General features: G+C 43.3%; 1 protein-coding gene, 2 long non-coding RNA genes and 1 other non-coding gene across 4 annotated transcripts; 2 read left to right on the top strand and 2 right to left on the bottom strand.

Moving 5' to 3' along the window:
- The first annotated feature begins 16,329 nt into the window (after window positions 1-16,329).
- On the top strand, window positions 16,330-16,414 carry TRNAG-UCC (transfer RNA glycine (anticodon UCC)). Its single transcript has one exon. It is a non-coding gene; the product is annotated as a tRNA-Gly (tRNA).
- A 12,864-nt stretch (window positions 16,415-29,278) lies between these two features.
- LOC144244544 (uncharacterized) lies at window positions 29,279-31,207 on the bottom strand. Its single transcript, XR_013338974.1, has 3 exons — window positions 31,112-31,207; window positions 30,765-30,998; window positions 29,279-29,507 (listed from the first exon to the last, which is right to left on the bottom strand). It is a non-coding gene; the product is annotated as an uncharacterized LOC144244544 (long non-coding RNA).
- Window positions 31,208-31,303: 96 nt separating this feature from the next.
- Window positions 31,304-32,198, top strand: LOC144244541 (uncharacterized). Its single transcript, XR_013338973.1, has 2 exons — window positions 31,304-31,378; window positions 31,935-32,198. It is a non-coding gene; the product is annotated as an uncharacterized LOC144244541 (long non-coding RNA).
- Window positions 32,199-40,770: 8,572 nt separating this feature from the next.
- CNST (consortin, connexin sorting protein) lies at window positions 40,771-109,243 on the bottom strand. The gene is given in 13 exon segments (XM_077779885.1): window positions 40,771-43,493; window positions 47,064-47,196; window positions 60,889-61,448; window positions 61,451-61,555; window positions 71,244-71,340; window positions 71,522-71,543; window positions 74,340-74,454; window positions 74,907-74,993; window positions 77,044-77,074; window positions 85,505-85,710; window positions 87,413-87,463; window positions 106,808-107,236; window positions 109,185-109,243. Coding segments are annotated over 12 exon segments (1,992 nt in total). The 5' UTR covers window positions 107,187-107,236; window positions 109,185-109,243; the 3' UTR covers window positions 40,771-43,287.
- Window positions 109,244-118,268: the final 9,025 nt, after the last annotated feature.

The raw sequence follows: 118,268 nt of genomic DNA, 5'->3' as shown, positions 1-118,268 counted from the left end.
CCGCCACACCAGAGGAGGAGGAATTCCACGGAGGAGAAGCGTATTTATTTCTGTATTTCGTCGAGGGAGTGGAACAAAGCCGGGCCACCAGCCCCCCGCGTCGCCTCCTGCGGCCGTGCGGCCGGGCCCGGGGGGCCCCNTGGCGTTGTCTCCCGTCCCGGGGGCTGAGGGCGCCTGCGGCCGCCAGCCATTATTCTTGTTGCACCGGGGCGTTGCGCAAGGCAAGAGATGCTGGAAATTTCCGTTGCCTGGACGGACCGCACACTCCCGAGAGCTGTTTTCCAAGCACGTTGGCCAAGGGGTGTTCGCGAAGCCAAGGCAGGTGGAGGGTGAACGGGTTCTGGGGCCCCCTCACAGGTAGTGCCCTGTGCCCCATGCCCCTGACTTCACTNNNCACAGTTGTTACTGCCGCTGGAGGCTCCCTGGGGAAGTAACTCCCGGCGCTAACCTGCCTTTGAGCCTCACAATGCAAAAGAAAGAAGTTTCTGGAGCTGTTACTCGTATATGTCTAGAAACGCTTTAATATAAATAAATGAGGGAGAAGAGACAACTCTCCCAGTACAGATTTCCAAATAACTGTATCGTTACTACCCCCTCCGGCAGAGGAGCTCAGTGACTTGCGTTAACCTTAAAATAATCCCGCTAGCTGTTTCACCAGCAGAAAAGTGGGTTTATTCAGGGGTAGCAGAGGCTTGCAATACTGGATAAGCGAGCCGTGGCAAAACCACATTCAAGTCCCCAGAACAAAGGAAGGGAACCCTTATTTATAAAGAAAAGGAGATTGGGAAGGATTTTATGAAGAAAAAGTCCATTAGAATAAACCGGAGCTCGGAGCGTAGTAGCTTCTCATTGGCTGATCATTGGCTGGGCTTTGCCAGCGGGGGGAGGGGCTGCGGGAGGAACCCTTTCTTCCTCCCTCGGGAATCGCGTCCACCTGCAAGGTCCCTGCGTCCCTGGTGGGTTGGCGAGAGTGGAGGGAAGCGAGAGCTCCCCCTGCTGGCCTCCCCGCTCCATTCTAAATGAGCTTTCCTTTTATTAATTTTCAGACTTCCTTCCAAAGAACAGACTGTGGAATGAGAGAGGAGGGGGTAGCTCTGCAATGGAAAAACCTGGGCAACACTACCCAGGCCAAATGATAAGTCATGTTCATAGCACAGAGTTTTTTTTAAATTTTTTAATGTTTTATTTATTTCTGAGAGCAAGAGAGAGAGAGAGAAAGAGAGAGTGTGTGAGCAGGGGAAGGTCAGAGAGAGAGGGAGACGCAGAATCCGAAGCAGCATAGCACAGAGTTTTGATACGATGTGATAAGAATGATACTTCATCTCTGTGAGCTTCCTCCCCAAAGCCTATAATCTCAGCCTAAGCGTGAGGAATATTCTACAAATAGTCTCCAAAAGCTTCCAAAGGCCTTCAAAAATAAGGACCATCTGAGAAAACATCACAGACTAAAGGAGCCTAGATATGACAAAGTGTAATGTGGTATCCGGGATGGGACCCTGAGACAGAAAAAGGACATCAGAGAAAAGCTGGTGAAATCCGAATAAGGTGGGGCATTTCGTTAATAACAATGTATCAATATTTCTCAGTTGTGACAAATGTACCAAAGTAGTATAAGATATAAACAATGGGGAAAACCAGTGTAAAAGGGGTAAAGGGGAATCTTTTCACCTTTTCTGTGAATCTGAAACTATCAAAAAAGAAAAACAGCTTAAAAACCATTTGTATGCCTTTGTATTGGACATGTGGAAATATAGTGTTTCATTTAATGCTGTTCAAGCATTTCCAGTGAACCCACTATGCGCGAGCCTTCAAAAAGACACAGTGATTAATAAGAAAAGTCCTCCCTAATTGGGAGATAAATAGGTTATTTTTATTTTAAAAAAACTAATGTTTGGGGCGCCTGGGTGGCATAGTCGGTTAAGCGTCCGACTTTCGCTTAGGTCATGATCTCGCGGTTCGTGGGTTCGAGCCCCGCGTCGGGCTCTGTGCTGACTGCCAGCTCAGAGCCTGGAGCCTGTTTCAGAGTCTGTATCTCCCTCTCTCTCTGACCCTCCCCTGCTCACACTGTCTCTCTCTCTCCTAGAAAAAAAAAAAAAAAAAGAGTCTGACTCAAAACAAAACAAAACAAAACAAAACTAATGTTTATTTTTGAGAGAGAGAGAGAGAGAGAGCAAAGGAAGGGCAGAGAGAGGGAGACAGAGGATCCGAAGCTGGCTCCGAGCTGACATCAGAAAGCCAGATGCAGGGCTCGAACTCACGAACCACGAGATCATGACCTGAGCCAAAGTCTGACGCCCAACTGACAGCCACCCAGGCACATAGGAAGCTCAATAGTTAATTGCAGAACACGTGGTAAATGAGGAAAGAAACTATCTCTGAGGCAGAAGAAATAAGAAAAGACTCTTGTCCTTGATGAGTCAAAGCCTATTGGTGATGCCCAGCCCCATAGCAGGAGCCCCTGAAGAGGGAGGCTTCAAGAGGAACTTGGCCTTGACTCAAGTTAGTAGGGCTTAGATGTAGAAAGATCTAGAGACGGATATTCGTTTGTTCATCCAATAAGCATTTATTGGGTGTGTCATATTCACCCGGTGCAGAAACCGGGGCGAGATTTTGAAGTAAAGTGGTATTTTAATAAAACACCAAGAAGCACTTGATTAGATTTAACATGCGGTCTTGTTTTAACTCTCATTGTAATGGAGAGAGGTGGAGAGAGAGAATCCCAAGCAGGCTCTGCACTGTCCGTGTCAAGCCCGATGTGGGGCTCAAACCTGAGCCAAAATCAGGACACTCAAAACTGACTGAGCCACCCAGGCGCCCCTGCAGCTTTCTAATTTAATTGGGATGTACTCAGCTTATTCTCAAATGGGTCAGAACAAAAAGTAATGTGCGGTATGCATGTGTGGAGGGAGAGTAATACAATATTACAATGGTGTTGGATAATTTTATACAATTTTGTGCATTGCCTTTGTTCAGTACAAGAGTACTGGAATTCCAGTAAATGTCTCTCCTTGAGCGCATGTGCAAGAGAATAGCTTAATACATGCCTCGGAAGGAAAGTGGTTAGCCCTAGAATATACACTTATGAGATGTTATCAGTGTGCTTTCCAAAGCAAAATACTAATTTACACTCTCAGTAGGATACGAGGATTCAGTTGCTTCACATCTTTGTCAGCACTTGGTATTGTCCAACTCCTAATTTGGAAGTTGTTTTGTTAAGATTTTTACAAATCTTCTTACAATCAGATTGTACTCCTGATGGGTATACAATGGTAGGTGGTCACGTATTTATTGAGCACGTACTATATGCTAGGCTCTAGGAATAAAATTCTGAGGATACTGAAATAAACAAACGAAAGCCACTGCCCACATTAAAATTTACATTCTAATGCAGTAGAAAATCAACAACAACAACAAAATCTTATGGATATGCACAAGTTTGCAAAAACATTTATGCAAGAATGTTCGTTGAAATATTCTTTGTAATAAAAAACTAGAAACAACTAAAATGTCCACCACCAGAGGACTAGTTTAATGAAGTATGGTATCATACCCATTCAATACCAACTATGCAAGTTAAGATGAGGGAGGCATATATATTGTGGTATGGAAATTGTCCAAGGTTCATTGCAACTGAAAACAAGTTTAGGGGTGCCTGAGTGGCTCAGTCAGTTAAGCATCCGACTTTGGCATCAGCTCATTAGCATGAACGCAGGTACTTAAGGTCATTAGGCTTAACAGAAGATGCTCTTCTCATTTCTTTCACTCTGGAAATTATAAGAGTTTTAGGGCCTCTGGGCTGGGGACCAGGGATGAAGACTAATTATTATTTCTCATTATATCAAAAGATCACAGGGGCCCCTGGGTGTCTCTGAGTTAAGCGTCAGATTTATTTCAGCTCTCGTCATGATCTCACGGTTTATGGGTTACAGCCCCACATCGGACTCTGTGTGCTGACAGCGTGGAGCCCCTTTCCGATCTTCTGTCTCCCCTCTCTCTGCCCCCCCCCGACTCTCTCTCTCTCTCAAATAAATAAACATTTTAAAAAAGATCAAATGTCAAAGGCACTTTTCAAAGTGCCAAGGCCAGGACCTGGGGGCCTCTCTGGGCCTTATGTGTGAAGTTTAAGGAGCCATCAAAAAAAAAACCACTCAATAATCAAAATAAGTTTTTAAAAAACATATATTCATATCAAAGCAGGGGAACCTGGATGACTTAGTTGGTAGAGCATGAGACTCTTGATCTCCAGGTCAGGAGTTCAAGGTCCATGTTGAGCGTAGAGCTTACTCCAAAAAATAATGAAACAGGGACACCTGACTGCCTCAGTCAGTTAAGCGTCTGACACTTGTACTCTCTCTCTTTCTCCCAAAAATAACTAAACATTTTTTATATATATTTATATGTATCATATATATAACATATATATTTATACATATATAAATAAGAAGATTGTAGTTTGAGCAGATGGATGATGGACAGGAGGTCAGAGAGCTGACCAGGAGCTTGGAGGGCAAAGTAAGGAGCCAGACTTTCACTCTGAGTGACACGGGAGTCACTTTTGAGCAGGAGAGGCACACTANAGATCATGACCTAAGCGAAAGTCGGACGCTTAACCGACTAAGCCACCCAGGCGCCCCTCCCAACATCCATTTTAAACACCCGTTCTGACTTCTCTGATGGGAATGGACTACACAGAGATCAAGTGCATGCTCTGGGAGCAATGTTAGGAGGCTTTGCGAGATCGGCTAAGTGAAAGGCGGTGACAGACGGTATGATAGCCTCAGGGCACAAGCACAGGTCGAAGGAGAGGTCTAATGAGCTCATGAAAACTTCTGTCGGATTCCCTGACTTTCTGCAGTGATGTCGGAAGCCAAGTCTTCCTCCGAGAGGGAGGAAATAGAAGCAAGAATGGAGGAATCGTCTAGAAGGCGGGGGGGAGCTACTGATGGTCTGGGGGAGTGCGCACAAAGGAGAGCAGGACTGGTCCCCTTCTGGTGTTCGTCTCGGCCACATCCAGCTGCAGGGTTGGTGGTGAGCAGGCAGAGCACCGGACTCACACGGGATGACGGCTCCGAGCAACACGATGAAATGACATCAGGGTTCTGATTACAAGCATGAGCTTGTCTTCTGCTTCATAAAAATGGGGTGAGGTTTTTCTGTTTTGCCTGTTGCTCCAAACAGTAGGTAGAGAGAAATTTTATTTTTGTTTCCTTGGGAACCTGGCAAAACATCAGAATTTGATTTAATTCCAAGTAGCACTGAAGTGGGTGAATGTTGATATCATGTATCTGGATAAAGAAATGAACATGTGAATAAAATAATCAAGGAGATTGGGGCTCCAGCTCTTTAAAAAGAAAGAAAGATAAAAATGGCACCAGCCAGAGAATCAAATTTCTGTTTATGGGGCTTCTGTTATTCCCTGAAGTCTGTATCAGGGTTTCTCAGTCTGGGCACCATTGACATTTAGGGCCAGGGAATTCCATATTGTGGGGGTCTGTCCCGAGCTGTAGCCAGTTAATAGCCTCCCTGCCCCCTACCCACTAGATGTAAATAGCAGAGGCCCTCACATTTGCTCCAAACACAAATGTCCCCAGGGCTGGGGCAGGGGGACAAATCACCCCAGGTGAGAACAGTTTGGCCACTCAACCTTTGCCAAAGCTTAGCAAGACGAGGGGCAAAGGGGGATTGGCGAACCCATGTATTTATCCTCGTTGCCGGTACCCAGACTCGGGTTTGGGCCCAGTTGGGAGAAGGGAGTCAGATTCATTGGAAGCTTATCAGGCCGGTATAATCTCTGAGCCAGAATATATCCTTGGCCACGTGACACCTCAGGTAGACACTGAAATCTGTTTTCGGGGTGGAAAAAAATAGTATGGGAAATTTAGGTCTCCCGTTGGTTGGTGTAGTGGTTAATCGTATATATCAACTTGGCCGGGCCACGGTGTCCAGTTCTGGTCAAACATAAGTGAAGAAGTTGTTGTGCACGTAATGGTTAGATGATATTAACATTTAAATCAGTAGACTTTGAGTAAAGCTGATGACCTTCCAGAATGCAGGTGGTGTGGGAGCCCGACAGTGACCACAGGAAGGCGTGGTTAGGGACGCGGGGATGTGCCTGCACACGGGGCTCCCTGCCTGGGCAAAGCATGCCTGCAAACGGTGCTCTGCCAGGAGGCCTGCACACAATATCCAAGTTTAATGGTCTGCTCGCACACGAGGGAACATGCCCTCCTTAGAAGTAAGGAGAAGGCTGGAGTTGTGGGCAGGCCTCTTAGTAAACATGTTGTGGTCGCTTCCTCCCTTTGCTCCCCCCGTCCTTGAAATGTGTTTGGCTACTTGCCCTTATTTGGTAAAGGAATGCATCTTGCAGATTTCAGTTTGTATCCAGTTACTGGGGTATAAAATAAACCGCAAGAGGGGCGTGCGTAGAATTGTTCCTCCGGCCGGAGTTGTGTCTGTGTCTGTGTCTGTCTTTTGTGTGTGTCTTGTCCTTTGTGTCATTTCGTCCGCAACAGGTGGGCCTCGCCTAACCAGTTGAGGACATTAAGAAAAAAGACTGAGGTGCCCTAGGGAAGAAGGACTCTGGCCTCCATACTGCCTTTGCACCCAAAACTGTAACATCGACTCTTCCCTGCTGACCTACCCTGTAGATTTTAGACTTGTTCGTCCCCACAAATGAGTGAGCTGATTCTCTCTCAAAATAAATCCATAAATATTTTAAAAAGTTTTTTTGGTATTGAGTACCTAGTGTATGTCAAAGCACTGTTTAAGACATGTTAAAATTTGTTTAAATATTTGTATACATTTTATATGTTTATTTTTAATTCTTAACTTTGGGGGGTTGTGTTTGTACCCTCATTCAACAAAGATGTAGTAAGGACCTAGTATATGCCCAGAAGTGTTTTAGGGGCTGGGAACATTAACAGAGCACAATCTGCCCTAAGGACGTTTTCATTTCGGCAGGGAGGGGGGTCAGGGGAGCAGGTGATAGACTAAGAAAACACACAGTCCGCCAGATGGAGGTAAGTGCCGTGGGGGGAAACAGCGGGTAAGGGGGACAGAGTGCCCGCCTGGGGAAGCCTTGCCGTCTTACACAGGGTGTGGACACCAGGGAAGGGCTCACTGATAGAGTGATGCTTGGGCAGCGGCCTGAAGAGGGTAAGAACAGAGGACAGCGAGCCAGGGCAGGTCCCAGATGGTTGTGCGTGAGAGAGGGCACAGAGTGGGTGTGCTCAGACCCCGACGAGAGGGGAGAGGAGAGGTAAATGAATCCGAGAGCGGTGAGGGGAGGAGTGGGGGTTTAGGTGGGGAAGCCATTGGAGGGAAAGTCTGCATGTTAACAATGAAAGATCTTCTTTTTAAAACCAAAGTTAGGGCCATTATACACTTTTCCAAAATATTAACCTAGTGATATCCTTGTTCGAAAATTCATGGAATGGTCCAATGTCCTATAAGAAAGCCCCCTGTTTGGGGCACCTGGGTGGCTCAGTCGGTTGAGCGTCCAACTTCAGCTCAGTTAATGATCTCGTGGTCAGAGGGTTCGAGTCCCACATGAGGCTGACACCTCGGAGCCTGGAGCCTGCTTTGGATTCTGTCTCTCTCTCTCTTTGCCCCTCCCCCCCACACACACTCTGTCTCTCTCTGTCTCTCAAAAATGAATAAATGTTAAAAAATTTTTTTTAAAAATAAAGCTCCCTGTTTTACAATGTTATTTAATTTAAAAGTATTTCTTCCTCCCTCCCTCCCTGTTGAAGGCCCTGGGAATACAGAGATGAACATGACAGATATAATGCCCTGATCTAGCGTATTTCTAGTGCAGCAGAGGAAACAGTCATAACTAGCATTTTTAATTACCCAGAGAATTCTGCCTACAATCTCACCGAAGGTTTACAGTAGCTGTTTGAGGTCCCTTCTGATCTTTACCCACACGTGCAAAATTTGTGTGTGGTCAGAACCAGAAAGTGAACACAACTTTAGGCTCTACATTTTCCTTCTTAGCGTTTTTTGATGAGTTTTTTCCCAACATCCTATCAGATTGAAACTTATGAAAAATTTCTACACGGGAATGATGGATGTCATTCAAGCCCAGCGTCCCTGTATAAACATGCGTTGAGGTCATGTTCATTGTCACTCTTGTAAATAGCTCCATGGCACGCATCTGCGTAGATAAAACTTCTCATTGACCGACATGTCAGTGCCCGCCATGGGGCTGGGTCTCACCAACCACGAGATCATGATCTGAGCTGAAATCAGGAGTGAGACGCTTAACTGACTGAGCCACCCAGGCTTCTTTTGCATAATTTTTATGACAGTAAATTTCCAAGCCAAAGATTACTGAGTCAAAAGCTCCTGATACATATTTTCTATCTGTGCTGTGTTTAGCAAGGGTCCCTAGTGGGTATGGTTTGTGCTTACTTACATGTTTCTATAGGAACCTGAACTGCTTTTTTGTAGCCATTGCCAAGACATCTGCCCCAAAGCAAACTCTTGTTAAATGTACACAGTTTCAAGAATTGGGAGAGGAGCATCGTTTTAGGCATATGGATTGTAGCAAGGAGGAATTGGTTATTTAACCTTCCTAAGTGAAAAAAAGATTCTGACTCATGTTGTATGTGGCAGGGAAAGATTTCCACCAGACATTCAGACATTGTTTGAAATTGTCCAATTCATCTGTCTCACTATAGAAAGAGCTGTTTTATTTTATTTTAACATTTATTTTTTTGAGAGACAGAGAGAGACACGGTATGAGTGGGGGGTGGGGTGGGGGTAGGGCAGAGAGAGAGAGGGAGACACAGAATCTGAAGCAGGCTCCAGGCTGAGCTGTCAGCATAGAGCCTGACGTGGGGCTCAAACCCACAAACTGTCAGATTGTCATCTGAGCCGAAGTCAGATGCTTAACTGGCTGAGATACCCAAGAGCACCAGAAAGAGCTATTTTAAATAAATCTTTTAGCAAGAGTATAAAAAAAATCAAGATATTTTTATATGAAATTATTTACCCTTCAACCCTTATTTTTTAAATTGTTCAATATTTATACAGTGAACATCCGTATATCTTCTTCATTCATAAATTGTTAATATCTGCCACTTTTTCTGCCTATCCTCCTATATATATATACATATATTTGCTGAATCATTTGGAAGTAAGTTGCAGACATAATATCCTTTGCCCCGAAATTTTCCAGCATATATTTCCAGAGAACAAAGACATTCTTCTACATAACCATACACCATTATCACACCTGAGAAATTTTACATTATTATGATGATATTAGCTAACCTTTGAGACATATTTAAATTTCAAATTGTACCCAAAATATCTCATAGGTTTTTTTTTTTTTTTAAAATCTGGGACCCAATTGACAATCATGCATTGCATTTGGCTATTAAATCTCTTTAATCTCCTTGAATCTAGAAGAGTCACCTCACTTTTTTTTTTTTTTTAACATTTCATGACATTGACATTCTTGAAAAGTTCAAGCCAGATGTCATATAGAATGTCATACGTCTGGATTTTTCTGATGGTATCCTCAGGACTGGATTCGAGCTGAACATTTTGGGAGAGTATACCGCACGTTGATTCTGGTAGGATCCCCCAATGACCCTTGCCCTTCTTTAATTCCCTCCCGTTGAGCATGGGCAGTACCTGTAACTATAAGGGGCTGTCCCTCCCGTGATTATGTTATTTTATACAGCAACAGGGATTTTGCGGATGTAATTAAGGTCCCTGGACCTTAAAATCACTGGACTTTAAGATAGAGAGATATCCAGGGGGCACCTGGGTGGCTCAATCGGTTAAGCGACTGACTTCGGCTCAGGTCATGATCTCGTGGTTCATGGGTTCGAGCCCCACATCAGGTTCTGTGCTGGCAGCTCAGAGCCTGGAGCTGTTTCAGATTCTGTGTCTCCCTCTCTCTCTCTCTACCCCTCCCCTGCTCATGTTGTGTCTCTCTCTGTCTCAAAAATAAAGAAACTATTTTTAAAAATTAAAAAAAAAAAAGATAGATATCCAAGTGGGTCTGACCCCATCACAAGACCTTTAACTAGAGGAACCCAAGGGCGCCTGGGGGCGCTCAGTCAGTTGAGCCACCGACTCTTGATTTTGGCCCAGGTCATGATCTCGTGATCTGTAAGTTCGAGCCCAGTGTAGGGCTCCGTGCTGACAGCTCAGAGCCTGGAGCCTGCCTCGGATTCTGTGTCTCCCTCTCTCTCTGCCCCTCCCATGCTCACAGTCTGTCTCTCTCTCAAGAATAAACAAACAGTTAAAAAACTTATAACCTGGTTAAGGAAAACTTTTCCCGCTGTGATGAAGAGATAATCTTTCATGTAAAACTTGGAGACGGTGTGACCATCCTATTTCCCAGGGACTTTCTGGTTTCCCTCGGTAGTGGCACCCATCAACGATTCCAGCCTGAATCAGTTATAACATTGGTTTTTGCAAAAGAATGATTTTTAATGACTTTCTAACTCCATCATTCCCTTTACATTATTAGTTGGAATTCTCTCATAAAGTAGAGCCATACATTCACCCATTTAACTTTGTTTTAGTATTACTAAAAATGTATGGATTACATATTCACTGAATATGTCAGAAACCATTTAATTCTTGTTTTTACCACTAAATTGTCCCAAATTTGACTACTGCAAGCGTCTTGAAACCACTTCTATGTGTTCTTATTTTTAATGAGGCAAATTTTATATACAGTGAAAGGCATACATCTTATGCATACAATTTAAACTTAAAAAAAAAACAAACTTCTGTGACCAACACCCAAATATGATACAGAACATTTCTATCATCTCAGGAACTTTCCTATTGCCCTTCGTCAGTCAACCCTTTCCTCAATAAGCAACTCCTATTCTGATTTCCTACACAAAGATGCATTCTCCTTGTTCTTTTCATGTATTTCCATTAACGTCTAAGCATTTGCTTCCTTTCTGGCTCAAGGAAAGGTTTCAGGCTCACCTCACACTTTCTCTACCCCAGCCCCCAAATCAGCCATTTCTCCAAGGATCCCTATTCCTTTTAGGGAGATGTGGTATCTAGACTCCAAGATCTGAATGTCTCATTGCTCTTTGGGATGTCACCGGTGGTAAGGCTTTATAGTGCACAGAATCAGGAAACAACAGACTTAAAGAAGACTTAGAAGTACATCACAAAACCAATTGAAAACAAGTAGCTGACCTCGCATGGCATCACCCTGAATATGCACGGTCACATACCACTATTCATTATTCATTATTCATTAATGAATAATTATTCATTATTGATCTCAGTCTAGACTCACACAGTAATCATTTTATTCAATGGTTGATAAGCTTTTACTATCATTATTTATGCTGATATTCAAATTGTTCCATATTTAGCCAGTGGGAGCTTCACACTGGCTCCTGTGTCCGTAAAGACTTAAAAAACAAAACAAGCAAACAAACAAAACTGAAGCCCCAGAGTCTCACCACAATATTATCAATAATTCCTTAATATAATGTCATATCCGGTCCACGTTCAAATTTCATGATTGCCTCACATTATCTTTTTATACTTTAAATCAGCATCCAAAGAATACACATTATTTGTTGATAAACCTTGTAAGTCTCTTTCAGTCTATTCCTTCTACCCTTGTTTATTTATTATTTTTTTAATGTTTATTTTCTTGAGACAGGGAGAGAGCATGAGGAGGGGAGGGGCAGAGAGAGAGGGAGACACAGAATCGGAAGCTGGCTCCAGGCTCCGAGCTGTCACCACAGAGCCAGCCCCAGGGCTCTAAACTACAAACTGTGAGATCATGACCCAAGTCAAAATCAGACACCCAAATGACTGGGTCATCCAGGTGCCATTTATTATTTTATTATTCTATAGTTTTTTTTATTTGAGAGAGAGGCAAACAGAGAGGGCGAGAGAGAATCTTTTTTTTGTAAAATATTTTAATGTTTATTTATTTTTGAGAGAGAGAGTACAAGTGGGAGAGGGGCAGAGAGAGAGGAGGACACAGAATCTGAAGCAGGCTCCAGGCTCCGAGCTGTCAGCGCAGAGCCCGACATTGGTCTTGAACCCATGAATTGTGAGATCGAGACTTGAGCCAGCGTCAGACCCTTGACCCACTGAGCCACCCAGGTGCTCCTAAAATTGTTATTTTCTAGAGATGTGTAGTGAAGTTTTTACAGACAAAATTTAGTATAATGTATGGGATGGCTTCAAAATAATCCAGGACACATATTGACATCCAAAGTTAAAACGGTTTTGCACTGCTGCCTGTAACGGTTATTTCTTCTCATCTGGATAAATTTGTCGTGAAAATTACAATATTCTCAAGAGGAGTAAGGAAGGTTATTTAGCCATGTACTGAGTCCAGCTGATTGCACACCCACATGCAGGCGTCAGGCACGCTCTTCTGGGGGCGGGGGAGGGGTCTGTCTGCACAGGAGGGGTGCCCATCTCCCAGCAGGAGGGGCCCCAGAGCCCTCTGGGAGGCTGTTAGCTGCTTGATGAACTTCCCATCTCTGCTTTATAGAAATATCAGCAGTTACAGAGGAATCCAGGTTCGATCTCTTCCAGACACAGGCTTGCCTTTGCTCCGTGAGACATCCATTTAGACTTCCTCATTCGTGAATATTCCAGGGCACGGTGGAGTTTGCCGATTTTTGGCTTTAATTTGTCTTGTTGCTTGTATCTTTGGGCTTTCTCCCTTCTCCCCCTAAACACAGGCATTCAAACACGTGCACAAACATAAACTTCATTTCCAACATAGTTTTTATTAATTATTTTAATCAAACTTAAATTAATAATTAGATTAACTATTAATTAACTAATTTTTATTTATTACACTTTCTCTGAACCCCTAATAACGCTGTTTTGTACAAGATTTCCCCTAAATTCTAGCAGGGAAAAAAACCCCACGGTTATTGCAGACCGGAACATTTCCAATAATAAATATTCTATCATCACAAAGGTGATACCGCATATCGAACCAAGTGATCAGGACCCTGGCCCGTGGCTGGGGCTCCTAAATTACTGAAGATTAGTTACTTGCTACTTCTGTTACATGAACACAAAACGTCTCATAGAAAAAGACAGTACCTCGTGTGATTATGAAACAGCCTCGTGGAATGGGTCCTCTGACCTCTGCTGACCTTCGGCGCTCTGTTTTATCCCCGAGGCCTGGGTTGCCTTCTGGCTCTGACCTGCTGTGACAAGCCGGTCGCCAGAAACAGGACTGGCGGCGGCCGCTAGGTGGCGCTCTTCCGTTCCTCCGGCCGAAGGCTGCGGGTTTTGATCCGCTTGCGCGCTCCCATAAAAACACCCCTGGGCATCCTAGTAATAACCCTTTCCGTTTCGGCTATAAATAGTGGCTCTCACACCGCAGTGCCCTTGGCCTAAGCCAGGTTTTAATCCTGTGGGAGCCACTGAGCACACGATCCAGATCTTTGTTCCACTCTCTTCCCGAGACCATCCTCATGCTCGTAAAAATCCACATTTTTAGACCAGCAGAAATAGCAAATCTGAGTCCCGTGAGTCTTTGCCACGTTTCTAAGCACGCTGCCACATGAGGAACACCAAATGGTGGGGCTCCTGGGTGGCTCAGTTAAGCATCTGACTTTGGCTCAGGTCATGATCTCATGGTGTGTGGGTTCGAGCCCCACATGGGGCTCCGTGCTGACAGCTCAGAGCCTGGGGCCTGCTTCCGATTGTGTGTCTCCCTCTCTCTCTGACCCTCCCCCACTCACGCTCTGTCTCTCCCTCTCTCTCAAACATAAATAAACATTTAAAAAATTAAAAAATAAGTTTAAAAAAAGGAACACTAAATGGGATGGGGGACACCATACGGGCTGCCATTTTTGTTACATATTGGGCACATGTCATTTCATGCATGTGAGGCAGGAGGTGCCTGTCCTGCCCTCACCCCAGTGGGAAGGGGGTCTCCTCCCATGGGCAAACATCACAAAAACTGAGTAACATCTAGCCATCAATATTAATATGAAAGGGATTTGTCTTCTTGGTGCTCATCTCCAAAGAACCAGGAGTCAGGGCAAGCGGGGAAGTGGCCTCCATAATGGCCGGAATGCAGGCGGCCATGGGAGGTGGTGCAGGAAGGGTAGAGGGGGGAGAGTAGAAATGGAAGAGGGGGCTTCGAGGTACACCTCCAGTCTTGCCCCTGCTCCCCCCCCCTCACAGTTTGTGAGTTCAAGCTCCTAGTGGGGCTTTGAGCTGACAGTGCGGAGCCTGCTTGAGATTCCCTCTCTGCCCCTCCCACTCTCTCTCTCTCAAAATTAATTAATCAAGAGATTCAAGGCAGAGAAACTGGGGTTAGTGGGAAGATCTAGAAAAGCCACCATCGAACACGTCTACCCCTATCTTGAGACCTCAGTCGTCCTAATTAAACTGAAAACATCTATTTGTTTATATGAATGAAGTGAGTGAGGAGCAGTGTCATTATCAAGATAGAGTTCTTCACGCCTTCAGCCCCCTCACCAAAAAGACCAGCTGGGAACTAACCGTAGACAAGACATCGTGTTAGAAATCCCAGAATACAGGGGTGAGGCGAGGCAGCCCGGGACCACAGCGCGAGGAGGACCCCATTAGAAGAGGAAGAGGGGCGGTTCCATTTCCATCCCCTCATTCCCTCCCCGGACAGCAGAGGGCAGCACCGAGGCCTGCGGTTTCTGCAGAGGGAAAACGAGAGCCTGAGGTGAACACCCAGCGCCCCCAACGTTGCGGGGCGCTTCTGGGAGAGTCTCACCTCCTGGAGATCACAGGGAACCCCTGGGGCTGGACCGCGGGGCTCAGAGACCGAAGGACGGGGGGCGGGGCTTACAGCCACCCGCGCTTCCGTCTTGGAGAGCCAGCTCCTGCCTGCAGGGGCGCCCCCGCCGGACCCCGGCCCGCAGCTCGGCGCTTCTGCAGAGCTGAGCCGGTGGCGCCTCTGGCCAGGGACCTCGGCTGGCATTTCTGCTCGGTCTGGATCCCAGTCAGCTGGGCTGAACCGGGTATGGGGGCACCTCCGACCTCCTGCCCGGGCGGGGAAGCACACTCACCAGCCCCACACCCGCTCGGCATCGCCTCCCGTTTGCCGGTCCGGGAAGCATGGCCACGGATGCCGGGAAGCCGTGGAGGCCGTTCCGCGGCCCACGGGGGCAGGGGGCCAAGCCAGCAGCCCTGCCCGACTGTTGAGCGAGCACTGCAAGCCCCGATGGTGACCCTGACTGACTGCCGAGCGGAGTCTCCAGCCCCCCACCCCCCCAACTGTGAGGTCCGGTTGGAGGCTCTGGCCATCGGGGAGCGTGGCCAGGAACGTCGTTTAATAGCGGAGCCCGGCCAGTGGCCGACCTGATGGCAAAGGCCAGCTTGCGCCCCCAGCCCCCCAGCTTGAATGTAGAGCGCAGCCCGCAGTGTCGCCCAGACGGGTGCGCAGTCGGAGGCCCCGCCCAAGCAGGGCTGCGGTGGAGGGGGGCCCATGGCCCTGCCCCCCGGTGAGTCCAGTCGGTAGCCGGCCTTGCCAGGGAGCACAGCCTGGGACCCCGCCCAACCACAGGTGGTCACGGAGCCCAGGAGGTGGCTCCGCATGGCCCCAGGGCCCAGCCGGCAGCCGTGTCAAGTCAGGGACACAGAGCCCAGCCAGTGGCCTTGCCCAACGAGACACCCCACAGAAGTCCCACCTGCCTGTGAGTGCGACCAGCTGACCCCCACAGCCCTCCGAGCTGAGCTCCGGGGGAGGCCTTTCCCTGCTGAAACACACCCGCGAAAGCCTGGAGGAGGGGGTTATGTGCTCGAAACCACACATACCAGCACGGACGCGGGGATCGCGAGGGGGTGGCAACCGACCCCACGAAGGAAACTAACAACGGCCCGTGAACCGACCCTAAAGGCTGGAGATCTATGAACCATCTGACAAAGAATTAAGAATAGTCCTGGGGCGCCTGGGTGGCGCGGTCGGTTGCGTTTCCGGCTTGGGCTCAGGTCGTGATCTCGTGGTTCGTGCCCCGCAGCGCAGAGCCCACTCGGGATCCTGCGTCCCCCTCTCGCTGCCCCTCCCCCGCACGCTCCTTCTCGCAAAAGCGAAATAAACATTAAAGACAAGAATAATCCTCTTAAAGAAGGTCAGCAAGTGCAAGAACACACAGCTATGCAAACTTAGGAAAACAGGGCCCGCATAAAATGAGAAGTTCAGCAAATAAATAGAAACCATTAACACACACACACACACACACACACACACACACACACACAGAAATCCTAAAGTTGAAAACGACAATGACGGAGATGAGGAATTTGATAGCTCGGCTTTGGGGCCACGGGAGAAAGGGACATCCCCATGGAACTTCCGTGCCCTGGGGCGCCTGGGTGGCTTAGTCGGTTGAGCGTCCGACTTCCGCTTGGGTCATGATCTCGCGGTTCGTGGGTTCGAGCCCCACGTCGGGCTCTGTGCTGACTGCCAGCTCAGAGCCTGGAGCCTGTTTCAGTCTGTGACACCCTCTCTCTCTGACCCTCCCCTGCTCACGCTTTCTCTCTCTCTCTCCTAGAAATAAATAAAACATTAAAAAAAAAAAAGAACTTCCGTGCCCTTCGTGTTCTTGGGAAGACAGTGGCTTATTTCCACTTGGCTGCGTCCTCACCTCCGGCCGCAGAGCCCTGTTCTGCTGTTGCTGAGCCTCCGCAGTCCTCACCCTGGGCCTGCGTCCTCCCCTCTCCTTCCTGAAGGGAGTGGAGCAGGGAAGGCCGGGCAGCTTCATGTGGGTGTGACAGTATGTGACATGAATGTATGTGGTCATCGCTGCATATGTGCCCGGATCCACCTTCACTCTTCCTAGATGACAACTGTGGGGAGTTGTCCCCTCATCTCACACCATTCGCTGAGGAAAGTGGCTCCTCCATCAGCGAACCCAATTTCCTGGTTGTGTCAATTCCATCTGGGCTTTTCCAGGATTCTCCACATTCCCATGGGTCATTGAAAATCTTTCTTGTTCGACTGTCAGCATTAGTTTCCTCCTGTGAGGCTGGGTACCTCCATGAAGTCTGTGGGGACCTAGTCAAGACCCTAGGACCCCAGGAGAAGTTTGCAAAGCAGCAGGCGCTGCTCGCGGGGCCCCCATCCCCTGCCCCCTCCCTCCCCAGGGCTCCAGGCTGGCGCCTCTGGGCCCAACCTGATGAAGAGCACGTCCCCCCTCTGGCTGGGGGAGACCAGACCTTGAGGAGTGGCAAGGGGGGGACTTTTGGGGAGAGGTCAAGGCAAAGGGTGGGAGGGCAAGGACGGTGGCCTGGAATGAGCTTCCCTGGGCCTCAGCATCCTCACCCCCTCAGGAGGCCAGGTGGGCGCCTCAGCAAATTGAGGGCAGCAGCCCAGAGGCCTGATTCTTCTTCGGATGTGTCAGTCATGTTTGCTTTAATCGGGAATAACAAAATTCCCTGGAACAGGCTGTCAGGTGGGGAGGGGGTGCCCAAGACCGTGAGGTAGAGCGACCCGCGTTCAAATCCCAGTTCAGCCAGCTACTGTTGAGGTGACCGTGGACAAGTCGCTGAACATCTCTGACATCCGACTTCCTCTTCCAGAGATGGTGTTGCTTCCACCGGGAGGCGGTCTCCCCGCTTTAAGAGCCAGGAGGCCTGAGTTCAAGTTTGGCTCAGCCACTTACTAACAGTGTGTCCTGGGGAGGTCACTGAATCTCATCACCTTCACGATGGGGATTTAAGATTTCATATTTCAGATGAAAACTGAAATAAGGTGATGCTTGTAATCCAGGCCCTGGAACGGAGTGGGCGCTCACATAGCCAGACTTCTGCCAGAAATACAGTCCAGCCACGTACTGCTCACCAACGTTGTGTTTGTGGGTCTGGTCTCCACAACAACATCGTAAACTTCGCAAGGTTGTGGACAGTGTTGCCTAGCACCGCGCATACAGTAAGCACAGAACCAAGAAGTCTCTGCCAAGTAGCAATGCCAGCATTCTCAGACCTTGGCCTCTCCATTGATCTGCCCCTGTTTGAGGAACTGCTATGTTCCGGCTTATAAATTCTGGGACTTTTCCTTTTAAGGACTTAAACCTTCTCTGCAACAAAGTTCTATCAGCAAGATGCTCCCAGGACCACACAGGAATTCTGTGGCTACTGCTATGACTACTGCTACTACTACGTAACCTTTATTAAATGTCTGCTGGGGGGGCGCCTGGGGGACCCAGTCAGTTAAGCAGCAGACTTTGGCTCAGGTCATGATCTCATGTTCGTGGGTTTGAAACCAGCATTTGGCTCTGTGCTGACAGCTCAGACCTGGAGGCTGCTTTGGATTCTGTGTCTCCCTTTCTCTCTCTCTGCCCCACCCGTGCTCACACTCTGTGTCTCTCTCTCTCAAAAAGAAATAAACATTAAAAAAAATTTTTTTTAATGTCTACTGAGGACAAGACAATGTTCACTATATGAATTTGCTTAGTTAAGGCTTGTAACAACCTTATGGGGTGATTTGTTATTATTCGCATTCACAGATAAGGGACCTGAGGCAGAGGAAGGGTGAGGAACAGGCTGAGGTCTACGCAGCTAGCCAGACAGTGGGAGGGCTGAGGCTTACATCCGGGTCTTTCCGATGGCAGAACGCTTGCCCGTGGCTACTCTCCATGTTGTCTCCTGGGGGAGCCGACAAGCACCTCCCCAAGCGCCTGGCACGTAACAGCTACTCAGTAAAAGTTGGCTCTCTCCCTTCAGTCAGGAAGTGCATGTAGGGAGTCTAGGCTGAAACAGCTCCAGTGGTAAATAGTGTGGACTCCCTATTACCTATTAAAACTCCCGTCACAAGTTTTAATGTGGAGAGAGTCGGGGATTTTCCAGCTGGGGCTGGAAGTGGGGACAAGATGCGAGAAGGGACATTGCCACTTCTCATCCAAGCATGCAGTGCCTTCTGCAATGATGTCATCATTAGGTATGACTTTCCCTGGAGGCCTGCTTCCCAAGGGAGCACACAGGAAGTAGAGGGGAAGGCAGGAGGGCCACACGAGGATTTGGGAGCTGAACTTGGTGTTCCTGAGAGGCAGATGCCTCCATGTCCTCTGTCCCCAAACCCACAGCCTAGGACCCAGGTGCTGGTCTTTGGAATCTCTTGTTTGGGAAAAAAAATCATGTGAGCCTGCCATGGACCATGTTTATAAAACAAACGCACGGCGCTAGTTTGAGCATCTGTGCCCAAGAATCATTATCCCGCCTGTCTAACCAGAACAAGGTCGCCGAGTCATCTGGCCAGAGTCAGAAGATGTGCATCTGGGTGGGAGAGCATAAACTCAGGAAGGTGGGAGGGAGCCCTTCCTTGGTCTCTTGTTAATCTAGCACAGTACTGGTGGCAAGAGAAGATGTAAGAGAGACAGAAGTTAAGTGGACTGAGTGTCTTCTTTTAAAATTGATAATAATCTGGGGCACTTGGGTGGCTCAGTTGGTTAAGCATCTGACTATGGCTCAGGTCATGATCCCATTGTTCATGAGTTCAAGCCCCGCATCGGGCTCTGTGCTGACAGCTCAGATCCTAGAGCCTGCTTTGGATTCTGTGTCTTCCTCTCTCTGTTCCTCCCTCGCTCATGCTCTCTCTCTATCTCTCAAAAGTAAATAAACAGTTTTTAAAAATTAAAAAAAATTTAATGTTTATTTATTTTTGAAGGAGAGAGAGACAGAGTGTGAGCAGGGGAGGGACAGAGAGAGAGGGAGACACAGAATCCAAAGCAGGCTCCAGATTCTGAGCTGTCAGCACAGAGCCCGATGCAGGGCTCAAACTCACAAACTGTAAGATCATGACCTGAGCCGAAGTCGGACACTCAACCGACTGAGCCACTCAGGTGCCCTCAAGACATTTTTAAAATAAAAAAAATAATGATAAAATAAAATTGGTGATGATATGACCACAAAATAAAGGTAAAGCATCGATTCCTCTGGGTTTTGTGTTGGTGTTATCAGAGCTGCTGAGGGTAGTCATGGAAACCAGCAGAGGAACCCACAGCTTTGCAAAGAGAGTCTGAAGTTACTCTGATGTGAGCTTTTTTTTTTTTTTTTTTTAAAATAGAAACTATCTTGAACCTGGATAAACAGGCCTGGAAATTTCCCCACTGCCTACCTTGATTTGTTGTTTCTGTTTCTCTTTTCTGGTTGCACAGACTCTAAAAATGCAGCAAGAGGTTCTAGCGAGTCTGTAAAATGTTGCCTTAGTTTAATCGCCAGAGGCTTAAACCTAAGTCAACCCAGGCTCTGTAAGAAAAATGGCAGGGGGGTGGGAAGGGGAGAGGAGAGGTTCGTTAACTTGTATGGGGGGAGGGCTAAAACAGTCTTAAAAGTTATTCAGGGACCCAAAGATGGCATTAGAGGTATCTCTCTGTTTTGCCACCTGTTACCCTGGTATCCATCTGTGGACAGACCTCATTCTAGGCTCTTTCCAGGCAAAGATGTGCTCACTAGCGGTTCTGAAGTCATATCTCCACATTCTTTCTATTTCAGGTCAAGGGAGAGACATTGGCTTCAGGATGAAACGAACCTCCCAGCTGGGTCTGAATGGCTCAGGTGTGTGTAGTTCGACCACGTGAAGACCATGTTGAGCTACTTAAAATCACTGTGTGGGAAAGTTTGCTTCCTCCCCAGTCGTTAGTTTTTAAAAATGAAATTTAAAATTATTTCACTACACCATTTCACATCCACTGGCAAAAATAAAAGCCATAATAAAATGTAGAGCTGGTCAGGTATTGATACAGACACGTGCAAACGTCACCGTAGCAGCTTCAGTTCAATGAAGAGGTTCCGATTCCTGGAAGAGTATATCAAAGAGCCTTAAAAGAATTTCATCCCTTTATTCAGTAATCAAATACATCTTAATATAATATATTCCTAAGGAAATGATTCTATTTTTTTAATGTTTATTTATTTTTGAGAGAAAGAGAGAGCACGAGCAGGGGAGGGGTAGAGAGAGGGAGACAGAATCTGAAGCAGGCTCCAGGCTCCCAGCTGTCAGCACAGAGCCCGATGCGGGATTCGAACTCAGGAACGCGAGATCATGACCTGAGCCGAAGTCAGACATTCAACCGACTGAGCCACCCAGGTGCCCCCCTAGGGAAATGATTCAAAATAAAGATTGATCTGTACAATAATGTTTATTAGTGGTATTATTATAATAATCAACAGGTTTATAATATATTATATATTTAAAATCTCCCAGTTATAATAACTGCTATAATATTATAATAATTAATAATATATAATAAATATTATTAGTAATTACAATACATTAAAAAATAGAAAGTCAAAGTGTCCAGTGAATAGAAAATAGTTACATAAATGAAGGTATAATGGGGCGCCTGGGTGGCTTAGTCGGTTAAGCGTCCGACTTTCGCTCAGGTCATGATCTCACGGTTCGTGGGTTCGGGCTCTGTGCTGACTGCCAGCTCAGAGCCTGGAGCTTGTTTCAGAGTCTGTGACTCCTTCTCTCTCTGACCCTCCCCTGCTCACGGTGTCTCTCTCTCTCTTTCCTAGAAATAAATAAAAATATTTTTAAATAAAATGAAGGTATATTGACATGATGTCCCTCCCCTATTATCTCCCTAACTTAAAATAAATGTGAGAACTAATGGAAACATAGAAATATTCTGACTGGGCTGGCTCAGTCAGAAGAGCATGTGACTCTTGATCTCAGGGTTATGTGTTTGAGCCTCACGTTGGGTGTAGGGATTACTTAAAAATAAAATCTTAAGGGGCACCTGGGTGGCTTAGTCAGTTAAGCGCCCAACTTTGGCTCAGGCCACGATCTAGTGGTTCGTGAGTTCAAGCCCCTCGCTGGGCTCTGTGCTGACAGCTCAGAGCCTGGAGCCTGCTTTGGATTCTGTGTCTCCCTCTCTCTCTGCCCCTCCCCTACTCTGCTCTGCCTCTCTCTCTCTTACTCTCAAAAATAAACATTAAAAACATTTTAATAAACAGAAAAATAAAATCTTTTAAAAACTATGAGGATAAAATTAGGCAAAATGAAGAATATAGAGCAGAAAGAAGATTACACATCATGATTACAACTATTGTGGAAAATTTACACAGAAAGCTAAATGAATATACTAAAAAAACCACTGAATTGTGTACTTTAAACGATTAATGATAAGGGAATTTTCTCTTGATTAAAAAAGTGCTTGGATTAAAAGTTGGCCAGGTGCACCTGTGCAGGGCCGTCACCGCAGGTAGATGAGCCCGCTGACTCCACAGGCAGGCGGACAGGTGCGCTTACACAGACCTGCCCTGGACACCGGGACACGCCACGCTGCATTTACTGTCCCCAGAAGGGCAGTCCCTTCCACACGAGCCCCCATCTGCAGTGCACCTGCTTCCCCGCAGAAGGCAGGGGAGAGAGTGAACAGGAAGAGTTGTGAATTCCCAGGAGAAAAGTCGTTCCGCCCAGTCAGTATTTGGGGACAGCGTCCCCGCTCTTACTTTAGGGCCCCAGGCAGTGGTGAGAGGTCTGGGGTAGGGGGGAGGCCCCGGAGGTGGAGGGCTTTTCCGGGCTCACCATCTGCCCTAACCACGGGCTTGAAGGGGCTCCACTTCCCACCAGACACTCGGTTCCTCTCTGCCAGGCCCTGGGACCCCACTGGCAGGGCAGCCACCGTCCCAGCTCACAGCTGCTGTCCTGGGATAATTACGCCAGCTCCTAAGAGTCCTGGTTTGCGGGACCCGAGGTGGGAAACTTCTGATTTAGTAGAGGAGACATACAGGTCCCCGCGGGCACGTGTTAACTGAATTGTTCATCCATTCAACCGACAGGAATCGACATGGCGCAGGCTAGGTGCTGGGGGTCTACAGCCTAGGGCGATCCCCCCTCCACACGGTAGGTGCCATACACCAGTGGAGGTGGTGGTGGTAGGCTCGCTGGGTCTCATTCCAAAGTCGCCTCGCAGAGTTTTCTGAGGTCTTAGGCCTGGCCGTTTGCTCCTCCTGGAGAGGAAGAGCCTGGCCTGCAGGGCGGTGCTGCAAAGCACAACGCAGTCCCGGCCGAAGCCACACGCTGTCAACATCCTGAACGCTGGCTGGGGCAGCGGTCAAGGTCCCTGCTAAGCTAGACAGCACGGAGCCCCTCTCTTGAGATGCCCAGCTTCAAAGGAAGGCAGAGCTTGATGAGAGATGACAGTCATGAATGAAAAGATCTACTCGAAGCAGTTGAGATGGAAACGACAGTGAGTCTTTGTCCCAATTCAAATGCTGATTAAGTCCCCGGGCTGCCCAGTGAGTGCACACCCAGGGTGCTCCCTGGGGAAGTGGCCTTTCTCCAGAGGGGATGCTCAGATCTAGGATCTAGAAGGATTTGAGGGTCCTCTGAGCCATCTCTGGCAGCCTTCCCACATTCCTTGCTCGTCCTCCCTTGGTGGAGAGGGGCTAGATCACCCCAAAGCGCCCTGGGCATCTTCCCACCTTTCCTCTCCCTCCTCTGGCTCTCACCTCTCTCCTCTGCCAAAGTTGATGCCTCTTCCTGGACCCTTGTCCCTTTCTCTCCCTCCTTCCTCCCTCCCCTTCGCCCCAAACCCTCCTCCCCACATGCCTTCTCTTACCCCCACTCCTCTCTGGACGCTGGTGCTCACTCTCAGTACCTCCTCCTTCTTGCCAATCCCATACTTTATTTTTTACTGTTTAAAATGTGTTACTTGTGAGGGACTCAGTCGGTTAAGTGTCTGACTTCAGCTCAGGTCATGATCTCGCAGTTCATGAGTTTGAGCCCCGCATCAGGCTCTGTTGCTGACAGCTCGGAGCCTGGAGCCTGCTTCAGATTCTGTGTCTCCCTCTCTGTCTAACCGTTCCCTGCTCTCACTCTGTCTCTCTCTCTCTCTCTCTCAAAAATAAACAAATATTATAAACAAACAAATGAATGAATGAACAAATGAATAAATAAAACGTGTTACTTGCTTTTTGGACAAATTTGGAAAACACACAAACGTATCCAAAGGAAAAAAGTGACCTCTTTTTCCACTACTATAAGACCATGAGTTTTAAATTCATTAATGGTTCTTTTAATGCCTAAACTCGCATGTGTGTGTTTGTGTGTGTACACAATATATATCTTCATAAAACTGGTGACAAATTGCATTTACTGCTTTATAATATAATTTCCCATTTAGTAAATCATGTACATTTTGTCATAAGATGCTTCCAAAATGTCTATCTTAATAATTGCATAGTAGTATCTCAAAATTATCTTAACCAATCATTATTGATATTTAATGTTTTCTATATAAATCTTTCTTTATAACAATAAATTCCTAGGGGCTCCTGGGTGGCTCAATTGGTTAAGCATCCAACTTTGGTTCAGGTCATGACCTCACGGTTCATGAGTTCGAGCCCTGCATCAGGCTCTCTGCCTGGAGCCTAGTTCAAATTCTGTGTGTGTGTCTCCCTCTCTCTGCCTCTATCCTACTCGCACTCTGTCTCTTTCTCTCAAAAATAAACATTAAAAAAAACCTTTCACCTTGGGGCGCCTGGGTGGCTTAGTCAGTTGAGCGTCCGACTTTCGCTTAGGTCATGATCTCGCGGTTCGTGGGTTCGAGCCCCGCGTCGGGCTCTGTGCTGACTGCCAGCTCAGAGCCTGGAGCCTGTTTCAGTCTGTGACTCCCTCTCTCTCTGACCCTCCCCTGCTCACGCTGTCTCTCTCTCTCCTAGAAATAAATAAAACATTAAAAATTAAAAAAAAAAACTTTCACCTTAAAAAAAGAATTAATTCCTAGAAATATAATTACTGGGTCAGGGGGTAAACATTTTTAAGGATTTTGATATTTTATCAAATTATTAGCCAGAGGATTTGTACAAATTTATCTTTACCCAGTTGTGGACACGTTTGCCTTTTCTGAGCACACCCTCAGGACACGCCAGCCCAGACCAAATATTATTGTTTTATTTTGTTGTTTATTTATTTTTGAGAGAGACAGAGCGTGAGTGGGGGAGGGGCAGAGAGAGAGGGAGACGGAAGAGTTGAAGCAGGCTCCGCACTGACAGTGCAGGGCTTAAACTCACAAACAGTGAGATCATGATCTGAGCCAAGGTCAGATGCTTAACCGGTTGAGGCACCCTAACACCTCAGGATATTATTGTTTTGAGAAACAAGTTGCTAATCTAGCTCTATCCCCATATCGTCACCATCTATTGTTTTCTTTACCTCTTCTAATCTGACTTCTGATCTCACAGCTTTCTTAATTCAAAACTCTTTCTTCAGAGCTGCTGCTTCTTGTCCTCTGATTTGCTTGATTTTGTTGACCTTAGGATGCTCTCCGCTCCAGCCCTGGAGCCCGGAAGCCAGAATCCTGCTCTGGGCCCCCACAGCCTTCTAGCGGACTCCTCACTGTCAGCCTCGCCAAGTGAGCTTGAACTTCCGACTGCTGGGGCAGAGTCTAATACACCCTACATCTGGACCGGATACATGAATGAAAAATCTGTGTCCTCTGCTCTCTCTCTGGCTTTTCCTATGCCCTCTACATCCCTGCTCTGGCTACGTTACACACCTGGCCCCACCACCACCCACGGCGCGCCCCTCCTCTGCCTCGCCTGGGGCTCCCATCTCTGGGGCGGGGCTCCAAGCCCACTCAGACCTGAGACCTGGACCATTTCTGCTGAACATCTCCATCTGGGGGTCTGGCTACCCCAACAATTCTGTCAACAACTCTGACGTCAAGTTCAGGTTTCCCTCTCCCTCTGAGCCCCTCTTTCTTATTTCTTTACTGTTTGTAGTTAAAGTGGCCATGACATAATTCGACTCCTTTTCCTCTCTTGCTCTCTACCAGCAATCGTCAGCCAAGCCCCCAGGGGCGCATCTTCCTCGTAGGTTTCTTTATCCACAGCCCTCCTGCCAGCCTCACGGTCAATGCCTCAGGTCTTCATTGCTCTCCTCTGGGCAGTTTTATCTGCTTCCTTCCTTCTGGTTTCCTTCCCCGAATCTCTCCCTTCTCCAATTCAGCTTTCTCTTAGTGGTTACTAGGCTGTAGCTGAGCCATCCCCTTGAAGTATTTCTGATCATCTCACGGATCAGCCTAGGACCTCTCCGCACTCTCCCAGGGACTACTGAATCCCAGCCTCAGCCGCTCCAGACTACCTATAAGTCCAGTGGATTTTAGCACTGACGTTCCCTTCTGGCCTTAATACCCACTGCACCCCAGCAAAGATCCCACTTTCCATCCCTGGGAGGGCATCTGCCTGTTAATCGAATGCGCCTTCCTCTTCCTCACCTACATATCTTCGGTTCATTCTTTGCATTTGGATTGGCTATCCTTCAGGAACCAGATCAAATCTTACACCGTTCACAATAGTATTCCTTATTCTTAAACAAAACAAAACAAAACAGAACAAAACAGAACAAAACTAAGTGACCCTTTCTCTTTGTGGATCCTCACGTCCCTTACAGGTAACATTCTTTAACATCCTCATGTAGGTTAGTCTGGCCCTGGGGTTGGAAGGGGGTGTCCTGAGATGGATGAGGGGAAATCAGGATGAGTCAGTCACCATACCCTTATGGCCCTTACCACAAAATGCCTTAATAAGAGCTAACATTTTTCGCCAATGACACAAGATAGCACGTTGCATGCATTACCTCATTTAATTGTGAGTGTAGACAGCCAATTGGTAGCTCAAAGATTTCAATATAGGAGAGTCTTCAGGGCTGCCATCTAATTGGAAGAGGGAGATGGGCGTGCCAGTTAAGGCACTCATTTTTCTTAGGTCTCCTGCTTATTCACGGTGGCTTTGGAGGATGCTGGTAGCAGTCATGGAGGATCGGCAAAAGCTTCCCCTGAGGCACCGCTTGGGGATGCCAACAGATACAGTGTTATTACTGTCCCCATTGTACAAATGAGGAAACTGAGTCTTAGAGAGGGTGAGTGACTTGCCCAAGGTCATATAGCTGACACAGTCTGGAGATGGGGCTTGAGCCCAGTCCTTGTGATGACAAAGCCCGGGCTTTGTGGCGTCATCGCTCCTGAAAGCTTACGGGATGTGGGTTTTTACAAGGCTGTTTTTTCCAAATCCATTAGCACACCTTTCCACGTAGTTGGAAGCCAATCAATATTGTCTGAACAGATGAATAAATGACTATTGAGTGAATACAAGAGGTAAGGCCATCACAGTAGCTGTTTGTCCCTCCTGTACTCAGTATCCCCAGAAAAATCCAGCTATCCTATTATCTCTAGAAAGTCCCCTTGTGCCTTAGGTATGGAGTCCAGGTTTGTATGTGAATATACATTGGTGTAAATGTGTGTGTGTGTGCGTGCGCGCACACACGCGTGCACCCTGGCTTCTCTGGCCAGTATTCAAATTACCTGGATTAAGTAGGGCGGATATGATGATATTCATAGCTACTAGACTTAGGAAGAGAGCATTATTTTTAAAAGGCTACCAACGAACTACTTATTTAGCAGTTAAAATTCTGTAACTGTATAGATTACTCCTTTATACATAACCTTGGCCAACTCTGTCTTATCTAGTTAAATGTTGACTTTGGCCTTTTATAATAAGACTGGGCTGGATGTGTACTAACGGGTGCTCTATATCTAGGATACAGTAAGACCTTGGGATACTGTTACGGCTGAATTGCAGCCTCTCCAAATTCATATGTTGGAGTCCTAACCTTACTACCACCAAATATGACTGTATTTAGAAATAGGGCCTTTAAACAGGTAATGAAGGTAAAGTGAGGATGTGGCTGGGCCCTCACCCATTATGACTGGTGCCCGAGGAGATTAGGATACAGACACAGAGGACCGTCTGAAGACAGGGAGAACACAGCCAAGGAGAGAGGCCACCAGAGAAACCAAACCAACCTGGCACCTTGATCATGGACTTCTAGCTTCCAGAACTGTGAGAAAAAAATGCACTTTTGTTGTATTTTGTACCCCATCTTCTGTGTTTTGTCATGGTAGCTTCAGCGAACTACTCCACATAGCAAGGTCTTGGTGTAGGAAGGGACTCTGGAGAACAACCAGTCAATCCACCTTTAGTATTCTTCTTTTTTAATGTTTACTTATTTATTCTGAGAGAGAGAGAGCAAGTGGGGGAGGGGCAGAGAGAGAGAGGGAGAGAGAGAATCCCAAGCAGGCTCTGTGGACCCTGACACACGGCTGTCTCACAAACCAAGAGATCATGACCTGAGCCAAAATGAAGAGTCAGACGCTCAATGACTGAGGCACCCAGGTGCCCTGTGCCCTTAGTATTCTTGATTTCATTCCTTTACTTATCCCTTCTCTTTCCAGTAGCATTTTTCTCTGAACATCTCTTTGGAGATCTCATCTTCATGGGATGCCTCTTTCATTTCAGGTAGCATTGACTGGTAGAAAGCTCTGGAGATGGAACAAAATCTTTGTCCAGATTCTGAAGGCAGCTCTGTAAATGTGAATAGAACGAGTACAGAGCAGAGAACTGGCACAACATCTTTGCAGGCTAGTTCCCTGGGAAGTAGACTCTGAAGTACTAGTTCGTGTGCACGATGGTTATAAAGAAGTGTCCTTAAGACCAACTCTGGGAGAGAGGGGCCCAAAGCAGGAGTGAGCAGGAGAAGTGGGTCTCCAGCGCAGAATCCAGGATGGCCTTGACCAGCCTGCAGGGATCTCTGGAGCTAGATGCTTTGATTCGGGCTGAGATGGCCATTCATACCCTGGCTTTGATCCTTCCCTGAATGTGGGCCACGTTGAGTAGGGCAGGGGTCTCGGAGAGGCAGCTCCCGGAGGCTGAGACAATTCCAGAAGTCTCTAGCCAAGATGCAGAGGCCCACCTAGTCTTTGGAATCTTTTATTGGGGAAACACGTGAGCCTGCCACAGGGCTGATTTATGAAACAGACTCAGAGCTATCTTGAGGGACCATCCCTAGGGGTCATCACTGCCCAGCTGAAGCTGGAGCTGGGTCACCAAGTAGAGTCACTGTGGTCAGCACCCCAGCAAAGGCGGCAACAGATCTTTCCTCAAAGGGAATCGCTGCATTCACCCTGCGATCCTGGTTTTATCCAGTAAATGTTTACCCACGCGGCCTGCACCAGGCCATTAGCATATAGACTCACATGATCACTATTGGCTTTTGATGACCATCCATTAGACCCCTAATTCTTTTCCACATATGCAGATCTCTTTCTAGACAGAAGTCCCGGAAGCTCGAGCAGCTGTAGGAGAGTTTCTTAGAATGGAAATTAAATTTCTCTTTATGTTAATAACCTGTATGGGGTTCTCCCCTTGCCCTCATCAAGCCCCCTCAAAATGAAATTTCATTTGCACAAAAATATTAATTGGCGATGACTTGGGGGCCTTTGAGTGGGGGATGGCACAAGATTAGTTTTTTTTTGTTTTTAATTAGGTCTTTTTGTTTCAAGGGGAAATAAATTACATTCAGTGAATGGGATAAGAAACCACTTTCTTTACCCGCAATGTCAGGAGTCCCATGAATATCTGAGTTGCAGCAGAATGTTCTCAATTTATTCTTGTGATGCTTGAGCCCCTTCGCGGCTGGTGACGTGGTCAGCTGTCTGGAGGGCTCTCCGTTAATCTGGTTTTAGGGCAGCAAGGGGAATCTGAAAGACAAGAAGAGCTCCTGCAGACGGAGGACTGCAGCCGAACCACACAGTCCCGAACAGCACGCGCCCGAAGCTGCTGGAACGAGAAAACAAGGGGAACGTGAAAGTCGAACATGTGGCCCGGAGGGCAGCGTCCCGAGGAAGAGCCAAGCGGGACGACCTGGGGCTTTCCGACGCGGGTGCTCGAAGCCCCACCTGCAGGAAGCCACCTGCCTCCTCTGCCTGCACTTTGTTTCCGGGCACACCTGGAGTTCTTTAACAAGAGAACAGCTCTCTTAAATTTGAACCCTGAAGATTGCCCCGTCCTTCCTTCCCTTCGATCCTCTCTTCCTCCTACAAATAACAGGAACGACGCAATAAAGACCTGGAGACCCAGCTCTCCGCGCGGAAATTCACCGCGAAGCTACAGGATGAAGTGAATCCACGTGGGCTTTGATGACAACAGTGGTCTTTCTTAGCTCGCAGCTTGATTGGTGGAGAGGAGTGGGAAGCCTAGCTCTGATTGGCCGGAGGAGGGTAGTGGGAGGGTGTGGTGGTGCAAGCTCTGATTGGTGGAGATGAGAGGGGCGCCTGGCTCTGATTGGCAGGGAACTCTCCCGGTGCAACCTGGCTGGTCTGTGCCTCTGGCTGAGAATTCTCAGGGCCTGTGCCCAAGCTCCTGGTCCCCGGCTCTGCATCCCTCCAGCACGGGGTCCGCCTTGGAAGCTGTGTGGGTGCCAGTCCCCCACCCCCACCCCGGAGGGCACCTGCCGCGGTGTCAGCCCTCCCAGGGTTCCTTAATGTAAGGAAGACACCTTCACCTGTTCAAGGACTAGGGCCCAGCTCACCCCCAGTGATTAGCCACAGCCACCCGAGGCGACCCAGTGACCACAGGAAAGATAGCATGCATTAAAATGGCACGTCAAGGGGACACCTGGGTGGCTCAGTCGGTTAAGCATCTGACTCTCAGTTTCAGCTCAGGGCATGATCTGACGGTTGGCGAGTTCGAGCCCCGCATCAGGCTCTGCGCTGACAGTGGCGAGCCTGATTGGAATTTTCTCTCCCCCTCTCACTCTGTTCTCACTCTCACAATAAATAAATAAACTTAAAAAAAATAAAATAAAATGGCACATCAATGATGCTGGTGACAACTTATTTACAAATATGAAAAATAATGCACATCACTCCTCATCACCTTCTCCAGATTTTAGAAACCTTGCCAAGGAAGGCAAAAACCCACTTTCCGGTCCCTGACTTCCCATTGGTTTCACTGACTTTTGGGAAATGCAGCAGTTCCTGTCGAAGACAGGCTCTGTGCCCTTTGCCGCCCTGGCTCCCAGCCCCGCCTCCAGGGGGCCACGTGCTTCCAAGGTGTCTTCAGCTCAACTCAGTGTGCCCACAAAACATTCCTCCTCGTAATTGTGCAAGACAAGAGTTGGAGTCTCACAAAGGCATCGAGGAATTGAAAACTGGTTCTTCTCTCTTGTTAAGATCTTTGATCTGTGCTTTCTAGAAAAAGAAAAAGTTTCTTTTCATATTTACCGTAGTGTTTCATGGGAGAACTAAAAAAAAAAAAAAGAAAGAAAAAATCCTCCTGAAAATAATTAGGGAGAAAGCAATACCATTACAAATGGGACCTGGAATAGTTTGGGAGCGAAGGACGAGGAAGAGCTTGTACCCCATTAGCCACCCTAGAACTAAGGCGGTGGCTGACTGCATTCTCCTGATGTAGCTAAGAAACCACACAGCACATGAGGTCACAGAAGGGTTGCTGTGGAAGGTTCCGCAGGAGAATTATCTCTGAGCCTCTGGGGCAAGGGAGATGCAGGTGCTGGGCCAGGGGCTGCTGGCCGTGTGAACACTGTCCCTAGGAAGGCTTTTGCTGACAGGTATCCCTCGTCTCAGACCTTGCCCACTCTCAGGCCTGCACTTTGTGATGTTTGTACTTTTACCATTTCGGTGTTTTCCCTTAGTATCTACTGTTATTTAAATTATTGATCCTTTAAGTGTTTATACCTTGCTAGACTGAGTGATAACTAGCTAAATGGGGGGACACTTTACACACACACACACATACACACATGCACAGAGTCATCAATATGCATGAATTCTATAATTCTATGATCTTTTATGCTTTTCCCTCTATTTGTACTTGCCTTGTCCTCTGACAAATCCAAATCCTTTGCAGATGTGTCGGCGAATGTGGCATTTCTTGTGTCCTATATGAANACACACACACACACACACACACACCATGAGCGGGGGAGAGGCAGAGAGAGAGGGAGACACAGAATCTGAGGCAGGTTCCAGGCTCTAAGCTGTCAGCACAGAGCCCGACACGGGGCTTGAACTCATGAACTGCAAGATCATGACCTGAGCCGAAGTAGGACATTTGACTGACTGAGCCACCCAAGTGCCCCTAGCTTGGTTTCTCTTGATTTCCAGGCAGTAGACTTCTTCCCAGGTCACCTCGTACAAGGAGCCCTTGTCATAAAGGATATTGCCCCAGAGCACCTGTGGTCGTCTCTCCTCCAGAAGGGGGCGTTGGGCACGGTGAGAACTTCACAGTCTGGATCAACCGGTGTATTCTACTCTTACTTCCATGAACAGCTTCAAAGGACCCCCCATCCAACCCAATCCCAACCACTGCAACCCAACAGCTACAGTCTTTTCTCAACGATGGAAAATGAAATGTTTGGGTAGCCACAATCAGAGTGGTTTGACGTTGTTTTAGAAATTACATAGATGAGACAACTGAAGTCCCCATAGCAGGCTGACACATCCCGTTAGTGTCATCTCGTTCATCAATGAGACTCCAGCTTTGGGACCACCTCCCTCCTTCGGCTCCTGTGTAACACCAGCCCATCCTATCCTGACTCTCTTCTCCAGGGTTGACCAAACTACAATCCCCATCCCAACAATTTAGTTTTTCCAATCACGAAAAAATGAAATGGAGCAGGGGGGAAGCAGATTGCCTATATGTGCAGTCACTTTTGGACCAAGTTTCTATCACACCAGAAGCTTAGGCGAGGATCTGTTTCTTCTTTGTTTAGTTTGTATGGATCTTGTCCAACCCCAGTCTTGTACTTGGAAAAGAAGAACCAGGGGCTGTGATTATTCCCGTGAATGATGTGAGCCTTCTCTGCTCCCTGAGTACATATCTCCTTCCTGACCCTTGGTCCAAGGCAATTAAGAAAAGCACTAAAATCACAAAACCTCACTTTTGATCAATGCATTCCGCCAGAGAGAGGAAGATCTTGTTGTCCTTACAGAATATCTATAATTAGATTGGGTTTGGAACTTGGACTGCTGTATTGAGTAGGAAAAAAACAACAACATAGTTTTAACTCACCATCTCACTATTTCAGAAGGAACCAGAGGGATCTAAAAGCCCTGGATAGAAATTAGGAGTGAAATCAGGGCATTTTGAACTAGTGACCTTATTGCAATACTTTATAAGTGGCCACATGAGTAGTTGGGTCTTGTAGAAATGAGGGGTGGTCCTTGGAAGCTGTCATCTTTGCGTCGCCTGATGAACCAACATCAGTGGAAGGGAATAAGGTATTCAGAGAGGCAGTATGGATTCCCTGGCCCCTTGTAACACCTCGAGATGCCATGAAGCCACAAACTTCACAACAATGAATTAAAAAACCCCACAACTATATTGAGATATAATCTATACACATAACTGTATCTGTAGAAGTTGTATAAACAGGGGTGCCTGGGTGGCTCAGTCGGTTAAGCGTTCGACTTCAGCTCAGGTCATGATTTCATGGTTCGTGAGTTCGAGCCCCGCACTGGGCTCTGTGCTGACAGCTCAGAGCCTGGAGCCTGCTTCAGATTCTCTGTGTGTGTGTCTCTCTCTGCCCCTCCCCTGCTCATGCTCTGTCTATCTCAAAACTAAACTAAAAAAAAAAAAAATTAAAAAAAGAAGTTGTATAACCGAATGCATTTTGAAAGATATATATACCTGTGAGATTAATGACCACACTCAAGATACGTAACATTTCCATCCATCCAGAAAGTTGCCCTGTGACTCTGCGGTCCACAACTGCCAACCTTTGCCCCTCAAGGAACCACTGGTCTGTTTCTGTCTCCGTGAATTAGTTTGCATTTTCTAAAATTTTATATAAATGGAAACAGATGATAGGCACTCTTCCGTTGCTGGCCTCTTTCACTCAAATAATGACTTTGAGATGAATCCATATCACTTGTAAACTCACGTTTGTGTTTTTTTATTGCCAGATAGTATTCTATGTAGTGGTAGGAACTAAGCTGTTTTCATTTCTGGGGCATCATAGATAAAGCTGCCATGAACACTTATGTAAACGTTTTTGTGTGGACACATTTTCATCTCCTTAAGCAAGACCTTAGGTGTGGAATTGCTGAGTCATGCAGGAGATGTGTACTTAACTTTTTAAGAAACTGCCATGCTGTTTTTCAAAACAGTTGTACCATTTCATATTCCCACTAGCTGCGTATGAGAATTTGGTGCTTCCACATCCTCACCAGAATTTATGGTGTCAGCCTTCTCGTGCAATTTAAAATTTGCCTTTTTGACCATCTTTAAGTGTACAATTCAGTGGCATTGCATGCATTCACAGTGCTGGATAACCATCAGCACCACTATTTATTTTCAAAACTTTTTCAGCACCGCAAACAAATGCTAAGAAGTAAGCAATAACTGTTTCCCCATTCCCTCAGCTCTGGTAACCACGATTCTACTTTCTGTCTCTTTGAATTTGCCTACTATCCATATTCCATACAAATGGAATCACATAGGGGTGCCTGGGGGGCTCAGTCAGTTGAGCGTCTGACTTTTGCTCAGGTCATGATCTCACGGTTCATAGGTTCGAGCCCGTCAGGCTCTGTGCTGACAGCTAGCTCAGAGCCTGGAGCCTGCTTTGGATTCTGTGTGTCTCTCTCTCTCTGACCCTCCCCTGCTAACGCGGTCTCTCTCTCCCTCAGAAATAAATGAAACATTAAAAAAACAAACAAATGGAATCACATAATATTTGCTCGTGTCTGGCTTATTTCACATGGTGTGATCAAGCTTCGTTCATGCTGTAGTATGTAACATTTCATTTATCTTACTGTGGTTTCAATTTGTATTTCCCTAATGATCAATGATACTAAGCATCTTTTCATGTATTTATTGGCTGTTTGTATATCTTCTTTAGAAAAATATGTTTTCAAGTTCTTTGCCAAATTTTCATTGGATTGTTTTTGTTGAATTGTAGAAGTTCTACATATTCTGGATGCTGAACCCTTAGCAGATATTTGATTTGCAAGTATTTTCACCCATTCTATGGGTTGACTTCTCATTTTCTTGATAATTTCCTTTGATGCACAAAATTTTAAAGTTTTCATGAAGTCAAATTCATCTGTTTTTTGGGGCACCTGGGTGGCTCAGTTGGTTAAGTCTCCGACTTCGGCTCAGGTCATGATCTTGCGGTCTGTGGGTTTGAGCCCTGCGTTGGGCTCTGTGGTGACAGCTCAGAGCCTGGAGCCTGCTTTGGATTCTGTGTGTGTCTCTCTCTCTGCCTCTCCCTGGCTCATGCTGTGTGTGTGTCAAAAATAAATAAATCTTAAGAAAAAAACCAAAACAGCCACACAGCAGATCTTTTATGTGTGTCCTGTCTCAAAAGTAAACATTAAAAAAATTAAAAAACAACAACAAAAACTTACATGTCTTTTGTTGCTTATGCTTTTGGTGTCATATGGAAGAATCCATTCCCAAATCCATAGTCATGCAGATTTACCTTTGTTTTCTTCTAAAAGTTTTACAGATTTAGCTCATATTTAAATCACTGATCCATTTTGCATTAATTTTTGTAGATGGTAAGAAAGAGGCAGGGGTCTAATCTCACTCTTTTGCACATGGAAGTCCAGTGGTTCCAGAACCATCATTTGAAGAGTATTCTTTCTCCCTTGAATGGACTTAAAATCCTTGTCAAAAACCGATTGGCCAATTGATGTATGTATGGGCCTATTTCTTGCCATATGAATTTAATACTTAGATTTTCCATTCCTGCTAAAAAAAAAAAAGGCTATGGGAATTTTGATGGGGATTGCATTGAATCTGTAGATGGCTTTCAGTGTATTGACATCTTAATAAATATTGTCTTCCTATCCGTGAACGCAGGATAACGTTCCATTTATTTAGATATTCTTTAATTTCTTCAGTGATGTTTTATAATTTTCAGTGTCCAAGTTTTTTCTTCCTTAGTTGAATTTATTCCTCTGTATTTTATTCTTTTAGATTTTTTTATTCTTTTAGATTCTATTATAAATGAAATTGCCTTCTTAATTGCCTTTCTGGAATTTTAACAGCTGGTGTTTAGAAACAACCGACTTTTGTGTGTTGATCTTGTACCCAGCGACGTTGATGAATTCATTTATTAGCTTTGATAGCTTTTTTGTGGATTCTTTGGGATTATATGTATATAATGTGCGTGTGTGTGTGTGTGTGTGTGTTCTTCTGCAAAGAGTTTTACATGTTCTTTTTCAATCTGGACACCTTTTATTTTTTTGTCTAATTCTGGCCAGAACTTACAGTACCATGTTGAACAGCGGTGGTGAAAACAGAATCCTTGTCTTATTCCTGATCTTAAGGGGAAAGTTTTCACCAAGTTAGCTGGGGGTTTTGTTTTATAAATGCTCTTTATCATGTTGAGGAAGTTCCCTTCTTTACTAGGTTATTGAGAGCTTTTATCAGGAAAGAATGTTGGATTTTGTCAATGGCTATCTGCATCAGTTTACATAATCATGTTTCTTTCCTTTTTTGTTCTATTAATGGGATTACTGTATCCAGTAAAAGTGTCAGTCTTTTTAATTTCAATAATTCTAGCAGGTTTCTCATTGTTCTAATTTGCATTTTCTTGATGACTAATGATGTCCAGCATCTTTTCACGTGCTCATTAGCCACTGGCATATTTTCTCTTGTAAAGTGTGCAGAGTTTTTTAACTGGATTGTTCATCATAATATTGAGTTGGATGATCTTCACTTATTCTGAATTACAAGGACTTTACCAGATAAATGTATTGTGAGTACTTTTTTGTGCTCCTCACCTTGCTTTTCATTTTCCTAGCCATGTTATTCAGAGTACAGGCTATGTATTATTTTTAAATTTTGTTTGTTCATTTAAGATTTTATCTTTAAGTAATCTCTACACCTAATGTGGGGCTTGAACTCACAACCCCAAGATCAAGAGTCTATTCTACTGACTGAGCCAGCCAGGTACCCCCAAGAAGTACAAGTTTTTATTTTTATTATTTTTTAAATGTTTGTAAAGTTTATTTATTTTGAGAGAGAAACACATGGGCACAAGCAGGGGAGGGGCAGAAAGAGAGGGAGAAAATCCCAAGCAGGGATCCAACCAAGAGTTGGACGCTTAACTGACTGAGCCACCCAGGGGCCACCCCAGGTGTAGAAGTTTTTAAAGTTCAGTTAATATATTGTTTTTCTTTTATGGTTTGTGTATTTTGTGTTCTAAGAAATCTTTGCCTATCCAATGGTTGCAAATATTTTTTTATGTTAATTTAAAAAAATTTGAGAGAGAGAGGAGAGCGAGCATGCTAGCAGAGGGGGAGAAGCAGGAACAGAGGCAGAGAGAATCTTACGCAGGTTTCACACTCAGCATGGAGCCCGATTCAGGGCTTGATCCTATAACCTTGGGATCATGACCTGAGACAAAGTCAAGAATTGTACACTCAATCCACTGAGCCACCCAGGCACCACTCTTGTTTTCTTGTAGAAGTCTCATAGTGTTAAGGTTTGCATTGAGATCCATTTACTTCTAGTTAATTTTATTTATTTTTTTAAGTTTTTTTTTTTTTTTTTTTACTGTTTATTCATTTTTGAGAGAGAGAGAGTGAGAGCGCGAGCACGAGTGCATGAGCAGGGGAGGGGAGGAGAAAGAGGGAGACACAGAATCTGAAGTAGGCTCCAGGCTCTGAGCTGTCAGTACAGAGCCCGACGTGGGTCTCAAACCTACAGACTGTGAGATCATGACCTGAGCTGAAGTCAGATGCTTATCCAACTGAGTCACCTGGGCTTCCCTGTCCTAACAGTTTCACTGGGGATTTTACAAGTGACCTGTATCCCTGCATGAATTTTTAAAAAGCTTGTTAGCTTCTAAACACTGCTGGCACTTTGTATGAAGAGGCGTCAGGTCTGGAGATCGATCTGGGGGGGAACAAATGTCTTCATATCACCAAGTCTTCTAATTCACCAGCAGATTGAAGTATGAAGAGGCGTCAGGTCTGGAGATCGATCTGGGGGGGAACAAATGTCTTCATATCACCAAGTCTTCTAATTCACCAGCAGATTGAAGTATGAAGAGGCGTCAGGTCTGGAGATCGATCTGGGGGGGAACAAATGTCTTCATATCACCAAGTCTTCTAATTCACCAGCAGATTGCACCTCTTCATTTATTAGGTCTTCTCTTTCTTTCAGCAGTGGTTTATAGATTTCATTGCACAGGTTTTGCACATATTTTGTTAATTTTGAGTCTTTCATGTTTTTGGTGCTATTACGAGTGAAATGAATTTTATTTATTTATTCATGAATTTTATTCATTTAGTCATGAATTTTTGATTTCATGTTCCAATTGTTCATTGCTAGTACATAGAAATACTATTGATTTTTTGTATATTGACCTTGCATCCTGTGACCTTGCTAAACTCGCATATTCTAATAGCATTCTACAGATTCCTTAGGATTTTCTCTATAAGCAACCATGTCATTTGCAAAGAAGTTTTATTTCTTCCTTTCTTTTTATTAAACATTTTTAATGTTTAGTTTTGAGAGAGTGAAGGACAGTGCATGTGACCGGGGGAGGGGCAGAGAGAAAGGGAGACAGAATCCCAAGCAGGCTCCAGGTTCCAGGGCTCAAACCCATGAATTGCAAGGTCATGGCCTGAGCTGAGGTTGGACACTCAACCTACTGAGCCACCCAGGTGCCCCAAATTTAATTGTTTTCTAGGAGAGAGTATGAGCATGGAGAGAGGGGCTGAGGCAGAGAGAGAAACTTAAACAGGCTCCATGCCTAGTGCAGAGCCCAGCTCGGGGCTGGATCCCATGATCTTGAGATCAAGACCTAAGCTGAGATCAAGAGTCCGACGTTTAACTGAGCCACCCAGGCATCCCTTATTTCTTCCTTTCTAATTGGTATTGCATTTTATTTCTTGCCTTGCCATAGGTCACCAAGTACAACACTGAAGAGAAGTGGCCAGAGTGGACATTCTTGTCTTGTTGCTGAGCTGTGGGAGAAAAGCATTTGGTCTCCCTCCATTAGATGTTTGGTATTAGCTGTGGGTTTTTCAGAAATGCCCTTGATCAAGTTAAGAAAGTCCTAGTTTGCTGAGAGTTCTTATCATGAATGGTATATGAATTCTATGCATTTACTGCTATGGGAATATGGGTTTTCTCTGTCAAAATGGTGAATTATAAGGAGTGATTTTTGAATGTAAAGACAACATTGTATTCCTGGGATTAATCTCAGCTGGTTGTGATGCTCTGTTATCTTTTGTGCATTCTGTTTGGACCTAATAATATTTGGTAAGGATTTTGTGTCTAAGTTCATGAGGAGCTTGGTCTTTGGCTGACCCTTCTTATTGTCTGGTTTTGATCTCAGAGTAATATCGGTCCCATGAAACAAAGTGGCAGACATTTTCTTCTTTCCAAGGTACTTTGTGGGATGGGAGTTATTTCTTACTTAAACGATTGATAGAATTTACTGAGAAAGCATCTGGACCTGGAGTTGTTTGAAGTTTTCACTTGTGCTGCTGTTCGGGGCTCTGCAAACTTTGATTTTGAAGCAGCTCTTACTGAGGAAGCTTTCTGTTGTTGGAAAGCCCACCAGCTATTAATGCCACAATTTCTAACTAGAAATGAAAAGTCGTTAAGTACTGGAACGTGGGCTGTGGAAAGAGTCCTATGTACCACACCGCTGTGAAGGAGGCCTAGACAGAAGTTTACCTTTATTCCTTATGGTGCATGGTGTCTGGTGGGAGAGAATGAACCCAAGTTTCTACTCCCATGAGAAGCAAGATCCTTAATTTCTGCATTTCGATTCCTCCTTCACAAATGCATGAGCCTCGCCAGACACTGTTTTTTTTTAAAAAAATATTTACTGTGAGAAAAAGAGAGACAGAGAGTGCAGGAGGGGCAAAGAGAGAGAGGGAGAGAGAGAGAATCCCAAGCAGGCTCCGCACCGTCAGCGCAGAGCCTGATGCTGGGCTTGAACTCAAGAACCATGAGATCGTGACCTGAGCTGAAACCAAGAGTTGGACGCTTAACCGACCGAGACCCCCAGGTGCCCCATTTGAGCTGATAGGATTTCTTGCTTCTGGAGCTCCAGCCCCCAGCCCAGTTCTAGGCACACACTGCACGCATCCAAATGTCTGACAAGGTACAGTGTAAACACCAGTCACGGCTCCGATATCAGGGCAACAGGCAACAGGCTGAATTTGGGAGTAACTCCTGTTAGACCCACGGTGAACAGTCCTCTTTTCTCTAGCACCGCAAACCCAGAGAGACTTCAATCATACTAGAATCATTCAGGAAATTTTTCACTTGCTGTTGCTTTTACAGGGTTAGTGCGTGAGGCTCAACAAATGTTTATCTTTGAGGTTGTTAAAATAGCAGATGGTGCTAGACTTTGAGCCGGAAACCTTAGATCGCTCTCGTTCTCTCGGACGGTAGAGGCGTTGTGACAGAATGGAAAGCAGGCTGGATTTGGGAGATACAAGACTTGCACTGAGGGGTGTGTGTCTCCTGACATAACCATCAAATGAATACACGTGAAAGAGCTATATAAACCGCTCAAAGAAGTACACAAAGGTGTGTTAATAGAACACAGCTCAGAAATAAACCAGAGCTTATGTCATGTCTGTGGGAAGACAAAAGTCAGCCCCTTTGAGCTGGGGGTCCATGGTGCAAGGCCAGCCTCAGCAAAGCAGGTTAACGGTTCAAGGAGTTCTTTGTCCTTTGCTCACCTCCCCCTTTCCTAGCCTTCCCACAGCCTGCCGCCCCGGCATGACCCAAGCCACGCCTGTCCTTCCAAAATAAGATCTACCTTCACATTTCAAATCCTCTTACCATAACACACAATTGTGCAGCTCAGAGGATTTGGATTTTTAGTTCTGAAGGAATAAGTTCGTGGAGTAAATTTCAATTACTGCGGCAGGCAGACGGGAGGCGTTTTAGAACCCGAAGAGCTTTTCCGTAGGGACCTAGCAGACGGCCCCCAAAAGGCAGCCATCCACTCGGGGGACAGACCAATTTCTCAAAGCATTTTATTGTCACATTAAAGCTGTTTTTCTCAGCACTCCAGGGTTCAAATAAACTCTCTGAGACACTCCATTGGTGTAATTTTAAATTACAAGCTTGATCTGTTACCCTCAAATACAGTCTTTAAGGAAGATTAGTTACAAACGGTTGTCAGTACTTTCCAATGACAGAAAAAAAAATCACATTATAGTAAACTGGAATGAATTTTTTTACGTGTGAGATAACAAGGTTTTTCGTCACCAGGTGGAATTACTCCAATTCATGCAATAAATGACTGTTACATTTTTTTAAGTTGCCCTAATTTTTCTAGTTGAGACTTCATGCTTATTTTAAGTCAAGATATCAGTATGTTCCTGTGCTCCCCTACCCTCCCTGGGAAGCAGTGAGGACACATGTGATTTCTCTGGAACTGGGTACTGTCTGTGCCTTTCACCTCCGTGTGAGGCCTTCCATGTCGGATGCAGTGGCCCTGGTGGCCTTTAGGTGAATATGACACTATGGATTATTGAGGACTTTGATAGTGACCTAAACGAGGTGAACGGGAAGGAAATTCTGACTTATCTTGACATAAAACTGGCAGAAATCACCATCACTGAATTCCTGTATGCAGAAATCATGAGGGTTAAACAGAAGAGCTTTGTCAATGATGGGGACACCCCTCCCCCCACAGCAGACTTTGTGAATGTCTCTCATAGAACCACGTGAATAGTACCATCAACATGTTACAGGTTTTACATACAATCTGAATACAAATTCTTAAAATTTATAATAGAACATTAAAATAATCTTCTAATAAAATCAGCCTTAGGTATAACGAATCTAAATTTCAGTATCATGTACACTTCTAAATAAATATCTTTGATCTATAATCCTTGAAAATATTACAGTTCATGGAGATGTGCCAGAGACAAGTCGAACAGTATTATTAAGTGAAAATAAGACATCAATTTAAAAATTAACAGGCCTAAAAATACACCAAACTGAAAGTATAGAAAATCAAAACACTGAGTACATAGCAATTAAATATCTAGCATTGGGAAAACCGAATGCATGCTCAACATACTTCCAACTCATAGAAAAAGCCCTTTAAAATTTATATCATCTAAATAAATAAGCAGAAATACAAAGGGAGGTACTGTACCGGCCAGTAACAACTAGAAAGTAATTTCTCCCTTTTTCTTTCAAATGATCCAGACAATAAAAAAACAAAACAAGAAATAATGACCACTTGCTAAAAAACTGTAATTCATGTGTTTTGTTTCTGTTCAAATGCTGGGATATAAAAAGCCAAAGCAAGACTTTCTAAATGTTAGACCACTGTACCTTACAAAGGGAAATGCCCACCTAACAGATGGAAACAAAAATTAGACGCTTCCCTACTTAAGATAGGATTGATTGAATTTTTGCTTACTGGCCCCGTTAACAGGGTCTAAATCAAGTCCATGATATGAATGCACATTCAAACATCTGAATGCAGGGTTTGTTAATACTGAATTACGTATCATGATTTAATTTCATTTGCTGAAGGGTTAGTTGATTCTACCTATGACCAGAATTGAAGCATCCAGAGCAGGAATTAACATCTTTATCTTTGTACTCTGGTTCCTAGATCCTCAGAACATAATGGCAGGTGTCACCCACCAAGACGGGAGTCCAGCATGCGTCATACGTCAGGGACCAGTGAACCCATGATAGAGCTGGGCACCTGCCACTCAGCGGGAGCTCCTTAGTTTTGATTTTTTACCTTCAGGATTGTGATTAATTTCTGGCCACTTAATCAAGTTAACTGCCACAGATCTGTCACAGTTTCTAATTTCGAGGCCAAGATTTCTACAATTCATCTGTTCCACAGTGAAGCTTTGTATCCACGCCTGCACACCTACCATCAGGTTAAAGTAAAGATAATCTCTGTGATTCTGTGCTGGGTATTTGCTTGTGATATCTGTCTGAAACACACAGGCACGCACGCACACACATACACACACACACAATCATTTCACAGATGGACAACGGAATGTGGCATTAACGCATGAAGCCTAGATTACACAGTGCCCAAGGTTAACTAAAAAAAGACGATGAAGCCGTAAAGTAACTCCTCTTGATTATACACAAACTTATTGCGTGATGGCTGGAAGCAATGTTTTTGGACCAACGAACGGGAACCGAAAGTGTCCTTGGTGATAACCATGAGCTTGAACAAGGCAGCTAAAAATGGCGAGGCGCCAATACGGCTCCTTTAATTCTGCTCCAGGTAGTTCAGCAGGCCAGGAAGTGGCACAGAGGAGGGGACACGCTCTCCAAAGGCCATTCTTTCCATCCACAACACTTAGACCAACATCTGCTCGCAAGGCGGACGATGGTCCTCTGCGTGGCCACTTACAGCTGCCGTTGCCGATGTCCGGGGTACCTCTCCGGGGGAAGGGGGCGCCTGTTACAGAACTCCTGAAATAAAAGCTGCTTAGAAAGGTTCGCTCTTTGATCCTCACTGCCTCCGGAGTGCTGCTAGGAGAGGTAGATCCAGTGTTTAAGTTCTGCCATTCCCTGCACTAACTTGGTGTAATAGAAGTCCATGTTGTCCGCAAAGTCCGTACAGACGGGCGACTCCATGTCACCGAAAGTGCAGTACAAGGCAGTCCCTCCGACACTGAGGAAGACCGTTGCTATGCACAGCAAGACCAGCAAAATGCAGGAGCCGCCTCCGACTTCGTCTGCAAGTGTGAGGAGAGAGGAGGGTTACACAGACTCGGAACAGAAATCCTAGCATCTGCGGTCTTCACGAGATGCTTCTGGTTAGTACTGGCCCTCTATGGGTGGGGTCACTGACAGGAAGCCAGCGCCCCAACGACTCCACAGGCCCCGCAGCAGTCGCCGCAAGGCTACACGCATGTGGAGCCCATCAGTGCCGAGATGAAAGCTAGCTCATTATACAAGGAGTACGATCACTTCCATTACAAAAGAAGAGAAGGGCAGTACTTCTCCGATGTGATCACTGCATTGTTTTAGGGCACAACTTGCAACCTCATTGGCACACTGTCTCTGGAATTCACATCATGAGCCCAGCTTAAAGCATGGTCAATTTGATATTAAACAATAAAAACGTCTTCAGGGGGATCACTTTTGCATCTTAATTACTCAGTTTTACTCTTAGCATTTGGTGGAACAGCAATGAGCTAGCTAGTACAGTGATTTCTTTTTACTTTGCTTAATAACTGGCAGGTTGGTGGGGGGGGGCGGCGTGTGCGTCTGGGTGGCTCAGTCAGTTGAGTGTCTGACTTTGGCTCAGGTCAGATCTTATGGTTCGTGAGTTCAAGCCCCGCATTGGGCTCTGTGCTGACAGCTCTGTCTCTCTCTGCCTCTCAAAAAATGAATAAATGTTAGGAAAAAAATTTTTTTAAAGTAACTGGCAGGTCAGTTTTTAGTGAAAATGTCCACACCAGTCTCTCTATATTAAAGAAAATAACTATCCTTTGGTTGAAAGTCTTAATGATCATTTATGATTAAAGAAATTTTTTTTTCAATTTTGGAAAAAGACTAAAAAGTTATATGATTAGCATGATGAGGGTTTACCAGAACCTTCTTGGAAGGTAATTGGCAGCATCTATTAAAACTTTAAATCAGGGGCGCCTGGGTGGCTTAGTCGGTTAAGCGTCCGACTTTCGCTTAGGTCATGATCTCGCGGTTCGTGGGTTCGAGCCCCACGTCGGGCTCTGTGCTGACTGCCAGCTCGGAGCCTGGAGCGTGTTTCAGATTCTGTGTCTCCCTCTCTCTCTGACCCTCCCCTGTTCACGCTGTCTTTCTCTCTCTCTCCTAGAAATAAATAAAACATTAAAAAAATATTAAAAAAAAAACCAACTTTAAATCAATTTATCCTCCTGACAGGACATGTTTGCGCCACACACACTTGTGTTTTTACAGGAAAGTTCACTGTGGCAAAGTGTGTTATAACAAAAAGTTGAGAATAACTCAGTTATTCCAGTTAAATTATCAGGGAACATTCATATAATGAAATACTATGCAATTGTTTGCAAGGATGAAGTAAATATAGTATGTTCTCTCATAGGAAGATATCCAAGATTGATGGTTAAATTAAAAAGAAGTGGTGTAACAGTATATAATGAACCCATCGGTGTTAGAACAAAAATGTGTGTCAGTGTGTATATACATGTGTGCACACATATATACAGAATGTATCTTGCAAAGATTGTAAGAAACTTCAATCAATACTTGGGAGAAACCCTCAAGGGGAGGTTGGAAGACTGGATAGTTTTACTTCATTACTGTAGGAGTTTTCTCATGATTAGCATGTATTATTTTTATGATGATGAACCCCCCCCAAATTTATAAAACTTCATATAAACCAAATAGACTTTATTTGGAGGGCTTTACAGTAATATGTGAAGATATTCTTCCTCTAAAATTCAAACCCAAAAATATCTAATATTTGTCTCCTAATCAGGCTTATTCCCTTCCTGCCTCAGAGACAAACACTCAAATCTGATGTGTCTCCTTTGAGATCAAAGACACAGACTTCAGAATCTTTATATAAACAGGATTATTCTTTTTTTAAGTTTATTTTTGAGAGAGAGACAGAGAGAGTGAGCAGGGGAGGAGCAGAGAGAGAGAGGAAGAGAGAGAATCTCAAGCAGGCCCTGCACTATTAGCACGGAGCCTGATGTGGGGCTCAAACTCACAAACCGTGAGATGATGAGCGGAGCCAAACCAAGAGTCACTTAACTGACTGAGCCACCCAGGCGCCCCTGTGTGCACAGGATTATGTAATTATATTGTTCTGTGATTTACAAATTTATAGTTTAATCAGTTTTAATAGTTAATAGGCTTAATAATTTATGTACATATGCAAATATATTTTTTATACACATGAATAACTATAATATCATTAATGTATCTCTTGTTTTTTTTTGTTTTGTTTTTTGGTCAGTTCACTTTTTTCCACCATCTTTTCTGTGTTTTGGCTTCATGCCCTCCCGCCCCCTCATCTATGTTAACAATCTGATGCAGGTACTTTTCCATGTTTTTCTTCAGGATCATATATTTATATATAAACACTTAAACGCAGTATATTTTAAAACATCTGTTTTGTTTATTTTATCAACATGCGTTGAAACTGTTTAGAGCGGCACAGCCACCCCAGGGGCTGTGAGGCACCAACGGAGTGACCTGGTTAGAGATGAGACGGCCACTCAGTGCGGACGAATGTCATCTGCAAACCCAGGGCTCCTCCTGGTAAGCAACGATTCAGTGTCATTTGTGCAGAGAGCTGAGCACTCTATCCGGCGAAGACCGGGGTAGTTACAAGCAAAGTGCAGAGGTGAAACGAGGGATGGGAAGAGATTGTTTCAGAGGCTCCGTTATAACTGTAAATTAGAAGTTTTCTACCGTAAAACTCTAGAAACCTCCACTGCTATCCCTTGATGTCACTCAGAGAAGGTGTATGCACATGCTTACACTGTTACTCATAACAATGCAGGTGTTATATAAAGTTGAGAAGCACACGGACAGGTTCTTGGCTACCTTTCTTCTCGTATTTTCCTAGGACTTACGTAAACCTAGCAACTGCCTTAAATACAAGCCCAGGAGGGAAAAGTAAATAAACAACAGCAACAGTGTTAACGTGCTGCTCCAGAGGCACCTTCTTCCATAGAGTCAGGAAGAAATCTCCAGAGAATATACTTATAACCCATAAATATTTCTCAGACCTACAAAGAAAGAGTATTAACTGCCACTGAAAAAAAGACCATAGCAGGCTCACTTAAAAAAAAAAAAAGGTATTGGGGCCCCTGGGTTGCTCAGTTCGTTAAGTGTCTGACTCTTGGTTTTGGCTCAGGTCATGATCTTATACACAGTTCATGAGTTCGAGCCCTGTGTCGGGCTCTGAGCCTGCCTGCTTGGGATTCTTGGATTCCCTCTCTCTCTGCACCTCCCCAACTCATGTGTTCTCTCTCTTAAAAATAAATAAATGAGCATTAAAAAATAATTTAAAAAAAAGTATAAAACAGGAAACTGAAATGAGCTCCGACACACTGTCTGTGACACATGGAGATCATATGTTGAATTTTACAACTTGCTCATAAACTGCTCAGGAATGAGAGAAGAGCTGATGATCGTTTGATTCTGTGTGTTCCTTTACAGAATATAAAGCGGTCAAGTACACGTGTCTTTTTACATATCCTGTTACCAAACATGCTACCATGTCTGACCCAATCTTCCAGGCGACAGTGAGAGCCAGCTCCGTGCTAGAGGGAGCCCCGGGAGTTTACCTTGATCTAAGCCATCGTCTATTTCCTGGAACCTCACTCTTCGTTTTGATGGTTTCTGCTGCATCTGGGCGGGGTGGCCTACACTGTCATTCCTCTTCTTTAATATAGAGACCAGTCCTTCGGCAGGAACAACCTGTCAGGGAGAGTTTACACGTAGCGGTAAAAAGACTAATTCCATCCAACAGGTATGTGGATTTCTATTACAGGTTCACCCAACTCCTACAGCAAAAACACGTCACAACTGATCATCAGAATCCTATAACAGAATAATGATTTTACTTGGGGCAGATGACTGCCAGACACACATGTCTGAAAGTACAGCCCCTCTCCACAGCCCCCAGCCACCTCCAGGGCGGGCGACCTGACACTGGGCACAGGGGACTGGGCTGGCCGAGCTCCTAGCTCCATGTCCCAGGCAGGGCATCTGTGAGGTGATCACTCACGGCCCCTCTCTGCTTGCTCACGAGTGCTGGGTTTTGCTTTAGAACAGAGGCTGATGGTCCAGCACTTCGTGTTTCATTCACCAGCAATTTTTAAGAAATAAACGTGTGAGGGGCACCTGGGAGGCTCAGCTGGTTAAGCGTCCGACTTCAGTTCAGGTCACAATCTCGCGGTTTGTGGGTTTAGGCCCCACATCAGGCTCTGTGCTTACGGCTCAGAGCCTGGAGCCTGCTTCAGATTCTGTGTCTCCCCCTCTCTCTGCCCCTTCCCTGCTTGTGCTCTCTCTCAAAAATAACTAACATTAAAAAAGAAAGAAAGAAATGAATTTGTGAGACTCAAAATCTATTTGATGGCATGAACTCGGGAACCCGAGATTGAGAGTCGTGTGCTCGACTGACTGAGCCAGCCAAGCGCCCCCTGATGCCAACTTTTAACATCAAAATGAGTGTTAAGCTCAGTCCCTCTGCGAAACTATGTTATTTATGAAATTATGCTCTACTGCCCAAAATATTTTAAGGGCTTCTCTTCTGGAATATCTCAGAGCCAGCTCCCCAGGGATGTGTTACTTTGGAGAATACAGAGTTTGGCAAACTATGGGGGGTGGGCCAAAGGCTCCCTGCCCATTTTTTGTCAATAACACAGAATTGGAATATGGTCAAGTCGATTCACCCCCACACTGTGTAGGGCTGCTACGACAGCAGAGCTAAGCAGCTGCAACAGACCCTGCAGTCTAAAATGCTTAATATCTGGAATTTGCTAGTATCTTCTGTCCCCCTCACCACCCCCTTTCTAAGCTGCCTTCGGCTTTTCTCGGGAGACTCGTCTCCTGCCTCCGCCCCACCCCTTATTTGGGCACAAAGATAGAAACAAAAACTCTTGCCATTTAGGAGTTAAAGAGATTCCTCCGCAGGGAGAAGGGGATCAGTTGGTAGAGCCAGACTGGGAAGCAAAGGTGGCCCCCCTCCGAGCAGCAGGTTGGTTCAAAGTTGACGTGTGGGTTGGCCTGCTTGGACAAGCTGTAGGTGATGACATAGGCGGGCATTGTGGGCCTAACACTGCAGATGACAGTGGCTTGCTGCTATCAGGTCACCGGGAGCTGAGGACTGCCTATAATGTCATTTATCTGATCGATGGCATAAAATACTTAATACGATTTCCAGTTCCATCCAGCCATCTCTGCTAATGTGCTATGCATAAATATTACTGATTCTATTCGTTCTTTTTATAACTCAAGGCTTTTAGGGCCAAATAACTCAATATAATCTCTGAGCTTCCCTGAACATGGGTCTACAGAAAGCATTATCTCAAAAAAAAAATCAATGTTAGCAACTTAATCTTTTTATAGGAAATGGGTATTTCAGATGATGTCTTTCTTCTGAGAAAACTAAAGCACTTTAGTGACATTAAAATGGAAAGTACAAATATGCAAAGGAATAGTCTTTCAAATGTTTCTTTAGAAAGAAGCAATATTAAATATCCCTTTATGCAATGTTAAAAGAGCCCCTTTGTACAACAAAGAAAAATGATTTTACAAGTACCATGCTGAAACTGAGAAGTTTCTGAGGAGTAAGAAAAGGAAAATGGAAACTAGTTTTAACGGTCCTATTACTACTAACGATGTATCATTGATATTTTTACTTTTAGTAAATGTAAAAAAAAAAAAAAAGGGAATTTTCATAGACTCACTATTTTCTGCATAAAATTAAGTTGTACATTTACCAACAGTGAATTCACTCACCATAGATGTTTTCAAGTCGCTTTAACTACTAGGGAAAAAAACTGTATTAAGAATAATTGTGAGGGAGTGCCTGGGTGGCTCAGTTGGTTAAGCATCTGACTTTGGCTCAGGTCATGATCTTGCGGTTCGTGGGTTCGGGCCCTGCGTCAGGCTCTGTGCTGACAGCTCAGAGCCTGGAGCCTGCTTCGTATTCTGTGTCTCCCTCTCTCTCTGTCCTCCCCTGCTCACGCTGTCTTTCTCTCTCAGAAAAAAAAAAAAATTGTGAGGGGCGCCTGGGTGTCTCAGTCGGTTAAGCATCCAACTTCGGCTCAGGTCATGCATGATCTTACAGTTTGTGTGTTCAAGCCCCATGTTGGGCTCTGTGCTGACAGCTCGGAGCCTGGAGCCTGTTTCGATTCTGTGTCTCCTCTTCTCTCTGTCCCTTCCCTGCTCATGCTCTGTCTCTCTCTCTCTCAAAAATAAACATTAAAAAAGAAAAGAATAATTGTGGGGATGAGCCCCCGAGTGGCATTACTATAACTTTTATATCTTTGTGATATGCCTTTTGAATCTGTAAATTCAAGAAAGAGACTCAAATCATAAATCAAAAGACAGTGACTATGAATAAAAGTATGTGGAAAGGCGAGGTGAAACTGAAGGTGACGTCGTCTGGAAAGACACAGGTGTGCGTCTGAGACCCAGCAGCCAGTCATGGTGCACCTGCTGTTGGGCTGCTACCTTGGCCCCTGTATAGTCTAATCAGGGGTATCTGGCTTGGAAGTCACGCAGTTAAGGAACACAAGCTTTCCCAAATTGGTTCCCCCCTCCTTATTTACTATGGGTGGTGATGAACTTTGGCAAGTTTTTGGAAGAGGAAGAAATTACAGTTGTGTGAGATGGGCCAACATTTTGTTTGGCCCACCACCCAACCCTTAATTCTTGGCTAAAAGTCTAACCACACCTTATGCTTTCTTTTCCTTTTTCTCTCCCACCAAAACGGTTTCTTTCAGCAGAACTGCCCCCAAGTCTGAAGTGAGGGAGGGTGCCCCTTTCCATGATTTCCTTTCAGGGACCTTCTCTAGGGATCTTTCTTTTCCAATTGCCCTGCAGTCCTGTAGTCTACCGACACAAAACAAGGGACAGGAGGACCAAGTTCAAGTTTACGCACAGGAGATGCAGGCCAAGGGGGAACCTCTGAAAGCACGCGTGTGGTCCCTTCTGATCTGGCAAGAGTTTGGGGCAGGGGTCTTAGAATCTACCCCCAGCACAGAAATTCTACCTACCACACCAAGGAAGTCAAACACAACAAGTTTAAGAAACAACTTTGGTAGAATTTTTTTTTTTTTGAGTCTAATCATACAAAGTTGGGGCAACTGGGTGGCTCAGTTGATTAGGCGTCCCACTGCAGCTCAGGTCAGGTCATGATCTCATGGTCCTTGAGTTTGGGCCCTGTGTTGGGCTCTGTGCTGACACCTCAGAGCCTGGGGCCTGCTTCGGATTCTGTATCTCCCTCTCTTTCTGCCCCTCCTTTGCTCACACTCCGTCTGTCTGTCTGTCTGTCTGTCTCAAAAATAAAAATTAAAAAAAAAAAAAAAAAAAAGGTAATGGTAGAAAGTCAAGTAAGCCAAAATAAGGTCAGGGTCTTGGTTCAGGGTCTCACTCAAAAGACTGCAAAGTGTTTCTAAGCAGGTAGAGAGGTTGATTTAGGACACAAAGAAATGTATCTTCTCCAAACTACCCTAAAAACAGTTTGTATGCCTTTTTTCCCTCTTTTCCATGATGTCAGCATTAAAAGGTTAATTTCTTCATCTTGAAAAAAACAAAGCTTTAAAAACCAATTTAGCTTCCCACTCCAATTACCGAATTCCTTTCCTAGCCAGCCAAAACAGAACAGCCCTTCCACTGAGAACAAAAGGAATGTCTACGCTGTAATTAGTGTAATTGTCACTGGCGGTGCTCTATGAAGAAGTGCAGGATTAAGAACGAAAACAAAACAAAACATCCATCTGGCCTCGTCTTTATATTTGCAAATAAACAGTTCCTCTGCACTTCCCCTCAAATATCAATGATCATCCTGCATAGCATGTTGAGAATTAACTAGTCGAAAAAATAAAATTAATTTGCAACTCTCCTGGCACAGTAAATCCTAATGTGACAAGAAACACATTCAGAAAGGCCTTCCTGTTAGACTTGCCTCCTTATAAGATTAAAGGAGAAAGCAGATACCAAATAATATTCTTTTAATGATATAGGCTTGCTCAGTCCAGAACTTCAAGGCTGGTGAATTTGAAGCAGGAACACACAGTTTCCGACTCACTTGAGAATTAACATTCACAAATCATATTAGTATATCGTAAGTAGCTTAAGTGCCAGTGATTTCACTATAGAAGCGCATGTCAAATTCAATGCCACTTTTCACTAAAAATAAGCAACATTCCCTTCCTGTTCCTTTAGATCTGGGCTCCGTCATAAGGGCCCTTGTTTTGTGAATCGGTGCACTTTATGTGGTAAGAGGCATAATTCAGTGAGTCTGTACACAGTTAGTCTTCATAACTCTGCTAAGTAGGCGTTATTGGTCCCATTTTACAAAACAAGCCAAGCTCAGACAGTTAACACAACCTGCTTACCTTGTACCACCAGTTACTGGCAGAGTGTGAATGCACACTCATTAAACCTCTTGCCATTTCCTTTACGTGAAAAGATCTTATTTTCTAGGACTATTAAAATTTTGCTCCTATCGTCTGTTACATATTACACTTAGCATGAGATGAACACGACTTTCAAATAAACCTAATCAGGTTCTTTAATCTTTCCAGAGTACTCTATATCTCTAGCAACAAATCCTTATCTTGCACATCACCCCAATTAAGATACTTAAACTAATGGCTAAATCCATTGACCTAGAGACATGGGGGAGGAGATGGGTAGATGAAAGATCTTTCTCCGGTCATGCAATTAATCTGCAAGTAGATTAATGTCATGGCTTCTAATACAGCAAAGCAGTATAACAAGCCACAGCCGGAGCAAGAGGAGGTGGCCATATGGAGGAGAGCCATCTTCCGGGAAGAACACCACAGTGATCTCCGACCTCACGACACGCATCTTACAACGGTGCGATACAGAGAGAGCAAAAAGGAGTAACAAAATAATATCGAAGTAGGTCAATGCTGAACTTCTAAAAGATGAGTTTAGAAAGGAAAAGGGGTTTTTTAAAAAATAAAAAGACTTTTATAACGTCTCTGAGTTTCTAGATAAGGCACTACCTCCTGTTTTTGTGATTTTTGTTTGCTTAACAGGACACTTTAATAAGTACAGAACAGGAAAAGAAATGGTAAGAATGTCAAGAACCACTCCACTTTTTAACCCCCAGTCAACTGTTGAAATAAGCAGACTTCAAAACGCATGATTTTCTCCCCTCCCAACTGCTGCGCACAGCCCCACCCTGCGTCTACTCCATCAGCGAGTCCTGTCCCTTCTCCCTCTAAAGTGCACCTTCACTACACCCCCCTGCAACCCTAGCCGACCCTGCACTGCTTCTCACCTCAACTCAGCACTAACCTGACCTGGCTCCGCCCCCAGACATTCTGGTTTCCACGGAGCAGCCAGGAAGCAGATGAGGTCACATCTGCTGCTCAAAATCATGGCGTTTAACCTCCGTTTGAATTTAATTCCAGCTCCTTACCCTGGTATGGAGGTCCTGGGAGACCTGGCTTCAGCCTCCTCTTTCCCTGGAACTCCCTGCCTTTCTTCCCTGTTCACTGCACCCCAGCGGCGCTGGCTCTCCCAGCGCCTCCCCTCCACCCTGCCCACCAGCTCTGTCTCCCCGTCCCTCACCCTGCTGAGATGACAGCACATGGCCCTTACCGCCATCTGAACCTACGTTGTTTGTTTTTTTTTAATTAAAAAAGTTTATTTATTTTTGGGGAGACCAAGCACTAGTGCGGTAGGGGCAAAGAGAGAGAAACATGGAATCTGAAACAGCTCAAGGCTCTGAGATGTCAGCACGGAGCCCAATGTGGGGCTCAAACCCACAAATGGGTGAGATCATGGCCTGAGCCGAAGTCGGACGCTTAACCGACTGAGCTGCCCAGGTGTCCCCTATGTTGTTTACTTTTATGTGAATTTATGTATTATGTGCCATCCCCTCTAGAGAGTAAGCTTCACGGGAGCAGGGACCTGACCTGTGTTCACTGGTGTGTCCTCAGTTTCTAGAATATAGTAGACGCTCAGCAAATACATATGCCAGAGAAAATGAATACACAGATGAACAGTTTGCATATAGACAGTGCCGAGCTTATACTTATTTGGATAACAGATTTTTCTCTTAAAATAATCAAAATTAAAGATGTCTTGAAAGGTTATTTTTCTAAGTAAACTGGGTTTAAGAACAAAACAAAAGCCTCGTCTGGTGTAGCTGTCTGTTATTGACAAAACTGTGTTGGCTTTGCAGAAATACAAAAATGCCTGTAATAGGATCCCCACCCTCCAGGAGTTTGCGAGAAGTGTAGAAGACTGTGTGTGCCCTATAATAACAGAGACAGGGGATGGTCCTAGATAGGACTGCAGGAGGGATCACGCTCAAGCCCCCCTCCCTCACCTGAGGAATAAACGAGGAATAAGCACTGAGGAGCTCAGGGATCAAGGAATAAAGGCAGCAGCTAGCATTCACTGAGGACTGACCGCGAGCCAGGCATGGTGCTTGGCACTCTACCCACTAAAAGGGCACAACTCAGATCTTGAGGGATGGGAAGACATAAATATGTAGAAAGAATGGGGCGCCTGGGTGGCTCAGTCGGTTAAGCTTCTGACTTCGGCTCAGGTCATGATCTCATAGTTTGTGAGTTTGAGCCCCGTGTTGGGCTCTGTGCTGACAGCTCGGAGCCTGGAGCCTGCTTCGGGTTTGGTGTCTCCCTCTCTGGCCCTCTTGCTCACGCTCTGTCTCTCTCTCAAAAATAAACATTAAAAAAATTAAAAAATAAATATGTAGAAGGAGGTTCCTTACTCCAGAGCAGCCTAGCACTGAAGGTAAAGATCAGAGGTGAGCAGGCCTGAGCGCATCTGGGATGTGGAGGCCAGATGACCATGGTGCAGGGTGAGCACCAGCAGCAGCAGATGGCATGCCGGGAAGCCGGAGTGGGCCAGCTACCCAGTGTTCTGAATAGCGGGACACATAGGCAACTTTTATGCGGAGCCAACAGAGTCATGGGAAGAGACTGACAAGGCAAAAAAATCTTCATAACAGAGGTTCCAACCAACAGTCTGTATGTTAGACCCAGGCTGTGCTTGATTCCATCCGTGGAGTTTTACAAAGGTGGGCACCTCCAGACAAGGCCTGGGAACCCCCACCTCACTCTACACACTAAGTCATTCATTTACTTCTATTACCTGCTTGGCCCCTGGGGGAATCGGTTTGAGACCCCAAATTTAGACAGTGCTAATGTGAGACCATTCAGAGGGAGAGAAGAAGGTGATACGAGGGATGGGGAAACTTACTAAGGAGCTATCGCATAAGTCCAGGAAGAGGCAGTAACGACGTAAACTCAAAGAATGATTCCATGGAAAAGAGAGGAAGAGGCTCATCAAGCAAGAAGTGCACTGATGCACTAATTAGGAGGTTTCAAGGGCAGGATAAAAAGGCAAGGCAAAGAGGAGGCCATCTGGCGCAAAGAAAAGGTAGGTCATCCCTGGATAACCCTCGGGAGGCTCTGCAGACGCTGGCATCAATCCTGGACCAGCCACTGTCCACGAACCCTCTTCTGTGGCTGCAAGGCTGCATTTCCTCCACTGCAAGGAAACCCGCTCCCCTCTGGGCAGAGCAGCCGTGGCTGCCGTGTCTAAAACGCTCCTTTGTTCGGGAGCCACGGAACAGCTACCCACACAATTTCATAAAAGGCTGCAGCTTGGTCCTGGCCTCCCATCTGAACTCGGTAAGGAGTTAATGATGGTTCGTCTTAGCATAGCTGCCCCGATGTCGCCGATCTAGCTAAGACTCGGCGATGAGGGCTGCAAAGAGGTCACTCTGATTAGACAGCTTCTCTGAAGATAAACCCAATAGCAATTCTGAGTTGCAGTCATTCTCCCCATCAGAAAGTTCTCCCCTAATTAGTTTCCTGAGGCACAGGTAGACCTGAAGATATTGAAGCAAATGTTGCCAATATGGACAGAGCAGGGAACATGTTTTGCTCTCTTTCAGATTAAAAACTTTTTAGGGTTCTGAGCAGTGGGAATGTGGCTTCCTCCCCAGCTACCACATTCTGACATTATTTCTAAAAACAAGTATCAGGGGCGCCTGGGTGGATCAGTCAGTTAAGCGTCCAACTTCGGCTCAGGTAATGATCTCATGATCTGTGAATTCGAGCCCCATGTTAGGCTCCGTGCTGACAGCTCAGAGCCTGGAGCCTGCTTCGGATTCTGTGTCTCCCTCTCTCTCTGCTCCTCCCCCACTCACGTTCTGTCTCTCTCTCTCAAAAATAAACATTAAAAAAAATTAAAAACAAGTATCAGTTGCATCTGAAGCATTTAATATAGTTCTCTGGACATACGCCATCCCTACAAGTAGACTACACGTGTATATATATTAATGAGGAAAAGTGAATGGCTTACTCTGTTTGGTGTGTCATGCTGAGAAACTGTGCTCCCAAAGGGGATCTCTTGAAGGATACACTATGATTATTTTCAATGTGAAAAGACAGATTAATTCTCATAAAATTGACCCAATATTTGATCTGACTGTCTCTTATTCAGAAAACAAACACCTTCCTCACCCCCACTCCCTCAGGGAACAATCGACTACAGGCTGAGTAGACTTTTAGTAGCAATATCGGCTTGGATCATGATGTCACCTTGAATTTGAATAACATATTTCTTATGCTGGGAAGAGCTGGAGAGTTTCAAGAGAAGATAATACAACACTCCCAGGTTCTAGAGCCAGCAAGTCAGTGATTTATTGGCAATGACTTATAGGCTCCTTGGGTGAAGGGAGTTTGGGTTCTGACATTACAATAATCACGTCAGATATTATGGATATCGCAATAAAATTTCATCTTTTCCCCCCAAACTGAGATAGTCAAATTCAGCAAACAGACAACTCTTACAGTTGGACAACTGTTGGAATGCAGTCTTTGTACAGAGAGTCCCCATCTGAATTTTTAGCCACCACATCTGCAATGTCACGGACACAAAGAAGTCACAAAAAAATTACTGAGGAGGGAACAAAAGAGTGGATCTCTCTACCTTGTGGACCCTGCACATGTGACAAACTTTTTATGTTAAAAATCTATGAAATGAGCATAAATGTTTTTGAAACTTTTTATGTTTTATTATTTTTTAAAAAATGTTTATTTTTGAGAGAGGGACAGAGTATGAGTTGGCACAGAGAGAGACAGAGCACTAGCAGGGGAGGGGCTGAGAGAGAGGGAGACACAGAATCTGAAGCAGCTCCAGGCTCTTAGCTGTCAGCACAGAGCCCGGCGCAGGGCTTGAGCCCACAAATGGCGAGATCACGGCCTGAGCTGAAGTCAGATGCTCGACCGACTGAGCCACCCAGACACCCCTTGAAGCTTTTTAAAAACAGTGCTGGTTGGGGCGCCTGGGTGGCTCAGTTGGTTAGGCGTCTGACTTCGGCTCAGGTCATGATCTCATGGTTCGTGGATTTGAGCCCCGTGCTGGACTCTGTGCTGACAGCTTGGAGCCTGGAGCCTGCTTCCAATTCTGTATCTCCTTCTCTCTCTGACCCTCCCCTGCTCACTCTGTCTCTCTCTCTCTCTCTCTCAGAAATACATAAAATATTAAAGAAAAGGATTTTAAAAAAACAGTGCACGTTGTACTTTTGGTTGTACTTTTCACATAAGAAAGAATATCACTGTTTCGGATAAGCACTAAGCTATCATTTTACTGAGCAAAGTTAATCTAGATTTTAAAATGTTTCTCAAACCCAGAAAAGTTTCATTTATACACGTCTCTACCTTGCTGAACTGAATCAGTGTAGATCTGTTTAGTTCTCTAGAAGATTTTGTGTAAATTACCTCATTTGATGTGATGAACCTAACTGCTTAAAAGACACACAAACACTCCCACTGGGCTGGCAGCGGTTGTCAAAGCCAAGTTCAGTGGCAGCCCGAGCAGGGCAAGGCGGAAGTGGCAAGAGAATGAAAGAAGAGAGACCAGCACAAAGGGAAAACCTGGTGATGAAAAAGGGTACAGCTACATTCCACTGTAGCCAGGGAGATGCAGAGAGTGACGGCAGTGAGGAGATCTGTGAGGGGCAGTCGCTCACGGGAGACGGGTGGCTCGGAGGGGAGAACAGAGGACTCAGGAGGACGGCACAGCAACGCGGAGGGAAGCGGGCCAGCCACAGTGGCTCTGGAGGGCATGAAAGCTACTGTTCTTAAGTATCAATTAGTTATGGGGCACCTGGGGGGCTCAGTCGGTTAAGGGTCTGACTTCGGTTCAGGTCATGATCTTGCGGTCTGTGGGTTCGAGCCCCGCATCGGGCTCTGTGAGCCTGGAGCCTGTTTCAGATTCTGCATCTCCCTCTCTCTCTGCCCCTCACCTGCTCACGCTCTGTTTCTCTCGGTCTCAAAAATAAATGTTAAAAATAATTTTTAAAAAAAGTATCAATTAGTTATTAAGAGACCACGTTCTGGGGCATCTGGGGGGCTTAGTCGGTTAAGCGTCTGACTCTTGATCTAGGCTCAAGTCATGATCCGATGGTTCATGAGTTCGAGCCCCTCATGGGGCTCTGCGCTGGCAGCAAGGAACCTGTTTGGGATTCTCTCTCCCTTTCTGTCCCTTCCCCATTTGCTCTTTCTCTCTCAAAATAAATAAAGTTAAACAAAAATTCAAAAAAAAATCCTGTTCTGTATTCTCTACTCACAAAAGTACAGAAGCATGAAAAATATTTAAAAACCAATTCTGGTACAATTACCCAAGTAAGTCACTGAAGGATGAAACCAAAAGTTTACCAATTCTTCACCGTGTCCTCAGCACCTGACTCACAGTAGATATCCTTGATAGAATTCTACTGAGCAATAAATGGTGTTTGGATTAAAAAGAAGTTTGCACTGGGGCGCCTGGGTGGCTCAGTTGGTTAGGCTTCTGATTCTTGATTTTGGCTCAGATCATATCTCACAGTTCATGGGATCAAGCGCCTTGTGGGGTTCTGTGCTATTAGCTTGGGGTTCTGTCTTCCTCTCTCTCTGCCCCTCCCCTGCTCCTGTGTTCCTACTCTCTCTCTCTCTCCACCTCCCCTCAAAATAAATAAACTTAGAAAAAAGAAAAAAGTCTCTTTAATTAAAGAAGTTTGCACTTACAAGCAAATCTACTATTACCTGGACATTTTACTTGGCCCAAACCTTTAGTTGTAAGATCTTAAAGAAATTGTAAGCATTAGTGATTTTTTTAGTTCTGAAATTTTAAAAACTTGCTGACATGGTAACGGAGAATTTAATAAAGTCTATTCCTCAGAATGGAGAAGGAAATATTCAGAATTATCATAGGAATGCAAATTAATTCTAGAAGTTGTATGTAGCTTTTGAGGTTCTTCAAACAGCACAACATAACGATATAATTTTAGGAAAGGGAACCATTACGTGTGAAAAATAACTTCACAGGAAAGACAACTTTAAAATGTAAATAGTTTCCACCATCCACCAGGTATTACCTATGTAGGGAAACTGACGTTATGAGTTGGAGGAAGGAACACCCCACTTGGTTGTAATACAACATGAATTCAACAGTAACCCCCCACCGTAAGTGTTCTCTAAGGTGGGGAGACGTGGCAGGGCCACTCTGACCCTTCTTCACCATTTATACCTAAAGGTGTACAACTCGATCATCTGTCTTTTCCCCACAGGGTCACCTTGATTACTGGCATGAAAAGCAGCAGTCAGAGAAGGGTGACCTTTTGGTATTCTCGTTAGATTTGAATATAGGTGTGACGTCTGTTTTGATAGTTCCCTGTATCAGAGGCCTGATGAAATAAACAAGGGAAGGATCCAGTGGGTCCAGTGCTGTACTATTAGCTCTACTTAATGCTCTTTAAATGAAAACACTTTAAAAAATGTTTTTCAATTTTTAACTAATCTCTGCACTCAATGTGGGACTTGAACTCTCGACTCTTGAGATCAAGCTTCGCATGCTCCACCAGCTGAGCCAGCCGGGTACCCCTCTATTTAATTTTTTTTTTTTTTAACTTTAAGAAAAAATTGTAGCAGGATGTGTATAATCTAAAATTGCAATTTTAGCAATTCGGTGGCATTAGTTACACTCACAATGTGGTACAACGATTACCAGCATCTATTTCTAAAATTTTCTAAGATTTTCATCAACCCAAACAGAAACTCTGTGCTCATGAGGCACTATTAAATAATTTCAAGAGAAGATTAAGAAGAAAGAATCATATCGACTGTAGATGGTAATAAAAAGATAAATAAAAAAGATGAATAAATACTGGATCAAGTGCTTTACTATTCTATCTAATTGAAGAAAAAATTAAGAATAGGTGATGGGAAATTGACTAGAAGTGGCAATAAATGAAGCCCAGTAATCTAACCGCTAATTATCTTGGAAAGCTTTCGAAGGCTTCCATTTCTGCGTGTATTTTGTTGCCTACTTTGGCTCTGTTGCTTTTCCATTTTCTACTTAAAAGTTCTCCCACCCTCTCCTCAACGATGATGCAATTAGAAAACAATGGGTATAAATGGGACTCAAAAGGTTACTTGGAAAAAAAATATACGATGAAAAAGAAGAAAAGTAGTTAGTATCCTACTTTTCAGAGGAGGAAACAGAGACTTAGGTGAACGTTAAGAAACTCTGTAGGCTGGTAGCTGGTGGGGTCAATTCTGTATGTGACTAGAAGACTCAGCTTTTTCCCCTGTAAGAGGCCACCCTCCCAAAGGGTTACAGGTTGGGTACGGCTTTATTAATTTCCTGAACTTTAAAAACTGGTATTATCAAAGGAGAATGGTCATCTCGATCCTCTCCACCATTTTGTTTGTTTTGTTTTGACCAGCTTCATTACTGTTTGGAGAAACTTTGAAACCTTGGATTATTTACAATATTTGACTTTAGTCAAGTAAGTCAAGTCAAGTAAGTATTACGTTTGTTTAAACCTACAGTTTATAAATGAAAACAATCATAAAGGGAAGACTCATGGCATACAACTTAATGGCTTAAAAACATCCAGTATCTCTTTGTCTTCTTCTATTTTAAAATGTTTCCTTTGTTCTGCTGTGATGTTTTAAATAATTAAAAAATATATTAATAATAAGACATAGTGAATATGTATTTTATCTTCTAGGTGTCTGAGGAAAAAAGGGATTTTCTTACAAGAATGTAACTAATCTTGTCTTGATCATAATTCCCAGAACTGTCAAATAAAAATCCAGCGGTATAAAAAAATGGTGTTCATAATGCTTACTGTACCCAGAGGCATGCAATACAATACGTTCCTGAAGCATAAACATCATGGTCAAAGTCATTTCATTCAATCAAATGAATTAAACCATTGTTTAATTAAAACAATTAAAACACTAATTATTAAAAGTTTACGTTAAGTCGATTTCCCCTTCATGTCTGAAACCGGGGAAAATTTCCCCGAACCAGGCACCATTTAGCATAGATGCGCTTTTGAGATTTCATTGTGCTTCCATTAAATCCCAAACTTACCTCTGCAATCTGGATCCTTTTTGCGAGATCATCCAGAGAGAGACAGCTCTCGTCAGAAGGCAGATTCTCCTGCAGACTGTAGGAGGCTTCTTCAGGAGAAAGATCTGGAAGGAGGTCCGAGTCTTCCTCTTGGTCTTCACATGACAGGAAGTCTTCAGAATCTTTTAAGCATCCTTGGAGAAAGCTGTGCAAATAGTCTTCTGTTTCCGTACTGACCGGGTCGTCCTCGCCGCCCCCTCCCTCCGGGGCCATGCACGCCTCTAGCAGCCCGGCGGGTACTTCAGTGCGCTCCCGGGGGACCCTCTCGGAGCCCGGCGGCCCCCGGGGTGATTTTCCATCGCTGCCGGTGAGATCAGGTTGCTGCGGCTCACGTAATCCACTGCTTTCAAGTCGGTCCGTGGGCCACGCCTCGGAAGCATCCTTAAGTGGCAAACGGAGCTCCTTCCTTTGAGTCTGTGAGTATCTTCCCTGGGAACTGGGCGCGGGGGGTGTGAGCTCGGGGCCTGGGAGGGTCGAGGGCTCCGGCATCGACTCGCCGGGAAGCGTGGCTCCGGGCTCNCAGCTACCAGAAGGCTCGGGGGCTCGGCCTGCCTGTCCATCTGATGACCGCAGCCGCCGCTCTCCGGGCTCGCCCTCCCGGGCTCCCCGCCAGGACAACTTTCACTCTCTGCAGACGAAGGGAAAACAAGTTGTTTCAAGGGTCAAAACAACACTTTGCACAGGAGGGAAGAGAAAGGACGCACGAGCCTTACGTGTGGCATGACAAACTCCTAAAATCCTAAACCTCTCCAATGGGAGCTGCGTCTGCTGGAATTAACAGGTGTCCTTAGACACAGGAAATACCCCAACCAGTCAGTGAGGGAGCCTTTACATACAGAAATAAACAGATTGTTCAAAAAATGTTAAGAATATGAACAAATAGCTTTGTCTCCATTATTATTGAGAACGTCCTGTTTCAAAGGCTAAAAGATATTTTTCTGAACTATACTGGGTTTCTCTATTTCCTCTCATATTTACCTTCTGTTGGTAGATAAGATTTATACTGTGACTTTTATTGGTTTTTTTTTTTTTTTTTAGTGTTTGTTTATTTTTGAGAGACAGAGAAAGACAGAGTGCAAGCCAGGGAGGGGCAGAGAGAGAGAGGGAGACACAGAATCCGAAGCAGGTTCCAGGCTATGGGCTGTCAGCACAGAGCCCGATGAAGGAATTGAACCCAGGAACCCTGAGATCATGACCTGAGCCAAAGTTGGATGCTTAACTGACTGAGCCACCCAGGCACCCCTGGTTTTTCAGTTTTAAAGACTACCTACCACGGAAGGGGTTCAGTTCTACAGTTTCTATTCCTTTCCCCCAAAGAAATATTATTCCCCCCCCCGCCCCCAGCTCTCAACTTCCTACTACAGTGCAGCACAATTCTGGGGCAAATCAATACTCACGTGTTCACACTGCTACAGCTTCATAAATATTATTCACAACCTACCCACACTGTGCACTATGATACATTTCCCTTTCTCATTTCCGCTTTATTTTTCTTGGTGTTGATAACTGCCTCATTCTTTCAGTGTAAAAAAAAAATCTCTGGGCTGCCTGGGTGGCTCAGTCGGTTAATCGTCTGACTCTTGATTTTGGCTCAGGTCACAATCTCATGCCTCATGAGGTCGAGCCCCAAGTCGGGCTCTGTGCTGACAGCTTGGGAGTCTCTTGCTCCCCCTCTCTGCCCCTCCCCTGCTCATGGGCACATGGTCTCTCTCAAAATGAGTAAACTTAAAAAAAACAAACCCATAGCATATCCTTTTTGGGGTGCCTGACTGGCTCAGTTGGTGATCCCTGAGTCCCTGGAGTTCCCTCCCCGTGATCCCTGGAAGTCCCTCTGGCTGTGTTGGGAACAGTGTTTCTGAATCCCAGGTCCTCCTCTTTGTTTATTCTCTGCTGAATTTTTTTAAGGTCCATGGAAGGGAGACTTCAGATTGTTCACATCTGAAAGTCTTTATTCCTCCACCCCTGACTGAAACTTTGACAGGGCTGAGTTTTCTACGTCGGACATAATTTCCTCTCACGGTCGTGAAGGCACTGCTGGGCCAGTTGACATCCGGCAGGGCCGTAGAGTCTCTCTGCCAATGTGAATCCCAGTCCTTGTCACCTACACTCTCTTCCTGGAAGATTCAGTTGCTTTCCTTTACGTCTGGGGTCCTGCAGCTCTGGGACATTTCTCTCTCTTTGTGTTGGGTGCTTGGTGAGACTTTCAACCCGGAAGCTCGTAACCTTCAATTCTGGGAATTTTCTTGTAAAATTTTCTCTTTCCTTTTTTTTAAAAAAATTTTTAATGTTTTATTTATTTCTGAGACAGAGAGACAGTGTGAGCAGGGGAGAGTCCGGGACAGAGGGAGACACAGAATCCGAAGCAGGCTCTGGGCTCTGAGCTGTCAGCACAGAGCCTGATGCAGGGCTCAAACCCACGAACCATGAGATCATGACCTGAGCCGAAGTCGGACGCTCAACCGACTGAGCCATCCAGGCGCCCCTCTTGTAAAATTTTCTTAGTCACTTGTCCCCTGTTGTTTTCTTTTCTTTATTAAGTTTATTAATTTTGAGAGAGAGAGGTGGAAGGGAGAGAGCAGAATGAGCAGGGGAGGAGCAGAGCCAGAGGGAGAGAGAGAATCCCAAGCAGGCTCTGCACTGTCAGCACACGGAACGTGGAGCTCAATGCGGGGCTTGATCTCATGATCATGACCTGAGCCGAAGTCGGACGCTCAACCGACTGAGCCATCCAGGCGCCCCTCTTGTAAAATTTTCTTAGTCACTTGTCCCCTGTTGTTTTCTTTTCTTTATTAAGTTTATTAATTTTGAGAGAGAGAGGTGGAAGGGAGAGAGCAGAATGAGCAGGGGAGGAGCAGAGCCAGAGGGAGAGAGAGAATCCCAAGCAGGCTCTGCACTGTCAGCACACGGAACGTGGAGCTCAATGCGGGGCTTGATCTCATGATCATGACCTGAGCCAAAATCAAGAGCCGAGGCTCAATGGACTGAGCCCCCTGGGCGCCCTGCCCCCTGGAAGGTGGGTATTGGGATTTGGGCCTCGCGGACTCACCATCTCTACCTTTTCTGCCACACCACTCCTCTCTCCGCCTCTGGACTTTCAGGGACGTTGCCTCAATTCTAACATTCCACCTCTTCTAGTTAATTTTTTCTTGTGGCCATCACACCTTTCAATTTCCTAGAACATTTTCTTTAATTCTCTGAATGTTCTTTTTTAAAAAACTTCTTTTTCTTGTTTTCATATATATACTACTCTAACCTGTGACATTGTTCATTCATTGTTTTAAAAGTTTTCATCTGTTCTCTCCATTCTATTTCCTTTGAGCTTCTTTTGGTTTGTCCGACTGACTTGGCTTCTGTCTTTCCTATGCAAGGCGATGAGCGGCTCTATGGTTAAAGGCAAGTCTTCTCCAGGAGTCAGTCCTCAGTGTGGGACAAAGTGGGTCCGGGCCATTTGCGGGAAGGCCTTCAACGTGAGTATCTGGAGGTTTTATCTCCTGGACAAGCAGGTGCTTTCCCCTAGAGGAAGAGACCAGCTGCCACGGTTCTAGATGCTAACTGCAGAAGGCATGCTAAGGTGCTCGCCATTCAGGTGGGAAGATTTTCATTCCACCCTCATTTTCTGTAGAATACCCTTCCTTGAGTTGTGCCTCATCCAAGCCCACATTTCCTCTAGTTCAGGTGCTCGAAGAAACCCACCTCAGCCTCCCGTTTGGCAGAAAGGGCATATAAACAAGTGTTTCCTGTAAAGCCTTCTGGCCCAACCTCCTGTTACCAGCCCAGCCCTGCATGCTTGACCTTTGAGACACCTCTTTGTTTCCCACACCCAAACCCTTTCAGGCGGACTCGACATTCTGTCTGTAGCTGCTCAGCTATCTGCCTTCTCTGGTGTAATAAGCCAGTTGCCACCCATCCACTTATTTTCCAGCTTCCAGAACTTTCTGGATGTCACATCTGCTGCTGCTTCCTCACTGATTCTGTCACTGTGGGTTTCTAGATTAAGAATCCCTTTCTGGGGCACTGGGGTGGCTCAGTCAGTTAAGTGTCTCACTTTGGCTCAGGTCATGATCTCATGGTTCATGGGTTGGAGCCCCACGTTGGGCTCTGTGCTGACAGCTCGGAGCCTGGAGGATTGCTTTGGATTCCATGTCTCACTCTCTCTCTGCCCTTCCCCTTCCCTCTCTTTCTCTCTCAAAAATAAATAAAAATTTAAAAAAATTCCCTTTCTGAAACATTTCAGTGGTGTTTCAAGAAAAAGTAAAGGTAAATGTTTGATCCACTATGTTTAATCTAAAATATTTTCTGAGTTTGGAACAAGTATGCGTTCTTGTATAAAACGTATAATGTTAATGTTTCTTTTTTTTAAAATTTTTTTTAATGTTTTATTTATTTCTAGGAGAGAGAGAGAGACAGCGTGAGCAGGGGAGGGTCAGAAAGAGAGGGAGTCACAGACTGAAACAGGCTCCAGGCTCTGAGCTGGCAGTCAGCACAGAGCCCGACGCGGGGCTCGAACCCACGAACCGTGAGATCATGACCTAAGCGAAAGTCGGACGCTTAACCAACTAAGCCACCCAGGCGCCCCTGAATGTTAATGTTTCTGTAACACTTAGCATGAGTTTCTGTTGCCTGTGCTCCTGAACTCAAGGATCTGGGGAGCCGGGCCTGTTACTCTTGACTGCATTCGCCTCACACCTACTAATAAAAACGACTCTGATGAAATAAAAATGGAGTTATAGCTGAGTGTGTGACAGATGCTTCATACATACTGAAGTAAAGAGGTCTTTCTAAAAGGAGAAGTTAGACTTAACCTAGGTTCTAATACATAATCTCAGAAATGTCCACATCTCTGAGTTACCCTTTTGTCTCCCATTCCCCAATGAGTTCTCTCTTCCTTTAAAGTTTCATTTATTTTTCTAAGTAATCTCTACCCTCAATACGGGGCTCGAACTCAAGACCCCAAGATCAAGAGTTGTGTGTTCTTCAGACTGAGCCAGCCAGGCACCTCCCATGAGTTCTCTTCAAGGTTAAAATCCCACCCCTCCATTCATAATAATAAGACTAAACCATGCAGGAATTAACACATGTCTTCTACTTTCTGAATACCTCATTAATTAACCTTACGCACAAACATCTGAGTGGTATCAGGACTGAAGAAGAAATTTTCACAGGACACTAAAAACAAAAATACTTAAACTAAGTATGAAATGTTGATAATGTACAGCTTCTACAGAGGCGAATTCAAAACTAAAAATGTACATACCCAGTCATCAGGGAAAAACAAGTTAAAACCACAATGATATTCACATCCACTAAAATGACTACAATAAAAAAGACTGACAACGGTAAATGTCAGCAAGGATGTGGTGCCACTGGAATTCTCATGTACCACTGGTGGGCTATCAAATGGCGTAACTACCCTGGAAGACAGCTTGGCAGTTTCCTAAAAGCCTAAAAATGTACCTTCCCTATGACCAGCAACTCCACCCTTAATTCTTTATCCAAGAGAAATGAAAACATATACCCACAAAAAGACTTCAGAGTTCCTAGAAGTTTTACTTATGATATCCCCAACCTGAAAACAACCCAGATGTGTGTCAACAGGTGAATGGATAAACAAATTGTGGCCCAGAGAGTAGAATACTACTCAGCAATAAAAACGAATGGACTAGTCATACATATAACAGTATAGTGATTCTGAAAGACAGTGTTCTGATAAATTCTATTTATATCCAGTTCTAAAGCAGGGAAAACCCTCCAATAATAACAGGAAGCACCGGGTTGCCTGGCACTGGAGGTAGAAGGGACTAACCGTAAAGAGGAGAGGGAGGAAGATTCTGGAGTGATGAGTATGTGCTACATCTTGATTGGGGTAGCAGTTATATGAGTGTATACAGTTGTTGAAACTCCTCAAATTACATACTAAACATGGGTATATTTTATTGCATGGAAACTGTAGCTCAATAAAGTTGAGAAGGGATGAGAAGGGAAAGGTAAGTATAAAAGTCGGGATGGGGGCGCCTGGGTGGCTCGGTCAGTTAAACGTCTGACTCTTGATTTCAGCTCAGGTCATCACCTCATGGTTTGTAGGATGGAGCCCCGTGCCCGGCTCTGCACTGGCAGCACAGAGCCTGCTTGCGATTCTCTCTCTCCCCCTCTCTCTCTGCTCCTCCCCAGCTCACGTGCACGCTCTCTTTCTCTCTCTCAAAATAAATAAGTAAACATTAAAAAAGAAAAACAACTCAGGATGATGGTTTTCTCAGGAGGTACAGTGAAAGCAGGAGGCGGAACAGATAAGAACACAAGGGTAGTTAGTTGTAAGAGAAATGACAGTAATTTAGTCCTTAGTTGGGCAGGAGGTTTGCAGGTCCTCATTTAGTTTTCATTATGTAATGCATATTATTTTTTACATATGAAATATTATTTGATAAAATAATTAAAATATAAAATTAATAAAAACGCATGGATTCTGGGGTCAGAAAACCAGGATCTAGCTTTGGGTTTAATGAATTCAATTCCTAGATAAGTCACTTCCTTGAGTTTCTTAAAAATGACTCAGCCTAACTTATATTGGTTGGTAAGAGGAAGAGATGAACTAACACATATGAAAGTATTTTGAAAATATGCAATACTATGTAGATTACTTGAAGACAAAATAATGGCAGATTAATTATAAAAGTGATGAAAAACAGAGAACATTAATAGAACACCAGAGGCAGGGGGAGCATAGCGTGGGAAGGAGGAGGAGAAAGAGCAGTGAGCATATATGGAGTTTTTACCTTGTGGCAGGCACTGTTCTAAACTCTTAACATGAAATGACTAAAATTTTTTTTAAATGTTGTTTATTTTTGAGAGAGAGAGAGAGGCAGAGCACGAGTAGGGGAGGGGCAGAAAGAGAGGGAAACACAGAATACAAAGCAGGTTCTAGGCTCTGAGCTGTCAGCACAGAGCCTGACGTGGGGGCTTGAACCCACGGACCATGAGATTATGACCTAAGCCGAAGCTGGACACTGACCCAGCCAAGCCACCTAGCTCCCCATGAAATTACTACTTTAATCTATGTAAGAATCCTATGAAATTAAGTGCTATTACTGTCCACACTGTCGAGCTGAGGAAAGGGAGGCTCAGAGAAGTTAGGCAACTTGCCCAAGGTCACACAGTTTTAAGTGGTAGAGACAAGATTCAAACCAGACAAATCTGGCTCCAGAAACAATGACTTTATTAACCACTACACACAAAAAAAATGGCAAGTCCAAGGAATATGGAGAGAAAGAAAAGGGAAACAAAAGTCTAGTAGTACTACATGTTGGATACTGTTAAAAACGAGAAATGTGAGGTAAAATAAGAATATATTTAATACCAATCATTTATCTTAATTTTTTAATTAAAAAAATTTTTTTTAAGTAAGTTTCCTTCCCAGCGTGGAGTCCAATGTGAGACTTAAACTCACAACCCTGAGATCAAGACCCAAGCTGAGATCAAGAGTCAGACCTTTACTGACTGAGCCACCAAGAAGCCTCAAAAATACCAATCATTTAAAGGATTATTTTCCTATTTCTCATTTTCTTACAGTCTTACATTTTTATGCATTTATTCAGAAAATAACCAAACTGAGGAAACTGGTTCTGGGAGAGGTGACGTGATTCTTTAATTAAAAAAAATTTTTTTTAATTTATTTCTGGGAGAGAGAGAGACAGCACGAGCAGGGGAGGGTCAGAGAGAGAGGGAGACACAGAATCTGAAGCAGGCCCCAGGCTCTGAGCTGTCAGCACAGAGCCTGACGCAGGGTTTGAACCCACGAAATATGAGATCATGACTTGAGCCGAAGTTGGACGCTTAACCGACTGAGCCACCCAGTCGCCTGGACGTGATTCTTTAAAAGGTAGTGTTTCATTGGACTTGGCAAGACTTCTCTCCCCAGAACTTCCTGCACACCTTCCTCATCAGATGGAGGTCAGTGAGGGGACTGCACTGTGAGAGTCTCTGAGATGCAGAAGGATGCTGTGTTCAGTCAGAAACCAGAAGACCCAGGTTCTAGTTGTGAATCAAAGCACAAGCGAGTGACTTAAATGTGGTAGCTCAGCGTCACCTCATCTGTACCACGTTATCTCTCGGCAGACGATGAGGTACAAGTAGTGCCGAGCTTGACCTTGAGCCTGGCAACCAGTGCTCACTGGTCAAGTCAGTCAGCAAGTAACACCACTGTTCCCAGACACCAGGCCACGGGGACACATCTACATCCAAACTGGGTGGCTATTTGTGAATTTCTCCTCTTTAAGATCTTTATAAAGCTCGTTGTACTACGATTTCCAATATAAAAATGCTCCAAAAAGAAGAGACAGCCCCTGTGGTATGCAGTATGGAGGTTCCTTAAAAAATTACAAATAGATTTACCATATGATCCAAGAATTCCACCACTGGGTATTTACCCAAAGAAAATGAAAACACTAATTTGAAAAGACGTGCACTCCTATGTTTATCGCAGCATTCTTTACAAAAGCCAAGATATGCAAGGAACCCAAGTGCCCACTGATAGATGAATGGATAAAGAAGATGTGGTGTATATACATAGGAGAATATTACTCAGCCATTAAAAGATTGAGACCTTGCCATTTGCAACAACATGGATGGACCCAGAAGGTACTGTGCTAAATGAAATAAATCAGAATGGCAAACACAACTACTGTATAATTTCACTCACATGTAGAATCTAAAAAAAACAAAAACAAATGAATAAACAGACAAAAGCAGAATCAGACCTATGAATACAGAGAATAATCCGGTGGTTGTCAAAGGGGAGGAAGGTGGGAGGTTGGGCAAAATGGGTGAAGGGGGGGTGAGAGACACAGGCTTCGGGTTATGGAATGAAGAAGTCGAAGGAACAAAAGGCACGGCACAGGTAACATCGTCAATGGTACTATAATAATAGTGCTGTATGATGACGCATGGTAGCTAGCCTCGCGGTGAGCACAGCATAATGTATAGAACTGTTGAATCAGTATGTTGTACACCTGAAACTAATGTAACATTTTGTGTCAAGTATACCAAAAAAAAATCAGGTACTTACTTGTAGGATATATGTATTTTTTTAAAAAGATCAGGGATGAAAAGTAGGAAAAGAAGTTTGCATTTAAAAATGCAAAATAGAGGGGGTGCCTGGGTGGCTCAGCTGGTTAAGCGTCTGATTCTTGGTTTCAGCTCATGTCATGATTTCTCAGTTTCGTGGGTTCAAGGCCTGCACTGGGCTTGGGGTTCTCTGTCTCCCTCTCTCTGCCCCTCCCCCACTTGTACTATTTCCATCTCTCTCAAAAAATAAACTCAAAATATTTTTTAAATAAAAATGCAAAATATAAAATAAATTTTTATTTGGAGAAAAATCTAATTCTTAAAAAAAAAAAAGAGGAGGAGACAGGAAGAACAGAGTATATAGTAGGAATGACCTAAGGTAACATCCCAAATTCACCTCATGAAGAAAAGGGGATAAAGATATGGGGGGGGAAGGCTTTGTAAAGAGAGAAAGGCAAATTCAACAGAAGGCAGCGTCCTCCCCCTCCCCCGCACCCCCCTCCCCTTTTTCCTCCTTCTATATCTTCAGGCAACTCCATCAAAACACCTGATGCCGCCTGTTTACAAGCAGGGCTCACAGGCCCAGGGACATAAAGCCTCAGCCCATAAATCAGTACTAAAATCATACTTCAGGAAAAAGAAACACCCCCAAATTTATTTATCTTTATTTTCTAAGTTTTTATGGCAAACATACATTAACACTGTAAGAAAGAGTTCCTGAAAATCTTTTAACTTCTGGCATGAGGCACCAACTGGTATAAAATATATCATAAATACTTCAAAAATGTACACATGCACATTAAAGTACACCATGTGTTAGACAATTAAAAAAAGGAACTATAGGTGAATTACGAAGAAACAAGAGTTCTTAAAATGTCTAGATTCACAGCACACATTTCTGATAAAGTATAATTGTTGGTTTTTAAACAAAAAAGGGTGTGCAAATATGCCAAAACTAACTCTGTTTCAGAGAATTTTTGTACAGTTTTGTTATAATCTGTTAGATACATACAACTACCTACTGAACACATGGAAGTAACTTTATGTTTTTATAAGAATTTAGATGTTATAATTTCTATGACTAGGTATCTAAAAATAGAGTTACACAATATAAAAAAAATTTCACTTTGCAATTTGTCTGGTAAGAGAGGTAAATGCATGTAAAAAAAAAAATGTAAATGCAAAAATAGTCCCTGTAACACTTGTAAACTGTGAGAGGCAGGCGTCCCTCGTGTCCCTCTCTAAATGCAAGAACATACCCGGCTCTTTGGCTGTGGCTCCGCTTTCATTTGGCTCTTCAGAAACTATTAAGGGAGTAAAGCATTTCCTTCCCAGAGGCTTTTCTATGGCTGCTCTCTAAAGAGTTAAAAAAAAAACAAACAAACACAAAAAAAACTTTTGGGGAAACTGCTGCATTAAATTTAGAAATTTGAAAATAATCTGAGAAGGGTTTTATTATTTCCCCAACAGTCCATACAACAGACATAGGCCACTTAACATTTTTCCCGTCAATATTTTCGAGGAAACTGTCTCTTACCTTATGTTTGGATAAAACAGGACTGTAGAAGAAAAGAGAAAAAAAAGATTTTTTAAAAATTGCAGCAGCAATACGCTTCCAAACAAATGTCACTGAAATGGCTGTAAAAATAAAATATAGCTTCTCTGGATTCTAAAATTAGCGCAGAACATTTCCACTGCTGAAACATTACCACTGGTTCACACAGTTCAAAGGGCAGCTATATCGTGTGTTAGCTCTTAGATAAGCAAATACTACTGAAAACCCCCAAGGAAGCTGAGATCCCGGGAGAAAAAGGTCAACATTCTGCTAATAGCATAAAGAGTATTTCACACACAGGTTTTTCAAATTTCAGTTTATGTCATTATAGTCTGAAATAGGTTATGATGGAAAATAATTTTACTAGCATTACAGGTAACAAAAAAGGTAATTTTGAAAGAATTATTTTAGGGAATACCAGAGATAACAGAAGGGATATGTCCACAGAAAAGGTATGCACAAAAATACAGCCATTTTATTCAAATATTCAAAAATCAGAAACAGTCTGAATGTGTATCAACAGTATAATGGACAAATGAATTGCTACCCATACAGCAAATCCAAACAGGAATAAAACTGAGCAGATCACCAGTAACATGCATCAACATGTAAGGCAGACATAACACAGTGATAGGCAAAGGCAGTTAATACAAAAATCTACATTCTGTTTGATTACATTTTCAGAATTATAGAACAGGCAAATATACTGCCACAGAACTTAGACAGTGGTTACTTGCGGGGGGTACTGACTTGGTACCTGTATGCGGGAGCGTTGTGAGGGGCGGGGCTATTTGGTATCCTGGTCAGAGCAGTAGTTCCATAGACAAATATGTAAATGTAAAACCTCGCAGAGCCTACGCACTTCAATGTGTATGGAATTAAAAATCATTTTTTATATTAAAAAGTTTAGGAGTAATAATTCGGGGGGATTATTCACAGTTAAAAGTATAAACATGTCATGCACATGTTATAAGAAATATTTTTTGAATGTCTTTATTTTTTTATTTTGAGAGACAGAGACAGAGACAGAGAGCGAGCGGGGAAGGGGCAGAGAGAGAGAGAGAGAGAGAGAGAGAGAGAGAGAATCTGAAGCAGGCTCCAGGCTCTGAGCCGCCAACACAGAGCCTGATGCAGGGCTCGAGCCCATAGACTGTGAGATCATGACCTGAGCCGAAGTCGGACGCCCAACTGACTGAGCCCCCCAGGGGTCCCAAAAAATATTTGTTTTTAAATAATCAAAACATCTGGGGTGCCTGGGGGGGCTCAGTCAGTTAGGCATCTGACTTCAGCTCAGGTCATGATGTTTGATTCGTAGGTTTGAGCCCCGCGTCAGGTTCTCTGCTGTCAGTGCAGAGCCCACTTTGGATCCTCTGTCTCCCTCTGCCCCTCCCTCACTCTCTTTCTCTCAAAAATAAACACCAAAAAAATTTTAAATAATGAAAACATTGGCAACACACTAAAAACTATTAGTTCCATGGGAAAGCATGGAAAGTGTCTATACTGAATATTTTGAAAGTAAGAAAACAATTTCCTGGGGCACCTGGGTGGCTCAGTTGGTTAAGTGTCTGACTCTTGATATTGGCTCAGGTCATGATCTGACTCGTGAGTTAGAACCCCATGTTGGGCTCAGCTCTGACACTGTGGAGCCTGCTTGGGATTTTTTTTTCTCCCTCTCTCCCCTGGTTGTGCACATGAGTGCTCTCTCTCAAAATAAACAAACATAAAAAAAAAAAAAGACAGATTGCCACATGCAGTGCCTTGTTAAATCAAACAAACAACTTCTTTACCTATTTGTAAAGATTCCATTATTTTAAACCTCTATGAAGTGAAAGTTGATCTATTTATAATATGGTATGAAACTGGGTTATAATGCAGAGTCCCTAAAAATACTATTTCAAAGGTTCAAATGAACTGAAGACAACTGTTATCACGAGAGGTGAATGAGCATCATTTCTGAATCCACAGTGATTCTTCAGAGCCTGATCTCCAAAATAATCGGACCCTGAAGCAACTATCCGATACAGGAGCTAAACAACAATTAGTTGGGTCTATTGCATTATTAACAACCTGAGTTTCAGTTTACTCTTTGTGATTCTGGAGGAAAAGGAGATAAAGTTATCAACAGAATGGAACCTTTCAGCTTCTGAATGGAGGATTTGTGCATCTCAGAAATCTGCGTTAGTCTGAACATAGTCATGCCCCCTCACCTTGAGAATTTTGAGTCTTACAATAATGATTTAAAAAAATATATTTAAGTGCTTTACTATTACTATAACTTAATTTTCAAAATCCAATTTGATACAAATAATTTAAAATGATCTGGTAAATATAAAAAAATTATCTGGTAAATAGAACTTTCCTTCTGCAGTATTTTAGTTAAATATTGTACTCTTTCTGCTTCCCACTATTAGAGAAATCTTACAAATGTGTTTTTTACTACAATGTACAAACACTGGCAAACAACTACAATAAAAAATCCTAATACATGCTTTTTTCCATTTGAATCACCTAATCTCTTAACCAAAAAGAGACCAAAATTAGACGTGATAATTTACAATTTCTGATTAGAAGGTGCTTTGAACTTATGTAAAGTTGAACTTTCATTACAGGGCTCAGGCTAAGAAACCGAGATGGAAGCTGAGAAAGAAACCTAATCATTTTATTTTACTGTTTTAATTTCTCCAGCTGAAAATATCAACAGAGAAATAAACAACAGATCATGGATTTCAAACACTCAGTGCTACAATGCTTCTTCAATATTCTCCTCCAACTCATTCTACACAAACACTCATGTACTCACTCTTGATGTGTTGAGCAAAATTTGGTAAGCCGTTCAAAATCTTCACCATTAAATCCTTTTTCTGAATTCCTTAGAGATGGAACTGTAGGTGGCTGTACAGTTTTCCATTTTGTTTCTAAAAGTAAGATATTTGTTAATTACTGCCTGTTACAAAACATATTTAGGAGGGCAAAAGTTGTTAGCTGGTGCTGCTGATAAAGATCATCCGGCAATCTTCTCACACAACCCAAGTTAACACTGTTACAAACAGCTAAGTGATTACTTTTCAGGAGGAGTAAATACTATCCTGGAGACGAAATTAGCCACCAGGGCATGCCAAGGCAGCAGAAGAAATGTAGAGTTGTCAGTGTTCTTTTCTTGCCATTGACAGGGAAAGCAAAATACAAAGAGAGAAATTTTCTCACAGTGGCAGTGATTTGTAGTAAAAATGCCACTTTCTTTGCAACGTGGACTTGACTGGAAACACCTATTTCCTGACTTGCAAAACCAGGTCAGATATGTTAAATTTCTAGATAGGAACATGCTAGATGACTGATAATTGCACATCCCATGTCTGTCTGGACTTACCCCATTCTTCTTGAATGGCAGAGAGATTTGCGAGCAATTTCTCATGATACAGTCTCTCAAGCTGAATGAATTTCATTGCTTTCTCATCTGAATAGAAAATTTGAGGAAAACAGAAATCCGGACTCTTTACATTTAGCCTCATATCTGAAAAAGAATGTCCTATACAAATTGGGAAATTTGGAGCTTACCAAAAAATGAAGGGCCTCTAAAAATTTTTTAAGTTTAAACAAATCTTGTTAAGTAGGGATTTCTGGTTCTGGAGTAGGTGAATTCTCATACAGTTATGGGATGCCACAGCTGCGTGGGTTCCATTCCAGCAGCAAACAGAAACTAGAGGAAGGTTTTGATGTTCAAGGAATGCCTGCTTGTGAACAGATCGCTAGCAGAATCAATCAAAAGTAATTTAATTGGAAATAGGACCCAGAGGGAATCCTAGAATCTCAGTGTTTCTCATTTCTTCCCCCTTAAATCACTTTCTGTCAAGCAACTGCGGTACCCTGTCAGTCAAATGTGTTCCTGACTCCGACTCACCTTGACCCTCTATTTATTTCTCACTGAAGCCTGTTCTCCCACAACACCAAAGGGTTACACGCCTGAACAAGGACAGAGCACATTATATGGGTCTTTTGTAGAAATTTACCCAACTGGCCAGAGTGATTCTCAGAATTGCGTGATTCTACTCTACTTCTGCCTTCTCCATCTGTATCACGCACTTAACATAATATGAGGTCGTGATAAATTGTCCAACTGTCTTTCTTTGGGCCATGTTCTAAATGTTGACCCAGAAGGAAGGAAGGAAGAGAAAAAACTCTCCGTTTAGCTTTTTGCCTAATAACGGAGGTTCGTCCTCGACCTTACACTGGGGATCACAAAGTGGGCCAGGGGGAAGCAGGGAGATTTCATTTCCCTCTGCCCTAAAGTTTAGACCAACGTTTCTCAAGCTTTACTGGGTGTAAACATTATCTGGAAAACTTGCCAGAATGCATATTCCAGGGTCTGATCCCCAGAAGCTCAGATTCTCAGGCCTGTGGATTTGCATACTATGAGGCTCTCCGAGATGTGGGTGCTGGTCTGCGCTGCACTAACAAAGCACTTGTTACTGGGCTGGAAAAGTGTTCTAGCTTCATTTCCACCAGAATTAGATTTCCTGCATACTTGGTCATGAACTGCCACTGTCCGAAGTCACCAGTTTGTTTGATAGGGTTCAGGATAATATTGCTTCTCCCACGATCTGCTCAGAGAGGTAGTGAAAGTCAACAAGGTTAGGAGGAGAAACAAATCACACAGATGGGGAAATATAGGTGACTTTAGGCACATTCTTTCTAGAGAGTAGATACTGGGCCATCCCTGAATAAGAGAAGGCATTTATAAAAAGGCCAAATGGCTGAGGAAAATAGGAAAAAGCTATACAAAAGCTGAGCTCTTGGGGCGCCTCGGTGGCTTAGTCGGTTAAGCGTCTGACTTTCGCTTAGGTCATGATCTCGCGGTTCGTGGGTTCGAGCCCCGCGTCGGGCTCTGGGCTGACTGCCAGCTCAGAGCCTGGAGCCTGTTTCAGTCTGTGACTCCCTCTCTCTCTGACCCTCCCCTGCTCACACTGTCTCTCTCTCCTAGAAATAAATAAAAACATTTAAAAAAAAAAAAAGCTGAGCTCATAGGTGGTCTCATTTGATAGCATTTCTCCTGTGTCTATCACAAATGAAGAATTCAAATTTCCTTTTGCAGCTAAAAGTTATAAGAAGAAAGTCATGAGATTTACCATGTGTAGTATGACCATAGGAATATCACTTGACTTGGACTTCTGTTTTAATTCAGAAGAAAGAAAATCCAGTGGATTTTAAATTATATTTTTCAGCAATGTGTTCCCCCCTACCCCCAAACACACAAATATTGAAATTACAGTAAAATTGGGCCTCTACATGGCAGGTCAAATTTGGGTGGTTCTAGAGAGAATTTTCTATAGTAGCAGAAATTCTATACATGTTGCTTTCTGAGGTGGTTACATGGGTGGACATAGCTTTTAAAACCCACTGAAAACAACAGAAATAAACATTCTTTTGTATGTAAATTTCCATTTTAAAAACATGGGCAGTTCCGTCTGAGTCATATGAATTTCTTCCTGTAATTAAGAAAAGGATACAGTCTTCCTCCTGGAAATACGACTCTGCTATCTGTTAAAACAAACAAACAAACAAACAAAGACAGGAAATTAGATTCATATTTGGATGGAAAAGGCAAAGCTGGAAAAAATCAAGACCTTGACACTCTCAAAGTCTTTGACATCAAACTATGAAAACTCTTATTCACCAGGTGAGAAGAAACCTGCCTGCAGGCATGAGACACATTAATGAGGTTGCTTATCACAAGCAGTGTAAACAGACACATTCTTTAGTCTTTATACAACCTCTTTTCTATTCTATTTCACATCAAAGCAAACTTCACTGATTCATCAGAGTTTAGAAGAACTCTAAAGAATGAGGAAAACGCTACCTGGGCTTATAAAGATACAACACGAGGGAAAGAGTGACTATATATTGTAAATCAAAAAGTGAAAATGTGTCAAGTCACATGAGACTCGTTTGTATTTCACAAACTACCCCATGGGACACTGACTTCTGGTTCTCTTTTGATATTTCACAAAAGGCCAATAGTGCTAATGGTTGAGCAATGATGTCAGGAATAAAAGGCCACACGGTATAAAGGGCACTGGATAGGGGGTCCTGAGCCTCAGGATCCAGACCAGTCAAGGCCCATCAGTTACCAGATTCATTCTAATGCATACTTAAATTGAAAAATTCTTGGATTCTAGGGGCGCCTTGGTGGCTTAGTCGGTTGAGCGTCCGACTCTCGCTTGGGTCATGATCTCGTGGTTCGTGGGTTTGAGCCCCGCGTTGGGCTCTGTGCTGACTGCCAGCTCAGAGCCTGGAGCCTATTTCAGAGTCTGTGACTCCCTCTCTCTCTGACCATCCCCTGCTCATGCTGTCTCTCTCCTAGAAATAAATAAAAATATTAAAAAAAAAAAAAAGAAAAAAAAAGAAAAATTCTTGGATTCTAAAACTGTGGGGATCTTTATTTAGACATGGCATTAATGAATAGAACAGTAAAACTGAAAGTAATCACTGAGAAATATTTGCATAAACTGACTTTTGCCATATTTAGAGTATTTCACATAAATACTTTGCACTTTTAAAACAGTTTCATGTTTACTAAGTCTCTAGTTTAAAAAGGTATTTGATTTACAGATCCCTATCTTCATTTTCCAGCTCTCTGCCAATGCAAAGAGCAATGAAGTCCTTGTCAAACCTATCGTCAAGCAACAAAAAGGAACGTTTCCCCCCAAATCCTATGGTGGAAACAGCATACTTTTAAAGGAAAATATTTGCTTAGCTTAAAATTCATACGATAGCTCTAACATTTTTCTACGAGCAATATACGTAACTGGACTCAATCACTTCTCTGTCAAGTTTTAGTTTAACCTAAAGCTTGAGTCCACACTTATTTTCTATTCTGAGGACTCTGCACAGGATGAACTGCTCATCTTCATTAGCTCAGAGCAACCTAACAGTGTAACAATCCTATTGAAACCACATCAGATTGACTGTATTCGACCATACTTTACTTACAAAACAGGAGTTCCATACACTACAACCAGGAGTGTGCTGCTCCAAGTTTAACCTCTGCCCTTGGGTACCAGGAAGAGCCCTGATTTGTAGCATTTGCTCATTTCTAGGGTGTCAATACTTCCATCACAGCCAATTGAATTCCCAACAAGATGAACGTCGCTGAATATGGTTCTCACAAGGCAGCGGTCGCTGGGTTACACCTAATAGTGGTGAGCACCGCTGGGTTACAACTAACAGTGATCAGGGACATTTCATGTATCGACCTCCAGGGAAAAATCTACTATCCATCACATCCAACACACACTTTCAGGGTGTCCATTAAGATTAGATTTCTGGCTCTTCAAAGATACTCTCCTTGGCTGTTTGCATTTGTGCACCATTGGCACACAGTCGTTTATGAAAAGCTGCATACTCTTATAAACCAGACTTTCTGGCACTACAGAAATATACATTTCAATGAGCTTGCAGATTTCTGTGACAGTTCCAATACCATAAAAGCAACCACAGAGAGGGGGTCACGAGACCCAATGCCTCACAAGTAAAAGGCATTTCCTGGTGAAGGGGCATCTGGGAAAATACATACACAAGGCATTTCCCCTGTTGAAACCCGCCCCTGGCAAGTCCACAGGCCAAGAGAAGATGGATTTTCTTTGATGCCACAGGTCTAAACCCGGGAGGCAGCCTGGAGGGGCAGAAAGAACGTGAGGTGTGGAGCTGAGTAACCGGCCTGCGTTCTGGTCCTAGCTTTGCTACTGCTGGCCATGTGACCTTGGACAGACTCAGCACTTCATGTCTCAAGCCTCAGCTTCCCTCATCTGTACAGCAGGGACAATAATACCTACAATTCCTCGGGNGGCCTGCGTTCTGGTCCTAGCTTTGCTACTGCTGGCCATGTGACCTTGGACAGACTCAGCACTTCATGTCTCAAGCCTCAGCTTCCCTCATCTCAGCAGGGACAATAATACCTACAATTCCTCGGACACACGGCTGCTATGCTGCTGTGCAGATTAATGAGGGAGTACGTATTGAGCGTAGCGGCCAGCACACAGCAGTAAGTGCTGAAAATGGTTTTGGAGTCTGAGTGTGAACCAGGAGTGCAAGACGAGAGTAGAACTGTGTGAAGAAGTAAGCTGAAAATCACTTTGGGAGGGCAACAGTTTCAAGTCACTGACCAGGAACTAGAAAAGGGAAGTAGGAAGGTGTATGTTTTGACCCTAGTCACAGAGACTGACCTCAAGGGTCCCAGCAGATGTATTTCCTGCCTGAGTCTGACACCAGCTTCAGTACCAACTCACGAGCACAGAGTACCACGCCTGATGTTTTCCTTCTCACTTCCATATGAAAAGTGTCCAAGTTTATGACTTCAGTTATATACTTAGAGCTAGCCTGCAGTCATATTAACTAAGTGTATGAAAGATTACTCATACCAAGAACACGGATTTTTAAGTGGAATCTTCAAGAGTTTCAAGAGCTAAAAATACAAGGATATATCTGATGTAATTGCAGTTATGTTTCCAATGGCCTTTAGCACATATTCGGTGATATATCACTTCTAAAATATAAGTGTCCCCAATGGACTCTTCCTCTCCAAGACCTCATTTCTGTTCATGGTGCCCCCACTCGCCCAGCCTTGTCTCCTCGTCATGTCTGACTTCTCTCATCCGCTTTCGTACCCACCCCAAGTCCTAGTGATTGCCCCCTCAAGAGGACTGCAATCCATCCCTCTCCTTATCCACCACCGTAACCCACAGGCCGTCCTCACCTTCTGTTTCAATGATCAGTGTCTCCCTTTAGTTACTTCATGAAAACTGCTCCTGCCTGTGGTGTATGGAGTCACACAGCCCTATGATATGTGCTCACAGAGCTCTGCCCCTTGCTCTTTTCTCCTTTCTTCGCTAGCAAGCATTTAGAGTTCTTCTGGTTTCTTTTTCTTTTAATCTGTGTCTCCCTAAACATTATGCCTATTTTGGGCATTTCTGGATTTTTCAGTTTTAGAAGATGAGGACTGAGTCTTTTGCACCCCCTGGCACAGCCCTGCAAACATACGCTACACGTACATGCTGTCAGCCTCCCCCGCCCCACACTGTTACCCTGTGGTCACGGGTAGATAACATCTAATGTGCACCTTATCATCAGTCTATCCAGATCGTAAACTCTTACTACTTTTCCCTTCCTGAAAACCATTTGTTTTCCCTGGAGTTACTTTTTTCTTTCATTTTCCCTCCTACTTTTTTGTTGGGGGAGGCATAGTTTTCCATGCAGTCATCACTTAGACAATTCCAAACACATCATCAAGAGTATAAATCTGCCCTCAATACATTCAGGTACAGCAAATAGTCAGAAATAGGAAAAATGATATAGAAGTCTCTCCCCAGACTGTTTGATCAGCTCCAAATGGAACTGGTTACTGTCCTCGGTACAAAGCTGTCATCTTGGAATATTCCTTCACTTACAGACTCCCTTCGCCTCTCTCCTAGACAGGATCCCCAATTTCCACTATCTCACATCCTGCTCCTTGTTTAGTCCTTTGTTTCGGAGCAGCCCCTAGTGGCTTCCTCAGAAACGGCAGAAGGGAGCCACAGAGGCCCTGAAGTAAGAGCATCCCTGGGCATCTGAGGAGCCACCAGGAGGCAAGCGTGCCTGGAAAGGGGTGACTAAAAGGGAGAGTTCCAGGAGCTGAGGTGTCCCACACAACAGCACCACACCGTGCAGGGTCTTGTAGGCCATGCAGGGATTTTAGCTTTTACTCTGATGAGAAGCCACCAGAGGGCTCCGAGCAGAGGACTGACATGATGTGTCGCATTTTCTCTGGGTCACAATGACCGCTGTACAGAGGACAACGATGACATGGAAGAGTGAGAGGACAGGGTTTCTCCAGTGAAGGGTTCACTGCAAGAACCAGGTGAGATGTGATGGTATCCTGTACTGGGGAGGGGGCAAGGACAGAGGGAAGAAGGGCTCAGATTCCTGGGATGTGTGGAAAGAGGTCTCCAGCACTTACTGACTGAACTGGATGTAGGGGGAGGTAAACAAAAGTTGGCTTCAAAGTATTTGGACTCAGCAACTAAAGGGATGGAGCTGCCGTTTAACAAAAGGGTCTGGAAGACTAGGAAAGCAGAAGATTTGGAAGAAAAATTGAAGCATGATTTGGGACATCTTCAGATTGAAGTGCTCTTTAGATAGGAGGTCAGATATCAGGAGGCTGGATATTGAAGTCTGGAGGTCAGAACTGCCTACTGAAAGTGCTCCAATGTTGAAAACAGTAATATTTGGAGGACTCAACAAATGAGCCAGAGAAAGCGTGGCTAGTGAGGCAAGACGTGAAAGCCAAGAAGCAAGGGTCCAAAAGGCAAATAAAGAAAGTGCTTCAAAATGGAGTATGTGATCAACCTGTCAAAGCTTCCCATGCCTCCAGCAGGATGGAAACTGAGGACTGACCACTGGATTTGCCACGTGGAGGCCACCTATGACCTTCAGAATGTCATTTTTGTGGACTGTGGGGACAAAAGCCAGACCGGACTGGGTTCAAGAGAGAAATGGGTACAGAATGTTACCCAAGCAGATCCTTGTCCAAAATGTTTTAAACTGAATCACACCATGGAGAAATAATCAGAAAAATCCTAATTATGGGACATTCTAAAAGAAGTCTTGGGCTCTTCTAAAGGGTCAATGTTATACGAAAGTTAAAAAAAGAAAAGGGGTGCCTGGGTGGCTCAGTCGGTTGGGCATCCAACTTCAGCTCAGGTCATCGTCTCACGGTTTGTGGGTTCGAGCCCCGTGTCAGGCTCTGTGCTGACAGCTAGCTCAGAGCCTGGAGCCTGCTTCAGATTCTGTATCTCCCTCTCTCTATGACCCTCCCCTGCTCATGCTGTCTCTCTCTCTCTCTCGGAAATAAAAACATTTAAAAAAAAAAAAAAAGAAAAAGAAAAAAGGCAGGGACTGTTTCAGATCACAGAAAACTAAACAGTCTTGACGACCGAATGTAATAATGTGTGGTCCTTCATGGGATCCTGGATTTGGGAAAAACTAGTTGTTTGTGGGACAACTTGAGAATTCAAATATAGGCTGTACATTAAATAACACTGTTTTACCAGCACCTTGTTCCTTGTGGTTGACACAGGTTCCGTAGAGGGGTGTCCATGGGTGGCGAAACACGTGTGCGTGTACTTAGGGGTGATGTGATACAATACCTAAACGTTCACGTGTTTCAGCAGCAAATACATGTCGGTAGGTAATGGGAGACATGAAAATTCAGCAAAATGTCAACAACTAACAACTCCAGGTGAAAGACACAATGTGTGATGCTGGGAGCTGCTGAGGTGGATGAAACGGCTTCCATCTGTCCCTGATTTGTGTCCCCCTTGGGAGGCAACGGAGTCAAGTATTCTCGGGCTGAGGCAGCAGCCAGCAGCTCACTCCTGCTGCCTCGGCATCTCTGCCGACCCCCAGCCCTCACTCCGAGCAGGCAATCTTGGAATTAGCGACAGTGAGGGTACAGTCCTGATGCCCAGTATTTACTTGGCTCTTACTGCGTACCCGGCCCTTTGTTAAGTGCTTTCATGTGCATTATTTCATTTAGCCCTCCACCACTTTACGGAAGAAACTGAACGCCACTGAGACGGTTAGTGGGGGAGTCCCAAGCCCTGCTTTTAAACCACCACCATGTTCCCTAAGGCCCTCTATCAGGGGAGGACAGATTGCTGAGACACATAAGAAGCATGACTACAGGGCTCAGCAAACTGGTATGTTCCTGGGGGACTAGGGGTGGAAGTTTACTCTGAGACGTCAAAAAATTAAATAAGGGGCGCCTGGCTGGCCCAGTCAGAAGATCACGTGACTCTTGATCTCACAGTCGTAGCTTTGAGCCCCACACTGGGTGTAGAGATTACAAAATAAATAAATAAAGATACAAACAAATAAATAAGCAAACAAACAAACCTAATTTTTTAAAAAATAATCCTGGGGCCTGATCAAGATCTAGCAGTACTGGAACCGCTTTGGCGGCAGGATACATACCAGTAGAAAAGAGCATTCTTCTTACCTTTCATGTAATAACAGCCCAGTGACATAAACTCCTTGAAAAGATTTGACTACATTTGCTATTTCCTTCTTTACTCCAAATGTCCTTTTCCTCAACTTTTTATCGAAATTCTACAGAAGAGTTCAAAGAAGAGTAAAATCAACAGCCATTTACCTCTCACTAGAACTGTCAAATGTTGACATTTTGCCAAATTTGCTTTCTCTGCCTGTCTTTCTCTCTCTTATATACTTTTTCCCTACTGAAATGTCATACGTAATGAGAAGTGAAAATATCGTATCATGGGCACCATGTCATTTTACTCCCAAATGCTTGGGCATGTACCTGTCAAGAACAAGGGCGCTATACTGCAAAACCTACAATTCTATTACCAAAAACAAAAAGACAAAAAAAGGGGGGAGGTGCCTGGGTGGCTCAGTTGGTCGAGCATCTGACTCTTGGTTCTGGCTCAGGTCAAGGTCTCACTGTTCGTGAGTTCAAGCCCCACATATGGCTCTGTGCTGACAGTGTGGAGCCTGTTTGGGATTCTCTCTCCCTCTCTCCCCGCCCCTCCCCTGCTCGCTCGCTCTCTCACTCTCAAAAATAAATAAATAAACGTTAAAAAAAAAAAAGAAAAAAATTTCTATTACTAGTCTCAAGAAATTAGAGCAATAAATAATATTATTTAACACACAGGCTGTGTTCAAATTTCTCCCATGATGTTCCAAAAACAGATGCTCTGAATGGAAAAAATAAATTCTGACCCCAGAATTATAAGGAGCTTGCTTTGTGAGGGAGTCTCAGTTTCTACATTATTTTATTATTTTCACTTNCCGCGAGATCATGACCTAAGCGAAAGTCGGACACTTAACCGACTAAGCCACCCAGGCGCCCCTATTATTTTCACTTTAAAGAAAATATAAAATGCAGCTCGTATCTCATTTTTCTGAATTAGCTCTTGTGGAAAAAAGCTTCCTCTCTACTGTCTGGAATGCCTTCCATCAGCTACGCTCTTCATCTCTTAACTGACCCTCCCAATCATCAGCACAGTTATTTTTCTAAAATTCAAATCTGAGGGGCACTTGGGGGCTCAGTCGCTTAAGCGTCAGACTTTGGTTCAGGTCATGATTTCACAGTTTGTGAGTTTGAGCCCCATGTTGGGCTCTGTGCTGACAGCTCAGAGCCTGGAGCCTGCTTCGGATTCCGTGTCTCCTTCTCTCTCTGCCCCTTCTCCACTCATGCTCTCTTTCTGTCTCTCTCTTAAAAAAATTAACATTAAAATTCAAATGTGATTTGGCAGTCCCCTCGTTAAGGACTCCCCATCCCTAAAAGTAAGGCCTCACTGCCCTCCACTATCCACTGTCAATTCCCATCTCTTTTCCATCTTCTACTCCAACATCTCAGCCATGCCTTTGCGGGAGCTGCTCTCTCTTCCTGAACCAGTCACCCTGTTGAGCACCTACATACTCTGCAAACCCCAGCTCGAGAGTCACCTTCCCTTCTGCTAATGCCCACGGAACAAAGTTAATCACACGTGTTGTGAATCTCAGATATGTGTCTAAACTTAGTACACGCTTCTACAATTGTTTATCTGTATAAGTGTCGCTCCTACTCCACAGTGGCTGTCTAAGGACATACTCTGTGAAGTAACCTTTGTTCCCCGTGTCTAGCAGAGTTTTTGGCATCTAGTTGGACCTTACTAAGTGCTTGCTACACTGGCTCTTATTCGTACACAGCTGACTCACCAAATAAAGGAAGTCACTGATTATCTGAACTACGGATTGATCATTCACGGCCAGTGTGTGGCCACCAGGAGTAGCACACTAAATTCCCCACCAACTGCTGATGCAGGGCTACCTCCAGGGCTCACCAAAGACAGGTGGGGGAGAATCTGTCACACAGAATTGGATCTTAAATGATTATGAACAGCGAGGCCGGAAGTGAAGGGTGTAATGGAGTACCTGGTGAAGGCAGAGGGGAAGTGCTCTTGAATCCACCTGCTCCACTTCACCTTGGATGAGTGAGAACAGATACTGAAGAACGAGCTTTGGGGCTTCTGCTGGATCATTTGCATTTACTTCCACAGACTCTTCGTCACTGACAGCATGTGCGGAGGCACTCAGGGCGCTGTCATGCATTAAAGGCGTGGTGTCTCCTGAAGACAGTCCTTTTAAGAAGTAAATAAAATGTCTGTTAGGACATGTTTTCATCATGGTGGAGTATCTTAAGATAACTGTGTCTGTTNTGTGGGGATGAGCACTGGGTGTTATGTGGAAACTAATTTGACAATAAACTATTTAAGAAAAAAAAAAAGATAACTGTGTCTGTTGACCATAACATTTTCAAATAAAACCAATTATATGCCAAAAAAAAAAAACCCACCTAGAACCACAAGGATTTGTCCTCATTAAACTGTGCTGTCACCTGAATGCTTCTGTTAGCGCACACACACCATCTTCTTTTTTTAATTTTGCAGAATTATGATTAAGAGTATTAATAAAAAGCTCTAGAGGAAAGTACGTGGGTATAAAACCTGACCTAAAACTTGATTCTCCCAAAGGAAAAATGGATTAGCTGAAACTGGAAGTCCTGGCTTGCTCCAAAGAAAACAGAATTAAACAGGAAGGTAAATGCGCTTATCATATGAAATGGCTAAAGAAGTTAAGCCTTCCTCTTTAAACTCTGGTCTGATAACTTTACAACTACTTCTGGGTCCCAGGAGAACAGCAGGAATTCACATGCTAGATCTAATGACCATGGAAAATTCTCATAATAAAAACAAGTTAAGNTTCAGTAGATCATAACTCCTGCATCACAGGGATTACTTTATGGGCCATGGTTATTGTAACCATCACCAGCAGTATCTTCAGCACTAAAATTCCAAGTGTCGTGATTGCTAAAATTAGTCACCTACGATGATTCTTTATGTTTTGGAAATTCTGTGAAGTTTATATCACTTGGAATCTGGAAACACAAAACTTGGTGATGGCCTGGCACTCTGAAGGGACAGTATTTGTGAAAACATGGGTGATTCCTCTGCTTTCTAATTTTCTGATGAAATGGTAGTAGTGACAAGGTGGGAAGAGAAGCTTTCCATAGAGAGCTACTGGTTCTTTCCCTTGTCTCTCCCTCTGCCCCCCCAACCCCATCCGCCAACATACATTTAATCTGATATAGACTGGGATAAAGCCAGCCTCCCAAATTCTATACTTCTCTTTATTGAATTTTTCCCACATAGTTATCAAATATTACTCTGTGCTTCCTCCTTGAAAAAATCCTGGAATTAGATCATGGTCATTTTCAGCAAAGGGGAGTTAAAATAAGACCCTTGAAGAACATTACCAAAGAAAGACAAGATTCTCAAAAGTAAAGAAAAAGGACAGATTTTAGGATTCTCTTATATAAAGGAGGTCGAAACTGGGTCCCAAATAATGGAAATGGAAACATGTATTGTGATCACCTCAATTAGTTAGAAAGTGTAGATTCATAATGGTCATGGTTCCACTGGATTTGTTTTCTAAGTTATTTTAACAATTAATGTTATGGATACATATAATTTATAAACATGCAATACTTTGGTAAATAAAATTATGTAGCACTAAAAAAATTACAACAGAAAGAGGAATATTAGTCATAAAACAAAACCAACAAAAGTTCCAAAAACATATATATAAGTCTAAAGATTCCAAGAGCAATATTTAGAAAGAATATAGTATGTTAATCACCAATTATAGGGAGGGAGTGGAAAATAAGAACTAGGCTCACTGGGTTAAGATGTCAGAGAAGCTTGAAAGACTTATACCACAAAAGGATTATCTATCAAGGTTGAAGATCGTGAGTTTTAGAGAGAACGTAATTACAAAACTTACCTCTTAAGATAACATTCTTTGCTGGGACAGAGTAGCATAAATCAAAGAGCACTGGAATAGGAGCAAGAGACATCAGTTCTGTCATTATTTTTCCAAGTGATCTTGGATTAGACATTTTATTTTCTATACTGTAGTTTCCTCATCTTTAAAATGAAGGGATTGGCCAGATGAGACTTAAGATTCCTCCTAGATCTGACCATCTCAAACATTCAAAGTCTCCATAGTGATTCTGTTGTTTAAGAAATGTAGCCAGGCTGGCCACCATGACCCCATACTCTGGGCCAGCTCCCAAGGACCCAGGCTCCAGGTTCACCCTAGCTCCAAGCAACCCCTCACGGACCCAGGCTGCAGGCTGAGTCCCATGTACACAGGCTCCCAGTCAGCACCAGAGTCAGGCTGGCTCTTGCAGAGTTGGTTGTCAGGCCCATTTCCATGGTCCATGGCACCCTACCTACCTCCATGGACCCAGGATCCAAGGCCCACCCACATGGACTCAAGCACCAGCCCCCTCCCAGGGGACCCAGGCAGCAGGCCTGTCTACCTGCTGGCCCAGGCATCAGACTGGCCCACCTGAGGACTCCAGCACCAAGCCTTCCCATGGATACCACCACACGGCCCACCCAGAGTCTCTGGCCAGGCTGACTACTGAGGGGTTTCCCTGTTGAAGCCATTCTGTAAAGACTGCTTCTTCAGATGTGCAGATACCAACACAAGTCCACAAGGATCACAAATAGTCAAGGAAACATGACATCACTAGAGAAAACTAATGAAGATTTAATAAAAGGCCCCTAAAAAATAGAGATCTATGAACTGCTTGACAAAGAATTCAGAATAATTCTTAGAGAAATTTAGTGAACTATAAGAAAAAACGGACAAGCAAACAAAATTAGGAAAATAATGTATGAACAAAATGAGTTTAACAAAGAAATAGAAACCACAATAAAAATCACATAGAAATTCTAGAATTGAATACATTGAAATTCAATAAGGAAATCCAACAGCAGACTCAACCATGCAGAAGAAGGAATCAGTGAACTTAAAGATATGCCATTTGAAATTACCAGGTCAGAAGAGTGAAAAGAAAAAAGAATGAAGAAACCTTATGTGAGCTGTGGGAAACAATTAAGAGAAATGATCCATGCATTACTGGAGTCTCAGAAGAAGAGAGGGAAAAGGGAGCAGAAAGCTAACTTAAAGAAATAGTGACTAAGAACTCTCCAAATATAAAGAAAGATTTGGACATCCAACTTCACGAAGCTTATAGGTTCCCCAAAAGCATTAACTTAAAAAGATCTTCCCTAAGACACATTACAATAAAATGGTCTACTGTCAGAATGGCTAACATTAACAACTCAGGCAACAACAGATGTTGGCGAGGATGTGGAGAAAGAGGATCTCTTTTGCACTGCTGGTGGGAATGCAAACTGGGGCAGCTGTTCTGAAAAACTGTATGGAGGTTCCTGAAAAAATTAAAAATAGAACTACCCTGTGACCCAGCAATTGCACTACTAGGTATTTATCCAAGGGATACAGGTGTGCTGTTTCGAAGGGGCTCATGCACCCCAATGTTTATAGCAGCACTATCAACAATAGCCAAAGTATGGAAAGAGCTCAAATGTCCATCGATGGATGAATGGATAAAGAAGATGTGTATATACACATGTGTACACACACACACACACACACACACACACACACACACACAATGGAGTATTACTTGGCAATTAGAAAGAATGAAATCTTGCCATTTGCAACTACGTGGATGGAATTAGAGGGTATTATGCTAAGTGAAAGACAAACATCATATGATTTCACTAATATGAGGACTTTAAGATACGAAACAGACGAACATAAGGGAAACGAAGGAAAAATAATGTAAAAACAGGGAGGCGGACAAAACATAAGAGACACTTAAATATGGAGAACAAACAGAAGGTTGCTGGAGAGGCTGTGAGGGGGGGATGGGCTAAATGGGTGAGGGGCATTAAGGAATCTACTACTGAAATCACTGTTGCACTGTATGCTAACTTGGATGTAAGAAATAAATTATTAAAATAATAATAATGATAATAAAATGTTCTAAAATCAAAACCAGAATATTTTAAAAACAAGCAAGCAGGGAGCCTGTTTGAGATTCTCTCTCTCTCTCCCTCTCTCTCTGCCTCTCACCTGCTCACTCTCTCTCCAAATAAATAAATAAACATAAAAAAATAAACCCAGTAAGAGAGGGGCACCTGGCTGGTTCAGGTGGTGGAGCATGCAACTCTTGATCTCGGGTTCTGAGTTTGAGCCGCACACTGGGTGTAAAAGATATTTAAAAAACAAACAAACAAACAAACAAACAAACCATGCTCAGGGGAGGTTTCTAGCTCCCAAAGCTCCTGTAATAACATTGACAAACTCTTCAGAAAATACAAAATAGTAATAATAAAGAAAAAATAGCAAGAGAAAATAAATTCCTCACACACCAGGGAAACCCTAGAAGGGGATTCATGGATTTCAGGGACACTGCAGGCCTGGAGAGAATGGGATAATGTGTTCAACATACTGGAAGTCAAAATAATTTTGATGTCATTAATTCTTTTTTATTTTAATGTTTTATTTATTTCTGAGAGAGAGAGAGGGAGCGTGAGCGGGGGGGGTGGGGTGGTCAGAGAGAGAGGCAGACACAGAATCTGAAGCAGGCTCCAGGCTCTGAGCTGTCAGCACAGAGCCTGATGCGGGGCTCGAACCCACGAACCGTGAGATCATGACCTGAGCCGAAGTCAGATGCTTAATTGACTGAGCCACCCAGGCGTCCCATTGATGTCATTACTTCTGATGTCATATGAGACTTACATAAGTTTTCTTAAAAAAAAAAGTGTAACAATATATATTTAATACCAAAATTCCTTCTGATACATACAAGTTTTCTGGTAAGGATATTTATAGTTAAGAAGGAAAGCCAAATAAAAATATACACTGTGCAACATGTAATTTCATCTTTGATACAAAGTATATGTAGATGGTTTCATTTAAATAAAACTTTCCCCAGATATGGATCCATACATCTCAATAGGAACATAAAATTCTATTTACTTTCATCTATGAAAGTCAAATGAGTTATAGTTAAAACTCTGCATTAAGCAATTTGATGGTACTATTTATAAGCATATGCAGATGGTGACAAATTTGAGGGCCCTAACTTGATACCTGTCAACTTCATCAACCTCCAAAATCAACATCACAGTTTATGTGCACCTACTGAGGGTTTTTAAAAAAAATTATTTTAACTACCTTGAGCCAGAAATTAAAGGAATTACCTTGATTGAGAGACTTCATTCAATTTATCATACCACCTGAATTCTATTTTGATAATTTTTTATTTATTTTAATTTTATTATATTTAGCATACAGAGTCATATTAATTTCAGGTGTACAATACAGTGATTCAACAGTTCTATACGTTACTCTGTGAGCATCATGGTAAGTGTATTCTAATCTCTATTACGTATTTCATCCATCCCCCCACCCACCTCCCTTTTGGTAATGGGCAATTTGTTCTGTGTAGTTAAGAGTGTTTTTTGGTTTGCCTTTTTTCCCTTTGTTTGTTTTGTTTCCAAAATTCCACAAATGCGTGGGACGCCTGGGTGACTCAGTAGGTTAAGTGGCCAACTTCGGCTCAGGTCATAATCTCACGGTTTGTGACTTCAACCCTCCCCATCGGGCTTGCTGCTGTCAGTGCAGAGCCTGCTTCGTATTCTCTTTCTCTCTCTGTCCCTTCCCTGCTTGCACTCTGTATCAAAAAATAAACATTAGAAAGTATATTTGAAGGGACACCTGGGTGGTTCAGTCAGTTAAGTGTCTGACTTCAGTTTGGATCTTGTGGTTTGTGGTTCAAGCCCCACGTCGGGCTCTGTGCTGACAGCTCAGAGCCCGCAGCCTGCTTCAGATTCTGTGTCTCTCTCTCTCTCTGCCCAGCCCCTGCTTGCACTGTCTCTCAAAAATAAATATTTTAAAAAAAGAAGGTATATTTGAAGAAATAATAACTGAATATGTCTCAAATTTGATGGAAAAGATGAACATACACATCCAAGAAGTTCAACAAACTCTAAGCACAAAACATTCAAGGAGTGCCACATTTAGACACATTATAGGCAAATCATCAAGACCTGGAGACAAAAAAAAAAGAATCCTTCTTTTTTTTAAATTTAAATTTAGGTATACCTGACAGACAATGTTACATTATTTTGAGGGGCACAACTTAGTGATTCAACAACTGTATAGGTTATGCTTGATCACTGCAAGTGTAGCTACTATTTACCCCATTACGTCGCTATCACAGTATCACTGACTGTATTCTTTATGCTGTCTTTCATTCCCTGACATATCTACTCTATAACTGGAAGCCTGTATCTCCCTCCTCCTTTCACCCATTTTGCCTATTCTCTCACTCCTCATCCCCTCTGGCAACTATTAATTTGTTCTTTATATTGGTTAAGTCTGATTGGGCTTTTTGTTTATTCATTTCTTTTAGATTCCACTTACGACTAGAATCATATGGCATTTGCTTTTCTCAGTCTGCCCTATTTCACTTAGCACAATGCCTTCTAGGCCCTTCCATTGTCTCAAATGGCATGATCTCATCTTTTATGGCTGTATAATATTGTACCGTATGTATATGTGTGTGTGTGTGTGTGTGTGGACACACATCACATTTTCCTTATCCATTCATCTACTGATGGACATTGAAGTTGCTTCCATATCTTGGCTATTGTAAATAATGCCACAATAAACATGGGGGGTGCATATGTCTTTTTAAATTAGTGTTTTTGTTTTCTTTGGATAAATACAGGGTAGAATTATTGGATCATATGGTATTTCTATTTTCAATATTTTTGAGGTATCTCCATACTGTTTTTCACAATGGCTGCACCAATTTCCATTGCCACCAACAGTGCGTGAAGGTTCTTTTTCTCCACATCCTCGCCAACCCTTGTTATTTCTTGTCTTTTTGACTGTAGCCATTCTGACAGGAATGAGGTGATATCTCACTGTGGTTTTGATTTTCATTTTCCTGATGATTAGTGAGGTTGAGTCTTTTTTCATCTGTCTGTTGGCCACCTGTACATCTTTTTTGGAAAAATGTCTATTCAGGTCCTCTGCCCATTTTTAATTGGATTATTACTCACATATATATATATATTTGGTGTTCAGTTGTATAAATTCTTTATATATTTTAGATATTAACCTTTTATCAGATACATCATTTGCAAATATCTTCTCCCATTCAACAAGCTGTCTTTTCTTTCTTTCTTTTTTATTTTTTAAAAATGTTTATTTTATTTTTGAGAGAGAGAGAGCATGAGCAGAGGAGGGGCAGGGAGAGAGGGAGACACAGAATTCGAAGCAGGCTCCAGGCTCTGAGCTGTCAGCACAGAGCCCAACAATGGGCTTAAACACCTGAACCATGAGATTATGACCTGAGCTGAAGTTGGATGCTTAACCGACTGAGCCACTCAGATGCCCTAACAGGTTGCTTTTTTGTTTTGTTAACAACTTCCTTCATTGTAAAAACAGCTTTTTATTTTGGTGTAGTCCCCCTAGTTTATTTTTGCTTTTGTTTCTCTTGCCTGAGGAGACAGACCTAGAAAAATGTTGCTAAGGCCAATGTCAAAGAGATACTCCCTATGTAAAACTCCTAGGAGTTCTATGGTCTCAGGTCTCACAATTAAGTCTGTATTTAATCCACTTTGAGTTTATTTTTGTTTATGGTGTAAGAAAGTAGACCACTTTTGTTCTTTTACATGTAGCTGTCCAGTTTTCCCACCACCATGTATTAAAAACACTGCCTATCCCCACTGTATATTCTTGCTTCCTTTGTCATAGATTAACTGACCGTATAATCGTGGGTTTGTTCCTGGGCTCTCTATTTGAACCACTGATGTGTCTATTTGTGTCACTACCATACTGTCTTGCATACTACAGATTTGTAGTCTATCTTGAAATCTGGTATTGTGATACCTCCACCTTTGTTCTTTCTCAAAATTACTTTGGCCTTTGGGATCTTCTGTGGTTCCATACACATTTTAATATTATTTGTTCTAGTTTTATGAAAAATGCTCTTGGTATTTTGATAGGGATTGAATTGACTATCTTTCCATTTGTGTGTATCATCTTCAATTTATTATTTTTTAATGTTTATTTGTTTTTGAGAGACAGAGAGAGAGTGGATGCAAGTTAGGGAGGGGCAAAGATAGGTAGAGAGAGAATTCCAAGCAGGCTCCATGCTGTTAGTGAGAAGTCCGACGCGGGGTTTGATCCTATGAACTGGGAGATCATGACCTGAGACAAAGTTGAAAGCTTAACTGATTAAGCCACCCAGGCGCTCCTTTGGTGGAGTGTTTAGGATATTCTGGGTATAATATGTCATCTGCATATAGAGTTAAAAAAAAATTGTGAAAGCAGAGAGAAGACTCATAAACAAGGAAATCTTCAATAAGCATCACAGCTAATTTATCTTTCCAAACCATGGATGTCAGAAAACAATAAGAAGACATACTCTTTTTTTTTTTTTTGAGAGATGATATATTCAAAGTACTGAAAGAAAAGAAGAGTCAACCAAAAATTCTATATCTAAGAGAATTATCCCTCCCTCAAAAATGAAGGAGAAATTAAGAAATTCTCAGATGAACAAATATTAAGAGGGGATGGGACCTGAAGAGCCATGCTACAATAAAAGCTAAAAGGAGCACTTCAGGCTGAAATGAAAGACACTAGATGGTGATTCAAATCCACACAAAGAACAAACACTGGTTACAATAATAACACAGGCAAATAGAAAAGTAACTGTGCTTTTAGTTTGTAACTCCTGCTTTTTCCATGATTTAGAAGGCAAATGCATTAAAAAATAATTATAACTATGTTATTTGGCAAACAATATATGAAGCTGCAATCTCTGACAATAATATCAAAAAAGAGGGAGACCGATATATAAGAGCAGAGTACTGAGTACTACTGAAAATAAGTATTGGTTGATCAGACTAGGCTGTTACAAGCTTAACATGTTGACTGCAATTCCCAAGGAAACCACTGAAGAGCTAAAAATATTCAGAAAAGAAGGGAATCAAAATGGCACACTATAAAAAATTTCTTTATAAGGTGAAAAAGACAGTAATTGAGGAACTGAGGAGCAAGAAACATGTAAGCCAAAACAAATAGCTCAATGCCAGTGGTGTCTGTGTGGCTCGGTTAGTTGAGCCTTGGACTCTTGGTTTTGGCTCAGGTCATGATCTCAAGGTTTCTGAGTTTGAGCCTCACATCAGGCTCCATGCTGACAGTGCAGAATCTGCTTGGGGTTTTCTCTCACTCCCTCTCTCTCTCTGCCCCTCTTGCATGCTCTCTCTCTAAATATATAAATAAACTTAAAAAAAAATAGCTCAATGCCAGAAGTAAGCCCTTCCTTATAGGTAATTAGTTTAAATGTAAATGGCTTAAATTCTCCAGTTAAAAGGCAGGTATTAGCAGAATGCATGGCTTTACTGATGAATTCAACCAAATATTTAAAGAAAAATTAACATGAATTATTTTTACACTCTTCCCAAAAACTGAAGAGGAAGAAATACTTTCTAAATCATTCTATGAGGCCAGCATTACCTTGATCCAAAGCCGGACAAAGACACCACAAAAAAAGAAAATAATGACCAATATCCCTTATGAATATAGATGCAAAAATGTTCACCAAAATACTAGGAAACCAAATTCAGCAGCATATTAAAATGATAATACACTGTGATCAAGTTGGTTTTATCCCAAGAATTCAAGGGTGGTTCAACATAAAAGCAATCAATGTAATATACCATGTTAATAGAATTTAAAAAAAACCCCACCACCTGATCATCTCAGATAATGCATGAACATTTCACAAAATCCAGCACCCTTTTCTGGTAACAACTCTCAATAAATCAGAAGTAAACTTCCTCAATATAATAAAAGCTATCTATAAAAAACCCACAGCAAACATTGTACTCAGGTGAAAGACTGGGCGCTTTCTCCCTAAAGTCAGAAATAAGACAAGGATGACCAGTTTGCCACTTCTATTCAACAAAATACTGACGTTTTAGCCAGAGTAAATAAGGAACAAAAAGAAATAAAAGGTATCCAAATTGGAAAGGAAGAAGTAAAGCTATCTCTATTTGCAAATGACATGATCTTATATGTAGGACACCCTAAGGAATCCACACATAAAGAATTATTAGACTATGACACCTGGGTGGCTCAGTCGGTTAAGCATCTGACTTCAGCTCAGGTCATGATCTCACAGCTCGTAAGTTTGAGCCCCACGTCGGGCTCTGTGCTGGCAACTCAGAGCCTGGAGCCTGCTTCTGATTCTGCAAAAGGTACTCAGAAAAAAAAAGGATGTGGGTTGAACTACAGTTGCCTGTTCTCAGGGCCGCTGCCACACTCTGAGACCCTGAACTCCCCTGGTGGACTGTGGGAGGCGACCTGCTAGATGGTCCCCAGTGACTTGCCTCTTCTTATATCCCTGCTCTTGGATAATCCCCTCCCTGTGTGGGCTGGACCTAGTAACATGCATCTAACAAATAGAATATGGCAGAAGTGACAGAATATCACCTTTAAAATGACACTATAAGGGCACCTGAGTGATTTAGCTGGTTAGGCGTCTAACTCTTGGTTTTGGCTCAGGTCATGATCTCACGGTTTGTGGGATAGAGTCCTGCATTGGGCTCTGCACTGACAGCGTGGAGCCTGCTTGGGATTCTCTCTCTCCTTCTCTCTCTCTGCCCCCATCCCCTACAATCTCTCTTTCTCTTGAAATAAATAAATGAACACTTAAAAAATGTTTGAAATAAACTGTGGCTTCTGACTGGGATGCTCTCTCTCGGATGGCCACCCCTGACAGCTGCTGTCATGCTGTATGGCACGAGGTACGGCACGGCGAGGTGAGCCACACAGGAGAGACTGGGGCCTGCCAAGACCACCTGAGTGAGCCCAGGAGCATGTTCTCCAGCTCTAGTCCAAGCCCTGACACAACTGCACGCCTGGCCAACAGCGTGACCCAAACCTCATGAGACACTTGGGCCAGTGGCACCAAGCTAAGTCACAACAGATTTCTGACCCAATGAAGCCATTGAATAATAAATGGTTGTGGTTTTCAGCTGCTACATTTTAGGAAAATTTGTCATATGGCAACAGATAACATCCAGACCATGCAAAATTCTTCAGTTTTCTGCTGTTGTCCATCAAATACCCTTCCCGAGGCTCCTAGAAATGGAGCTGTCTGTGGGAAGGAGCCAGCAGACGACACAGCGCACATCTCTATCATCCTAGCTATGAGGTTAGGATCATCCTCAGACTTAGATGACATGTTTCTCCAAATCATCATCCCGTCCCTGAGCTGTTCACTACAACTTTCCCCTATTTCAGTAGCAGTGAGAATGCCCAGATCATACTTGAGCTCATGCTCGCCAGCCCCCAAAGTGCCCTCTCTGCCTAACACACTGAACTTCCTTCAGTTCCATAAACCAGCAGAGCTCCTCCCTGCCCTGAGGTGCTGCTCCTGGCCCTGGCCCGGACTTCAAGCCCTATGCACCCTTGGGATAGTTTCATTATTTAACTTAACACCTGCTGCGCCATTAACCTCCATGAGGGGGTCCATGAGGGGTGTGTCAAGGTCTGCCTTGTCATCGCTACATTTTTACTGCCTGGGAAATATTTATACAATAGAATGTCAATAAAAGTTGATGAATCACCATTATTATCATTATTATTATTTTAAATATTTATGTATCTTGAGAGAGTGAGCACCCATGGGCAAGCGGGGGGGGGGGCAAGGAGGGAGGGAGAGAGAGGATCTCAAGCAGGCTCTGCTCTGTCAGCACCGAGCTTGACACAGAGTTTGATCCCACAAACTATAAGATCTGAGCCGAAATCAAGAGTTGGACATATAACTGACAGAGCCACCCAGGGGCCCCACCATCGTGATTACTACTAATCCTATCGAGAGAGCCTCACTGTTTAGTAGGACAAGTAAAACTCTGCTGCACGGAAAACACATCGGCTCTTTAGACACCCTGAGTTCACATCCTAATTCTCCCCCCTCCCCCCCATCTCCTGCCAAATAAGGCAGTAGATCAAACCTGCACTTCCTCGTTTATAAAAATTAAGGGGTCAAAAAATATATTGAGGGGTCAGCTTCTGGGCTGGTGAACAGGTCTCGGAGATGTGGGAGTGAGGGTGAGAGGACACAGATGTTCCTGCCCTTTCCCCATTCCTTGCCTTCTGCACCCCTGAGTTATATCCTTTTACAATAAACTGGTGATCTAGTAAGTGAAAAAATTTAAAAATAAACGTTAAGGGGTTAGGGTTGGCCGTTTTCAAGATCCTTTCTAGCTTTCCAAAAGCTACATCTTTAGCCAAGATCACAGTCCGGAGACCCAGACCGACTGCCTGTTCAACACGGCCACTTAGGTGTCTAAGGGACCCCAGACTGGCACATTGCCTTCTGACCCTTCTCCCCACACTTGCCCCTTGTCTCTCTACATTCACACCCTCCTAAGCAGCATTACCACGCATCTGGTGCCTAAACCGCACAACTGGGGGATAATCCTGGACTTTCTCACGCCTACTCTATGACCTCGTCCAGTCATTCCACGCCCTTGATAACTCCCAGTCCTCTTCCTTCTTTCCAGCCCTGCCTGCACAGAGTACACAGAAGCCCCTCAGGCAGCCACACTGCTTCTAACCTGCTCTCCACACCGCAGATGGAGCCGCCTTTCTAAATCCCTGCAGCTCACATCACACCGTTCTTGTTCAAACCTGCCGGCAAGGCCCAAAGTGGTCACTACGAAACAAACACCCTTTATAACCTGGACCTTGTTGATCTTTTGAGCTTCAATCTCTCCACTGTTCTATTCTCCACTATGTGCCCTAGATTCATTCTTCCCTTTATTCTGCTCCAGACAAACTGAATGTTGGCAGGTGCTGAAATGTGGCTTTAGTCTGTGCTGTGCCTGTCACCTTTGACGTCTTTCCTGTCCCTTTATCCCCATCTCTTTTACTTGGCTAGTGCTTATTTGTCCCTGTCTTGGCTTGGACATCCAAGCTTCCTCCTGGAAGCCTCCCAGAGCCGTTCTAGGCCAGCATTTCCACAGCCCTGTGCTTACTAAGTACCAGTCCCAACTCCCACCTTGCTAGATGGAATCTGTTAGGTACTTGGCTCTCATACTCAAGCATACAAAACTCAAAGGCAGGTTCACCAACTGGCTTATAGTGCCTGGCCTACAACACTCAATAAATATCTGCTGACTAAGTAACCCTGTATGGTTATACAAAATAATGTAAAACATTTTTTATAAGAGGAAGAATTCTGCCATATGAAGTCATCATCTAGTCTATCTTAAAATATTTTCATGGTGGACAGAATAATGGCCCCCAAGGATATCCGTGTCCCAGCATAAACATGTTACATTAAGTCACAAAAGGGAATTAGGAAGCAGATGGGATTAGGTTGTTAGTCATTTGGCTTTAGGAAAAGGCAGATTACGCTATTTTATCTGGGTGGGACCAATGTAATCACAATGGTCCTTACGGTGTGGAAGAACTTGGTATGCCATTGTTGGCTTTGAAAAGGTAGGAAAGGCAACCATGTGGTGAGAAATGCAAATCTTTGCATTTTTTTTTATAAAAATTTTTTTACATTTACTTAGTTTTGAGAGACAGAGTGAGACAGAGCGTGGGTGGGTGAGGCGCAGAGAGAGAAGGAGACACAGAATCCAAAGCAGGTTTCAGGTTCTGAGCAAGTGTTCAGCACAGAGCCTCATGTAGGGCATGAACCCATCCATGAACCATGAGATCATGACCTGAACCGGAAGTTGGATGCTGAACAAACTGAGTTACCCAGGCGCCCCCTGGGCCTTGACATTTTTAAATTTGAACACACTTAGCTAGGTATGCACAGTCCTGTCCATCAAAGTTCTCATCAATCCCAGGATCCCAATCCCGGCCCAAACTAGAGTATATAACGGACTCCATTCGGCATTCAAGTTTAGAACTAAAAAGACTCTACTATGGTGGAAGCCAGATATGTAAAATGCAGACTGGGCATTTGCATAATCAGTTATTACTTTAGGTATCAGTTAACCTGCCAGCAGGCACGTTGTACCAGATGTTAAAGTGGGGTGGCACCGGAAATATGTTTTTAGGAATATACCTTAGAGGAGCAAGGTCGGGACAGGTAAACCTGAAAAGAGAGTATTAACTAGAAAGATCCCAGGAGACAAGAGAGACCTTGACAAAAGAGGTAAGATGTAATTATAGTCCAATTAAACCAACTGCTTACTTTTGTTGAATGTTGCTCCCGGTCCATCACACTTAAAAATCATCCGCTACATACATAAGGACTACAGGAACCAGTTAGAAGCACCATCTTAGGTTGAGTACTTGATAAAGAGCTTAAATACAGGATGTTCATTCTAAGGACTTTCTAAGGACTTTCAGAACTGATAGGATTAGCCTTCTTACAGATAAGGAAATGAGTTACTTTCCTAAGATGACTTAGGTAGGAACAGGCAGGGCCAACCTCTTTGTTCTTTTTACTCTGCAAGCCAGACTCTAGTCACAGATGCATTTCCAAGATTTGTTTTCCTCTAGCTTTCAAAGCCTCTTGGTCACCTCCCAGCTGGAGGCCGCCAGCAGAACAAGTCAGGGCACTGAACAGCCAGTGGCATGTCAGTCTGGAAGTTCTTCCTTTCCCTGTTTCCATCTGCTGCCTATCTCTGGCTTCCTGCCATGTGCCGAACTGTTTTTGTTAAACGCTTAAACACTAGGGTGACTGAGTAAATAAAGTATGTTCTATGGCAACCATCAAACACTTAATAATCAGAACTTGTCTTTTTCAACTCCACGAAATTTACGGGTTAACGCCTGCCGGGCGCTAGGGTGGGGGGGACAGAGAAATGGAGAGTGACTGCTAATGGGTAAAGGATTTCTTTTAAGGGGGAGAAAATATTTGAGAATTAGATACATAGTGTACAACTATGAGAATATACAAAAACCAGGAGGTTGTACACTTTATGATGGTGAATTTCATTGCATGTAAGTTGTATCTCAATAAAAAAGACTGGAGTTAAAACTAAAGGAGCAGAGGAGCGCCTGGGTGGCTCAGCAGGTTAAGCATTCAACTTTGGCTTGGGTCGTGACCTCATGGTTTGTGGGTCTGGGCCGCACAACGGGCTCTGTGCTGTCAGCATGGAGACCACTTCTGGTCCTGTCTCCCTCTCTCTCTGTTCCTCCCCTGCCTGCACTCTATCTCACTCTCAAAAATAAATAAACATTAAAAAAAAATCAAAGGAGCAGATATTACCAAGTGCTGGAGAAGATGTGGAAAAAATTATAACCCTCATATGGTGCTGGTAGGAATGTGAAATGGTGTATGCACTATGGACGATAGTTCAGCCAGTCTTGAAAAAGTTAAATGAAGTACTGCTTTATAATGTGTCAATTCTACTCCTAGGCCTACATAACCAAAAAAATGAAAACATACATCCAGATAAAAACTTATACGGTACCAGAAAAGACTCCGAATAGCCAAAGTAATGTTGAGAAAGACAACCAAAGCAGGAGGCATCGCAATTCCAGACTCCAAGCTATGTTACAAAGCTGTAATCAACAAGACGCTATGGTACTGGCACAAAAACAGACACATAGGTCAACAGAACAGAACAGAGAACCCAGAAATGAACACACAACTATATGCCTAACTAATTTTTGACAAAGCAGGAAAGAGTATCCAATGGAAAAAAGACAGTCTTTCAGCAAGTGGTGCTGGAAAAACTGGACAGCAACATGCAGAAGAATGAACCTGGACCACTTTCTCACACCACACACAAACATAAATTCAAAATGGATGAATGTCCTAAATGGGAGACAGGAAGCCATCAAAATCTGAGAGAAAACAGGCAGCAACCTCTTTCACGTCAGCCACAGCAACTTCTTACTAAGATTTTTTTCTCCAAAGGCACAGGAAATAAAAGCAAAAATGAACAATTGGGACCTCATCAAGATCTAAAGTTTCTGACTGGGCGGCTCAGTTGGTTAAGTGTCCGACTTTGACTCAGGTCATGATCTTGTGGTTCCTGAGTTCGAGCCCCGCATCAGGTTCTGCACTGATAGTATAGAACCTGCTTCAAATCTTCTGTCTCCCTCCCTCTCCCTCCTTCTTTCTCTGCCCTTCCCCCATTTGTGCACGAGTGTGCGCGCACTCTCTCTCAAAAAAAAAAAAAAGATACATAGCTTCTGCACAGCAAAGGAAAAAATCAACAAAACTAAAAAGCAACCGAGAGAATGGGAGAAGATACCTGCAAATGACATTTTGGATAAAGGGTTAGTATCCAAAATCTATAAAGAACTTATCAGGGTGCCTGGGTGGCTTAGTCAGTTAAGCATCTGACTTCAGCTCAGGTCATGATCTCGCGGTTCATGCATCAGGCTCTGAGCTGACAGCTTGGAGACTGGAACCTGCTTCAGATTCTGTGTGTGTGTCTCTCTCCCCTCCTGTTTGTTATTTTTCTCTCAAAAAATAAAATAAAAACATGAAAACAAAAGAATCTATCAAACTCAACACCCAAAAACAAATAATTCAGTGAAAAAACGGGCAAAAGATATGAATAGACACTTTTCCAAAGAAGACATCCAGATGGCTAACAGACACGTGAAAAGATGCTCAACATCACCCATCATCAGAGCAATACAAATCAAAACCACAGTGAGACACTACCTCATGCCTGTGAGAAAGGTTAAAATTAACAATTCAGGCAACAACGGATATTGGCAAGGGTGCAGAGAAAGAGGAACCCCCTTCACTGCTAGTGGGAGTACAAACTGATGCAGCCACTCTGGAAAAGAGTATGGAGGTTCCTCAAAAAATTAAATATAGAACTACCCTCTGACCCAGCAAGTGCACTACGAGGCATTTATCCAAAGAATACAAAGTGCTGATTCGAAGGGGCACATGCACCCCAATGTTTATAGCAGCACTATCACCAAGGGCCAAAGTATGGAAAGAGCCCAAATGTCCATCGACTGACTGATGAATGGATAAAGAAGATGTGGTATATAAATTCAATGGAATACTACCCTACCCAGTCATCAAAAAGAATAAAATATTGCCATTTTTAACAATGTGGATGGAACCAGAGTGTATTATGCTAAGCAAAATAGGTCAGAGAAAGACAAATACACGATTTCACTCATATATGGAATTTGAGAAACACAACAGATGAACAAAGGAGAAGGGAAGGAAAAATAAGATAAAAAGAGAGAGGGAGCAAACCATAAGAGATTCTTAAACACAGAGAACAAACTGGGGGTTGCTAGAGAAGAGGTAGGTGAGGTAATGGGCTAAATAGGTGATGGGCAGTAAGGAGGGCGCTTGTTAGGATGAGCAGTGGGTACTGTATGTAAGTGATGCATCACTGGGTTCTGTTCCTGAAATCAGCACTATATGTATGTCAGTTAACCTTAATTTAAATAATAATGTACTCTTAAAAAAACAAACAAACAAAAAGTACAGTAATGATCCTAGGAGCATTATTCAATATAGGCAAAAAGTAGAAACAGTCCCAGTGTTTATCAGCTGACAAATAGATAAAGGAAATACAGTATATCTGTTGCAGTGGAATATTAACTGGTAGTAAAAAGAAGTAAAGTACTGATACATGGAGGTACAACATGGATCAAGCCTGAAGATATTATGCTATGTGAAGGAAGCCAGTTGTAAAAGACCATATGTTGTATAATTCCATTAATATGTCCTGAAGAGACAGATCTATGAAGAAAGCAGATTAGTGGTTGACTAGGGCTGGGAAGGCCCAACGGAAGATGGGGAGTGACTGGTAGCAGGTATGGGGTTTCTTTGTGTGATGATGAAAATGTTCTAAAATTGATGGTGGCAATGATTATACAGTTTTGTGAATGTACTAAAAATGAGTGAATTATACACATTAGGTGGAGTGTACAGTATGTGACTATCTCAACAAAGCTGCTAAAAATTTATAGGCTCATTTTCATCCATTTTTAGGATGTTTACTTAAAGCTATGCCAGATTCAACTATAGTGAAAACTTGATGGGATGCAGCTTGAAACTCTGCTTAGTGGACTATATTAAAGAGATTCAATTCTGTTAAGGAACTAGTCTCATAATAAAATGGCAATGGGGGACACCTGGGCTTAGTTGAGCGTCAGACATCAGCTCAGGTCATGATCTCTCATTCTGTGAGTTCGAGACCCACGTCGGGCTCTGTGCTGACAGCTCAGAGCCTGGAGCCTGGTTGGATTCTGTCTCCTTCTCTGCCCCGCTCCCTCTCATGCTCTGNAAAAACATTAAAAAAAATAAATACAGAAATGAAAATAATAAATAAAATGGCAACTGGACTTCTGTGAGGCAGAGTTCAAGGTCTTAGCAGGTTTTTAGAAGTGCTGCCTCTAGGGTATTTATTTTCGAACGCCCACTCTCTATAAAGAGAGCTTTCATCCTATTCTTACTTTCTGATTTTATGCTCTAATTAACTTTGCCTGCTGCTCATTAAAAAAAAACAGAAATTTTACCTCCAGAAAAACCTGTAAATAATGACATGTCTCCTCATACTATTGCTCCACCTTTTTTCTAGTACTCGCTTTTGGAAACAGAAAAAAATTACTACCAATTAACCTAGGTACAGGGGCCCAAGAGTAAATAAATTCACCTTAATATGTTTTTTTAAAAAGTACTGAGAGAGCGCCCTACTATTGCTGGTTTGGAATGGAGCGTCAGGCTTGATACGTCATTTCTCATCTGAAAAGCTGTTGTATTCTTAGAAAAGTGCCTATCTGCAAAATTTTGAGGTTCATGTCCTTGGGATCTTAGGATTTGCCCTAAAAAGAAGCGCCAACACGCCCATGCGTAGACACCTCCGCAGGGACTCTCCGCACTGTCTGCGCTGACACGGGTGACAAGGCAGAGCCGTCCTCAGGGGGCTTTACTTCAGCTCAGGAGGAGGGCACTGAAGTGCCGCAGCAGAGAGGGACAGAACAGACTAACTGGGAGCTGTCGGGCAAACAGGATCCCTTGGACCTGGTGACTGGGCACGGAGGGAGAGAGCCGGGCTGGAGCGATCCCTTAGGGTACACAGAGACGACTCGCAGGCCATCCTGAAGCTGCCATTCCCAGTCCTCCCCAGGTCTAGAAACAAGCAATTCTGTCCTCCTGAGAAGCCTTCCACCCTGCTTAGAATCCTACTGCTCACCCTAATTTAACAACAAAACTTAAAGTACAAATAAAAATGTACCCCTTGCATTAAAAAAACTCAAAAAACCCTCTATAGATACAGAGGTGAGTCACCAAATTTTAATCAAGTTCAGACCATATGACCCCTGTTCGAAACCTTAGGAATTCATAGCTCAGAAGGGAATTTTGTAGAGATATATAGAGATGAACTTCATCATTATAAATTGAGGAAACTGAAGTACAGAATCGTTAAGTCTCACCAAGTGACCTAGAACCAGAAAATTTGAACTTACAATAGTATTACAACTCCTAACTCCATTTTCTTACGCTTTCAAACTCATTTTACTTAATATATATAAAATAATTGAGAGCTAATCTGTATAAAGACTATCCTTAAGTTTTATAAATCACGTATTTCAAATGCATTAAGGGACAGTAATGCCACACTTATATGCTCACTGGATAATAAGCACTGAATAACATAATCACACCTAGGGAAAATGAAATAAGGTCATGGAAGGAAGGAATAAATGGAGCCATCATCTTAAGCTATGATTGATCCATATACATATGTAACTAGGTCTCAGATCTCAAAAACATCAAAAGAATGTATTAGAGACGCACAAATTGCTCTTGAATTATAGTTATTGAATAAATCAATCCATATATAAATAGCACTACATACATCATCTGGTTTACCTCAGGTCTTTTAAGAAAAAGCTTTCATATCTCTTTTCAAAAACTATTTTAGGGGCACCTGGGTGGCTCAGTCAGTTGAAGCGTCCGACTCTTGATTATGGCTCAAGTCATGATCTCACGGTTCAGGAGTTCAAGCCCCACGTTAGGCTCTGCATTCCCTCTCTCTCTGTGCTCTCCTTCTCTCTCTCTCTCAAAAATAAATGAATAAACATTTTAAAAAGTTATCACATCACATTATTGAAATAGTAAGGATAAATTTGTAGGAAATGGAAAGTTTGATCTTTTACTCCAAATTAAAAAAAAAAAACAAAAGTACAAGATATGGATAGATTGACTACATTTCTAATCAGCCAAAGCAGCAGAAGATGGGAAGAGACACTCTCCTTCATTGTCTTTTTTTATTTTTAAATTTTTTAAATGTTTTATTTATTTCTGAGAGAGAGAGAGACAGCATGAACAGGGGAGGGTCAGAGAGAGAGGGAGACACAGAATCTGAAACAGGCTCCAGGCTCTGAGCTGTCAGCACAGAGCCCGACGCGGGGCTCGAACCCATGAACTGTGAGATCATGACCTGAGCCGAAGTCGGCCGCTTAACCCAGGCACCCCTCCCCTTCATTGTCTTGAAACCCATGAACTGTGAGATCATGACCTGAGCCGAAGTCGGCCGCTGAACCCAGGCACCCCTCCCCTTCATTGTCTTGGGCCTCATGCAAAGACCGCTACACTAGGTGTCCCAGCCAAGGATGTTCCAGATTGTTCTAGTCCCACATCTTTCTGATAAAAAACAACAAGAGGCTGCCTTTTCCAAAGGTGCCTGTGATTCAGGGGGAAAAAGTCCATAGATCCAAACTTTAACTGCCAAACTATACACCAAATTAGAAATACTCTGGGGGGTGGAGTGGGAAGAAACAGTCTGAATTACTTTGTAACCAAAGCGATACAGGCCATGAAAACTAGATGTTTTATTCAGCACCGATGGATGTGCTAATACAATTATTCACGTCCTGAGCTGGAAAGACCCCATGAAGAATTTTAGACTGTCTTAGCACAGAAACTCACAGATGAGAGAGATCAAAGCCACAGTGAGGACAGAAGGAAATTTTTAAGGCTGATATCGGTAGAAAATGGTCGAATTTATAAAGGAAGAAGACAATATATGTTTAAAGTACCTGGTGTGAAAGCATGAACAAATAAATAATTTCAATTTCAGCACATTTATTAGAAAGTACTGGAAGACCTATAAAGACGGGACCCTGTGGAAAGGCGGCACACGCAGGACATGCCACCCTGCTGGATCCATGTGCGCTACGGGAGAGCCGGCTCCAGAGTCTATTAAGAGAAGTAAGCAAGATGTAGGACAGTGTGCAGAGTGTGGGACACGAGACAGCTTATTTTTAGATAAAGGAGAGTATAAAACAGAATTTTTAAACTACCTTGTGCTATCTTCTTCGTGGTGCCCCTTTTGGTTCTGGAGCTTCTTTTTCCGGGTATTTTTTTGTCCCTTCCCACGGAGGCCTGCCCATCCTTGGGGCTTTCATAGGGAGTGTCCGCCGAGTTCTCACACGCAGCCACCTCACAGCTGGGTGTGCAGCTTTCGTTATTGTTGAGACTGTCCTGCTCGCTGGCTTCAGGTTTGCCCATGACGTGGGTGCCCGGGCTCAGACCCTCCCGACCGTCCCCGTCAAGCTGATTCTCATTTTCATCTGATGCCGAAGGCAAGCGTGTTACTGTACTTGACACGCCGTCACCAGGATGACACCCATCTTGTGGTTCTATCTGCAGATTATATGTAGGAGTTTCGCTGTCATCCATTAGAGCATCTTTTGTGGAACCATTTATGTTTCATGAAAGTCCTTCCATGTCTACAATGACAAAAGAGAAAAGAAGCTACTTCATTTTCTAAACTCCAGGTTCTCAGTGATTGTGGTCTCTTGGGTTGTTTCACTGTAAGCAGGGAAAGGTTGGAAACGACCAAGGCTCATTCCTACTACTACTTCTGGCTCACAACCGCCCCCAGCCTCAACTGGTTCTTGCTTGAAGACAAGGGTGCTCAGCCCCGGCTGCGTGTTTATTACCCAGGGAGCCCGTCCAAGATGGGGCCCTGGTACTGATACACTTTCTAGGTTCTCCATGTTATTTTACCGTGCACGATGCTGGAACTGTCACCTTAACGAAGGTAGTGAAATTACTGGTTAAATGAAGTCATCTGCTGAAGTCAATCACTCATCTATTATCCCTGGACACTTACCAGACAAATGAAACCTGTGTAAGTCTGGATGAACAGCAGCACTGTTTGCAAATGAGCACGTTTAAAGATATTTTAAAAATAAATTGAAAAAAGGTACACAGAAAATTCAGGTAGTACATGCTTCTACTATATTCTCATTACATCATTTATTTCCAAAAATAAGTCCTGGAAAGTACTGAAGAAATGTCAGCAAATTCCTTTTATACAATCAAAAAAAAAAAAAAAAAAAACCCAAAAAAACGGAGGGCCACAATTAACTCTAGGCCAGTTTAGACCTGGAAAATCTAAATCTGCTCCAAGGAACCTTCTAACATTTTAAGGATACACAAAATAGATTCTAAGCATTTTATCAGACATGTTTTGTCCCTTCTCATCTTCCAAATGTCTATTACATTTTAAGGAAAATCATGCCAGCCAAAATTTAAAATTTTTTGTTTGCCAATCATTATTTTGAGTTTGAATCAAATACAGTATTCCAGCTACCTGAGAAAAAGTTTAGTAATTTTTAAAAAAATTCTTCAAATTAATAAAAATGTTTATTTGGTCTTTAGAACCATGTAAGTAAAGTATAATTCTTTTAAAACATGAAAACAAAGTACAAAATAAAACATTAGCCCTACATGGATTGTATCATATGTTTTCTACATAATTTGCAACTGGAATATTTTATTTGATTCAGACATAAAAGTACTGGTTGGCAAAGATAAAAATATCTATATTTGGATGGTATCATTTTCCTTATACCACATACTTCCATTAACTTAGGTTTAGTCCTAAAATAAATTCTAACTAGAGTACAATTTTTAATTTAAAATCTATTATTTTAATGAAGTATCTTTGAGATCACTATCATGAGAGAACTCAGCCTTGAATGACTTTTAAAATATATGTGGCCAGAGGAGCCTGAATCACTCAGTTGGCTAAGTGTCTGACTTTTAGCTCAGGGGTTTGCACTGGGCATGGAGTCTACCTAATAAAAATATAAAAAATAAAATCTTTGTGGCTAAAACAGATCAGTAGAACAGGAGAAAGAGCCCAGAAAGAAATCTACATGTGTATGGTCAATTACTCTCTGACAAAATGGGGAAAAGACAATTTCTTCAATAGACAGTATGCAGAAAACTGAGCAGTCAGCTAAAAAATGAAACAGAACCACTTTCTCACACCAAATATACAGAACAATAAATTCAAAATGGATTTTTAAAGACCTAAATGTGAAACCTGAAACTATAAAACTCCTAGAAGAAAACACAGACAATAAATTCTTAGACATAAACCTAAGCACTATTTTTCTAAATTCATTCTGCATTCTGGAAATGCAGTGGTGATGGTTATACAACAGCATCAATGTAATTAATGCCATGGTGTTGTAGAGTTAAAAATGGTTAAAATGGCGTGTTTCATGTTGTATATAAATTTTATCACAATAGTGAGAAGGAATGTGTGTGGCTATAAAGGAAAAATATCAGCACTTAAAACTAGTAACAGCCTCAGTTGTTTCTAATTTAAACAATCAAGTTATATCTGACATGTATTTGAAAGTATAAAGGTTTTTCTTTTACCTGAAAGAGACACACAGATCACGTGCCAAGGAGGAAGTGGGAGGCAGAAAGCAGTCTAGAGAGCCCGAAACACCACACTTCTGTCTTGCTGAGTCTCCATCATGCATCAGAAACTGTGACAGGCACTTGACACATTTCATATCTAATTCTCCATGCAAGCCTACACAGGAGGTACTCATACTGTGTTTCAGATGAAGAATCTCAGGCTTGGAGAGGCAAAAAATAACTTGTTTAAGATCATATTCCTGGGGGGAAGTGGAACTGGATCTGAAACTGGGTCCTTCTCACATGAATCTCGTGCAGTACAGCATTTAAAGGCCGAGAACTCAGGCTGACTGAGGGTCAGATGCTGGCGCTGGCTAGCATCTTCAAGCTCCGACTTTCTTGTTTGTAAGTGGAGAACTATTGTACCCACCTCAGAGTCATTTGTGGGGCTCAGACAACATGGCAGGTGATACACTCAGTGGAGTGCTCAAAGTTAGCCATCATTACTCCCTGAGAAACCTCACAGGCTGGTGTTCGACACTGATAGGTTTATTCAAGTGTGTCCCTAGCTTTACTGCGGCTGCAGAAAGAGCTTTTCCAGACTTCCCAGAAATGATACACTAATGCTAACCAGCATCAGCTGAAAATGTTGTAGTTAAATTCATGATAGGAATATCTCACTTGGTTACTAGAATGCTTAAGTATCAGTTCTGTGCATCCTGATTCAAATGATTAAGCTATCTAGAAATCAGTGATTAAGGCTTCTTGGTAAATATAAAATTATAGATCACATTTCGCAGTTTTATTGAATGTCATGTACCGAGCCCCATGTTCAACTTTTCAGACAAATACTCTTATTCAATTCTCAGAATTACCCTAGCAAATAGGTAACGTTAAGTCCCTCAATACTGATGAAGAAACCAAGGTTCTTATCTCTTCAAGAGTCACTCAGCTAGTGAGTTCAGAAATGGAATATGGACCAGTTATGATACTGAGGCCATACTCTCAATCATCATGTTCTATGGACAAAGAGGGAGAAGCAACGGAAAGAATATTTCACTGCAGCTGTGGTATACCTCAGTGAAAAGACTCCACCTCCCGCAGGGGCCACAGCTCTAATGACCAAGAAGTTCACGTTCCTGGAAGTACTCTCTTTTCCTGGGAATGGCCGGATGCACACAAAATACCATTTCCTGTATGGCTTGCCTTCTTCTTTGAGGACTCTTTTGGGCCTCAAGGTATTTTGCTTCCTATGGTTTCGTGATGACGTAATTTAATTCTCAAAAGGTAACTCTGTAAACTCCTTTCTAACACTAATTCTTACAGTCTTTCCAAGGTGTGAATGTCCTATAATTATTCCTACAGGATATCTTCTCCCAATTATTCAAGGCCTGGCTCAAAAGCCATTTCACTTTGCCTCCCTGAGGTCTCCATTCCAAAGACCCATGCATACTGTACTGCTCTTTACCACTCAGTGTCATAGACACAGCCCTTCCCCTTCCTGCTCTGCACTATGTATTTTTGTATATGTGTCCTCTGAGATTTAAGCCACTTGAATACCCATAACCCAGCTACAGATCATTTTTATCCTTCATAATATGTAGCCCCGGGCCTTGGACTTTTGAGACACAGTTAACTGCGCAGGACTGATTCTGGCATATTTTGCCTTTTCACATCATGGTTGTGAGTGCTGCCCAAGTTTCCAGCCTCTTGTGTGAAAACAGCATTCCTAATACGTCCGCTGTGCTAACGCCACCTGACAAGTTGACTCTGTATGGCTGACAATTTTAAGCACTCATATCCAAGTCAGGCTTAGACAAAGCTTGAAAAACCACAAAGCTTTGTGGAAGAAGCTTTAAATAAAGCAATTAATTCAGAGTAACAGGGGCGCCTGGGTGGCTTAGTCGGTTAAGCGTCCGACTTTCACTTAGGTCATGATCTCACAGTTCGTGGGTTCGAGCCCCGCGTCGGGCTCTGTGCTGACTGCCAGCTCAGAGCCTGGAGCCTGTTTCAGTCTGTGACTCCCTCTCTCTCTGACCCTCCCCTGTTCACGCTCTCTCTCTCTCTTTCTCTCTCCTAGAAATAAATAAAACATTAAAAAAAAAGTAATTCAGAGTAACAGACTAGCAAAAAAAATCTACATTTTGTCAAAAGTACTGTCAATTACAGGTAAAATTTGACTTCACCTTTTGATACATTTTAATGCATTTCTGCTGAGATTAAACATCTGGTGACACTAAAACTAAAAACCTAATCTATAAGAATGGTTAAATACATATTACTCAATTATTTTATTAACATCCTTTAAGGAGATTTTAAGTGACATTTTTCTATAATCCATACCAATTAGGCCTCAATACATACTGTCACTTTTTTTTTTTTTTTTTGTAATAAGCTCTAGATCCAATGTGGGGCTTGAACTCACGACCCTGAGATCAAGAGTTGAATGCTTTACTGACTGAGCCAGCCAGGTGCCCCTTCTTAAGAATTAAGATGTAACCCCAAGATGAAATTTGATGACTTCATAGCCAAACCAAAATTTCAAGGAAGACAGTTTCCAAACCAATAAGTATTCTATTAACCCCAAGTTCAAATTTGGCTACTATGAGTCAGCTCAGAATTGAGGAAGAAAATCACCACACACATCTACTGTATTTCTATGGGGATTAAGTACTGGTAACTTTACACTTTACCATCTTACTCACTACACATATTCCAACACACTTATTTCTCAGTGCTAAATCTCAAATTTTCTGTGATTAAAGCTTTGTTTAGACATATGTACCTGTAGATAATATTCAGTATATTAGCAATAAAAAGCATACCTTATTTTTGGATAAGAAGATATGATTCTTCTAAAAAGAAGAATGATTTTCAAAAATTTTGCAACCCGGGATAAGAATTTCATTTTTCACTGAGATCCTGTACACACAAATATGTATCTGTAATGGCAACAAAGCTTCCTTGAAGCTGAACACATTCTGACACATTCTATTCTATTCAATACAATTTCATGTTTTAAAATTGTTGATCATGGCGCCTGGGTGGCTCAGTCGATTAAGCATCCAACTTTTGGATTTGGGCTCAGGTCATGATCTCACAGTTCATACCATCAAATCTCATGCTGGGCTCTGCACGAACAGCGTGGAGCCTGTTTGGGATCCTCTCTCCCTCTTTCTCTGCTTCTCCCCAACTCATTTTCTCTCTTTCTCTCTCAAAATAAACGTTAAAAGTAGAAAAAAAAATGCTGACTGAGATCCATTAGGTTGATTTCATACCCTGCTAATGAACATTGACCACAACAACATGTTATGAGGTGGTTTCTAGGAATTAATAGTATCTTAACCTGAAGACAACCATCCAAGGACCAGAGAAGGTTGCAATTATCTCCAAATTATTTTCTGAAAATAATGACAATCATATGAAACTCAGACATCAACTTCATTAAAATGTCCCTATTGTTTCAATATCATGATTTTTGCTAATTTATCTCATTCCCCTCACCTTAAAATTTAACTAAAACATTAAGCTTGATCCAGGGTCCCTTAGTTGACATTTTCAGTGTGAGCTATATTCTATACCTATGCTGTTCAGTGTGGTAGCCACAAATCACAAATGGCTACCGAGCACTTTAAATATGCAGTGAGACTCAGAACTTGACTTTTTACTTTTATCAAATTTCAATTAATTTAAATTTAAAAACAGGTATCAATTCAGTCATTGAAAAACTTATGCATGTTTGGAATAAATTGAGTATGTGAACCTGATTTCTTTTTTATAATTTTTTCATGTTTATTTATTCATTAATAAATAAATTTATTATTGAACAAAGTGGTGGACAGGCACCACTCTGTCAGGGCAGAGCCCTATATGGGGCTCAAACTCACAAGCAGTGAGATCACGACCTGAGCCAAAAATCAAGTGGGTGGACATTTAACATACTAAGCCACCCAGGTGTCCCTGAATCCGTTTTCTCACCGTAAGTTTTAGAAAGACTAAACACAGATCAAGCATTTCCAGTGAAAAATGTGTCCAAATTGAGATGTACTGTATTTGTAAAATACATACCATATTTCAAAGACTTACTGTGAATACGAAGAATGTAAACTAGCTCATCAATATTTTTCAATATTGATTATATGCTGAAATAATATTTTGATCTAATGGGTGAAGTGAACTATTATTAAAATTAATTTCACCTTTTAAAAAGCTTTTTTCATGTGGTTGCTAGAAAACAAAATTCTATGTGGTTCACATTTTATTTTCATTGGACAACACTGGTCTCCAGGACACTGTGTGGACAGTGTCACAGTAGCCCAAGTCAGGGCTCGCGGTAATCACTCCATCCCGGATTCATTCTTGTTTATCCACGTTATGCTGCAGGCATTTTCCGGCTCTAGGTTTGCTATTACTTTGATTAAACAAGGTAAATAGTTACTAAAGGAAATAGACTCTAAATGCTTTTAAAATCACTTTGTAAGTACTTGTCTATATGGATGTTCAGGACGTAAACCCCAAGATTATACCACCCCTTCCTGACATCCAAATTAACTAGTAACACAGCCTTGCAGTAATCCAACTTTGATTTCTATATAATAGTACAGTACAATAGTTAACCAGATTGTTTTAATACTTCTTCAGTAAGAATAAAAAACAATCTCATACTAAGGAATTCATTCTCAATATAGAGACAAGAAAGGTCATAAAAATGTATGCTATAGGAAGGAGAATAAAAATATGACAAAGTACATAATGAAACCACAAGACTATAAAAGAAAACACATGAAAAATAAATGATCAGTTATAGTCAAATGTAAGGTACTGATTCTAAGGAAGAAAATAACAAACAAACATGGATTTTATTTACACAGAGAACGCAGTCTAGACCACAAAGCCCGCGATGCTGGGCCCCAAGGGCGAGCTGGGCGTGCAGGTGGAGGTGGGCACGGAAGGCGAGGACCAATGCTCTGGAGAAGCAGAACGCGCGGCGTCAATCGGTGTTGGAGCAGATCAGCTCTTGCCTGTAGCACCTGGGGAAGAAGGGCCACCACCACAGCCGCCTCCTGGAGCTGCAGACGTGCCCTGAGTCCCAGCAGCAGCTGGGGGAGCCCCCACGCAGCCCCACCCCTGCCTCCCTGGGCTAGGCTCTGGCCTGGGCACTCGGCATCTGGCTTAGATACCCTCTTGAGGCCTGGCCTCCAGGTCCCCTGGTGGGTCAGCCTGCCTGGCCCACCCTTCCGGCATCCCCTGGTGTGCTTGGGCCAGACCCCAGCGCACAGCATCCCCTCCTGCAAGCAGGTGCAGGGCTGCTGCCCACCCACCTTGCTGCCTGCCCACTTCCAAGGCACTCCCCACTGCCCAGGCCTGGAGTGTCCATATTAAATGGGTCTCCCACAGAAGAAGAAAAACGAGGAGGGAGAGAGGAGAAGGGAGGAAGATGGAGAGAAATTAACTGAAATTATGTGACTCTTAAGCCCAAAACAACCTTGGGGCTGATAAGCTGAGTGAAAGAAAGCATAATTTGTTTAATCTTTCTCCCTTTCACATCAGGCCTCAGTTAAACATGGTTTCCACGCATCTACAGAGCCTCTGAGTGCAAAATCCATTACATGAATAGAAATGACGGGTCAAGAGGCTCACTGTGGGTGTAGCCAACCAGTGGAAAGGCACTCACCACCCTCCTCTTTTGCCTATCTCTCAGACCCAGACATAAAGAAGTTTTACTTAAAGAAAAAAAAAATAGAAGCTAATCTCTAAAATAGTATGAATTCAAGGTCATCCTCAGGCATCCAGAAATAGGTACATTTAGCAATGATTTCTAACAATATTTTCATTTAACAATCAGCAGAAATTTTGCCTACCTCAGGGTGTCTGACTTTATGATTCAAGATGCTCTGAGGAATTAATGGCTTCTCCATCATCTGAAGATACAGTTAGGTAAGCAAAATCATAGCATAGAAAGTTATCAGTACTGGGGCGCTTGGGTGACTCAGTTGGTTGAGCTCCAATTCTTGATTTCGGCTCAGCTCATGATCTCAGAGTCACAAGATCAAGCCCCAGTCAGGCTCTGTGCTGAGCATGGAGACTACTTAAGATTCTCTCTCTTCTTCTCCCTCTGCCCCTTTTTCCAGTCCTGTCTCTCTCTCTCAAAAAGAATAAAGTTATCAGTACAACAGATGCATTTTCTTTCGTTTCACAGTTAATATCACACACACAGAGGGAATCACAGTTCAGAGGAACAAATCATTTCACTAGGTTCACACCTAAGTTGTGCTTACTTGGTTTTAAATGCTTCTTTACTGTAAAACATATTATAACCAGAGTTTGAAGCCACAACTAACAGAATAAGAACTGGAAAATACTTTTTGGTTTGGACCATAATGATCCCTTAAAGATTTTTTTTAATGTTTATTTATTATTGAGACAGAGAGAAAACAAGCATGAGTGGGGGGTGGGGAGAGAGGGAGACACAGAATCCAAAGCAGGCTCTAGGCTCCGAGCTGTCAGCACAGAGCCCGATGTGGGGCTCAAACCCACAAACCGTGAGATCACAACCCGAGCCGAAGTCAGATGCCCAACCGACTGAGCCACCCAGGCACCCCCATAATGACCCCTTTTAAAACAAAAATTATGTTTACTACTATATACCAACTAAATATTTTCAGGGAAACTGTCTTACTAGTTTTTAAACCTAAAGCACTTTGCTACACAACTAGTAACATCAAACTATGTATCTACACTTTAATCATTACATATACACAAGCAAATAGTTCATTAAAACCTTCCTTTAAGAGGCCTGGCCAGAGACGCCTGGGTGGCTCAGTTGGTTAGGAGTCCGACTTTGGACTAGGTCATGATCTCTCTGTTCCTGAGTTCGAGCCTTGCATCAGGCTCTGTGCTGACAGCTCAGATTCTGTGTCTCCCTCTCTCTCTGCCCCTCCCCTGCTCATGCTTTGTTTCTCTCTCTCAAAAATTAAAAAAAAATTAAAAATTAATTAAAAAAAGAGGCCTCACCAAATACTGAGCATTACCTGAATAAAATACTGATTATTACCAGTAATCAACAATTATTGAATATTTGCTAAATATTAGGAAGTGTTTCAGGCAGGTATCTATTTATCTATCTAAAATTTAATCCTCACCAAATCCTACAAGGTAGTTCTATATTTAGACCCATACTATACAGAAGGAAACAGCAACAGAAAGATTAAAATAGGCCAAGGTCACACAGCTAGTATGTGTCAAAGTCAGCATTCAAGCTTAAAGGTCCTGACTCCAAAACCTATACCCTTAACCACGATAATCATTTTTATATTAATTTTAAAAATCGACTCTTCTCAGATACTTATTTTGTAAACAACAAATTGCTAGCTTAAAGGAAACAGCAGTACAATTTCTCGCATCTTGAAAGGCTTTCCAATTCAGAAAATAGGTGAAGACAAAATAAAACTCACCAATCAGACTGTTTAGACGTTGTACTCCTCAAACATTATGATTTGTTTCTTTAGGATTACACATTAATCTATATAAACCGCTGTGAGAGATCATCATTAAGAGTTTGATATGTACCCTTGTACATACAGGAAAACTTCTAGAAGGCAGATCTTAGCTATCTCCTGAACCAACACCACAGGTAAAGAAGAATTCAAACACAAGTCTCCAAACTGTGACAGTAAACCGCTAATGAGCAGAGAAATTCATCACACGTATAGCCATTTGTTCATAACTTACATGGACGCATACTTGGGCTAACCTACATGTATATGCTCACTTTTACATATATGTACAAATAAACATTAAGAAAGAATTGCAGATCTCCTCTGGCAGAGGCAGAGTAGCTCATTTCAGACAAACCCTCCTGCTGGTAACAACTCAGAAAACTGGCAGAAAGTTTCAATTTGGAGGCCAAAAAAGCTGAGCAGAGCTTTTAACAAATTTACAGACCTGGTGGAAAAACTGAACTTCCGGGCTTGCCAAGAAACAGGGAGCCTCACGCTTTCACATGAGACATAAAAGGGCTACTCCCTACAAGAAAAGGTGAGCCTAAAACAGACCAGCGTCACAGGGACTAAAGCCCAGCATAAACATCCTCACCTGTGGCTGAATTAGGACGATCTGCTGTAACACAGTTGTCTGCTGGCAACATAAGTAAATCCCTCCTGGAAGAAGGAATCCAACAAAGGCTCAAATTATCTCCACAAGTTTTCAACCATAAGGTCCAGGATATAATTCAAAATAACCAGGCACATAAGAGATCAAGATTAGACAAAAAAGAAAAAAAAAACTGGGAGAAAAAGCAGTTAGGAGACACATATTCACAGGAGATCTACATATTGGGAGTTATGTTACAGGAACTTGAAAACAGCTATGTTAAAATGTTCAAGCACTTAGGGGCATCTGGGTGGCTCAGTAGGGTGTGTCCAACCTCAGCTAAGGTCATGATCTCGAGGCTTGTGAGTTCAAGCCCCACATTGGGGTCACTGCTGTCAGCGCAGAGCCTAGAACCTTTTTTGGATCCTCTGTACCCCCTCTCTTTCTCTGTCCTCTCCTGCTTGCACTCTGTCTCTCTCAAAAATAAACAAACATTAAAAAAAAAGTTCAAGGACTTAAACGAGTAACAAAATTTCAAAAGAGAACTAGAATTGATAATAAGTAGCAGGAGCAAATAGTTCAGTTTTGTAATCAAATCATTATATTTGAATTTTTTTTTTTAATGTTTTATTTATTTCTAGGAGAGAGAGAGAGAGACAGCGTGAGCAGGGGAGGGTCAGAGAGAGAGGGAGTCACAGACTGAAACAGGCTCCAGGCTCTGAGCTGGCAGTCAGCACAGGGCCCGACGCGGGGCTCGAACCCACGAACTGCGAGATCATGACCTAAGCGAAAGTCGGACGCTTAAGCGACTAAGCCACCCAGGCGCCCCTAGATTTGAATTTTTAAAAATCAACTATTCTAGGGGAGCCTGCGTGACTTAGTTATTAAGTATCTGACTTCGGCTCAGGTCATGACCTCATAGTTCATGAGTTCGAGTCCCACATCAGGTGAGCACCAGCTCTGCTTTGGGTAAGCTGGGGTCCCCCCCCCCCCCCCCTCTCTCTCCCC

The sequence above is a fragment of the Crocuta crocuta genome, unplaced genomic scaffold (assembly GCF_008692635.1).
Source record: "Crocuta crocuta isolate KB4526 unplaced genomic scaffold, BGI_CrCroc_1.0 scaffold322, whole genome shotgun sequence".
Taxonomy (NCBI): Eukaryota; Metazoa; Chordata; class Mammalia; order Carnivora; family Hyaenidae; genus Crocuta; species Crocuta crocuta.
The sequence above is the reverse complement of the archived record's forward strand: the minus strand, read 5'-3'. Positions and strand labels throughout refer to the sequence as shown.